The sequence below is a fragment of the Podarcis bocagei genome, assembly GCF_964188305.1.
Source record: "Podarcis bocagei genome assembly, chromosome: 9".
NCBI classification, from domain to species: Eukaryota; Metazoa; Chordata; class Lepidosauria; order Squamata; family Lacertidae; genus Podarcis; species Podarcis bocagei.
Window position 1 is genome coordinate 24147791 of NC_138134.1, and position 144179 is coordinate 24291969.

Sequence of the window (144179 nt, forward strand, 5' to 3'; positions counted from 1 at the left end):
TCATAGAAGCTTCATTGTCGGAGTCATAGAATCATAGAGTTGAAAGGGACCCTGAGGATCATCTAGTCCAACCCAGGAATATGCAGCTGGGATCGAACCTGCAACCTTGGAGTTATCAGCACCACACTCTAATGGTTAACCAACTGAGCTATCTCAGCTTTGATACTGGCTCATTCTGTGTTATTAGGTCAGACTTCTTGGAAGAATTCTGAAATGTCAGGCTAAGAGATTCTGATGCTCCCAGGACTGGATGAGACCCAGGTATGTCCAAAGTCCGTATTGGGGGCCTAATTCGACCTGCTGGTTTAATCTGGCCCCCGTGGCAGTTTATTTCCTGGGGTAAAATCCTAAAAAAAACCTCAACAACTTAAATCCTTAAAAAAGGTCAACAATGGTTCGCCCTTTGGTCAGCCCTCACGGCCCTTCATGTCATCAAATATGACCCTCTGAAAAAAGTTTGGACACCACTGGTACTATGCAAATTACCATCACCTGATGAACAAACATGCAACTATTCTTCATTTCTCTATCAAGCTTTTTTGTCTCCAGATATTATACATTTTGACAAGATGGGGGCCTGTATCCAAGCGGAAGTCTTCCAGATGGAGGAAGAACTTATGTAAAGCCTAAATTCATTGCATTTGAAAGTACGGGGCACAATCCTATCAACACAGCACTTTTTAAATCCACATCGTTCTCAATTGTAGATTTAAGAATGTTTTTAAACCCCTCCTGCTGAGAATCAGTAGGACTTGAAAAAATATTTTGGCTGGACATCTTCCAAAGGTGGTGAGAAATTCAAGTCTTACTTTATAATTTGAGAAAGTGGAATATATACCAATGGCAGGGTGGGGAAACTGAAAGGGAAAAGGGAAATGGATTTCCAAATACACTGAGATAGAATCATAGAATTGTAGAGTTGGAAGGGACCCCAAGCGCCATCTAGTCCAAGCCCTTGCAATGCACAAATCTTGCCCAACATGGGTCTCAAACTATCCCAGAAGGCATTTTTCAACCTTACAAAGAATTGGGGTCAGTGTTTGAAGCCAACAGCCACAATGCCATTCACACGTATCCCTTGTATTCCCAAAGATCTTGAAGCTTCTTTCAGTTATGGTTCCCTGTTTGAGACCCCTGATTCTTTACATCAGCATATATGGCGTGCCCATTGCTTACAGAAACCATTCTCGGCAAGAATTCATTATTGCACTGCATCCAACCACCAAAGGAGAAGCTCCCTGATTCATCTACCCTCAGTCAACTTATAAGGATCATAAGCATTCTGAACCGTTAAGTGGTTTTTAACTAACGCTTTAATAACAGCACCAGATCATGCATATGCCAACAGCATGACTCATAAAATGCCTGGGGGATGTTTAATATTTGACACGGCCCATTTAAATTCACAGCCCAGCCCAAAGCAGAGCAGAACAGAACAGACAAAATTGGTTTTGTACAGCTAATTTTGTATATCCTTTACTTATCACACTCATGAGAACGGATAGGTAGCTTTGGACGGTCACAGATCAGCTGCCTGAATAGTTTGGATCTCCTTTTCTGGAAGAATCATTTGTATAGTCTTTGTTCCAGTAATTCAGCTCTTGAGGAGAGCATAACTCATCATCCACATGCTGTACTGTAGTTCACATGGACTGTATAATAAACAAGCTATAGCTTTCCAGAAATTGCCTAACATTTCCGCTTACCAAAACATTTGATTAACCACACATGTCAGATGTCCTTCAAGGATGAAATTCCCCAGGGCAGCGATGGACAAGCAGCCCCTCATTTCAGATCAGGTGGTGTTTTTTCCAATGTTTCTGGTCAATTCACTGGTTCTACACAATGAGTAACTATTGCTATGAACCATTACATTGTTCAATCAATGCACATGCTTGAGATGCACAACTCCCTTTGGTTAAAAAACAAACCACACACCCCAAATGTTTACCTTGAACTGATACGATTGCTATTGTTTTTATATAAGTGTGGTGATTTATGCAGCATAGAAAGCAGAAAATGCATCATTCAGGAAGGTGGAGCACAGAAGATGACAGATTTGCATAGAATCATAGCATTGGAAGGGACCCTGAGGGTGATGTGCTGGAAACATAGTGAGGACGACTGAGCTGTAAGCCTGCAAAGTCTGCTATCCAGCTACTTCAAGCCCCCTGCTCCTTCTTGTGTTTCTTTAAACTGGACTTGGACTCGCCATCCCTTCAAATAAAGAATGCCTATTGTTATGTACTGAGTTGAATAGGATTCAGAATGCAGCAGTCTGATTGGTCCTAGAACAATAGGATTCAGAATGCAGCAGTCTGATTGGCCCACAGGAGCCACCCAATCCAGCTCCAGGTGGAAGGGAATCCGCAACCTGACTGGCCTACAGGAGAATCCCGGAATTAGCCAATCACGTGGGGCCCATTGTGTAAATAATGTATACAAGGCAGACATTCTGGGGGAACTTCCATTCCACCTCACCACTATGAGCTGAATAAAGAGCATGAAATCCACTCTCGACGCCGAGTATATTTCACCTATAAACAGAGCAGGGGTGGCAGACTTGCCTGGTCTACCTTGTTTTTTTACGAGAACCCCAGCAGATCAGATTCCGTCCCAAGATGGTGGCGCGTTCATACACTGCGGCTCTGTGCTCCCAATGTGCAGTCTCACTGTATACACGTTGTACAAGTGACAATAAAGTATTTCAATCTACCAACCAGACCATGTGCAAAGGGCATGCAGTTAGAATTTAAAACAACAGGGGGCCTCTGAGAACTGAGCATAGGAATTTGTCTCTAGCCTCAGAACCAAACTGAGCTTACAGTTCCTTCATGCAAAAGTCCACTCCTTCTTAGCTTTCAGCAGCCTAACTTGGATCATTTTGGCTGTGGACACACAGAAATTTAGTGGGTTCAGTGCATCCCACATGTGCCTGTTTTGCATGTTGACCACGCAACATTGTCCTCATCCAAGTGGGAGTCCACACTCCACCCCCATTTATTGAGGATTTTTCCAATCCATAGATAAAGCAGAAAGTGGGGAAATCCAACATACAATCACATGCTACTGTGTACTGTGAAGTGCATTGTGTAGGTGGGTTTTTTCCCATGTGTGCTGATGTTTTGCTGAGTGAGCTCCACCACCACGTCCCCTACTTCTGTTGCCAACGTGCTCCTTGGTGGGCTGATGGTGAGGGCAGGAGGGACACACGCTGTTTGTTTTTTAACCAGCTGTTTCATGCATATGTGGTACATTGGGAAACGTGCACCTCCAAAATAAAATAACCTGACCACAGGCACAGGTAATCAGACACCTGTGTATGCAGAGGTACGCATACCCCTAAACATTTTGTGAATCTTTGTACTTTTGTCCATTTACTGTATTTATTTTTCCCCGATTTGAACTATAAAATGGTGATTTTTTTGAGTCAAAATGAGAGTACCCCTGAACATTTTTTTAGAAAAAAGCACTGCATGTGTACATGCCCACATGCACTGGCGGAGGAAGAGGAGAGGGGAGCGCCCCGCCCCGGCAGCACGATCCTGGCAGGGTGCCGTCGCGGCTGCCCCCCTGCCCACGCTAGGCGCCACGCCTCCAGGATGCGCGCCAGACCCGCCCCTGCCTACTCTCCGCCCCCCCCCCCCCCGGTGCCGGAGCATGAAGCTTCGCCACTGCCCGCATGGACGATGTGGAAGTACCACATGGAGGATGGCAGGGTGGTGAGGCCCCCTAGATTTAGAGGCCCGAGTTGCCCTGCCCTCGCATGAAGTCTTGGGTTTGCAATTTTGGGAGAGGGGAGACTGCCCGCTGGGGAGCGGGCAGGCTAGTGTGGCCCCCTAGATTTAGAGGCCCTAGGCTTCAGCCTACTTAGCCTATACCAGGGGTCAGCAAACTTTTTCAGCAGGGGGCTGGTCCACTGTCCCTCAGACCTTGTGGGGGGCCAGACTATATTTTGAAAAAAAATAATGAACGAATTCCTATGCCCCACAAATAACCCAGAGATGCATTTTAAATAAAAGGGCACATTCTACTCATGTAAAATCACGCTGATTCCCGGACCGTTGGCAGTCTGGATTTAGAAGGCGATTGGGCCGGATCCGGCCCCCGGGCCTTAGTTTGCCTACCCATGGCCTATACATAAATCCAGCACTGGGTAGCAGCTACCAAACCTGGCCTATACATAAATCCAGCACTGGGTAGCAGCTACCAAACCTGTGCTTTTTAAAAAGAAAAGAACATTTTCCCAATAGAACTGAAGCACCACTAGGTGTCAGCACTTACACAAAGATATGCAGTAACTCAGAGCTGGGGCAGAAAAAACACTGACTGCATTGAGAAAGATCAATACTGAGGAGGTTTTGAGGAGGTATTGATAAGATTATGAATAATATGATGGCAAATAGATTAAATCAATTCATTTCTGGGGAAATACGTCAAAGATGATTAAGCTGGATTTGTGAAAAGGAGAGTTTTAAGAATAAAAATATAATTTATGAAAACCATTTTTTTAAAAATCAACCAGCCATTTTGGCATTGTTAAAAGTGGAGAAGGCAAATGACAGAAGTGGTCTCAAAGTAGTAATGAATTAAATTAAGAGATTTGTACATATAAACATCCTGGGAACAATAATTCTGCTATTATGGCACATCTGCACCGCATATTTAAAACACTATTACACGACTTTCACACTCATAGCTTCTCCCAAAGAATCCTGGGGACTGTAATTTGTTAAGGGTGCTGAGAGTTCTTAGGAAACTCTTATTTTCCTCAGCAAGCAAGAGTGGATTAACAATGAATCTCTCTTCCCAGGGAATTCTAGAAGTTGTAGCTTTTGTTGTTGTTGTTTCAGTACCTACTCAGACTGTGGTGATCAGTTAAAGGGTAAAAGGGATCCCTGGCCATTAGGTCCAGTCGTGACCGACTCTGGGGTTGCGGCGCTCATCTCGCTTTATTGGCCAAGGGAGCCGGCGTACAGCTTCCAGGTCATGTGGCCGGCATGACTAAGCCACTTCTGGCGAACCAGAGCAGCGCACGGAAACGCCGTTTACCTTCCCGCCGGAGAGGTACCTATTTATCTACTTGCACTTTGACGTGCTTTAGAACTGCTAGGTTGGCAGGAGCAGGGACCGAGCAACAGGAGCTTCGAACCACCAACCTTCTGATCGGCAAGTCCTAGACTCTGTGGTTTAACCCACAGCACCACCCGTGCCCCTTCGTGGTGATCAGTTAGGAGCTTTTAATTGTGGTGGAACCAAACCTTCCAATTCTGGGTAACTCAAGTTGGGCAATATATTAGGATAATTTTCGATCTGTAGTTACTGTGTTCCAGAGATTCTTCAGAAAGATTAGACAGAGGAGGTGGATTTACTCATGGTTTACACAAGCCAAATTGACAACAGAGCCCAAACTGCTCCCTCACGTGTTCCTAAGGCATTGTATCAGATGCTAACTTTTCAGAAACTTTGGCTGCAATCCTAAACACCTTTGCCTCCGCTGAACACAATATGAAATATTTCTGAACAAACATGTAAAGAAGTGCATTGCACAAGGTGGTATTGTAGAGCTATTATTTCATGCGGCAGAAATAGCTCTGATTAAAATGGCTTCCCAATCTTCGCCTGCTATCTGATCAAGGCAATTTATCATTATCATCATTTTGTAATCCACCTCTCCAAAAGTCAAGGCAATTTACAATATAAAATAAAATAAAATTGCACAATTCGCTCTAAATAAACCTAACGTTTAAATAGACCTAAACAATAAGCTGGTGAAAACATCTCAGCAAAAATGTACAAGAAAATCAAGGTACCCACATAATTCAGAACAGTTTCTAGCAAAAAAATAATAATCTTGGAAATTTAATCTTGATCCCAACAAAAATTCTTAAACACCCCAATCTGATAGTGTCTAGACATCTTGAGCAGCAGGTTTTTCTGGATTAAAAGCAAGATGGTCAGCAGTAGTAGACTCATTTGTCACCCTCGCAGGCGGAAATAGGTGGAAATAGGCCAGTAGAGTCATAGGTAACAGAGACGGTTTTAGGGTAGTGTGACCAGTTTGGCTGCACTGAGTGCCACCCTGCAGGGCACGCCACAACAATGCTGTAGAACTGAGCATGAGAAGCAGGGGGTGACGAATTTTAGCGTGACACAGGGCACTGCTGAAATTTGAGAGCCCAAAGTCCACCACTGCAGGTGAGATGGTTTCTAACCACTCAGTTGGCCTTTATAGAACATGGGCGGCAGGTGGGAATGGCTGCAGTTAGGAATTAACAAAAAGGCCGTTTGTCTAGAACTGGGTTTCCCAAACTTGGTTCTCCAGCTGTTGTTGGACTACAACTCCCATCATCCCTTGCTAGCATGACCAGTGGTCAGGGATGATGGGAACTGTAGTCCAAAAGCAGCTGAAGACTAGGGCTGGGCGATAACTGGTTTTCAATATCGTGATGTATCACCAGCTAAACATCACAATATATTGCTATATCACAATATCTGAAATAAAGAAGGAACTACTCCGAGGCGAACAGGACAGTGTCCTGGCAATTGCTACTACTTAAGGGTCTAAAACTGCTAAATGATGACATTATCAATCACCTCACGGTCACTTTCAGCAGCAGGCAAGCCAAAATGCATCCGGATTAAGACTTTTGGTTTGGAGCTTGGCTACCATATGGTGGTATTCTGGCTAATCCAAAGTACGGTGATAAATCATAGTGAATACAAATAATCTGTGACTGCCAGACTGTCAGCAGGCCTACTAGGTGGCAGAAGCGGCAGCAGCTCGGTGGTGGCAGAATCAACAGGGGGCGGGGCAAAAGCAGTAGGATGAACTCGTGAGCAGGATTCGAGCTATGAGCAACAGAAGTAATTAGATTATAATATTGTGGTTATGATTTGATAGGAGATAGGGTGCAGCAAAAGGGAAAAAAGAACAACTCCATGGGAAAGGGGGTGAGAAGTCAAAAAAATAAGAGAAAAGATTAAATTGTGTTTTGACTGTACAGTGGTACCTTGGGTTACATATGCTTCAGGTTACATACACTTCAGGTTACAGACCCCGCTAACCCAGAAATATTACCTTGGGTTAAAAAGTTTGCTTCAGGATGAGAAGAGAAATTGTGCAGTGGCGGCGCGGTGGCAGCAGGAGGCCCCATTAGCTAAAGTGGTGCTTCAGGTTAAGAACAGTTTCAGGTTAAGAACGGACCTCCAGAACGAATTAAGTACTTAACCTGAGGTACTACTGTATATGTCAAAACTGTTGAAACTTAATAAAATATAATTTTAAAAAATAAAATAAGTAAATTTTGTTAGTTGTTTCTGTACCATGGTCCAATCAATGTCCTCTTCAATTTACAGCAGGAACCTCCTTGTCCCCCTCAAAAGCCTATCCCAATATCTCTGGAACCACACCCCAGGACAGATGAGTGATGCCCAAATAAAATATCCCCCTCAAAACAAAAATGTGCTGTGTGTAAGCTGGCCTGATTTCACCCAGTAATGCACTTTATGACCGAAAACTTGAGATGAATACTTCTTCTGTTTTTATTGTTCTTCCCCGAACCATATAAATATCTGGTTTATTCTAGTGGTTGCTATGAAAAGAGCAAAACAGCACAATAAAATGGGGGTGGGGGTGGTTTTCCACAGGATTGCGAAGTAAACCTTGCTGCAAAAAAACATTGTGCAAAGATAAATACGTCACTGCCAACATGTGGCGACAGAACTGGCATTCTGCAGAATTGGGACACAAGGCCTGTGCTTCATATTTTAAAACTTTGGCAGGAACATAGCAAAGAGTTGGATAAGGACTCCGGCAAGAGCCTCACAAACATAACAAGTTTAAACAGGATTCAAGCAGGCTGGTGGTTTGCATTGCATAAGCATATTTTATAACCACGAGCAGAAATTGTTTAGACTCGAGGACGACAAATAACACAGGCCTTCTGTGAAGCTGAAGATACAAACGGCGATTCATTTATACCTTGGCAAAACAATAACGTCAACGGTGGGCTAAAGGTAAAGGTAAAGGGACTCCTGACCGTCAGGTCCAGTCGCAGACGACTCTGGGGTTGTGGCACTCATCTTGCTTTATTGGCCGAGGGAGCCGGCGTACAGCTTCCGGATCATGTGGCCAGCATGACTAAGTCACTTCTGGCGAACCAGAGCAGCGCACGGAAACGCCGTTTACCTTCCCACCAGAGCAGTTCCTAGTTATCTACTTGCACTTTGACGTGCTTTCAAACTGCTAGGTTGGCAGGAGCAGGGACCGAGCAACGGGAGCTCACCCTGTCGCGGGGATTCGAACCACCAACCTTCTGATCAGCAAGCCCTAGGCTCTGTGGTTTAGACCACAGCGCCACCCACATCCCGTTAACAGCGGGCTACTTATCATTAAATATGAATATAACTGGATGAGGCTTCAGAAATAGTTACATAATCACAGTGCTTAACAGGGAAGTAGCCTTTTCAGATTAATGATTTGGGAAATAAAGCCAGTGTAGCTCATTTGAAGAGAGGAAGAGGAGGTTTTCTTCAGCAAGGTCCTGTCTTCTTTAGCCGTGTTACTGAACCAGGTACACTGATAACACAAGTCAATGATTAAAAACCTACCAGTTTAAGACTATCTTGCAATGGCTCAAGCCCCACAAAGCAAGGGAATTGGAAGATAAGGCTAATGGCTTAAGAGACATGCCCCATGATCAACAAGGATGTTGTGTGATGTAATCTGCTTACAGTTTACTGTGGTCTAAACCACTGAGCCTCTTGGGCTTGCCAATCAGAAGATCAGCAGTTCGTATCCGCACGATGGGGTGAGCTCCCGTTGCTCTGTCCCAGCTCCTGCCAACCTAGCAGTTTGAAAGCACAACAGTGCAAGTAGATAAATAGGTACCACTGTGGCAGGAAGGTAAAAGGCATTTCCATGCATTCTGGCTTCCTAATAATAATAATAATAATAATAATAATAATAATAATAATTTATTATTTATACCCCACCCATCTGGATGGGTCTCCCCAGCCACCCTGGGTGGCTTCCAACAAAGTATTAAAATACAGTGGTCTGTTAAACATTAAAAGCTTCCCTAAACAGGGCTGCTTTCAGATGTCTTCTAAAAGTCTGGTAGTTATTGTTCTCTTTGACATCTGGTGGGAGGGCATTCTACAGGGTGGGTGCCACTACCGAGAAGACCCTCTGCCTGGTTCCCTGTAACTTGGCTTCTTGCAGTGAGGGAACCACCAGAAGGCCCTCGGCACTGGACCTCAGTGTCCGGGCAGAACAATGGGGGTGGAGACACTCCTTCGGGTATACTGGACCAAGGCCGTTTAGGGCTTTAAAGGTCAGCACCAACACTTTGAATTGTGCTCAGAAATGTACTGGGAGCCAATGTAGATCTTTCAAGACCGATGTTATGTGGTCTCGGCGGCTGCTCCCAGTCACCAGTCTAGCTGCCGCATTCTGGATTAGTTGTAGTTTCTGGGTCACCTTCAAAGGTAGCCCCACGTAGAGCGCATTGCAGTAGTCCAAGCGAAATTGTTGGGTGTTTGGTTGCGCCAGAAGCAGTTTAGTCATCCTGGTCACGTGAACCGGAAATCTGTCTGTGGACAAACGCTGGCTCCCTCAGCCAGAAAGTGAGATGAGCACCGCAACCCTATAGTCTCCTTTGACTGGACTTAACCATCCAGGGGTCCTTTTTCACCTTTCATGCACCCCCAGTTTTCCTTGGTCTTTCAGGCCCAAATCCAGGTGGGGAGGATGGGAGTGCCTGAGACCAGCCTTGTTGTCTTTCTCCTGTATTGCCTTAGGAAGCACCTGAGCCCTACTGTACTGCACGAGAAATCTGCCCGTGAGTTGACCCATGTCTGTAGGCTCCTTGTATAAGTTAAATGTGTTATTTCTGAGTTGTGGTTTGTGTGCGTCTGGGTATATAGGGTTAGGGGTGTGGGAGTTGTCAGAGCGTGTGAAGTTAGTGTGTGTTGGGGTGTGAGGTTGCAGGGGAGTATTGGGGTTGTGGGTGTACATGTGTCAGGGTATGGGGGGCAGAGAAACGGTGTGTCAGAATGTGTAGGTCTGTTTCCTGGAGAGTGTAGAGTTGCAGGAGGTTCTGTATCAGGGGATGGGGTGGCTGGGAGTGTATGTTGGGGTGTGGGGTTGTAGGGCGGAGCAGGGGGTGTGGGGTTGCACTGGGGGGAGTTGCAGAGACAGTAAGGTGTTAGAATTCCTGCTCCGTGATTGCAGTCATGGGATTTTTGTCTATCACATGACGGTGTATATTTTGACTCCACAAAGTGGGAAGTGACGGAGACAGGATGTTTGTGTTACTGTGTTCCATGAAGTGGGACTATTGTCCTTTGTTCTCTCTCTCTTTGCTGTCTGATGCTAGAGAGAGGGGGAGCCATGTTGCAGTACTCAGTGTGTGTTTATATGTAAATAAAGTAGATTAGCCAAAATGCTGAGTTGCTGAGGTCTGTTACGCAAGCTTTGAAGACTCTGCAGATCCCTAAGTGTGCCAGTGTCTGTTGGCATTGGTCGCTGTGATGTTTGGGCTGAAGGAAGCATTTGAAGCTCCTGAACGATCAACCAGGAGGAAGGGAACATGCTAGTCGGGCATGTGTCTCTGCCAGGGTCCTACCCGAGAGTAGGACGAGCTCCTGACATAAGGGGCATGTGGGGCTGTGGCAGGCACCCCCTCCCACAAGTTTTCTCAGGTTTCCACATATGCCCATGGGCCCAAAAAGGTTGGCACCCCTTCATCTAACCACTGTACCACATAGTTATAGTATTTCATAACTAAAGAAATAGGCAATGCCTCTGCAACCATTGAAATACTGGCAAAAATCATACACCAATGCTGGGTATGGACCATATTATTTGTCCTTGCTGCCATAACTTTAATGGATAATAAATTGGCAGTTTTGCCGTCCCTGCCAAGTGGATGGCACTACCTTTCAGCTTTTCTTTCTTCATCTCAGTGTTGGCCTTGTAGCATTCAACGAGGAGGAAGATGGGGACAAAATTAGAATTAACTGGCTCCATCTCTCGTTGGGTTATGCCTGTCTTTGGCTCCATCTTCACCACTGCTGCAGGTTTTGCCTTCGAAGAAAGAATTATAGTTTCTCTGCCCAAAACGATTTCAGTTCTAGGGACTGGGAAATGTGATGCTCATCAGTGCAAAGCAATTGCTTGTAGGAAAGAATCTGGATGCGACACAGCCAACGAGTAACAACTGCAACATGATTCTGTTGCATGTAAAATTGCTCAAGTGGTTAAAGGCTAGCTTCTCCGCTTATCAGAAATAACAGCTCCCTCCATGGCTCTGTTTCCGTTTCTGTAGCCTCTGACTTTATCAGCCAGTCCACTTTTTGCATGCTTAGCGTGTGGAAAGGATTATACCAATAAACCAATTAAAGGATTGGAAGTGAAGGAGCAATGCAGAATGAGCTAAATTGGTAGTTAACGGAGTAGCAGGCTTTTTATACACTGCAGGAAACATCTAGGAATAAGATTCTCTAATCTAGTACATCGGCATTATGCAAGAGATGTGAACTAGTTTTCTCCCTTTGGTGGTGGCAAATGAAACTCAGATGCACTGCAGCTTTCAGGTTCTCCATTCACACAGAGTGAGACCATCTGCAAGATGTGACCTTGTTGCAGCAGGCATGCCAAAATAAAATAATTTACTAAAGCATCCTCCTAAATGTTACAGTGTTCAGAATTCCAGACACTCTGTTCCATTCCTCCCTCGCAACAATCAACAGCATGCTCTGAACTCACTGAACTGCTTTGCAAGCCTCGCAGCTAAGGCTCTCTCTCTCTCTCTCTCTCTCTCTCTCTCTCTCTCTCACACACACACACACACACACACACAAACACATCTTGGGGTCCCCCCCCCCATGCCTGCTGCTGGTAATGCTGTTTTGGCTTAATCATGAACAGCATGCAGAGAACTGAAAACACTATTAGTGTACAGAATGATGCCGTAAAACAGCAGCATTAATATTTTTCTAATCAGTCTGAAAGCCTTTGGTCTGCTGTCTGGAAACTTATCAGACTAAGGGCGAATCTACACTCATGGTTTTTAACGTTAAGGAATGGTTTTGATAATGCAGATGGACACACGACGTTTTGCTTTTTATGTTCATAATGCGTTATTACCTTGTCTGTTTTATCGCTTGATTTTTAATCGATTTATGCTGTTATATCGGTGAAACACTGCTCATATGTCCCTATGTAGTGTTTTACCTTTGTTTAGTTTTTTTTACTGCATTCAAACACCAACTCCCCTCCAATGCTATTTGAAGGGTGATGTTCCTTCTTCAGGAAGGAAGAATTAAAATGTGACACCAAGAGGGTGGAACGGAGCAACCCGCGATCAGCTGCAAGCAAAGAAATAGCATTTTGAAAAATGGTGTGGCCAGGTATTACTTTACATTTGATGGGAAGGGAAAACCAAAGTAAAAAAACATTTTAATTAACAAGTATGCCCTGTGATGTTTTAGAACGATATATCTAATATCATTCTAATACAGTGGTACCTTGGGTTACATACACTTCAGGTTACATACGCTTCAGGTTACACACTCCACTAAGCCAGAAATAGTGCTTCAGGGTAAGAACTTTGCTTCAGGATAAGAACAGAAATCGGGCTCCGGCGGCGCGGCGGGAGCAGGAGGCCCCATTAGCTAAAGTGGTGCTTCAGGTTAAGAACAGTTTCAGGTTAAGCACGGACCTCCGGAACGAATTAAGTATTTAACCTGAGGTACCACTGTGGGGGGGAAAGAATGTTAAACAGTCGGTGTAGAACCAGCCTAAGTTACAAATGAGCAACTCTGACGAGAGCATTCAGTAGTCATGATGCCATTACTTTAAAACCCCTTTTCTCTGGTTGCTATCCATAGAATCTTTGACAGTGCAGACTATAAATTATTTCATAATTCAGAATGTCTTTAATGTGGCCTTTATTGGATTGTTAAATTGGAATACTTAATAAAAAAAAATTTTTAAAGACAGTGCAGACTCGCAGAGAAAGCTCTGGTTATTATCTTAATGTAGTTCCAAATGGGAGGTCATATAACTTTTAAAAAATGTATTTGTTTATTTTCTTGCTTGCTCGTCATTAAAAATAATCACAGAGTTGGTTAGCAAAGATTAGAAATAGCCAGCATTTACTGACCATTGCCACCTGATTAAACAAGCCGATTTTATAAGACTGAGCCTGAGCAAAAGGACCAGGCTCCTGTTGTCCAATTGGACAGACTTACATGTTTCAGAGAGGGATCGGTGGTGCAGTCCTCTGTGTGTCTACATCAGGCATCCCCAACCTGCGGCCCTCCAGATGTTTTGGCCTATAACTCCCATGATCCCTAGCTAACAGGACCAGTGGTCAGTGATGATGGGAATTGTAGTCCAAAACATCTGGAGGACCAAAGGCTGGGGATGCCTGGTCTACATGGACGTAAACCCCACTGAATTCCGTGGGAAAGAAAGTGCATATATGAATGCAGCCACAATCCACTGAGATGTTCTCCTGTGCAAACCTCAGTAAAGGTAAAGGGACCCCTGACCATTAAGTCCAGTCGTGGCTGACTCTGGGGTTGCGGCACTCATCTCGCTTTATTGGTTGAGGGAGCTGGCGTACAGCTTCCGGGTCATGTGGCCAGCATGACTAAACTGCTTCTGGCGAACCAGAGCAGCGCACGGAAATGCCGTTTACCTTCCTGCCTCAGCGGTACCCATTTATCTACTTGCACTTTGATGTGCTTTTGAACTGCTAGGTTGGCAGGAGCAGGGACCGAGCAATGGGAGCTCACCCCGTTGTGGGGATTTGAACCACCGACCTTCTGATCGGCAAGTCCTAGGCTCTGTGGTTTAACCCACAGCGCCACCTGCGTCCCTCAGTAAATGAGAGCAAACCAAGAGCATGGTTGTGTTGATGTGTGGAGAAATTTTGAGCAGTGTTATGGAGCCCAAAGGAAGGCGGTGCTTCGAACCACTGAAAGAGTATACAAAATCAGTTTAGAAGCATGGCCAAGGAACTGAAACGCATTCTGAGAATGGAATCTGTCCGCATCTGTCGGAGATTGCTCGGGGCATTTCGGTGCTTGGAGAAAATCCATGGCAATGAAAATATGATAATAAGGTGTATTAAAGGATGGCCAACTTTCTGTCCTAAAGGCAGGGTGGGGCCCTGGTTTCAGGTGTCTCAGGAGTCCTCAGATGACTTTACCACCCAAAGAAGAAATCAACATTGATCGGCACGTTTTAATCCTTTGTTGTTATTTTGCATTTAAAGTTCTCAAACGTTCGCAACATTAGTGCCATTCAGATGTTCTAATGCACACACACTGAATAGCCATGGAGAGGGATGTGATCATGACTGCAAGTGGTACCTCTGCTGTGCAATAAAAGCAGGACTCCCCCCCCCATCACGTGTACAAGCCTGTACAGTGCAGTGTGAAAGCACACGAGCAGGCTGCAGGTGTGCAAATTAATACCTTAGGATGGTGATCTTGCCAAAGCAATTCCGCTCCTCCCTACACTGTGCATTGTCTATTGTAATCTTCATCCGGGACAGTTATAAAAGCACTTCTACTGAGGTGCTGCAATACGTTAATTTGATTGGTGCACTTGGTGGCCTTCAGAGAAATCTGGGCGGGGAAGGGGGACCACTGGAAGCTTAGCGACAAAATCAGAAGTGGCAGATAAGCTTCCCTGAAAGACAAGGTTGCCTACTGAAGTGTAGGTGGGTTCCCACGAGGCAAGACACAGCAAGAACTTTTATTGAACAAACAGAACTAGACAACAGGGGCAAAGCAACTGCTTATATACATTTCTGAAGGCCTGGGCCACTCCCACTCCCAACGTGATTGGCTATCTAAACTTCCAAGCTGCGAATCATAACTCAGAGTTTAAGGGCCAATGGCAGAGGCCCAAATCCTGGACTGGATATCATGTATCAAATCAGAACACAGGGGCTCAGAATCCTTAGTCCAGACTCAAGCTCAGGCAAACACAGATTACAGTCATACCTCGAGTTGAATGTGCTTCGGGTTGAGCGCGTTCGAGTTGCGCTCCACGGCAACCCGGAAGTAACAGAGTGCGTTATTTGCGGGTTTCGCCGCTCGCGCATGCGCAGACGCTCAAAATGACGTCATGCGCATGGGCGGAAACGGCGAAACACGACCCGCACACATGCAGACGCGCCATCGCGTCTTGCGTTCCGTTTGGGATACGAACGGGGCTCCAGAACGGATCCCGTTTGCATCCCGAGGTACCACTGTACTGAATACATGCCTACCACCACTAAGGGTCTCCTAAAATGCAAGGAGTTACGGGGAAGTGTTAGGTGGGTGTCGGGATACTGCCAGGGAGATAAAGTCCATCATAGCCCCAAGCCGTGTGCCGGACGATCCATCGATCTCCCATAGTCACGCAGTATCAGCAATTAGCAACATGAGTTTCTTCTAGAGCTCATGCACGCTCTATCAGCAGATAATGCACAGCCAAAAGTTGCACGCAGGAGAGCATTATTTACAAGCTTTATTCAGCGTTGATCAGAACAAAGAAAAGCATGACTGCCTGCGACAGTGTCTCAGACAGAGAGAGAAAACGAAAGCAACAGTAAACATAAACATCCTGTGAACAGGGTGAACTTCATGTGGAGCAATAGTTAACCCCAGAAGGCCAGACTATGTGTAAACTCAAAACACATCCTAAACAGGTAACACTCCTTCTTAAAAGACTGATCTGGTGAGTGTGTCTGGGAAAAGAGGTACCTGACCTCACCATGAACGCCTCCCTTGGTCTCTTAGAATGGCAATGGCACCCAGCTGAGAGGGACCAGAAGTGAGTTCCAGGGACTTCCAGCTGTAAAAAAGCTCTGGGAAGGAGTGATTTCAGTAGAATAGTACTGACGGCTAGGAGTACAGCACCCATCGCCCCTAACCATTGGCTATGCTGGCAGGGAATAACAAGAGTTATAATCTGAAACAAGAGGCATGAGGCAAGGGAAGGCTGATATACAATTAAACTTAGTGGGATTTACTTCTGGGTAGACGCCCAAAGGATTGTTCTGTAAGGCTGAAATTGTAAACATGCTTATTAGGGAGCCAGGCTAGTAAGACAGAGTGGAATTTACTTCCAAGTAAAAATACATTTGATTACACTGTAAGGCTGCAATCCTATGCATTTCTGCTTTGGACAGTCGGACTTACTTCCAAGTAAATATGTATAGGATTGGACAGAATATAATATTAGTAGTCTATGGCAAGATTGCCCTTACTAGCTTCTAATATATTTTCCTTCCGGTGTCTTATAAAACATATTGCATAAAGAGTTTTGCAACTGTGTGTGTTATTCAATGAACTGGAACAATCAGAGTACAGAAAATTACACCACACTTATGGCCTACAATGTTGTTAAATACAGGATTTTTTTTATTGATGACAGTGACAGTAAGTAAAGGAGGTCTGGGAAATCACCTAAAGAAGGTAATGATCCCAAGAATGTTTTTTAAAAAAAGCAGAAAAGTTTAGTCAATTGTTGAGAGGGCAGGACTCACTCAGTTAGCAGAGAAATCTGCAAAACAAATCCTTTACAAGTGAACAACAAGAACATTACGTCCAGTAATGTGCTTCAAGGCTACACCTCCTGAGCAATGTTACAAACGTCGTAACAATGAAATTTATTGTTTACTTTTTAGTAGGGATCTGAGAGAAAAGATGCCTTCCAGTAGAGCGTAAGTAGAGTTTATCAAACAGATTTGTCACAAGGACAAGAGGTAGAAAGAAAACATAGTGCCTAGAACTTAAGGGAAAGTAAAGTGTTGTTCAGCTATTCAAGACAGTACACGCAATCGTTTATTTTTAACTTGGTCAAATAGTACATGCTATCGTTCATTTTTTACTTGGCCCTTATGATAAAATCTCTCTTCTTGGTTATGTAACCTGTTCATATGTACGATTCTTTTTTCCTCTTTTTATTATTATTTTAAACAAAAGTGTAACCAGAGAACAATACTGATGGCCCAGTGATTCACCAACCCTCCTCCTCGCCTGAAATGGGAAGATCTGGAGCAATATGAGGCCACCACTTTTCTGAAGCAAAGCAGGCCTGTGCCTAGGCTGTGCCTGGGTAAGCAACTGCCTGGGTACCACATCTCTGTCACCCAGGGTTCCCTCCAATCGTTGCTAGACTCCAACTCCCACATTCCCCAATTATTGGCCATGTTGGCTAGGGCTGATGGGAGTTGGAGTCCAGCAACATCCAGAGGGAAACAAATTGGCTGCCTCTAAAATAAATTAAAGGCCAGGGAAGGAAGGAAGGAAGGAAGGAAGGAAGGAAGGAAGGAAGGAAGGAAGGAAGGAAGGAAGGAAGGAACTGCAACAGCAAAGTAATCCAAGTAACAATGGAGTCACCGCTCAAAGAGACAGCTAAAATCATGCCATATATAACCAGGAAGATGGCATTGATTATAAGCAACCATGTCCTTAGAGTTTTTTTGACATCTGTCTGCCTCAAGAGACAATAGAGTGTGCCTCCGTGGGTGAGGTGACCTCCTCAGGGCACAAGCCTCAGCAGTGTGTATGAAAGTCCTGGGCTGCCCACATGACAAGACATCCACTCACTGATGGGGTCCAAAGGAAAGCAGAGCAATATGTTTGGCATCAGTTCAGGAGTTGTCAGAAGGAGACATACAAGGTACCGTCTAACCATCTTAGGGATTCCACTCCAGGCTTGTGTAGGGTTTTCTCCTTAGCCTCTTCTTCTCCTGAAGATATCTTGCAAGGCAGTGGATGCCCAGATTGGAGTTTTCCTTCTCCTAGATGGGCAACCTTTGCAGGTTGATGTCTGTCCTCACTTCCTCTTCTGTCCTCACTTCCCTCTAAAGCATGTGCAGAAACTGCCTTCTTGACCATTGGACCCACTGTTGGTCTCGTCAATCCTCTGGAGCCTTTCTTCACTTGCAGGGGAAGTCCCTAATCAGCTACCCTTACCTGGTTTAGCTGGCTAGTAGAAGCCATTCCCAGGGTGTGGCCACTGCCGTACGCTTCTAGGAGTCACTGGTGAGAACTGAGTGCTCCCAGAAGGAGCACAACATGTTCCTCACCAAAGTTACTACCCATCCACTAACATGTGCAAGTGCTGAAACCCGGAAGTAACCCATTCCAGTACTTCCAGGTTCAGCGTGGTGCACAACCCAAAATCACGCAACCCGAAGCGTCTGTAACCCGAGGTATGACTGTACTGTGAAGACAATCCTTTTTGGCCACCAAAGCAGATGATGTTATGGGTGTGGCCAAATAACAGGTATCATATCACAGGATTAAAGTATTAACTTGGTGGTTTAGTGAAGAAAATGATTATTTTTATCATTGACATCCTCAGGATTCAGACTTTGTGCAAGTGAGCCTCCCTAGATCAAAACAGGAAAAGGTCAAAATGAGGAGTGAAGGTAGGCAGAAATATCCGTTGATGTTGTTTGTTTTATATTTCCTGTCTGGGAACAGAAAAGGAAGAAAGATCCATCATGCAGATGGAAAGAAAATTACTTGGAGCAATGAAGCTGAGGGAAGCATTGGGTCACGTGAGGAAATATCATTCCCACTCAGCCATGTGCACCTTTTGATAGGTTTCCTATGTTAATCAGGTTGGAAAAATGTGGCTTCCCACATAATGTTTAATTTGGCCCTCCATTTTTTCCCCATTTTAGAAGTGAAAGCAGCCAGTAGTAGAAATGCTCACCTACATTTTCTGTGGTGTTGTGAAAGGCTGCGGAGTAGTCACCTGACACCTGTCTAACCTTTAGCAGAACTTGCCCTGCTTGTCAAAACTGCACAGAAGCCGAAAGTGTATAAGGAGCTCTGCTTTCATCCAGAAGCAAACCTTTCTGCAGAGAAGCTGGGGTCTGCAGAGCAAGTTCCACGTTTAATTGGGTTTGTTTGCTTTTTGGCGAAACTTTTTTTTTGCATAGCTTAACTTGCAGAAGTCTGTAAATGGGCTTTGTTTGGAACTTAGCAAGCCTGCAATTTGCAGTGTTTATTTGCACTGCCCTATGTTTATTGATTTTATTGATTGTATTGATGGAGCGCCTTACCAAGATGTGATATAAAGCAAAAAACAAAACAAAACTAGGAATACACAAACCAGGGAGGTTCAAAAACTATGTCTTGCCATAGACTTATGGATGGCTTAGAAATATGATCTTGCCTTCTCTCTACATTCAGATCTGTCTGGCAGCCTTTTCTCTCTTCTTCTCCTTAGGGCAAGATGGTTCTTGATTTGCCACTGGGAGAGGAGGGGCTGCCCCACCTAGAAATAATAGTGAACCTCAATAAAGAAATAAACAGGAGCTTTTGATTCAACTGTTGGAGAGGGGACCCAATGCAGAGCTGGAACAGTTCAGATCAAAGTAGCAAGATAGTAAGTCTTAAACACACACACGCAAGTGTACATATTGCATAGCGGTTGAGTGTTACGCAAAAACAGTACAGTGGTACCTCGGGTTAAGTACTTAATTCGTTCCAGAGGTCCGTTCTTAACCTGAAACTGTTCTTAACCTGAAGCACCACTTTAGCTAATGGGGCCTCCTGCTGCTGCCGTGCCGCTGGAGCACGATTTCTGTTCTCATCCTGAAGCAAAGTTCTTAACCTGAAGCACTATTTCTGGGTTAGCGGGGTCTGTAACCTGAAGCGTATGTAACCCGAGGTACCACTGTACTAGATCATGTGGAACACACTGTCCTCTCTGCATCCTGGACATACAAGTCATAAGATAGGGATAAGGTCACACCTAGTCTACCATCTACCCATACAACCTTATATAGGCTCGTAAAAAGTATGTGGTACTGATGGTGATGGTGTTTAATACTCACCGTTAATCAAAGGAGCCCAGGGCACATAGTTCTCTGTCCCCATTTTATCCTCACAGCTGCCCTATGAGATATCCCCAAAGAGATAGTGGCAGACACCATTAAACATAATGGCTGAGTAGAAATCCGAACCTGGGGTTCCCTGCTCCTAGTCTGAGCTTGGGGGAATCATACAGCTGAAAATTCCCACGTTTAAAAACAACAACAACAAAACACTTCACACACACAAAAACCCTAGCATGCTATGGGTTAAACTAAGGAAGAAGCTTCCACCTGACATTCTAGTTTTCCACACTGATGTTGGAAAACATTGAATCATGTGATCCCTCACATGCATTATGAAGCAGCCATAATCCCCAGAGGGCTGTACCATGTGGTTGTTTTGTTTTTTTCCAAATTGTCAGATCAGCTGTAGTAACAATGCTTTTAAAACCATGGCTCTTAATGGTATGCTTAACAGCCTTGTTCCTAAACCAATGAATCCAAAATATTCAGATTTCCTGGAATATACTTGCCGTTTTTCAGAGGTTGCTTAAGAGGCTAGCCAATCTGCCAGTCGGTGATAAATGAATGGATTTACAACATAGGATTACATTTTTAAATACTTTGGGAATCAGGGTGGCAATTCAAGAACATTTCTTAAAACGTCGAGGCAGGAAGCAAAAACAAGCATGTTTTCTACATGGGGGCGGGGGGAAATGCTTCTGTGTAGCCTTTAATCATTGATACAAAGGTTATCAAAGGTTGTTTTGAGTTTAATCCGGGCAGCCAGAAGATCACAGCAAAAACAAAAGTCTCATTTTTTATTATTATTACTTCCTTATGTAAGTGAATGGCAGAGATCCAGCTCTTCCTTTCTAATACATTCCTGAGTCAACAGTGCATCAGATGCTTTGGAGAAATTATAAGAAAAGAAATGTGCAGTCATCTTCAAAAAAAAATTATGGGAGGGAGATACTTTGCTTCTTATAGTGGGGGGTGCAAGGAGGAGGGAACGGGACATTTTCCATAGCAGGCCAATTTATACGTTTTCTCTCTCTCTCTCTCTCACTCACACACACACACACACACACACACACACACACTTTCAAAACAGGATGTTTCCCCCAAATGATCCATTCAGATACTGATTTTAATGCCAAATGGCAGTAAAAATATATATATTGGGGTGGGGGAAGAGATGGAATCTGAGAATGATGGGAAGAATTTGGATAAAAAGGATAGAAAAGAAGAAGCTAGCGGGGAAAATCTTTGGCAGTGAATTCAGTCTCTGGAATAACAAACTTGCGAGAGTTCTGCATCAACAAGATAAAAACATACTGGTTTTATTATTGTAGAGTGGAAACAGCTTAGGCATGCATCTCATCTAAGTAATTCTATTACTGAGACACTGACAACATCAGATTGTGTACCACACAGTGTGGCAGAGAGGACACGGTTTATCTCCAAAAATAAATAGAATTGCCTAGAACAAAATATGGAGCACATATGCAACAGCTTCATTTAGAAACACTCAGCAAATCTCTTGACCACATCCCTATAGTGAAAAGGTGTCCAAATTTGAGAAACTATCATGGGTACACACTACTTCCTGCCCAAAAAAACACCCAAACCCACTCCCAGATCCTAAAAAGTGTCCCTATTTTCCAGAGACGTCCCTGATTTGGAGAAGCCATCCCGGTTTCTGATTTGATCCCGGAATGCCCCACTTTTCCTTAGGATCCCTATTTCCCTTGGAGAAACGTTGGAGGGTATGGAGTTACCGTCTTAAGGTAATCCTGTATAGGGAAGGTTTTTAATGTTTAATATTTTATTATGTTTTTATATATGTTGGGGGCTGCCCAGAGTGGCTGGGGCAACCCAGTAAGATATGTGGGGTATAAATAGTAAAATTATCATTATGGAATGGGACGGCCCTATTTTCACCAGAGAAATGTTGGAGGATATGCACTCCCACAAACATAACCAGGCAATTTCCCCCCACCCAAACATGACCAAGCAATATGCATCCCAAAGGACAATACCCACACAAATACACTCGGATAATTCTATAGATCCAAAAGCCACACTACTAAACAGGCAACACTCTTCAGTGCTTCCCAGGTTTCCACCAGCCCAGGCACCAGAGGGATCCTTTTTTATTTCCCCTTCCCCTTCATGCTCTTAAAAGCCATCCCCAGGAATTGATCTGGGCTGCTATACAGTGGTACCTCGGGTTACAGATGCTTCAGGTTACAGAGTCCGCTAACCCAGAAATAGTACCTCGGGTTAAGAACTTTGCTTCAGGATGAGAACAGAAATCGTGTGGCGGCGGCTCGGCAGCAGCAGGAGGCCCCATTAGCTAAAGTGGTACCTCAGGTTAAGAACAGTTTCAGGTTAAGAACGGACCTCCAGAACAAATTAAGTTCTTAACTAGAGGTACCACTGTACTACGGTTACCAGACATCCCCGTTTCCCGGGGACAGTCCCCAGATTTACAAATCTGTCCCCAGACAAAATTCGTACCCAGTATGTCCCCGGATTTCATTTAATGTCCCGGGATTTATATTTTAAGTGTTGTAGATATATTAGTCGGGAATGAATGTTGTGTGATTGGTTCAACGGCACAAGACACATCATATGGGGAGTTTCGGCGAGGCAAAATGGCGGGCGCCATGGCAGCGAGCAGCTCTTGAAGCCAACCAGAGCCAACTGCGCTACCAGGCTGGCTCCGGGCTGCTGAGACTGCCGCTGCCGAAGGGGAACCAGAGACGCCTGGCGTGTCAACTGGGAGAAGCGCTGACCGCCCCGCGTGACCCAAATCGAGCCAGGAGCGAGAGCGCCTGGCCACGCAGCCAACTGCCCAACGGTGCTCTGGGGCCAGTAAAAACTGGAGTTGATGCAGTGAGAAGGAGAGAAGGAGAGAAGGAGAGAAGATGCAGGAGAAGGGAGAGAAAGAAAGAGGAAGGAGAAAAAAGCGGGGAGCCCTGACCTTGCCATGCCCCAGCCGCCACTGCCGCTGAGGAGGAGAGGTAGGAGAGCACCTGGAGGGCAAGGAGAGGTGGCCGAGCCCAAGCCCGACCCGAGCATACTCCACGGCAGCTAGCACTCCAAGAGAGCAGGCCGGGGCCCAGAGGAAGGTAGCACGACAGAGGAGGCCACAGAAGAGAAGATATTACTTCTTTATTTATTTAAATAATTAAAAAAAATATTTTTCCCCTCTTTTTTTTTTAAAAAAAAGGGTCCCCGGATTCCTTGAAAAAAATCTGGTAACCTTATGCTATACCACCTTCCTTGCTTTCCTATTGTCAAGAGTGCCTCTGAACCTCTGTATTCTGGGGAGAAAGAGGGGAAAGCTCATTGAGTGGTTGAAACCCAGAGCTCCCCCTCCCCACCTGCACAAAAGTAAAAACAAGCAAACCAATAACAAAGCTTTAAAAACTAACACTAAAATAAATAAAAATGATCAGGATGGGCAGCAGGCCTATGAGGGAAGGGGACACAACCAAAGGAGATCTCTTGGGGTGCATATTTGGCAATCCTGTGTCTTAAAGATAAAGAACCGTAAGAAGGGAGAAGAGGGGCCTTAAAGTTTCCCAGTCAGTAGTTAGTACTGATTACCTGATTATTAATGTCACACGTTCACAAGGGTTGGGCGGACAGACGAGCCCCTCGCATATGCCAATTCCAGCCGTGTTGAGCAACTGTTTCTGTACCACTTTGCCTGGGCCAATGCCTGGGAGGGCATTAGGTCCCAGCATCACAATATCAGTGCTGGGATTCTCATATCTGGTCCCAGGAGGTCCCGCAGCTCACAAGATCAATTTGCAAGAGTTTATTTGGACATTAAGATGTTCCTAGCCACCCGCACAATTGCTTTGTGTTTTCAGAGGTTACATTTACGGAGGTAACATTTGAAAGGGAATTTGTTCAGATAAGAATCACCGCTTTGAGGGTTGTTTTTGGATGTGTGTCCCCCCCCCAAAAAAGTAAATAAATAAATAAAAGTGGGGTATATACATCTGAAACTTGCAATTTTCCCCTGTGCAACTCCTCCTCTGTAGTTGAGACTCCAGTTGCAACAGGGAATTGAGTGGCTGAAGGTGCTCTAAGGTCACACCATAAATCTTTTTTTTTTTTTTTTATAATAAATTTTTATTGGTTTTACAGCATTTTTTAAAAAGAACAAACAAACACAAAACAAAACAAACATACAAAATACTTTCAAAGATATTTTCATAAACCTTTTTTCTTGGACTTCCCCATACCCCCCCTCTCTGCATCCCAGTGTCCATATTTGAACTAGCAACTCCCAGTTGTTACTTTCTAATCTCTGTCATCTTAGTCCTCCTTTATTATCTAACCTTGTATCCCTGTACCCTGTTACTTCTAGCAACCACAACATTTTAACATTCGTTGAGTTTGTAGTAGTCCTTAAGATAGCTCTTAAATTTTTTCCATTCTTCTTCCACCATCTCTTTACGTTGGTCACGGATTCTGCCTGTCATCTCAGCCAGTGTCATATAGTCCATCACTTTCATCTGCCATTCTTCCAAAGTAGGTAAATCTTGTGTCTTCCAATACTTTGCGATGAGTATTCTTGCTGCTGTTGTGGCATACATAAAGAAATTTCTATCTTTCTTTGTCACCAATTGGCCGACAATGCCCAAGAGAAAGGCCTCTGGTTTTTTGGAAAATGTACATTTAAGTACCTTTTTCATTTCATTATAGATCATTTCCCAGAAGGCCTTTATCTTCGGGCATGTCCACCAAAGGTGGTAAAAAGTACCTTCAGTCTCTTTACATTTCCAACATTTATTATCGGGCAAATGATAGATTTTTGCCAGCTTGACTGGGGTCATGTACCACCTGTATACCATTTTCATAATGTTTTCCTTTAAGGCATTACATGCCGTAAATTTGATACCGGTGTTCCATAACCATTCCCAGTCATCTGACATAATGTTGTGTCCAACATCCTGCGCCCACTTAATCATAGCAGATTTAACTGTTTCATCCTGTGTGTTCCATTTCAACAGCAAGTTATACATTCTAGATAAATTCTTAGTATTGGGTTCTAGCAATTCGGTCTCTAGTTTTGATTTCTCCACTTGGAAACCGATTTTCCTATCCTGTTTAAAAATTTCCATTATTTGGCGATATTGAAACCAATTTTCTACTTTGTGCTTCAATTTCTCCTGACTTTGTAGTTTAACCTTGTCTCCATCCTGTTCTAAAATTTCCCAATACTTCGGCCATCCGACCTCCATATTGAGTTTCTTCACTGCTTTAGCCTCCACTGGTGACACCCATCTAGGGGTTTTATTTTCCAATAAGTCTTTGTATCTTATCCAGACATTAAATAATGCTTTTCTAACAATGTGATTTTTAAAGGTACTGTTAACCTTGTCATACCAAAGATATGCATGCCAACCAAAAGCATTATTGAAGCCTTCCAGATCCAAGATGTCTGTATTCTCGAGGAGCATCCATTCTTTCAGCCAGCAAAACGCTGCTGCCTCATAGTACAATTTTAGGTCCGGCAGGGCAAAACCCCCTCTTTCTTTAGCGTCAGTCAGTATTTTGAATTTAATTCGGGGCTTTTTGCCCTGCCAGACAAATTTCGAAATGTCTTTGTGCCACCTCTTAAAACATTCCATCTTATCAAGAATCTGCAAGGTCTGAAACAAAAATAACATTCTAGGCAATACATTCATTTTAATTACTGCAATTCGGCCTAACATTGACAGTTTCAGATTTGACCATATTTCTAGATCTTTTTTAATCTCTGACCAACATTTTTCATAATTGTCCTTATACAAATTAACATTCTTAGGTGTTAAATAAACCCCTAGGTATTTGACTTTCTTAACCACTGTCAAACCTGTTTCCTCCTGAAACTTCTCCTTTTCCATATCTGTTAGGTTTTTCCCTAAGACTTTAGTTTTTTGCTTATTCAACTTAAATCCAGCCACCTGGCCAAATTGTTGAATTATTTCTAAAACCCTTTTCGTACTAGTGTTTGGCTCTTGCAAAGTCAATACTAGGTCATCTGCATACGCTCTTAACTTGTAGTGTTTAGCTCCGACCTGCACACCTTTGACCTGCTGGTCATTTCTTATCATATTCAGCAACACCTCCAGAACCGAAATGAAAAGTAATGGGGAAATTGGGCACCCCTGCCGAGTTCCTTTTTCTATCTTAAGTTCCTCAGTCACAACATTATTTACAATCAGCTTAGCTTTTTGTTCGGAATATATTGCAGCCATACCATTCTCAAAACCCTGGCCTACCCCCATCCCATGAAGATTCTTCCTCATAAAACTCCAAGAGATATTATCAAAGGCTTTCTCCGCGTCCACAAAGATCAATACTGCTTTAGTGTTTATATTCACCTCCAGCTTTTCCAAAATGTCTATTACATTCCTTACATTGTCCGCTAGGTGTCTTTTAGGGAGAAAGCCTGCTTGGTCTTTATGAATCTTCTCCATCAAAACTCTTTTAAATCTTTTTGCCAAAATGTCTGCAAAAATTTTGTAATCCACATTAAGGAGTGATATCGGGCGGTAGTTCTTGAGTTGGGTCTTTTCAGTCTCTGACTTTGGTATAAGTGAGATATATGCCTCTTTCCACGATTCAGGTGCCCTTTTTCCTTCAAGGATCTCATTACAAACTTCTCTTAATGGTTGAATCAACCATTCCTTCAACGATTTGTAGTATCTAGAAGTCAGTCCATCTGGTCCCGGGGATTTGCCCAATTGCATATTCTGAATGGCAGCCTCTACCTCTTGTTCTGAGATTCTCTGGTTCAAGTCCATCTTACTTTGCTGAGAGATATTTTGTAATCCATATCTTCCAAGGAATTTGTCTATATCTTCTTCATTTTGCGGGCCTTGGGTGTAAAGTTTTTTGAAGTAACTTAGAAAGCAATTTCTAATTTCATTAGGTTTAGATATACTCTTTCCATCAACCTCTAGGCTTGTAACTGTATTTAGTTTCTGCCTTTTCTTCAATTGCCATGCCAAAAGTTTACCGCATTTATTTGCTGATTCAAAAGTCTTTTGTTTCATTTGCTTTATCTTCCATTCAATCTCTTGGTTCATCAATTCCATATATTGAGTTTGATATAACTTAATCTCTCTTAAAATGTCCTGAGACTTTGGTTTTGTTCTTAGTTTCCTCTCTCCTTCCTTTATCATTTCCAAGATCTTCTCTTTTTTCTCATTTTGTTTTTTCCTCTTTATTGAATTTTGTTGAATCAAAAATCCTCTCATAACAGCTTTACTTGCGTCCCAGATCACTCTTTTCTCCACGTCAGTCCTCAAATTTATTTCAAAATAGTCTTTTAAGGTCTTTTGGGCCTTCGTGAGAATCTCCTTATCTCGAAAGAGGGTGTCATTCATTCTCCATCTAAATTGACCGGTTATTGTGAGTTTCATCTCCATCTTCACGGCGTTATGGTCGGAGCAAGTTTTTGGGCAGATTTCCACTTTCTTAATCTTTGGAGCCAATCCACTAGTAACCCAGATTTGGTCAATTCTGGTCCAGGTCATCATTGCTTGGGAGAAGAAGGTTCCCTCTCTCTCCAGAGGGTTCCTTGTTCTCCAAATGTCTATCAAGTCCATGTTTTCTGTCATTTCGAAAAAAGTCTTGGGGAGTCTCCCTTCTTTAGTGACTGTTAGTCTTTGTGCCTTGTCCATATTAGTGGAGACCACGCCATTCATGTCTCCCATGATTATCATATTATAATCCAGATAGTCCGTCAAAGTTTCATGAAGTCCCTTAAAGAAGTCAGATTTGCCTTCATTTGGTGCATAAATTCCAACAACTAAAAGTTTTTCTCCTTGTACTTGTATCTCCACAGCCAGATATCTCCCTTGTTCATCTTTAAATATCATTTTTGGAGCCCATTTCTCCTTCACATATATTACCACTCCCCTCTTCTTAACTTTGTCTGATGAGACAAATTCTTGTCCTAACCTTTTATTTGTGAGTAATCTCCTGTGGGCTCTAGTTATGTGAGTTTCTTGTAAACATATCAAATCCAATTGTTCTCTGTTCAAAATATGAAATACTTGTCTTCTCTTCAAAGGCCCATTCAGTCCATTACAATTCCAACTAAGGAATTGCAGAGCCATCTTGTTATTTTCTTAAGGCTCCTCCAACAGCTCCAAGTTGTTGCTCTTCTTCTGACGGTGGTGGTTTTTGTCCAAACGAGAGATTCAGGATATCCAGTGCTCTCCTCTGTTCTGCAAGTACGTCCACAGTCCCCTTCTGTAGGTCCTCCTGATATCTTGCCAGAAATTTGTCTTTATCTTGAATTGTCTTTATTTTCACTTTCTTTGCCTTGTAGTCGAATGACAGTCCTTGTGGGAATTCCCACCTGAAGCGGATCTGATTTTTCTTTAACAAAAGCACCAAATCCTTGTAGAAATTTCTTAAGTCCAAGATATATTTTGGTATGTCTTTAAAGATCTGTACTGCTGAATTTCCAATTTGGAGGGCTTTTCCAAAGTGTAGTCCTAAAATTTTATCTCTTTCCTCCTTAGATCTGAGTGTGATCAAACAATCTCTTGGTGTCTTTCTATCTTGCTTTTTGCCGAGTCTAAAGGCAGTTGTGATTTTAAAATCGTCTTCCTCCAGGTCCCAGCAATCCGCAAACTCCCGTGTCAAATATTCCACAAGGTTGTCACTTTCATTCTCCGGAATCAGTCTTAATTTTAAGTTTCTCTCTTTCCTCTGTAACTCCCACAAGGCCAAGGTTGCATCATGCTCATAGACCTTCTTGGCAAGTGGCTCTAATTTCTCCTGCGTCTCTCCAGCTGTGGCTTTGGCCTCTTCGGCAATTTGACGCGTGGTGGCATTTTCCTCGACCAATTTATTTATAGATTCTGTATTCTGGTTTAATCTTGTTGATATTTCTGTTAATTTTTGTGTGTTCTCTGAAGTCTGTTTTGTCAAAGACTCCAGAGTCTGGTTTATCTTAAGCAAAGCTTCTGTCACAGCTTCCATAGAAACGGCTGCTCCTTTGTCCTGTCCTGTTGTTCCAGCTAGTCCGGCTGTTACGCCTAAAATCGAACCTCTTCTCTTTGCTTGTTGCAGCTGCAGCTGTTGCTGTTGTTGTTGCTTGGTCTTGGCTCTTGTAGTTATCTCTTCTTGTGGCCCACTCATGTCAAGGTCAATTCCCACGGGATTTATTCTCCCTTGGAAAATTCCACTGTCTTAGGCCGTGCTGGACTTCACTCTATCCTCTAGAGGGAGCAAATCAAAATGGCCATAGAAGGAAATTTCAAAATACATGAACAAAGGAGACCATCCAAGATGTAGAAAGAAAGGAGATTAACCCAGTCAAAATCAATGTTACTAAAGTCTTATAGCTTCCAATTGCCACAGTTGCCCAGTATACTGTTTATACTGTTTCTTATTAAAATGTACAAAAGTCAGGCACTGTGGAAACTTTGTATCAAGGTGTCACTTCACAGGGAAAAGTCAGCTCAATGTACTAAGAAGGCAGACCGTTTCAGACTTTCAAGTAGATGAGATAGCAGAGGTTTTTTCCTTCAAATAAGTCATGCAGTTAATGGTCAAATTCGCCTCCCCTCTGCCCTGCTTGCTAGAGGGGAGATCAAAGGTTTAAATGTCCGGTTTAGCTGATCAAAGGATGAATTTAAACGGATGCAGGTTTAGAGCTCCGTTGCTTTCACTTTCATGCGGTCGGGGGGAGGCAGACTTCCTTTGTTTAAATCTCCCCCGTTTTTAGCCCAATTTTTAAAATTGAGAAAAGTCCCAGTTATTTTTCAGTTCTTACTCACGGGGAATCAGTCCGAATTTCTTTTCAGGAAGGAATCGGCGCTCTCCGCTTATGGCGACGCGGCTTCACTTCGCAGGCTGGGTAGCGACTCTCAGCACCGCGCTCACTCCCGATGTCGATCCGTAGCCTTTAAAAAGGCTCTTTCACGGTACCGGGGGGCGCAAAGGTGCCCACCGAGTCTCCTTGTTCTCAGGCTTCAGCGCCTGGGATTTTAGGGGTCCCCCGCTTGCCGTAGCGGGTAAGACCCGAACTTGCGAAGCAGTCCTTCTCCGGAGCTCGGAGGTAGGACCGCCATTAAGCGCTGGCACCGACCGGAAGTCAAGGTCACACCATAAATCTAAGCACTATGATACCACTTAAACAGTCATGGCTTCCCCTGAAGAAATCTGGAAGTTGTAGTTTAAGGGTTTGGGGAGTTGTTATGAAGCCCCTATTTCTTTTCCAGAATTACAGTTCCCAGAATTCCCTGCGAAGAGAGATTGACCGTTAAACTACTCTGAGAATTTCAGCTCTGTGAGGTGAATAGAGGTCTCCTAACAACTCTCAGCACCCTTGACAAAACTACAGCTCCCAGAATTCTTTATGGGAAGCCATGACTGTTTAAAGTGGTGTTATAATGATTTAAATGTACAGTGGTACCTTGGGTTACATACACTTCAGATTACATATGCTTAGGTTACGGACTCCATTAACCAAGAAATAGTTCCTCGGGTTAAGAACTTTGCTTCAGGATGAGAACAGAAATTGTGCTCTGGCGGTGCGGCGGCAGAAGGAGGCCCCATTAGCTAAAGTGGTGCTTCAGGTTAAGAACAGTTTCAGGTTAAGAACAGACCTCCGGAACGAATTAAGTACTTAACCCAAGGTACCACTGTACAGTGTGACTGTGACTTAAAACAACTATGCAGTCTACACTGTGCCATCTTGTTCTCTAATGGAATCATTTTCTCAAATATGGTCCAACAGCTGGTTTTTATGCAGAGAATAGGAACTCTTTTACAGTTTTGTAAGAGTTAATATTATATCACACATTTTAAAAAAAAGCTTATGTAAAAGGAAATTAGAATGCTTAAATATGCACTCCTTGCCTGTTTTACCTGATAAAAAGCCTTGAGTGCATTTAGGTTATGCTTGAGTGCCCTGTACATTATGCAACCCTGCTTCAAAGGAAATAAACCATTTGTATGCTTTATATAACAGAGCGAAAAGCTGCAGTCTCAGTTGACAGATCTCCATAAATGAATTGTATTCTGATTGTAAAGCAAAATGGTTAGAAGTTGGAAACTGCTGTCTTTATGACATATACATACAATCTTAATTCTTCATGTAGGGCTTGGAAGAGGGGATGTTGGGGGAGTTCTCTACGGGATCCAAAGCTTCCCCATTCACTTGAGCTGACCCGGGCAAAGGGAGAAAAACTACACCATCCAAAAGAGGGGGGGAGAGAAATTGCCATCCACCTCCCACTCTAGTCAGCATGAGCCTGGCAGGGGTTAGGAAGTGGTGATTCATTTACCACTGACACACACACACCCGGCCTCCATGGGATTGCTCTGTAAATGGCATTCTGAGCTCTGTAAATGGAATTCTGGCAGCACTAACAGACTGAAGTGCGTTAAAAAAAAAAAGCATGAATAATACTTAATAGGACTGGGCACAGGTACGGTCCTAACGTAGTTGGAATGACCAACCAACCAGTAAACACATATATATGCACACACTCCCCACTAGTCCAGATTTAGTTATGAACATGAATTAATTTAGGACAAGTGTGGCAACTGACATAATTCTGCAAATCTTCCTCATGATATTTCCATGTGCTAGATTTTGTTAAACATTAAAGCTGCCTCTAAGGATTGTTCTCTGTGTGCATTATCATTAGTAACGTCACAGACACTATCCAATAGGTGTTCATGATAGTCATGCAAGTACCTGTTGCAGAAGTATTTGACACACAGTGGGGGCTGATTTTGGCTCCCCCCCCCAGAGGACTGCTTGAACAGCAATTTACAGATAATTGTAAAATAAAACTATGATAGAGCAGAAAAGGGTGTTTTTCAACTTTCTACTGGTTGTTTAATACTAACTGCAAAATGAGGGCCTATCGGTTAAGACAGAAAAAAATATACGATGGAGAGCAACCTATGAATCCAGGATGAATTTTGCCTGCCTTTTCCTCACTTTCTCATGGAGAGAAGTTGGTCATACATGACCATTATGGTGCAGGAGAGGACACTGGGCTTGGCTGGGTGTGTCAATCCTTGGTTCACACTATTTTTGTTCTATGGCAAGCCTAAACAGTTAAGTGTAAAAAAAAAAGTTTGTTTTTTGTTTTTAAGGGTTTGAAGGTATAGCTAGAGTTACCGGCAAACACAAATAACAGACAAAAATGTTTTTGATACTTGCTAAAAACAAACTTTCTGGTTGTTTAGCCTTTTGTTTTTTCAAAAGTTTTAGAACATATGAAAAGCCATGCTGGATGAGGTCAAGGGCCCATCAAGTCAGGGCACCATGTTCCCACAGTGGCCAATCAGATGCTCACAGGAAGCCAACTAGACAGATCTTAGTACAAAAATCATCAGTGGCTAGTATTGCTTCAAGAAGAAGAAGAAGAGGAGGAGTTTGGATTTGATATCCCGCCTTTCACTCCCTTTAAGGAGTCTCAAAGCGGCTAACATTCTCCTTTCCCTTCCTCCCCCACAACAAGCACTCTGTGAGATGAGTGGGGCTGAGAGACTTCAGAGAAGTGTGACTAGCCCAAGTCCACTAGCAGCTGCATGTGGAGGAGCGGGGACGCGAACCCGGTTTTCCCAGATTACGAGACTACCGCTCTTAACCACTACACCACACTGGCTCTCCAGGCAGTGGGAATGGAACATTTTCATTGCCAGCCTCTTTCTCCACGAATCTAATGCAAATTCTGTGGCTTAGCTAAACGTTGTGCAAAAGGTACTTTCTTCTGCCAATTTCGAATCTGTCCAAATTCAGCTTCCCTATTTATTTGTCCCCCTAATATTGAGAGTCAGAAAGAAATGTGGATGTCATCCCTTCCCGAGGACAACTCGAGCTGCCATCTATTTTCTGGCAGAGCTCTTGTGTGTGGCAAGAGGAATCTTACAGGTTGAGCTTTTCCTGCTGCAAAACCTCTGTAAAGGAAAATACAGTAATAATAAAAAAGGGGCATCGGGTATTTCCCCCCTGCTTTTGCATAGTGTACAGCCCAGTTCCCAACCCCTGCGTCAGCGGATCATTGCGCGTGGGAATGCAAACTAGTCTTCAGGAAGTCAGCAGAAAAGGAGGAGGAGGAGCGCTAAATTCCTACGACCCACCCCTTCCCTATTAGGGCCGACCATCCCTCCAGACAGCCACGCCCCTCACCGCTGCCATCCGGCAAAGGAAAGTTATGGAACAAGCGCGAGCACGTGGCCTTGTTTTATAATTTCCTCGCCCCGCCCCTTTCCTTTGTCGCGCTCCTCGCGGCGGCCCGCCGGCCAATCGCAAGTCAGCCTTGCGCGGAAAGCCGGATGACGCTCCGTTTTATGTAAGGCCCTGGCGTCGCCCGCGACGCTCTCGCGCTTACAGAGAAAGAGAGAGAAGGTTGGTGGGGTGGGGGGCGCGGAGGCGGGGCACGTTGGAGAGATGGAATCCGGACCTTAAGGTTGGGGGGGGGAGAGTGCGAGGTGAGGTTGAGGGGACTTGAAAAGAGGGCGGAGCCTCCCGCGAGCGCGCTCAACCGCCAACAACGTCCGAAAAAGCCTGTCGGAGGAAGGAGGGAGTTGAGGGCTGCGCGCGCGCGCCCGGCCTCGTCAACCGCCAGCCGGCTCCGTCGTCGGTGCTTTACCTCAGAGAAGCGGCGGCGCTCGGGGGTCGCGCGCCACACCCCCTCCGGTGAGCCGGACGTGGAGTGGAAATGGCGTCTTCGCCGGTTCCTGAGTCGGCCCCAGAGCCGGGGGGCAGCGGCACCCATTCGGAGCGGGAGCTCCTGCTCCGTCGCGGGGAGCTCCTGGCGCTGGGCAACCACCTGAAAGAGGCTCTGGAGACTTACTCGGCGGCGCTGCGCCTGGGCTCGCCCAGCTCCCGCCGCCGCCTGGGCGCGCTGGTGGACTGCCTGGTGCTGCACTACCGCCTCCGGCAGAGCGGCGAGAGAGCGGGCGACGCGCCGAGGGAAGGCGGCGGAGGCAGCGCGGCGGCGGCGGAACAGCCGCCGCAGGGGACCGCCGGCCGGGAAGACGGCTCCTCCGCGGCGGCGGCGGGGCTCTTCCGCTGCCCCGGCTGCGAGGGCTTCCTCGGCGAGCCGGTGGTGGCGCCGTGCGGGCACGCCTACTGCCGCCGCTGCGTCCACGAGCACCTCCGCGCCCGCTGCCGCCGCTGCGGGGACCCGCTGGCTTCGTCGCCCGTCGCCGTCGCCCTGGGACACCTGGCGGAGAAGTGGTTCCCGGAGGAGTGCAAGAGGGCTCGCACCTGGCGGCGCCTCGGAGAGATGCTCGTGCAAGGGCAGCTGCGGGAAGCCAGCGAAGCCGCCAGCCAGGCCCTCGAAGAGGGTAAGAGCCACGGCCGCTGCTCGGGCCTCTGAAGCGGGGTGGGTGGGAAAAGGGGGGGGTTCCTGTGGGGTAAAAAGGGCCCTTTGACTACAATCGTGCGCTTTGGGGAGCCTGATCGAACTCGAATGTGCCTAGTGCTGGGCTCCCGACGATCGGAATCGGTCCCGTGAAGGAATCTGTGGGGATCATGCATGTAGGTATGCACAGGTGTGCACGCTTGCTTCAACCCAGAAGCTTGCCGGTTACTTAATGGCTTGCAAGCATAGAGGACATTTTTCGTAAAGAGGCCAGATGCTCCATATCGCCCTAACGCAATACTTCTGGGCGAGCTGAAGTCACGCATTCAGCCGGGAAGTGAGTGTTGCATAACCTAAGCGTGATCCAGATTCCTGTATGTGAAACAGGCCCCGGCACACTTCAGCTGGAAACTGTAGCTAGTTTTCCAGTAATATTGTGCACATCAGATTGCGAATTTAACATGGCCCTCAAAGGTGGCAACCTGTATGCAGGACTTTTGGAAGTTCCTAGAAAGTTGGCTTTTTGCAAGAATTTCACAAGTGAAACTCATACTGCAGATTGTCTTCTACATTTTCAGTGAGTACTTAAGGTGAACCCTGATGGTTTCTAGGGGGCATTATGGGTTTGAGGTATCATGTTGGTTATTTTGCATAATGTGGATAAAGGCTTTGTTGTGAGTGACCTGAAGAGAGTGGCTACCTTGGAGCTGTGAGTTTCCTGTTACCCTTTGTTTTGTAGGGAGGTAAAAATGCTTGTTTTGTTTTTCTGATGCTCTTTCTGTAAACTTTTCCAGAGTTTCCAAAAGCTGGCATTTAGAGGTACAGTGGTACCTCGGGTTACATACGCTTCAGGTTACATATGCTTCAGGTTACAGACTCTGCTAAACTAGAAATAGTGCTTCAGGTTAAGAACTTTGTTTCAGGATAAGAACAGAAATCGTGCTCTGGCGGCGTGGCGGCAGCTGGAGGCCCCATTAGCTAAAGTGGTGCTTCAGGTTAAGAACAGTTTCGGGTTAAGAAGGGACCTCCGGAACGAATTAAGTACTTAACCCGAGGTACCACTGTATAAGCAAAGAGGAATCTTTGAAGATGCATTCTATGGGATTAGCTTTGTTAGTTGATGAAGTGCTATGGGACTGTCATTTTCTGAAAGGTAGTAAAAAAAGTTTCAGCTTCTAAATTTTGGAACCCATTTTCAGAGTATATTACATAAAAATAGGAACCTTGAATAAAAACCTGTATTTCTAAAAGAAGGGATGCAGATATGGGTGAAGAAGCACTCATTCACTTGGGCTTAGCAACTGTGTTTGGGAGGTGGTGGTCAGAAGAGGCTTGGCTGTGAAACCTGTAACACTGAGGACCAGTAATTACTCATGATGAATTCACTTTTACCAGAGGCCTATTTTCAGTCTCCTAAAGTGTTACTGAGACAATTCGCAGGAGGCAGGCTAGTTGCATAAGCAGATGGGGGCGTGGAAGGGGAAAAGGTTGTATAATGCTGGTGACATCACAGATGGGAGTGTTGAGTCTTTCACAACACTGTTTAGAAAATACACACACACACACAATCTTTATTACGGTCCAGAGACCAACAAAACATTACAAATCAATACAGAGTTCATACAGCCTACCTCCAGATTACTCAAGCACTTTGTTTGGAATATAGGGCTCATTTGTTCTTGCAACCACCGATAAAAACTTTGCCACTGCCAACGTTCTAGCTTTTGTCCGGTCTTCCAGTAGAAACCTGACATAGTGAGACTCTGACTTTCCCGGGAAAGGCACCAGCAAGGGTAGGATCAGTTCAGCCCTGGCCTGCTCATACTTCGCACAATGTAACAAAATATGACCTATGGAATCGATGTCTTGGGCACACGAGCAAAGTCTGTCCTGGTAGGGAACTCCTCTCAACCTACCATCCAGCACTGCAGAGGGGAAGACATTCAGTCTGGCTTTGGTGAAAAGCCTTCGATAGTTAGGTACTGTCAGGTTTTTGATGTAAGATGTTAACTCAAAGACATACCCATATTGAACTCCTGCTGCCAGTGGACTACAGACTGCGTGTGACCGAGATCTCAGGTCACTGTGTGCATTGTCCCATAATCTTTGCTTTAAAACCTTTTGGGCGCCTTCATAGCCCAGGTAATACAGTTGGGGGGGAGACAGACCAATAGAGGTGGCTTTTTTAGCCATGGTTTTCTGCCATTTGCTGACAAATTCCTCATTGGTCAAATGTTGGTACAGACCCTTCCCTAGATTAAACACTGAAATCCTGAGCCAATGTCTTAGGGCAGCCCACCACGCTCTAGCTGAAATTGGGCATTCACCAGCTTCCAACAGAAGTACGGAGTTGGGGACGCAGTTAGGTACCTGCAGCAGAGATCGTATAAATTTTGCCTGAAAGCCATCTAGCTTTGGCAGGTCCCCATTATGCCAGACATTTGCTGCATACAGGAGTTGGGAAATGGGCTTTGCATTGAAAACCCTTAAGGCTGCTGGAACATATTTGCCGCCCTTTGTGAAGAAGAATCTCTGTATGGCTAGCTTTGTAATCTCCGCCTTTTGAAGGGAGGTTTGCCAATGGTGCTTCCAAGATCCTGTATGATGGAATGTGAGCCCTAGGTAACTGAAGTATTTTACCTGTTCAAGGTTATGGCCATCCAGCACCCATTTAGACTGGGAGAATCTTCTTTCGAAGACTAAGATTTTAGATTTTTCATAATTAATGGATAAACCATTTCCAGAACAGTAATCAGAAAATTTCCTCAACAGATAATTCAAGCCCGGCCTGGAACGCGAGATGATGGCTGCGTCATCAGCATACAACAACAAAGGGGTCCTTCTCATTCCTATTTTTGGAATGTGTCCATCTGGGTCCATTAAGTTCTCTTCTAGGTCATTTAAGAATAGACAAAACAATGTGGGGGCCAAAATACAACCCTGTCTCACCCCCCTAGTCATCTCGATGCTGTTTGATAGCTGTCCCTGTTGACCGCATCGGACCTGCAGTTTGGTTCCATTGTACAGGGCTTTTATAAGAAAGAGAAGTCGTTTGTCCTGCAAAATCAGACTCAATTTGGACCATAGCTGGAATCTGGGGATGGAGTCAAATGCTGATTTCAGGTCCATAAAGGCCACGAAGAGTTTACCCTGTAGATGTCTGGTATACTTCTCAGCTAGGAAGGACAGCATTAGACAGTGGTCTGTTGTTGAATGGTTCTCACGAAAAGCTGCCTGGGCTTCAGATAGTATATTATGTTCATTTAGAAAAGTTGTCAGTTTGCTACTGAGGAAATGGGCATACAGTTTCCCAATTATTGACAGCAGGCTAATAGGCCTATAATTGGAAGGTACATTTGGGTGGCCTCTCTTAAAGATTGGAACTACTATAGCATGTTTCCAGCTATATGGTACCTTACCCGAGTTATTTACTACCGTAAAGAGTGCTGCCAGAAGCGGAGCCCACCAGTGCTGGTTTGATGTAATCAACTCTGCTGGGATAAAGTCTTTCCCCGGAGCCTTTCCACTCTTCAGATTCCCAATTAATGTATTGGCTTCCTCCACAGTAACCGGCCTCCAATTAGGGAGCAGTGACAATTCTGCCCTGTCATCCTCCTGTAAGCTGGAAGGGAGGTTTGGATTTTCCATAAATATATTTCTGAAGTGGTTCTCCCAAACCTGAGCTGGAATGACACAGCTGGAGGCTGAGGAACTATTTTTCATTGAGTCGGAGACCAGTTGCCAAAAGAGTTTAGTTTCATTGTTTAGTGAGGCATTCAATAGTAGGGACCAGGAATTTTGTTCGGACTGCCTTTTTTTTGAGGCCAAAAGGGCTTTATACTCTTTTTTGATTTTGAAATAAGATTGAGGTAAGTAGCTTAATCCAGCGTTTCTATAGGCCAAATAGGCGTTCCTTAAGGCTTCCTTCTTTGTGCGGCACTCTTGGTCAAACCAACCGCGCCCTTTAGCAGTGCGTGGCTTGCCGGCTAAGTTTATGTTAACCGAGACCACATCCTGCAAGGACTCAATGAGATTTTCGTAAGCTGTCAGGGAGGAGTCTATTGATGAATTGTTTATTATGATTGATCTTAACTTTATTGCAGTTTGTGAATTCAATCTATTCTCAACTGCAATTGCTATCTCAGGTGTCCATTTTTTCCTACGCAATGCTGGATCATTTGCTTTGTCTATATCCTCATGTTCTATGTGAGAGTGCTGAATTGAATTTTGGCCAGTAGTGGAGATGATAAGAGGTAAGTGGTCACTTTCAGTCCTATTATCTATGGTGAATTTTTTAATTGATTCGAAGGCCTGTCTGTTAGTGAGACAGTAGTCTACTGTGCTGGCTCCATTTGTATTTATGAATGTGTACTCGCCTTCTCTGTCCCCGGGGAATGCCCCATTAGCAATGATCAGGTCCAGACTTATTTGTAAAAAAGCCAGGCAGAATCCAGCATAGTTGATTTGGCAATCTTTCGAATGTCTACGTGGGGGTGGGTTTAGCAAGAGGGCGCTATTTTCCTTTAGATCTCTTAATATTGGGAATTTTATCTCCAGGCTATCATCATTTGAACCTATTCTGGCATTCATATCTCCCATTAGGTAAAATGGCGAGCCAGGGTACCTAATTTGTAGGGAATAAAGGAAACTATGGAGTTTACGCCACGTGCTCTCTATCTGTGTTTGCACTGTATATGGTGGAATATACGCTGAAACAAGAATAATACTCTTGGATTCCATATGCAAGGTGATCCCCAGTGCCAGCTGCTCGAAAACTGAGCACTCAATAACTTGTGACGCCAATTGAGTGGAAACCAGAGTTACTAGGCCCCCCCTCGGTCGTCCCCTTCCAAGCGGTTTAGAGGCCTTGATTTCGTAGACGTCATAACCGTCGAGAGCTATGTTATCAGTTGCCCAAGTTTCCTGCAGCATTATTATGTCAAAACCCGTTATATATTCACGAAATGGCTCATCCCCATGTTTGTTAGCCCAACCCGCTATGTTCCATGAGATAATGTTAAAGCTGCTCGTTCCATAACTGGCTTGGCTTCATTGTGGTGGGGAAATTGTTATCAGCTCTCCCACTGGTTCGGGAATGATGCAACCGTTCTTAGGATATGCACGGTGTTGTTGTTCTTGGGGTTGATTTGCAGCATTTTCCTGATTTCCCGGCATCGACGGTGTTATTTGAATTGCTGGTGCCATCGGGGGGTCTTCGTCAAAGATAATTAAATCTTTCTCTGGCTTTCTATGTGTCCCATTTCCCTTGGGAGGGTCGTCACTTGGCATTGCCTGATCAGATTCCAGTTGGGATAGAGGGTGGTGAAATTCTGGATCTGCCAAAGGCGTAATAGAGAGTCCTATCTTTGAATTATCTAGGTTGGGCTCGCATTCTTTGTGTGTTTGACCTTTTTGGTCTGATGTTTTCCTCTCCAAGTGAGTGTTGCAGCTGGGTTCACCGCACATATTCATCTTTGACGGCCCTTCCGAATGAATCATGGCCCTATGGCAAAAGCTCTTCGGCAGAGAGGGTGCTGATCGCTTGGGGTTGGTCCGGCTATACAACAAGTTTGGCAGTAGTTGTTTTCGTTCTGTGTCTTTAAAAACACGCCTCAAAACAATATTATAGTCCTGTAAAATGGCCCTATATTTCAGTAGCATTTTAGGGGTAGCTGAGTCAGAAAATGTCAGCATGAGTCTAGTGTGCTGGGGGTCCGTGCAAAGCAAGTTTATCGCGATCAGAGTGTTGCAATGGATATTTAGTAAAAGCTTAAAGTTTCTCTTCACACTGTCAATTGATTTCCAGTAAGGCAGCATACCATTAAAAGGATATATATCCAGAGCTACTTGAGTACTTTGTAGGATCAGGTCCCTACTTTCGCTTTTGTTGTTTTTAGTATTTGTAGTCTCTCGGTTATCAAGTCCAGACCGGTTGCACCCCTGTACATGATGGTCTATAGGGAGGGCAATGCTATGGTCGGTCTCTTTAGTACTGAGTGGGCTGTTTTTGGCTGCCAGGAGCACCAACTCCGTCAGGAGAGACGTTACCTTTTCTAATTTGGTGTTAATTTCCTCCACTGTTCTTGCAGTCAGCAGACAGTGGTCCGCGAGTATTTCTGCATAGATCGGTGCCCCCTCAGATGGTAATTCATGGGATAATTCATGGGCGCTCATCTCAGCATTCTCCCCTGGGTGATCTCCACCCATTAAAGCATCTCCACCTACCTGGGAATGAATTCTATTTGGTGTGGTAGGTTCTGAGTTCTGTGCTTTTACGAAATCGTCCATTTTGCTCTGCTTGCTCTTCTGTGGGCTCCCTTCTGGAGATGAGGCCGGTCGTTTCTTTTTCCTAGGCATTTCCCAGGGATAGAGCCGCTGTAAATCAGGGCAGCTTCTGCTGTAAATCAGGAAGCTCGGCGTCTACCCACGATAGGGCGTCTAATCTCCACTCCTGCTGAGCTGGAGCTAATTAGGGCATTCTCCGGAGCTTTCCAGACTTTCTGTAACTCAGGCCCTTGACCTAAGCTTTGTAAATTAATAGCTGCCAACTAACAAAAATAAAGTACTGAGGCTGATAAAAGCTAATAAAAACTGATTAAAAAGCTAGTAAAAACTGATGAAAATAATAAAAACAGCATCAACTGATGCGGAGTTCAAGTCAACGCTACTACTAACAACGACGCCATCTTGGATTACTCGTTTAGAAAATACTTGTATGGGGAGGTCTAGAGATATGACTAGGTTAATATTCTGGGAGCACTTCACAGGATGTTCAATATTGAGTACTACTTGTAACACTGTATGAAATAAACTAAGGAAAATTTAATTGTGTGTATGCTTTTATATCTCTGAAAGATGTTGAATCTGGGCTTGGTGATTGTGACCTTTTGTAACTATTCTGGTTTTCTGCCTGTTCAAATCATAATAGGCGTCTAAATTCTCATTCTTTGAGAACACTATATTCCATCTTGCACTTGTGCTTCTGTGGTCCTGGTATCTTACTTTTGAGATGCAGAGCAATGACCAGCTAAAATCATTGGGCTTCCTAGTTTCTAACTTGAAAGCCTAATCCAAATATGTTAGTACTACTTTCTGATGGAAGTTTTATCATTGTTTAAAAATTGTCTAATTTGTTCAAGAGACTGTAATATTCTTCTTTTACTACACATCAGACCAAGGACATTTGCCAGAAATAAAAATGGGTGTGTTGGAAGGATAGTTACAGGGAATGAAATGTTTATTTTGCTTTGAGACAGAAACTTTGCAGAGTTAGAGGTTTGCATAGTGCACCACATGTCCTTAATTTCGAGTCAGAATATGGGAGTGAACCTCAAGGCCTAGTGCAGAAGTCTTACTCTTGATGCTTTCATCCAGTAGGCTAGGCTAAATTTGGGAAGTGGCCTATTGTGCCGTATTTATATGACCTTAGATTCAGTTCCTAATCTCCAGCATGTGACTTGATCAGCAGAAGTGTCTGAGTAGTATGTGGGGCATCTGATATAATGGAGCTATAAACAGCCATAAAGAATTAGAAAGGACTTCAGCTGGACTTGTTTGAGTTGTTTTTGGTCTTGTTGTGTACTACAAGAGTGTCTCACTGTCCATTCAGATGCATATGAATACACAGGATGGGTAATGCTAGATACCAGCATTAATTACTGTATTGCTATAGGCAAAACTAGCAACTTTTATGCTCTAGTTCAGCATGGAGTTGAATTTCTGATGTTTAGGTTCTTGGCCTGTCTAGTGCCTGAAGTTCATCGTGCTAATGTTGTAAACTTGTCTGCTTCCAGCCAGTACCTCATGAAAATGCTACTGTATGACTCAGGGGCTTCTTTTCTTTTTCCTTGTAGTCTCTTTCCCACCCTAAAAACCACCCCACCCAATATTTTCTAGAGGGTTATGGGACCCTTTGGAGCAGATTTGCGGAGCTGTTAAGGGGCAGAGAGGAAGCTGAAATCTAATCACATGAGAGGACACTTGCGCAACTTTGAATATACATATAGGGCAGTATCTACAGTATGTTGCGGGTCTTAGCAATGAGCTGATCTTTTAGACTGTGTGTGCCACTCAGTTGTGCAACCTCAAAGTGGGGTTAGTTTCCTTGTTATATGATCTGTGTTGGCCCCTTTCAGTATGTGCAAACTAGCTATTAAACACTGGTGTGGCATATTAATTTTAGTAATAATAATTTTTTGGAATTGAATTTGTAAGTCACAGAAAGGAAGGCATCCCAGAATTGGGGCTTAATCCTTTATGAAAATGGGATAATTCTTTTTGGAGAGTTAAGTTAGGAGTTATTTACACACATACAGGGAGCAGGGGTATAGCAATTAAATATTTTTTAATATGCCACCTTGGTGGTATGTTTGCCTCCTAGATTTAAAAATGTTATTATAACTCATTCCACAGTAATTAGAAAAAGCATACATTAATATAAAATAATAATCATAAAGTGTGTTTACTCAGTACCTTGCCCACATAATCAAAGAAAAGAGAAACTTGGAAGCAGTTGATCTACTTTCATAATTACATGATGTGCCTAGATGCACTTTGGGGCATGATTAAAATGTGTCATAAGATGTTTGGAAAACTGAGACCATATCCAGTCAGCGTCTAAAACTCTTGAGGTATTTCAGACTGTTGGAATTTAAGGGTTAGAAACCAAAAAGTTGACATCTTGCACAAAAGTAGTGTTGTCGTCTTGAACTGTCAAGCTCTAAGGGAGTTAAACAGGCAACTAGATGTGACAAGGTGATATCCACAATCTGTGTGGTTTCAAGTAGTTCATTTTGTTTTCACAGTGGAAGATGTGATTACAAATTCACCGATGTTGCATCTACTCTGGCCGTGCCAATATTATCATTTTAAGCTTGTAATCAGTCAATATCTTTGCTTTCACACCTAAGTAAACTTTACTGTTGCAAGCATAGAGGCTTGAAATACAGTGCCAAAACACTAGTAGACAGAAAACACTGAATTCTGTCCTTTTTTGAGGGATTTCTTTAATTTATTTGTCCTATATTTCCTTGCTTATCCGATAGACTAGGGTGGTTCAAGGATTTGCAGACTACCCAACTTGGGAGAAGAGTGAAGGAAGACTGGTCTTGTCTTACAAACTATGTCTATACAGATTTTAAGACCACATTGGGTCCACAAAACCAGCCTAAACTTCAGTTTGGGCTTTGGACTAGCATTCAAATATTTTTATTGGTCTCTAAGCATATAAATAGTTCTTGTAGTTAGGTTAATTGCATTAGGGTCTTTACTATCACCTTATTTGCAAGGGTATTTTAACATTTAGTAAGTCACAAATCTTTACTAACAAGCTTGTCCACATCAACAGCATGAAATAATGAACTACTTCTCTTCAAACTTAGAAAGCTTTTTTTGTGTGTGTGTGTCTGGCTTCTTGGAAAATGTTATTTTCCATAGGTGCATATCTCTTTCTAAGTCTGCACTGCATGTGTATTTTGGATTATAAAAACATAAGCAGTTTCTATTCAGCTACATGACAAAGTCATTGGTTTTTATTTTAGATCCTAGTGATTTGATACTACAGGTTTATAGAGCTGAATCCTATGCTGGCCTCCAAGAATTTAAATATGCCCTGGATGACCTGAATGCTGTTACTGCTAAAATGCCAAATTGGTCTGAGGTAAGTCTATAAAGTGCAAATGCTTAAGATAATATCCTATTAAGTAATCCACGGAGTTGACTTATTAAAGTTGATGAACTAAAGTCCATTGATTTCAGTGGTCTTACTTTTAAGTATGACTGATAGTGAATATCACATACAGTGTACTTGTATTATGAAAAATACAAAAACATGATGCTAGAAATTGCAGCAGCATTTTCAAACCCAAACCCACCTTTATCCCAGGCATGCATTTGGGAACCATTTCTTATTTTCCCCCATGCATTTGCATGGTGCTAGTACTACTGTTTTGACCCACCTTGGATCAGGTTCACTACGTGGATTGAGTCTTTCAGCAGGCATAGTACTGCACACTTCTAGCAGAAGCCCTGTTCTGTTTGTAATTATGTTTTCAAGCACAATTGTGCAGACGTTGAAAAGCTTTGTCAAGATAAAAAGGCGGGAGTGTTTAAGCTTCATTATAAGCACTTCAAGTCAAGAGTTAAATGATCCCTCCACCCCCAGTTCTGCAACTGGTTCTGCAGTTGGTTGGCTTTCTCTATGTGCACATGCACGTACATATAATTTTGCATGAAACAAGAATATAAACTGCATTCACACTGTGGAAGAATAAATCAATTTTGCATGGTGCAAACAGGTGCTTTTCAACAGTAGCTGTACGTATATGGTGCAGACTAAGGGCTTGTTCACTCTTACGTTTGACCCGTTGCTTTCCCTTGGGGAAACCTGCAGTTTAGTGCTGAATCGGAGCAAATGGCAATCTGGTTTTCCGTGGATTGCCATTTGTTCTGATTTATCACTAAAGAGGGGGTTTTCCAGGGGAAAGCAGCAGGGCAAATGCAAAACAGCTCGGACCTGTCCCTAGAAAGCATGGGATAAGCATTTGCTTTCTAGGCACAGGATAAACAGAAGTGTGGATGAGTGCTAAGTATGAAAGGGTGAAACAAGGTCTGAAAGAAGTGAATGGAGTGTGTTATGCCTGTATACTGTTTATTCCAATTGGTTCTATGGACTGGAGGAAGTAGTGATGGTAGAATGCATAGGATGTGCCATCCTTTTGTTTGAGTTCTCTGCTGTTATTGTGTCTCATTGCATAACATCAGGTATTACACTAACTCTTAAAACCATTAGTGCCATTGTAGGTTCTATCGGTTTCACTGAGGCTTTCTTCTATAGCAACTTGTAAGATCCCAATCAAATAATTCAGTGGCATATATAGCTACAGGAAGCAAAAGCTCTATTGTACCCAGTGGGGCTAACTTCAAAGGAAATATGCTTAGACTCAGGCTTCTAAATCTTTCTGTGATGCAAACCAAATGATTAACATTGAAATACCTTTGAATCACTGTTTTTTTAGGTCTACTTTCGGAAAGCAAGAATACTTAATAATGCTGGGTCTAAAGATGATGCCTTACAGCTCCTTCTTCACTGCCTAGCCCTTGATGAAGAATTTATTCCAGCAAAACTAGAAGTTGAGAAGGTATTTATATATTTTAAAGCAATGCTTAATTTTTGCTTTCAGTTCTAATACTTTTCAAATGTAGTTACTTCCTGTGAAGAGGAAGTTACCAATGTTCACGTAGAAAACAAAACTTGCATTACAGTAAATTTTTCCAGAGATCTGAAGCCTGGTGAACTACTTAAAAAGCTCAGCTGGTTCACTGTAGTATGTTAAAAAGTTAGAAGACTGGGATGATTGGATTTACAAAATTTTAGTAATAGCTGGCTTATTCCTTAATATTGTCCATTACACAGATGCTGTGTGATTTGTTATCACCAGAAAGTGTGAGAAAGAGTCTGAAGGAATCTGCTATGAATTCTTCGCATGTTCGAAGTAAACCATTTATACATGGTTCTGAAATGGAAGAGTCTTGTGAAAATTTACAGCACAGTTCAGAGCCAGTAAGTAATGATTATTTTTTTCCACACATGATATTTCAAACGTTGCTATGCACAATATGTAGGTTGTGCTGTTGACTTGCTTTTTGTTTCATCTTATTCTAGTTTGATGCCATATAATTTTGAAATTTCAGGGTTGATAGGGAATGTGGAAAGAAGCTAGAAAAATGTTCAACATTGTAGAGAGAATGTTATTGATATGCTAATGAAAATTATGGGAATGGTTTTTAAAATAACAATTGTGAAGCAATACTTTTTTAAAATAAAGCTTTTCCTGTATGTGCTTCTGCTCCCACAGTCAGAGTTGTTTAGCGGTGCAAGTTAAGCAAACAATGAAGCAGTTTAGAGCCAGAATTTTAAGTTTGCTTGAGTTCTGGATTCCAAACAGTTCTTTGTGTCTAGGGACTCCTGAGGTTCTATTTCAGCACAATAGAATGTTGTGCAAGTCTGTATTTTTAGGATATTGCTTTTTATACTCCCAGGTCTGCATTCACACACGGAAGTTGTGACATGGTAAGGTTCCATCTAATGATGTGCCTAGTTTCATAAGTGAGAGTGGAAGTAGAATTTTAGAAATACAGAATGGCAGCTAATATTCAGCTAGGACCAGATATTATTAGTTCCCTGCAAATCATACTAATAATGTGAAACATCTGAAGTAGTCCACAGAAATTTCAAGGTGGCCCTTTGCACTGGAAAATATCCCTGTTCTGAATAACAAAGGAGGGTTTACCTAAAAAATTGTGATTCTGCTGGCGGATATTGTTGCCAATTTATCTGAAATTTGATAAAGATTCCATTCCCCCCACCCACTGTTTTTTTGGTAGGATTTAGAAATGCAAGAGCCTGTTGGAGGAAGCCTGCATCGTGCACAGTCTGCCCATTCTCTCCACTCAACAGAAACTAATGCCAAAGACGATGGATTAAAAAGGGTTTCTTCTGAACCTCTGCTTTCCAGCCAAGATAAAGGTGCTTTATTAAAAAGAAAGTGGTCCCTTTCAGAACAAGATGTTAAAGTTATTGAAGATGGAAGGAATAAACATAAAAAACAAGGAGGTAACTATTTAGTCGTGCATATTGATGTCTCATAAATTCAGTATTTCATGCTTTGATAATATCCTGTATTGTTTATTTAGAAACTACAAAAAGGGATGCCACCTTTCCATTCAATCATGGACCAGTTCCAGAGGATTTGATTGATGTTTCAGACTTTGAGTGTTCATTGTGTATGAGGTAATACAGTGGTTTCTTTAATCAACCTTTTTATTACCCATTTGATCAGCTTTGTCTTTGATCTCTTCTCCATCTTAGGGCAGCTTTTATGTTAAGATTCTTGCTCTAAAGCTGCTGGAAATTGCTTCTGTGTGCAAATTGCTCCATGCTGTGCAAAGAGAGAAGCACAATGTTCGTGTTTTGCTACATGTGCCAGCCTTTTAGCTCCCAAACTGTGGTCCTTAGACAACCAGTGATCCATGAACTTAATTCAAGTGGTCTGTGGCATGTCTTTGGAAAACCAATAACAAAAGCAATTAAAATAATACTGCATGTAACACAGTACATTACAATTCCTACAACAAGCATTAAAATTAGTAAGTGGTCTGACAAGATAGCAATGTTCCATCAGTCCCATAAGTTAAAATGTTTGGGAATAATTGGTAAACGTATTACCAATGATAGTATTAATGTCAGTTGTGCATTTTTGGCTAGTGCCAATGAGTGAACTCTTCACTCATTCAGGTTGGTACACATGGGGAAGGCTCACAGATATTTCTCTTTGGCAGTAATGTGTTGTTTCATAGACATAAGGGAATGTCTGCAAGAGAGTTAGGGTTTAACCAAATGGCCCCTAATATTGACAGAAGTACAGTTTTGGCAACTTCTTGTCAAGCCTACAGGTTCTGTGCAATTGGTTTGCATCTGACTGCCCAAGACATGATGCCATGACATTTGCTATATTTATTTGGCACTTTTTTGCATCTTGGGGGATGCATGTATGGAACATATTGAAAGCTGCTCTTCAACACTTCTACCACACAGACATTTCATAGAGGACTGTCTTCTTGGAAGTCTAATGAACATGCATTGTCACTAATGCTAAATGTCTGCTAGGAGGAATAACAGATCTATCTTATTTCTTAATTATGCTAAGCCTACAATAGCCAAGGTGGTTACAAGATAAAAGCATCCAAATGGTTGTTTTGTTCTGACTTGGCTTAATTTACTTGTTTTAATGTTTGTCACTAAAGTGACTGTAGCATGATTAACTTCTTGAATTTTTTTTTCAGGCTTTTCTTTCAACCTGTGACAACACCCTGTGGCCATACTTTCTGTAAGAATTGTTTAGAACGATGTTTGGACCATTCTCCTCAGTGTCCTCTCTGTAAAGAAAGCTTAAAAGAGGTAACAATATTTACCATACACAACATTGCTGACTTCTAAAACAAGTATTTGTAATACAGAATATATACCATTAAATAAAAACTTGGTGGAAGCTAAGTTTTTGTTCGGATGTTTTTCTGCAATGGAAATGGTTTTCAGTATTCCAGTTTCAGAAGCTTATTTTCTTCAAAGTATCATCAGTAGGAATTAGGGCTGCTAAGTTTTGCTCAAGAATAATACATTTTATTAGCCATAGAAAGTGAGTGCACGTGGTAGTATATGTGATTTATATTTTTATTTGTAAACTGCCTTAACTATGACTTTATCATAGAAAGGCAACATCTAAATGGCAACACAAAAAACCCTGTACACTGATGTCAGCTGCCAGAGAGAGAAAGGCAAACAACAACAATTTTATTATTTATACCCCGCCCATCTGGCTGGGTTTCCCTAGTCACTCTGAATAGTAAAAGCACCCAGCAGAATAGTAAAAGCACAATAAAACATTAAACATTATAACTTCTCTAAACTTCCCTTTTCCTATGTCCATCAGAAGCCAGGTAGCTGATTTGAGTGTGATTTAAAAATGTATACTTCACTTTTCTTTATAAAGTTCGCCTGTCCACAATAATGAACACAAGAACAGTCTTGCTTGATCACAGCATGGTTGCCTAACCCAAATGAGTGGCAGCATATGTTCCCAGCAACAGCCAACAATTACATACAGAATGAACTGATGCTGCCTCTCTTCTTAGCCTTCCTGGAGAAATGGCATTGCCTACCTTGCAGAAGAAAAAATGGTCTCTCTTAACTGTCACTTTTGGTTGAGCTAGCTGAAGGGCAGAGCCAGAAAGTGAAACCTTAAGTGTGCATTGTGAGGTTTATGCTACAAACAGGTTGTTGCACTGGATGGCCGTATATTGGGCCAAAATTTTGATTGAGGCATAACTTTTTAATTGATTGAATTGACTAATTATCATGTTAATTAACCCTAGTAAAAGCTCTGTTGAAAGAAAATTTGAGGAGTTCTAAAGTAAAAACTGTGTTCAAGGGAAACAAAGTGGTCAACGCAGGATTGTTGTATCACCCTGTTTTCTGCTTGATAAATAGAAATTGAAGGCTAGTATAAAATAATTTGGATTAGCATCTTTGCAGTAATTAAGCTATAATGACTTAAGATTTTATTTTTACTTCTAGTATTTGGCAAGTAGACAATATAGAATTACACAGCTGCTGGAAGAACTAATAGTAAAGTATTTACCTGCTGAGCTATCAGAGAGAAGAAGAATTAATGATGAAGAAACAGCTGAATACTCCAGGTAAGTTTATAAACTGAGTTATTAACAAGTTTAGGAACAAGTAGTAAACCTTTTCAGTTGTGCCTGCTTTTGAAAAGCTTTCTTCCCTCAGCTATGTTTTTATTTACCTCATTTTTTGAAGTGTAGTCTCAGTCTACTTCTACTAGATGGATTTGTTACTGAATCACCTCACTGAAGAGAGCAAACAGAATAACATGAATTTGGTACAAGCAGGTACACTGACCTGTTTGACGCTTTCAAGTGCAGGTGGTTCGTCCTGCTTTTTCTTGCAACAGTTCCTCTAAAGGAGCTCAACATCATGTGTTAACCTCACAGCAATGATTCAAAAGAATCAGTGAACTTTATAGCCAGGTCGCAATATCTCAGGCCCAAGCACTACATAATAATGGCGTATTTTTTATTTTTAAATACAGATCTGTTCTAATTATGTATAGAGCAAGGACTGGGGGCTTGATTTTAAGAGCAAAAGGTATGCATAGAGCAGGGGATGTGGAGTCTCTCCCTGTCCATGGCTTACCTCTTTGTTGTCTGTCCTCTGGTGTCACAGACAGATTTGCTTCTAGTATTGGATTCTGGCTCGAGGGATGGAGAGAGAACACCTGGTGGGAAGGGTCCAGCACATCCTGCCCATACACTTCCCTTTCTAAATCATATTCTACCTCCTTTTTATACATGGTTGGCATATCATCACATAGATGTTAGTAAAAATCTTTCCTTCCTGTTGCTTTTTGCTGTTGTTTAGAAACTTGAGGTCATTCTAAAGTAGGGTTGTGTTTTTTTTACTATATTACTGAATTATCTTTTGTAAGCCACCTTAAGGTTTTTCACAATCAGTGGTGTCTAAATTTTATGAAATACTACTACTACTACTACTACTACTACTACTACTACTAATAATAATAATAATAATATAGTACTTCGGTTTAGAATCGCGACAGAAACAGATGAGAGAATTTTTTTATGCTAATTGAATATCCACATTCCATTTGGATGACTTAAAAGAACTTGAATTAAATTATTTACATGTCTTAACAGTGCTTTTTTCGGGGGGGGGGCACATATCCCCAAGCATTTTGTGAATCTTTGTACTTTTGTCCATTTACTGTATTTATTTTCCCTGACTTGAACTATGAAATGATGATTTTCTTGAGTCAAAATGATAGTACCTTTAAACATTTTTTTAGAAAAAAGCACTGAGTCTTAAGCTTTATTTCTCTTCATATTGTATACATCTTCATTCCTACTGATTTCAGGCCTTTAGCTTTTATAAGAGGTTAAGAGAGTATATGTATTTCCCTGTATCAAAAGAGAACTGTTCGGGCAATGTAGGTTTTAAAAATACTATTATATATTTTTCGTATTTTGTCTTCAGCTTGACTAAGAATGTTCCAATCTTCGTTTGCACTATGGCCTATCCAACTGTGCCTTGCCCCCTCCATGTGTTTGAGCCAAGGTATCGACTGATGATTCGAAGGAGTGTGGAAACAGGGACAAAACAATTTGGGATGTGTATCAGTGACCCTAAAAATGGGTATGTATGTGTTCCACAGTTTTTAAATATATATATATAGAGAGAGAGAGTGAGAGAGAGAGTGTGTGTTTCCGAAGTGGATACTGACACAGTGCCTCTTTTTCTAGCTTTGCAGATTATGGCTGCATGCTGTACATTAGAAACCTTGACTATCTCCCAGATGGACGGTCTGTTGTTGATACAGTTGGATTAAGAAGATTCAGAGTTCTGCAAAGAGGGATGAAGGATGGCTACTACACTGCAGACATTGAGTATCTAGAAGATATAAAGGTATTGGATTTCACATTCACTTACTGCTTAAAACAGGATTTTAATAATGCATTTTCTAAACATATACAGATATACAGATTATAGCCTACTTGTTCAAATGTAAAGCTACTTTGTATATAAAGCATGTGCATTTAGCATCCCCTTGTTAATTAGAATGGAAACTTGCAATTTACAACGCATGGTAAGAGGTTTTAATTCCACATTTTAGGTGAAGACGTGTTTTAGATTAGCGTTGCAAAAATAAAAATTAGGGAGCAGATGTCCACTTCTGCTCAAAAAACTTGCTTTTCTGCTCTACTTCCGTGTGGTTGATTCTGGCTATGGAGGATTTTTTCTCCTCGCAGCCCAACCAATTTGTAACTTTAATGTTGAAAGGAACACACATCAAATGAGACAGGTGGTCTTGCCATTTGAGTACTTTTGGATATGTGAAGAAAGGGTTATTGTCAAGCTGCCACTTTAAGCATATGTGTTGAAGGTTATAGTTTTAGGTTAGATTAAATGTGTTTTAAAACACTATTGATCTCATTCAAATATAAGAGCTTTCATCTTGAAAGTGCTGTTTAGGTGCAAGCATCCCTTGTACGCATGGAGAGTTGCTTTTGACATTGGAGCTCATGAACTTTCATGAGAACTCTGTGTTTTACCTTACACATGGAACTCTGAATATGAAAGACCTGGCTTATTTGGACAATCCTCCAGGCTATAGCTTTGAAAAATCACAGGTTCAAAAGTTCTCCATTCTTTTCTATGCACAGCTTAATATGTTGTTTTCTGGTCTGTTTTCCTGTTTGCCATTTTACCCAAACAAACATGCTATGCTTTCATCTTACTCTCCCAAATAGGGTTGCAGACCACTGTTTGATCGTAGTTTGAGAGGCATCCAGGAACCATAACTTGTTTAGATGTAATGGCTCTCATTTGGATTGATTGATTGATTATTTAAGGCAGTAATTTCTTAAGCCCATGCATGAAGGCAGTGGGGGGGGGGAGGCTTGGGCCTAGGAGCTGATACCCCAAAACATGGTTTGAATTATTGACCCAATCTAGTTTTTTGTGTGAGATGCTTTGCTGTTGATGGCAATATTTTGATGACCTACTTCAGCACTGAATTTTTCCCATTCTCTTTAAATATAGACTGAACTCAGACTTACAATTTTTTGCTTTTTATGCAAATTAGCTATGAAAGTCTTCACATATACAGCTGCATTGTTTTGTTTTGTGACTATACTGCACTTTCTTCATTCATAGGTTGAAGATGAAGGTGAGATGAAGAAACTTGGAGTGCTCCATAATTTTGTATATAGCCAAGCTTGCAGTTGGTTCCAAAGCTTAAGAAACAAATTTCGTAGCCAAATACTTCAGCACTTTGGTCCAATGCCAGAGAGGGAAGGAAACATACAGGTATTCAGACACCATACCGTATCTCTCTAGCAATTATTGGCATGATATGGGTTGCTTTGTTAGTAAAGGAAGCAGTAGAAAGATTGGTAGAGTAACTGATGTGGCGGTGGTAATCATTAGGCAAAAAAATGGACAGCAGCTAAAAGAGAATGAAGCCAAGATGGTGCCAATTAATAAAAGCCGAGTGTGTATTTTAAATATGTGGTTGTGTCGGACAATGAAACCAGGCTTTTAAAAAGCCAGTTCTTGAACTCCTTCCTCTAGAATATTATTCTATTTACACTTAAGGAATAAATCTTTCTCAACACTATTTTGAGGCTGTTCACTTTCTGCGGCAATAGGCAACACAGCTGACAAAGCTGCATGTCCCTAGTGGGATGGACAAGTGCTGTTGTCGCAGTGGCTGTCAGCACAGGCAGACTGAAGCTTTGCATTGCCGAGCGGCTTTGAGATGTCCAAGACATTTCTACTAAAACATCTGATGGATAGTGTCAACCTGTTTATACTGTAATGGTAGTGAAATTTACAGCAGGGATACACTTGCCATCTTGATCTTGTGCTGTAAGACACAGCTGCCTTAGGGCAAACACTTTCAATCACAGACAGAGAAGACAATATTTAAAACTTCAGATCGAGATTACTGCTGAAAGTTGGTTTTGTGTAAGCTAGCTAATAAAACCACCTCATTTTACATTATCAGGAAATCTTGAATTCCTAGGACCTGGGGGTTGATAATGGCAATGGAAAATGAAACAATGTATTTTGATCTCTAGAACCTGCTCATTTCACATCTGTGTTGTAAGCCATTTGTTACCATTAGTACATTCTAATTTTTTGTTCCTTATTTTTAGGAAATGGCTAATGGACCCGCATGGTGTTGGTGGCTTCTAGCTGTCCTGCCTGTGGACCCTAGATACCAGCTTTCTGTGCTGTCTATGAGATCTTTGAGAGAACGACTAATAAAAATTCAAGATATATTGATGTATTTCTCTAGAAACCAGTCCAAATGACTATCCAGATCTAACTGAAACAATACCCTATTCTAGCTGTAACTACAGCTGGAGTTCTTGCAGCATTTGCACTTTTAGTACTGGTCTGAGAACTGTATGAGAACTGCTTTCTTCCTTCCTTTATTAATCAGTTCTTCACATGGGTCCCCTCAACTTGAAGGGCACCACTAAAATTGCACACAGAAAAATTAAATCCGGAAAAAACTATGGGAAAATTCTACTTTATTTGCACTATAAACAAGTGAGAATGTATCATCCTGTGGTGTATTTCCACTGATTAGTTATGAAGCATTGGAAAGTGCAAGATTTAAAAATGTCCAAGTTTACAATATTAAGGATGCATTCAAAATCTTGCAAATCAGAACTTGCCTCTGATACAGCGCCCTGTTGCTATTTGCACAAAGTATTTAAAACGTAGTATTGAATGTTGCTATAAAAAACTTGTTTTGTGAGTGTCTTAACTATAAATATGGCACAAGTTAACTTTCTTGCATACTTTCAAAATAAAAACGATTGTATGAATTTGGAGCCATGTTAAAGAACAATTGAAAAATAGGTTGGTCAAGAAGTTATTGAAACTGTGAAGACATTACCTATAACTGTGCATTGTGAAAGACTGGATTAGATACAGATGACTACTAGATGACTCTTTGGAGTGGTTACTTTGAGCACTAGTCTTTCCAATACATAACAAAAATATGATTCAATGCACTAAGCATACAACAGTGATTCCTAAAATTCTCTGACAAATGAGCAGATTTGAAAATACTATCAGTGACTGCTTCTCTTTGCTCCATGAGTCAGCTGCAGCTCACTCACCATACCCTTCTAGGCAACTCATGAAAGTTTGGGAACTACTGAAGCATTTGCTACAAAAGTTAAGGGTCTAACTAGTTTTTGAAAGTTCAAAAACATTTGGTGCAAATAGGACTTCCATGCCTTATTCATATCGCTATTACACAGCAATGCAAAGGTTAGCATTCTGCTTGCCAATAGGTACTTTTGTAGTTTTCAGTTTGTGACTGTCTGACTTGTATGTGAAATCATTTTGTAAAACTCTTGCTTTTGCTAATATTTAATTTTCAATAAACCTAAAACTTATATTTTTTTTAACTTACAACTATTATTTTTTTCTGTCTCTGTTGGGCTTTTTATATAGCACCTCTGCCCTAAAGGATAGTTATCAGAAACCTGAATTGTTATATATGGATCACAGTAGTGTCTGATCCCTACAGCTTGGCTATGTTCTCTTATTGGCTCAACATACAAAAAAATATTTGGGGTGGGAATGAAGCAGTCTTTGGATTCTGTTGTTAGTACTTCATAATCATTAAGGACCTCTTCCTGTATGAACCCATATCACTGTTTTGAGGCATATTTTTGATAAATACACTATCCTGAAATATTAAGGCCACATCCATACATGGCTTTCCTGCAATCTGGGAGTCTTGGAACTATTTGAGTGCCATTCAGAAGACACACTTGATGTTGATGGAATGATCTCTTGGGAGTACAGTAATCTCAGGAAATGCATGTCTCTGAAGGGGAATGGAATAGATTGGCGTCAACTTTTCTGGATAATCTGCAGTGAGCAGTTTCCAAGAACAATTGCAGTTCTTGATACAACCCCATTTGGCATCATACCTACTGTTGCAGGCAGAGATCAAAAGATAAATATGGGCTTATTCCAGCAAGCTGAGTCATGATAATGTTATGCCTCTGCTTATTGTTGGAAGAACTCGGAGACAGGTACCTGGATCAGATTTTTTCTTGTTCATATCTCGTGCAGTTATATTGTATCCTAGAATGAGATTATTTTATCCTTTTGTATTTTGTATCCTAGAATGAGATTATTTCATCCTTTCACCAATCCTAATGGGTAAAGTCCTTTATGATGGAGCAGGAGTGTATGCTCCATTGTAGAGTGCATTGAACTTCTCATCCTATAATGTTGCTCTTTATTGAGTCCTTTGCTACTGAATGAGTTACCATCAAATATTTCTAGGTGCCAACATGCTATTTAGTAGTAGGTGACATGGAACATGCTGTCATCCGTGCTGTTTTTTGCTCCCTGTCTTCAGAGAGCAACATGGTGGCTTATACTTTAATTCAAAGCTAATGATGGGAAAGAAGTTTAAATGGAACTAGGTAAGTAACACTGCCCTTCTCATGCCACCTTGCCAGCTGCTACGATGCATGCACCATGGCTTACTCTTCTGTTGCTCTTGCTCCTGCCCCGTGCATGTGAGCGGAGAGATCATGGGAGCTGCCTCTTAGTAGCCAACAAGGCCCAATCAGACATGTGGCCTTACCTTGTTGGGTCTATTGTTCTGTAGTCTTGACTTCCTGCCCATATCCCCCAGGTGCAGCTACCCAAGCCTTTAAAAGCATGTTTTAAACTTTAAGGGCCCTGGATATATGATTCTTCTGTTGAGGCTGAGCATATTTAAAAACAAGGCAGCCCTGACGTTTGAGCGGACCAAACTAGAGTCAACAGTGAACCCTGCCTCCAGGTGGGCCTATTATGTCTGCACTGTTCCCACGGGCTCCAGTGACTTCAAAGTCCCTCCATCACCCTACTGGGGACAGGAAATGTCTTAGGCTTTGTTACAGGAAGAGGATGCTACCACGAGACCTGAGATAATGCATCATTTTGACTCTCTTCAGACTTCCAGTGAATTTAGTAGCTTCTCTGCTGTTCCTGCTCCTTTGCCCACGCAAATTCCTCCTCCTGCTCCTGCACCAATAGTCTCTGCAGCTTGCTCCCATTGTTCAGTTTCAAATCAAGGGAGGCCCTACTGGGTTCTATGTCCCCTGAGCTGTTGCAGGCTGCATCACAGCCACCTCGGGTGTTGTCAGCTCAGTCTTCCCTACCTATGGCCTCCCCATCTCCAGAGTACCTCTCGGCTTGTGCACATGGACAAGGATGGTTCAGGGGTGTGGAACATAAGGGGGTTCACAGTATAAGCTGCAAGCAATCTTCCTCACCCTTCAGGCTTTCAGTTGGCTTCTGGGTTTTGTTAGCTTGTTTGCCAGGTCTTGGTCCCTACAGTCAATAGGACAGCAAAGGCACATCTGAACATGTTTGACCAAAGGCCCATCTCTTTCCCTCAGAAGCCCAACATACATAAGCATATATTTTCTAAGCTAAGCATAGCCAAACTGGTGCATTCCAGATGTTGTGAACTGCAGCAGCCATCCCTGATAAGTAGCCAGGGTGGCAGAAGCTCATGGGAGCCCTTATTGAAAACATCTGCAGGGTTCAACATTGGCTACCCTTGTTCTTCTAAGCACTCTTTTCCAAGGAAGTCATTGCTAGGTGGACAGTGTATTCATAACCCTCTAGTAGCAGGCAGATTCAAGAGAGATTTGAGAGAGGTGTGATACTAAACAGCTGACAACTGCTTTCCTACTTGATTTACACTACAGTGGTACCTCTGGATGTGAACGGGATCTGTTCCGGAGCCCCATTCGCAACCTGAGCAGAACGCAACCCGTGTCTGCGCATGTCACAATTTGCTGCTTCTGTGCATGCGCGGGATGACATTTTGAGCGTCTGTGCATGCGCAAGTGGCGAAACCCGGGAGTAACCCATTTTGTTACTTCCGGATCGCTGCGGAACACAACCTGAAAAGATTTAACCTGAAGTGTCTTTAACCCGAGCTATGACTGTACTGTAAGGAAAAAAAAATACCACACTAGTGAAAGCTTCTTTTATTCCTATTTGGTAAACACTTTCCCTCCGAATACAGATTTCACAATACTATCTTGAAATAATGGCTAGCCTTTCTTTCCTCTGCAACACTGTTGCATGTTGAACAGGTTCTTAATTAGAATCTGGGTTAAGACAGTTGCTGTTATTGCTAGCTGTTCAATAGAAACTTTGAGAATTAACATTCTGTTCAGGATTACAAATCAATACAGGTAACTAGCTCTGTTAATAAGCTATTGAGATGGATCAGTAAAAACTACTCCATAATACTGGTAGCGTTTGTGAAGTTCTACAGCTTTCAGAAAGCCAAAGATTAACCGTATGTGCTAGGAACCTGCAGGCTCATCTGTTTATGATAGAACTGGTGACTGTGTTCTTGAGTTAGAAATGGTATGCCATATTCTGATAGCTGGCAGAACACAGAATGAAGAAGCGGTTTATAAATTGCATTCTCTCATCTTTTTGTCAGCCTGCTTGAGCGAGATCCATGTATTCAACATACTTGAGCGCAACTTGGCCCACACAAAGTGGTTATTCAACCCAAATATCTGAGCAGCAAACTGGGCAGCACCTTCGGGTGAAAGAATTGTGGAACAGCCAAGACCTGTTTAAAAATAAAAAAAATAAAAAGGAAAATTATAGCCTTTGTTTTGATTTTACAGCTGTCCATCTGTATATGACTGCAGGCAAATGCAGTTACCATAATTTAGCTAAACCCTGAATTTTTCAGTTATAACCAAACCTCAGAAAAGTGGGTTTGGGAGGAAGAGATTTCCAACCACTAGAGGGCAGTACAACACTACTCAAACTTGTCCTGGTCCAATTCTAAAACTGCTCTGAAGAGCCATTATGTATAATTTTAACTTAAGTCAAGTTTTGAGTTGTACAGTGCATCTAGTCTAATGCAGATCTGAAGACTCTGAAAGTCCCGCTTTTTTTGTCAAGGATATTTGGAGCCCTGACAGCTCTATGTGCCAGAAATATGCTTAACTGCTCAGACTAGGTATGGTTTTCAGGAAATGCACTGGGACTCTCTCTTGCTGTCCTGCTTTTCCCCCCTTTCCACTATTCAACACAAGTCATAAACTACACAGAATTAAGCAGATATGCCTTATTAACATGATTGGAAAAGACTGAGCAGAATATACACAACAATGGCTAAAACTCCAAAATCTACAGTTGGGCAATACCTTTTATTAGGCCCATTAAAAGGCCATAGATTGCTTAATTAGCCACAGGCCTGGGAGAAGGAGGTAGTTTTTGCCTGGTGCCTAAAGATATGTAAAGAAGGCGTCAGGCGAGCCTCCCTGGAGAGAACATTCCAAAAATAGGGAGCCACCCTAAAAAATGCACATTAACTTAGAACTAAGCCCCGATTAAGTGACAAATGTGTCTGGAGTGAAGAGTTTTGATCAAAGCAACGGCATAGCTATGCTTTGACTTTGAAATATGTACTGCCTCCTTGCAAACAGCAATTTGTTTCAAAGGCAGGTAACTTACCACTGGGCAATCTCAGAGATGACCATATATCCTGAGCTCCCCAGTCGCCCGAGAGTGGAGGACAGTTTACAACAGGATATGCTGTGTTTCCAGACATCACGGGTCCCAGACCATTGCTTCTTCCAGCTACTGCTACAAACACTGTAGGAATTCCATCACCTAATAATTGACACAAAAATACCTAGCATCAAATACTATGCATGCCTTCCTTTTTCCTTTTTCCAGGAAAACTGTTTTGTTACAGGAATAGAAATAATCCCCCATGTTAGTTATAGTCAAGAGATTTGACTAAAATCAGTGCATTTAAGTCCATTGATTTCAATGGGTCTAAGCTAAGTAACAATGACTATCACTAGGTTTAAATAAAATAAGTTTTACCTTCATATTCAGCTTTGATCCTAAGTGTCTCATCTGGTCCTTTGTGAGCAGAGGTGACTCGTAATTCACAAGGAATGCCAAAGTTTCCACAAGCCTTTTTTATTTTTTCGCAGTGGGCAAGATCTGAAGTGGATCCCATTAGCACAACCACTCTGCCTTGGCTCTGTGGTTTCAACAAAAGCTAGCAGAAAGGAAAGTCAAAGGACAATTTTAAGTACTTGCATGAGAGGCAAAGAGAATTATCTGTCTCATGAAGGCTAGCGCCAATACCTCCACTCTTTCAGCTACCCATTCAAAGTTTCTCTTCACCATTTGCAGTGCTTCAGGAGTCACTTCTTTGAGATCGCGGTAAGACTAAAAGAAACAGGAAACAAAATACATCCCACTGGTTACAGCATCTGACTATGAAGGCAAGCCAAGTTGAGTCTTAATTCAACTGAGGTGCTAATAAACAAACCAGTTTCACATAATCACACTAATGTGTTTTATTTATCATTGGTAAATTTGAATTTAAGAAAACCATTCAAATGAATTCCATACATTTAAAAATTATTTTCACATTTATTTCACTATTAAAAAAATCAGTTACTCGCATGGGATTGATAATAGCATTATTTTATTAGTTACATGAGGGTTATTTGGATTTTTTAAATAACACATTATGAAAATTACATTTGAATGTGCGGAATTCATGACATTATGATTATTTTAAGCTATACTCCCACAATCAGCAGCCAATCCTGCACGCCCCCACAAGTTGGGTCACTTTGTGCGAAGGTAAGAAGAGTTGAAATTCAAAACCTCAGTGGATTTAAAAGCTGGGGCTGGGGTTAGCATCCTATTCAGCTTGTAACAGGTGCCCGAGATAATAAGGACGTTTCTCGACAGAGCAAGAATAAGAGTTTTAAAAGACGGCGCCAAAACACAAAAAGCCAGCTTGCTGTTACGACACCAAGCAGAAGTTTTTCAGTCATTGTGAGAATAGAGCTTCATGGTGCCTTCACTCTCCTTTCTCCCTTTAAATACTTTTGGAAGACAGGTGTCTAGTGCACAGTTTCAGTGGCACAGCTCTGCCCCCATGGAGGAGGCTATGTACATTCTGGCCCCATGCTGAGAACATAGCACTCTCTTTATAATGTGCCATACAGGTCAAAGCATAAGAAAGTCCCTTCACTATACAGTGGTACCTTGGTTCTCAAACGCCTTGGTACTCAAACAATGTGGAATCCAAACACTGCAAACCCAGAAGTAAGTGTTCCTTTGAGAACTCTTTTTGGAAGCTGAACATGCTCCGTAACAGTGTTATGCTTCCAATTTGAGTGCCACGCTTCCATTTTGAGTGTTATGCTGAGGTCTGTCTGTTTTTGCTATTTATTTAGAGTTTTTGCAGCTCTTTTGTTTTTGTGACTGCGTGGAACCCAGTTCAGCTACTGATTGATTGTGTGACTGCAGTACATTGTTTACTGCTTTCATTTTATGGATCAATGGTCTCGTTAGATAGTAAAATTAATGTTAAATTGCTGTTTTAAGCGTTGTTTTTAAAAGTCTGGAACGGATAAATCCATTTTGCATTACTTTCTATGGGAAAGTGTGCCTTGGTTTTTGAACGCTTTGGTTTTAGAACAGGCTTCAGGAACGGATTAAGTTTGAGAACCAAGGTACCACTGTACTTAGGGCAATCCAGGCTATGAAGCTGCAAGCACAGAGTTTCTGCAGCAGTAGGGAAAGAGCAAAAGATAGCTCAGAATACTGGCTTAATAGTAAAAGTAACAAAAAACAAACAAGCCATAAGCATAGAATTACCTGCTTGTCTTTCTGCTGTTTTCTGTCTCCAGATGGCCACAATCGCCAAGAATCATTATCAATGACATCAGCAAGAACAATCTCTTTTGTAGCTACATTCACACCAAACTCAACCTAATAATATCCCAAAGGAAGGTGGGGAAAAGTTGAAGTTAGCTAATTTATTGTTGCTTTCAAATTGACACATGCTTTTAAAAGATCACTTCATTATACCTTCATGTCCACTAAAGTACAGTTCAGGGGCTGCCATGCTTTTTCAAGTATTTCAAAAATGGCTCGAGTAGACTGGGCCATAATGTCAACTTCAGTCTGTCCAATTTCAAGGCCTGCAAACTTGAACTTAACTTCAATGAGTTGCTCTTCAGACCACTGTGGATCATTGGCTGCATCATCCTGGTAAACAAACAGTGCATTTTATTTAGAACAGCTTCACATTTCCACCAGGCACCCAGTTCAAAAAGCACACCATCATTTTGTGGGGGGAAGAACTGGAAATTTCTGTAACGTGTTATTGACTCAAGTACATCGTTTTTACTTGATGCATCAACAAATTTATTTTGAACAAATCCTTAATCTGTCAATACCTAACAATGAAAAGCCACCATCAAAATAATCATTCTGACTCTGACAGCAGTACAGACACATCTATCATTCATATTTATTCATTATCTTGCTCTTCCTCTCAAAAGTAGTATGTTTCTGTGGCAGACTTATAATGGGAAGTTTAGTGTTACCACAGTGGTTCCCAATTACCTAAGTACTGTAGCCACCCTGTTTTTCAAAAGCCAAGCCATGGACACACTACTTTTGAAAAAGTTGATATCTCTGTGTTAGTTTTTGTTATGTGAATGGTGCCACCATGCAAAACCGGACCATGCATATTCCATGAGAGTCACATGAGCACCCCTCCTCCCCCAAAAAATCCAGGTATGTGCCACGGACCCCCTGGGTGGGCTACGGGGATCCCTGAGGTCCACACAGTGCCAGATTTACATATAAGCTAAACAAGCTATAGCTTAGGGCCCCACTCTCTTGGGGGCCCCCAAAAAAATCAAAGAAAAAAAACCCTGGATGTACATTTACAAAATATAAGATAAAAAACAAATAAAATAAAACCTACATACAGCAACAGTGTTTTGAGTTGTGTAGGGTCCTGTGATGTGAGTAATGGGCCCTGCCTGCTAGATGGCCCCCTAAAATATCACTGGTTTGCTCATTTCTATACATAGGGTGCCTACATTCTGCATGGACTGGTTGCATGGCAACATGCACAAATGGCTTTAAATACCTATTAGGTCCATAAATTACCACATAGCATATATTCAACACAAAAAACAGTGACAATTTGTTGTTGACAAAGGGCAGCTGGACATATAAAGGGCCCCATTACCTTCAGTAGCTTAGGGCCTCATCAAACCTAAATCTGGCCCTGCACGGACCACCAATTTTACCATAAAACGGTTTTAACATATTACTGAAGTGGAATGACTTCAGTCATTCCCAAAAGTCTATCAGAATCAGCTGGTGTCTGACATCCCATGACCACCATTACAGCCAAGCCATAGCTACCTTACCCACCTTATAAAACATCTCAATCTTAGGTGGGTTAAAGCGGTAGCCTTCCTCGACACCAGGGTTTCTCTTCAGGAAAGAACCTGTAGCAATTCTTCTGCAAACCCATTCAATTGGAATCATTTCACAGTGAGCAGCGATGAATGCTGTGTCACTATGTTTCCTCACAAAAGCAGTTTTAATTCCTGGAAAAGGAATTAAACAACACATTAGTCCTATGACTGAAACACGCTTCTAAATCCAAGAGTGGTGGCGGGGGGGGGGGGACATAATCTATACGACTATAACGCAGAAAAGACATTTCAAGAGTTTGGCACAGCAATCTCGACCTGCACAAAATTGACGGGCGAAGCATACAGTAATAAGCAATGTTAGGAGACAAATACAGATATAAGAAGCAAATAGCAGCTGGGGAAGACACAACTTGGAGCAGGAAAATAAAACTTACTTTCCCCCTTTAATCTTTGTACAGTGGTACCTAGGGTTAAGTACTTAATTTGTTCGAGAGGTCTGTACTTAACCTGAAACTGTTCTTAACCTGAAGCACCACTTTAGCTAATGGGGCCTCCTGCTGCCACCGCACCACCAGAGCACGATTTCTGTTCTCATCCTGAAGCAAAGTTCTTAACCTGAAGCACTATTTCTGGGTTAGCGGAGTCTGCAACCTGAAGTGTATGTAACCTGAGGTACAACTGTAATGTCTGGAGTACAGTTATGGATGGTTTGAAGCCAAGGAGGTTTTATGGAGCAACAAGCCCAAGCATATTAGCTTAGAAGCCCATCCTATTGTGTCCATGAGCTTTACTTCCACATGCATAGGATTTCAGCCTCAGCATTCCATGTAAGTTAATACAAGATGTTTGGCAACCACTATGGCTCTCTGAACTCAAACCTGTTAGTTGCTGTCAAGGACCAGGTAGCAGGAGAATATTATGAATCTTTGAGAAGGAGCAGATAGTAAAGTAAATAAAGCTTTAGAGCCAGTATAGATATCAGTTGGTGGAAACTGGAGGAGGGGAGAAAACTCATGTCCTCCTTGCGAGTTTCCCACAGGCATCTGGTTGGCTGTTGTGAGAACAGAATGCAAGACTAGATGGACCACTGGCCTGGTTCACCCAACTCTTATTAGGTTTTTATATTCTTTGAGGAAGAGTGGGGGGAAAGGTTAAATGACGCAGTTTACACAGCACTCTCTTCCCAAAAGGGACACCATCACATATTCTGGGAGCACAGCATTAAGTTCAGCTTGGGAATCAGCAGCACTAATCTGGAAGAGATACAGACATTCTTGCCTCCAAAAAGGTAGGCAATGTTTAAACCAGAAAAGTTTTGATGGTTCAGGGGGGTTCACTTTGAAGCAGGAGAAAGGGCTCTAATCGAGTTAATTTTTAAACCAAAGTGCTTGCTCAATACCGCCATTTCCTCACAGCACACTGGCCTGAAGCAAGTTCAGAAAGCTCATTCTAATATAATGATGCAAGTTTTATTAGAACTTTTGAATAACCTATAGTTTGCAAGGGCTATTCTTTGTCCTACAGACTTTAATGTACAAAGGTTGTAATACAAGGCTACTGGCCACGACTGTAATCATGGCCCAAATTCTTCAGAATAACACACACACACACACAGAGAGAGAGAGAGAGAGAGAGAGAGAGAGAAGGCATGAGGAGACTCATAACACTCACATATGCTACAGAAATTTGCCTGTGCAATGGGATCTTCAGTTTCTTTTCTCGCTCCTAAAATCTGTCCCAGAGCCTCCATCAACCCTTCAGATATGGGGGGGGGGGGAATACACCAGGTGGTAGGAGAAGCCTCACTGTGCTAGTGGATATTCAACTGCACTGGCATTTGGTCTCACCTGAAGTGTAGTAGCTGGGGAGTCCCTGCTTCAACTCTCATCTCAAGCCACAAACTTACTAGGTAGCTTTAAAATACTTCCCCCTCAGCCTCTGCTATCTCCCCATTAGAAATATTTGGATAATACCAGGATACCTTCTATGGCGTTTGTAAGACTTAATGTATGTGAAGTAGCTTGAACACTCAAAACGTAGTATGAATACATTTAGGGGTGTATCCGTTTTGAACAGAGAATGCGGAATGCTTTAAACTGCTTAAAGTTCATTTGGTCACAAACAAAGAGCAAATACATGCTAAAGCCTACTGCCTGAACAAGCAGTGGTACTGGAGGCTACAGGCATTCCATGTAACCTACGTGTAAGGAATGAGTAGCTTTATCATTTTTACATGGGCGATTTCCCCCAGAAACGTTGGTGTTGCAATCTTGAGAATGCATCCCATGTGGTCAAAATAGTACTTAACACATACTAGATTCCATATTACTAGGTGGACAGTGTATTCATAAGTTGCAAAGTGATGTAACCTCATAGCGACTGATTATGGTTTTATTGCTTTAAATTGTTTTGCCAGTAAGTGGTTTTCCCCAATGCAGCTCCATAATTCCCACCACCTACCAGCCTCCTGGAGCAACTGAAACACACAGCTTGTTGTTGTATTTGAGATTGCAGCCTTTCCTTCCATGAGATCCCTTCTAGCTGCATTTCCGGCCGTTATCTGGTCTTTCGATTGAAGCAGAACACATCCTGGGAGATTTGGCAATTCATAGACTTCTTTTGTTTTCCCCTCATTTATTTTTTTGCCAAGTTTAAGTTCTGGAGGGGGATGGAAAAATACAGTTTAAATTGTTATGTTCTGAAAGCAGCTTTGCAATGCAATTAGGAAACTTAGCAACTTACAACCCTTCATCTTGGAACCCTATTGCATGTTTTCCCCCCCAGAAGTAATTTGCACTTTATTCAGTGGAACTTACTGTGAGGTAGACCTCAGTCCCTCCACAAAAGCAGATGCAAATTGGATGGCAAGGATCCCAGTTCAACTAATATGCATGCAACTTTCACTGCAAGGCTAGCTGCATTCACATTTTCGGATTCAAAATGATGAGACAAATATTAGAGACTATGAAAACTTCCCTGGAGCAAGATCTTGACAGAACTTGCTTATAACCATACAACCGAACATCAGATGTAATTCTGAAGATGGTCCAGAAACTGCAATTAGTTCAAGATATGGCTGCAAGGGTCTTAGCTGCTACTGGGTGTTACAGCCAAATTGTACGTGTGGTTTGCAAACTACACTGGTTCCCAGTTTATTTCCAGACTCGCTTCTGGAAATAAAGTTAGATATTGAGTAGGCCCTTTAGATTTTCCTGCCGTTTGACATACAGAGGATGGCTGCAGAGGAAAGGGCCTACTTGGTGATAAAACCCTCATTATAAACTGCTCTCCCTGGGGGGCCTACTTTGATGTAATTTCAGCACCAGGGGCCTTTTAAAAAAGTATGAAAAACCTGGTAATATAAATCATTTGTACATTCCTTTTATTCTTACTGTTTGTTTCTATTCCTGATGCCTTCTTTTTTACTACTACTTTAACATTAGCTTTATTCAGATTTTAACTTTTAGCCCACACTGGGAACCTTCAGAAGGATGCGGTATAAATCCCTTAAACCAGGCTTCCTCAACCTCGGCCCTCCAGATGTTTTTGGCCTACAACTCCCATGATCCCTAGCTAGCAGGACCAGTGGTCAGGGATGATGGGAATTGTAGTCTCAAAACATCTGGAGGGCCAAGGTTGAGGAAGTCTGCCTTAAACCAAATTATATTGTACAATAGAAACTACATTCTTCACGTGTGGATCCTTATGTAGTCCATTAAAACTTGGCTGGCAGGAACTCAGGGCTTGAGCGCTCCACACTGCAACCTTTTGTTGCAGGTCCCAAGGGACAAGACACTCAAATTCCAGTAATATCTATGAAAACGCCCAAGGGCATTTTAACCTGCACCTCCTGCACAGAAAGCATGCACAGGATCGCATGCATCAAAATAACTTGCATGCACTCCTTGTTTTATAGCAAATTTCAACTGCTTGCCCAGCACACACAGACTGTGAAAACAATCAGAGGCATGTGAAATCAACACAATTGCAAGTGTTGCTTCTTATACAAAGGAACTGGGGGGTGGGGGGAGCACTGGATTATTCACCTTAGTCGTCAGTAGAGCTTTTGACAAAAAGACATGCACAACTGAAGTGAAATCTGACTAAGCAACAAAAAACTTTTGAAACTCCCCTTTCTCAAGTAGCAGATCTGTACAGTGCCCGCAGAAGAATCTCAGGAGAAAATGTCCTCCATGAAAAAAGGAATCTGCCTATTGGTATATAACACACATTACGGCTGTGTACCAGTTTCCTCCCGCAAGAAACTTTTGAAACAAAGCCCGGGGAGTACCGAAGACACGATTTCCCTACAATCCACATGGGGAGGTGGGATATTATTATACTACGCGGGCAGGTCTCTGGCGAGGGGCAACTGCTGGATGCAGGCGCCAGCTCTTTCCCTCCGCCAGCGCGGGCGAAGCGACTCACCTGAGCGTATGGGAGGCATCGCAGAGACCGCCTGGGACGCCTAGGAGAGAACAAAACCAAGTTAGCAACGCGCGAGGACAAGCGCAGCGCGAGAGGGAAGCGACCCGAAAAAGAAGCGCGTTCGGAGTCCGGAGGCACTTTTGGGGCTGCGTACGAGGGGGGGGGGCACGGACGGCGGATGGGGGCGGCCAAGGGGGGCGGGGCGCGGTTGCAGAAACCCGCCAATGCTTCCACCTCATTGGGAAAGGGAAGGGGTTGGGCCACCTAAAACTCTCCGCCGGGGCCACATCCTGCCTTCCAGCCCCCTTTCCTCCACCCACGGAGGGAGGGATGTTTTTAACACACACACCCCCCGCTCACAACCCTTTGGTAGCGTTTCTCCAATCTGAGGCGAGCGCCCGCCGACGCCCCCTTCCCCTGCTCAGTCGCGCGAAAACCGAAGTCTCCTCCCCACCCCTTTATTCCCTCAAACCCCGTTTCCATAAGGGGGGGAGAACCCTTCCGTCGCGCGCAAAGCCCAGCTCCCTCCGCCCTTCGCGGTCTCCTCAGCACTTCAGCCAGCCGTTTACACTCTCGGAGCCACTGGGCAAAACTCGCTCTCAGAAGCGCGCGCAGAGAGAAAGAGAGAGGGAAACAAAGTTAACTTGTGGGGAGAGAGAAAGAGCGAGCGGGAGCTAACTTGTGTCCAAAGGCAGATACAAAGTGCCCCCCCCCGCCCCGAAGGAGTGGGGAAACCAACTCCACCACGCGGGCGCGCGGAGCAGCCCCGAGGCGGGGAATTTCGCCCCTTCGTAATGTATGCATGTAAATGAGGCGGGCGCAAGGGGTGGGCGCGGAGAGGAACTCGCGCCTCTGAGGCCGCCGCCTCCTTCTCCTCCTCCTCCTCCTCCGCCCCCCCCCCCTCAAACCCAGGCGGCGGCGGCAGGAGGCAGCAGCGGCAATAACAGAAGCAGCTGCGCTGACAACAACACGTGTTCGCTCGGGCACCATGGAATTCGAGGAGCTGGGGATTCGGGAGGAGTGCGGCGTGTTCGGGTGCATCGCCTCCGGCCTGTGGCCCACGGAGCTGGACGTGCCCCATGTGATCACGCTGGGGCTAGTGGGGCTGCAGCACAGGTAGGGGACACGGCGGTGGGGGGGGCAGGCGGTCTGGGGAAGCGGGGGGAGGGTGGGTTGCTTGGAAGGCCTGGGCGCAGGTTGTGGGGGCTCGATGCACCCCGTTAGGGCAAGCTCCCTACAAAGGCAACTGTTGCATGCAACTGCACGCCAATCTGTATACAGCTGCTGGGGAGAAAGTGCATTTAAACCGGTGGGAGCGGGATTGGGGTTTTTGGGTTGTGCATTCTTAGGATCGGGCTGCGCCGAGAGGCAGTAAAGAAGCGCAAAGCCGTGTCCCACCTCCATGCACGCGTGTGCTGAGTGGAATTGATTTCCTGGGTTTTGCCTTTGTAAATGTATGCAGGATTGCATCCTACGGCCCTCGCTTTTTGCTGCAGTTCCCTACACTTAAGTCTGGTAGTTGCAGGTAAGTTTTGAACTGCAGCGGTATGCAAAACCAGGGCTGGCATCATCCAGATCCTAATTATTGTCATACTCAGAACCGTGTGAACTCCCATTATATCCTGCCACAAACTCTCTTGTTTCGCCTAAGCACTTGGAACAGCTTAATTTCCTTCTTGGCTAATGCATGCTAGAGCACAAGCAGTCTTGTTTATCTCATGATGTTTTTACATATATAGATGCAGGGTAGGAACTATGCAGAAGGCATCATTGTGGCTGTGAACACACCATGCATTTAAAGCCCATTGCCTCCCCCGAACATGCCTGGAAACTCAGATTTACCCCCTCACACCCTTAACAAGCCACAGTCCCTAAGATTCTCAGAGCTACAAATCCTGGAGTAATTTAACAATAAACCCCTCTTTTGAGGGAACTCTGGAAATTGTAGCTCTGTGAGGGGATTGGGGGGGGGGGGTCTCAACAACTCTTAGCTTCCTTAATAAACTACAGGTCCTAGAATTCTTGGGGAAGGGAGAACCATGACTGTTCATAAAACTGTAGCAACAGCAGCTCCAACTCTTCCATCAAGAAGTACCCATTTAATTAGGCACTGCACTTCCAATGCGCTGGCCATATCTGACAATGGCTCGTAAGGTTCTGAGCACCTGAACACTGCAATCTTATGCACATTTGCTGGGAAGCAGATCCTAGGAAAGTCAGCGGGACTTGATGTGCATAGGACTGCGCTGCACATCTCGGCTTGGGGCTTGCTTTGTCATCAAAATACTCGCTAAACATTGGCTTGTCTCTAGCCAAATATGACCAAACACCCTGAAAACAATAATGGCACACACCACAGTGGTAAAAATAGAACAATATAATAGTTCATTTTGTGTATGCGCTAATTTTACCCTAAAACCGGAGGTGAGCTGCATCCCTCTATTGATACGCCCTACCCCTACATATGAGGGACGTGGGTGGCGCTGTGGTCTAAACCACAGAGCCTGGGGCTTGCCGATCAGAAGGTCGGCAGTTCGAATCCCTGTGACGGGGTGAGCTCCCATTGCTCGGTCCCAGCTCCTGCCCACCTAGGAGTTCGAAAGCACATCAAGTGCAAGTAGATAAATAGGTACCGCTCCGGCGGGAAGGTAAACAGTGTTTCTGTGTGCTGCTCTGGTTCGCCAGAAGCGGTTTAGTCATGCTGGCCACATGACCCAGAAGCTGTCTGCGGACAAACGCTGGCTCCCTCGGCCTATAGAGCGAGATGAGCATGCAACCCTAGAGTCCGTGACTGAACAGTCAGTGGTACCTTTACCTTTACGCCTACATATAGCTCACACTTCCATAGCTGCCTGACCTTTCCCCCTCTCTACTGACTTGTCAGTCCTTAATATCTCTTCATACTTGTGCGTGGACCATTTAATGTGTCGTGGCACCCTGGGATGCCTTGAATGTTGCCATGGGCAACATTGGCCTCTGTCCCTCTTTCCTTCCCTTCCTCCTCTAATGCCCTCTTGCATCTCTGCCTCCCCAAGACTTGCACAGCTGTTTATTGCAGCTGACCTGGCTATAAGCTCTGCAGGCAAATAGTGCCTCTGGGAGGCACCTCTCTTTGGGGCGAGGGGGGCAGCTCAGAGACCAGGGGTAACAGCAGTAGCTGCCCAGAAGACTCCCAAAGAGAGGGGAGAGGAGAGGAGGCTGAGGGAACACACTATAAGGAAGGGTGTTTGAAAATGGGTGAGAGGCTGCCAGCTCTACAGGCAAGGGGTGACATAACAGGAGTGCTGCAGAAAGAATGTAATTGGTTAAGGGAGCCCTGGACTCAAAAAGGTCGAAAACCTCTGTAGTAGAGTATATGTCAACTTGACAGAGTAATGTATCCTTGGATGCATTCACACATTACGCCAAATCATAGATTAGTACCACTTGCACAAGAAACAACACTAGCTTGGTTTGTGTGACATAGTAAGCCAAGATTTAATTTAGCAAGAGCATGTGGACTCCTAGAGAGGAGCTCACAGACACTTTGCTCAACAGTCCTCTTTGCTGCTGTCTTGCACTAGGCCAAGGTTTAGTTTAGGATGCACACCATCCAAACAGGGACTCGTGATTATGCTCTGTTCCCCAACCACAAACTGGTTAGCGTTAGCCATGGTTCAGGAAAACAAAATAGTTTCAAACAGTGGTTAATGATCCTGGCTTGTTTCAGTTTCCTAAACCATAAATTACCTTGGCTGTAGTTCTTGGCTTGAACATTATGGTCTGGTTTAAATGATCGTTCCATGATTTTTAAAGCCAAGAACAAGTGTTGAAGCAGACAGCCTATCCCCTTACTTTAGCACTTCATCTATGGTTTGCATTAAGCCAGAATTCCCTGTTAGCCCAACCTGGGGAATTCTGACTTAGTATCAGGAAACAGACCAGGAATACAAACCAGGATGGTGATGCAAGTCCGAAGCAAAGCACCAAAGAGGTGCAGAAGGGCCTTATCGTTTTAGTGGGGCTTGCCCTTGGCCCCCGATGCTCATTCCAGGCTTCACAAGCAAGAAGAGGCATCTGGGGAGCACATGAGCCCAAGGCTTGTGCTTGCAACACTAAACTGTGACTTAGTATTACGTATGAATAACCAGGCCAATACGTTTACATAGTTTTAGACATGAAGACATTTCGTTTTTGGCAACAGTGATGTATTCACATGAATCGGCATTAACAATCTGAGCTGTAAAAAGAGTGTACAGGAGGTGGGCACCCCCCACTCCTGTTTTTCACCTCTCTGCTGTTGGTTGGTTCTCACTTTGACAGTGAGACAAGAACAGAGAAAACAGCCTAGAGTGGTGGGTTGAGTTACAGTGAAACAGGATGGGACGGCTCTTGCATGGTACTTTTACTGTCCAAGACCCATCACTACCTGCTTGCTTCATATGTGACTTGAGCAGAGAAATGAAAGGTGATGACCCCGTTGCATCTAATTTGGCCCTTTTGAATTAAGTCAATTGCAATTTGGAGAAAGACCTCTTAAAATCATGCTGCAAATTACCTGTTGTGTATGTTGCTGTTTCACACAAAATGGCATTGGTTCTGCCATGAATCATATGATTAAACTGAAGATAGTGAAATGGGGAAGGGGACTTTGAAGACATTTGAGAAAGGCACATTAAAAATAATGCTTTCTTAAGTGTCCAGAAACTTTTCCATACGAGATGGCATAGGTTTCAGTCTCATGAAGTGAGTGAATAGGCCTTTCAGCCAACAAGAGTGTCTGATTAGGAAACCCTTCCTAAAAACAATACAATACTTGAGGTTTGGTATGTTAGGAACCTTAGGACACTCCCACAACAATTAGTGTTTGGCTTCACCATGTACCTTATAACGGGAACAGAAGCTTTTCAGTGGGGGCACATATTAACAGTGTTTTCTTTGGGGTAAGTCCTTCTAAAGTTTTGTGTTGAGGCCAATTTATACAAAAAATGTCACAGGTCTCAACCATGTACAGGTAATAACCGATTTATGTGCATCCAATTTATGCATGACTGTGTATGCGCTCATCATGGTTGACCTGGAAGTGGCCAGAAAAAGAGGTGGGATGGGCTTATGCACAGTCCACCATTGTGTATGGTGACCCAGAATGCAACTCCCATGCAAACAGGGAGTTGCCTGTACATTAGGATGCAACTCAACATACTTGAGGAGTTATTGGGGGTACCCTAAAGCCTAAATACTAATAACATCCTTTATAGGATTCATGCTTCATGTGTTCATATACAAAAGCTGTCTGTTGCAATTCCTGAAACATACATACTTCATCTGCTATGCAAAACCACCGCAAGCTGTTGATCTATCAAATCTAGCCTTTTTGTTACTTGCAAACACGAGATAGTGTTGGTTAGTTATAAAACCTGTTACAAAACTACGCTGTCCAACAAAGAAAGAAGGCTGAGCAATATTATGAATATCTTGATGCAGTCACTTAATCCATGTTAATTAATAAAAGTTTGGGGCGGGAGGGAGACGTCATGTGAGTCCTTGACCCAGGCTGTTCTGCAACATGCCTTTTGGAACAAGCTTTGGGTTTGTTAATTTTTTTCCAACAGACGCTCCATTTTGAGAAATACTTTGGCAAGAATGGGATGTCCACAGACTATGGGAGTTTCTGAACACATTCCACTTACTCCCAATCAGAACATTTGCGAGGCTGCCTCCCAATCTGAACATCTGGCAGGCAGCATGCATGGTAACATTTTAATGGAACAGCCATGAGATTAGTTACAAGGAAAAAGGAGGGAAGCGGTGCCCTCACAGTTTGCATTAACCACTGTTGCAAAATATAAATAATTCTCAGAGGGTTTTTTTTTTTGTTTTTTATGTTTTGGCCCTTTTTGCTTTCTGTTGTTGTAGAGTATATAAAGAGTTACTTCATTTCAAAAGATAAGATTTCTCGTGCTTTCAGAAAATGTGCTTTATCAGTTCATTTCTGGAGAATAAAAATCCTCCCCTGACCTCGCCTACATAACTTTTCAGGTCCTTGGGGAAACGGCTACAATTTTTTCCTCCGGCCTGATTTTTAGAGGGTCGTTTTTGACATTAAGGGTGGTGTCCAGGATTTAAGTCCCAAGCACTGCAACATTTCCTAGTGGGGGAGATGCTCTACCCCTTTGATCCTTTTCTGAACCTTTTCCAACGCTACAATATCTGTTTTGAAGTGAGGAAACCAGAACTGTACAGAGTATTCCAAAAGCAGTCACACCATAGATTTGTATAATGGCATGATATCAGCAGTTTTCAATTACTTTCCTAATTATCCCTAACATGGAATTTGCCTTTTTCAAAGCTGCAGCACATTGGGTTGACATCTTCATAGAGCTGTCCCCTATGACCCCAAGGTCTCATTCCTGGTCAGTTCAGACCCCCATGAGCATATATGTGAAATAAAAGATTGCCCCAATGTGCATCACTTTAAACTTTCTTCCCTTGAATTGCGTTTTCGGTTTTACCACCTACAGAAGACTGTAGTCTGAGACCTTTGAATTACTGTAGAATGGGAAATTTTACTAAAGGATGAAGTCTCATACCATATAATGGAAAGTGGGATGTTGGAAGCAAATTTAGACGTGCATGGGCTTCTGACAAACTAAAGTATTTGAAATTTTAGGAATGCAAAGCACAGAGCAGTTTTGTTGTGATAGCCTGTGTAATTAACAGCAAAACCAACAGTTCACTGGCAGCTTAAAGACTACAAAACTATTGTGGCACGAGTGACTGTGTGAAGTTGAACTGGCTTTGTCAAATGTGCTTTTTTGTGTGTGTTTTCTGATCCATGAAAGGTTCTGCCAGGATTCTGTGTTAATTCCTTATTTAAACAACAGACTAGCACAATTTACTACTCTGGGGAAAAACTACAGGAGAAAGCAGGGATTTCTTCATTTTTATGAATTTTCTATGCAATTAAGTTTGTTAATCTGGCCAATAATTTCACTGTTTATCTGGCAGCAGGTGTGTGTGTGTTTGATTTTGGATCATTGGCTACTAGCTTTTCATTGCTGTCAACCAAGAGTCGCTTTACTTCTGAGCATCTTTTACCAGCTGTGCAAAAGCTGGGACTGTTCCTGGATCAAGAGAACTTGACCACAGCAGTTCAAGCATTGGTGACCTAAAGATTTGATGAATGCAATGCACCCTATGTGGGGCTCCCCTTGCTTCAGAGATCTGCACTCATTGCAAATCTGTTCCTGGGCCAAGTTCAGCTATTGGTATATAATTCCCCTAACAGCTTGGGACCAATTGACTGGCAGGATCGCCTTACATCATACGTGCCCACTTAATGGTTTTGATGTGTGGACCCAGCACTGTTACAAATGCCACATAATACTTGTTCCGCACTTAATAATAAATTATTATTATTATTAGAAATCATCCTTTTAGTGTAGTAGCACCTATATTCGCTGCTCCCTGGCTATTGACACCAGGGAGATAGCTTCACTGCATTCTTTTTGGCATGTTCTTTAAATGTTTTTCTTGTTTTCAACTGTTTGCTATTTGCAACGCTAATGTTTCTAGTAAACTGCTTAGAGAGGTTTGCAACTTTTTTTTTAACAAGCATGTTTACCTTTTGGGGGGGATTAAACCAACCTGTTTCACTGCAGGGACGCTGCTGTTCATCTGTGTTCTGCTGGTATCTTGCATTTCTTCCTGCTTGTAAAATCTCTCTAGAAGCATCCTTCGGCTCTTGATTACAGTATGCATGCTGTCAGACACACCTTGCGACTGGATTGTTAAGTTATCAGAAACACTTTTCTTAAACTGAATGGGTGAGGGGTCTATAAAAGGGGGGAAAGCAATTTAAGAGATTAGTGACAATTTGAATTGAAGAGATTAACTCATTTGAATCTAGCATGCGTCAATAGTCAAGTCATGAGGACCAATGGAATGATGTATTTGTTAAACTTGCTAGTGTGTGAACAGTAACATTTATTTATCACAATTGTATCCTGCCATTCCTCAAAGGAGCTCATAGAGGTAGGTACATGGGATACTTTTGTAAGTGAGATCTTCAAAGTGCCTGGCAGCCAGCCATAGCCCTTCAATTCCCTTCTCCTTAGTTATGTTTCTTCCCCCCACTGGCCAGAAATCTGTGGCCATGAACATGCTCAGTTCTGTTGGGGTTATGTTTGTTTGTTTGTTAATAAAAATATATTTTGTACTTCTGCAAACTTTGGGATTTTATGTTGGTATGCCGTTGTCTTTTTGAGTTTGCTTGTTAATGAGTTAGTTGCATCATTGATGTAAATCACTGCTGCTTATATAGCTTCACGGCTGTGTTTGCATGTAACGCTAAATCATGGTTTTTCATGCTATGTGCATGAGTGCCAATGCAGGAATGATGTGGGCTGATTTGGATAGGGTTGCATGTGATTACAATTCAGCCTCATGAATCCATAGCTATGTTTGTCAGGTAGCTTACCTGCACGCACAATAGCATCCCTTGCAACCTGTACACACAAAAGGCAGATTTCTTTATCCATCCTTTTTTCTATCCAGATGTTTGTTCTCTTCAGGTTTAGTGTGCCCAAAGCACTTGACACAGATGAAAATGAATGCATTAGAGATGTATTCTCTTGTGAATTTGTGTCATCAATCTACCCTTCAAAATAGTGTAACAATGCAAATAAATTCTTACCATCCTGAGAGGCTTTTCTTTTGACGCTCAGTGGGGCTGTGTCTGTGGTAACTTCTGCAGCTGTCTCTTTAAAAAGACAAGAAGTGTTCTGTGACAAAATGTTAAGAAAGATGGAGCCTAATAATAAATACATAGCTAAAGTGTTAGCTCGAAGAAGACAACTTGAAGCCCTAAGGAAGAAGCAGGCTGGGACATCAGTTTTTATTAGTATAATGGCAAAATGAATACCATTCTTATTTATATGTTGGTCCAAGTTCAAAAAGTAGCCAGACAGATTCTCAGTGTAAAGTGAGGTGGGTCTCTCTTCCCACAAGTTTTTTCTTAATATGCCAGTGAACTTGAGGGCCTGAATCTTTTCCATCTATGCAGAAAACCTGGAGTAGGGAAGGTGGATCTCTCACTTTGTGCTCCAGTCTGCTAATGCTGAACCACAACCATGTGCCTAAACTCCAGCTTCACTTCTTTGTAACTTTATTCTTACAAAGAATGGGCTGGTTCAGACAGACACAATACCCCTGGATAATGTAATCACAGCGAACCCAGGCACTGGAGTTAGTGCTAATCTGACTTCCATCTTAACCCAAGATCTGAGTAAAGTGGTGAGCAAGATTAATTCAGCCTTGTATTTACCAGCTTATCTGGTAGCTACAGGCAATAAGTAATTCCATTCCATGAGTGGGTTGATTGAGAAAGAACAGATATCTGCATTTCTCTTTCCCAATTCCATTTGGTTTCCATGCTGGGCGTGGAGAAAGGGAAGCCTGTCCCTCTGATCTACTCTTCCTCTGCCAGCTGCTTAGTAAAATGATTAATGGTCTGTTTGTAGGCTATATAACCATGCTCTCATTCTTCTGTATTGGTCATTGAACTACAACTTACTGTCACCTTCCTGTAATATTAACTTGTATGAGGCATATAATATTCAAATGAACTTTTACACATTGCTGCTTTAGTTAGTTATGTCCTCGGTGTCTTCCCCTAAAATTAGTTTTAACAGTTTTGCAGATATGCTTACCTGAGGGCTGGCTTCTCAAAATGCAGTCGATTTCATCGTAAAACCTCATCCTCTTTCTTGCATTGCCAACCTGGTCGTTTTCTTTCTGCAACGCACGATACTCATATTTTAAGTTTTTGTACTTTGTGCGGCACTGCTTCCAGTCTCTGTCTATTCCAACCTTCATTAGCCTTCTGGCAATCTCCTCAAATATTTCTTTATTCCTTGTTGCTCCTTCAAGCATTTGCTGTATCTCCTCATCGGACCAAATATTTATCAGAGCTTTGACTTCATTGTCACACCAGTGCTTTCCTGCTCCTGTGTCATTAATCGTAATAACTCTAAAGTGATTCTGTGCTTCGTTTAAGGACATTTGATGGTCTGAAAGTTCAAAATAAAACAAATAACCGATAATAGATTAATATTCAGAAACTAAAACAATCACAACTTTATTTTTTCTTTTTAAAGCAGAGGTAAAGTACCTGTGGTCCTTCAGATACTGGACTACAGCTCCCATTATCCCTAACCATTGGGGCTGATGGGAGTTGGAGTCCAACTGCATTTAGAGAGCCACAGGTTCTCTACCCTTGTTTTAAAGCAGTGTTTCCCAAACTTGGGACTCCAGCTGTTTTTGAACTACAATTCCCATCATCCCTGACCGCTTGTCTTGCTAGCTTGGGATGATGGGAGTTGGAGTCCAAAAACAGCTGGAGACCCACATTTGGGAAACACTTTAAAGGTAACAGAAAATGTTCTGAATTAGATCCACCATGTATCAACGTGGGAAAGATCCAAATGGGAAGAGTAAACTGGCTTTCTGAGTGTGCTGTAGAATGTTGTATCTTGTTTGGCATACTGTATTACTTTGGCACAGAAATATTTCTGTATTGAACAGGGTGCTTCTGACTTTGGCTATCCATATGTGAGAGGGGCATAGAAGGCTGGAGTGCATTTTGATGGTGAACCAATTGTCCAACCATAGCATATGGCCAGATTTTCAGAATCCAAGCATCCACCTTAACATGGTTCCTTAGAGCTGGTTCACACAGGAGAAACTGGGAAGAATTAAGAGGATGTGCAGCCACAGCTATAAGTACCACTTCTCTTGCTCATGGACGTACTCTACTTTGTAGGGGTGGGGAACCCCAAAAGAATCAAAGCTTGTATCCAAGGCTGCCAGTACAACCCTAGCCATGTTTACTCAAAAGTAAATCTCACTTTGTTCAGTGGGGTTTACTCTCCACATGTGTGTTAAGTATTGTAACTTTCCAGTTATTCAGCAGCAATTAAGCTTTGTTAAGTTGAGCGAGACTTAAGTCTCAGGGAAGTGTGTCTAGAACTGTGGTCTTCGTGTCTCAGAAACCTCCTTCAGACATGTAATATAATGTAACGGGGGGACGGAATCAAATGTGACTTTATAGATATTCCCTAATCATGATAATGACTAGAGTTGAGTGTGCTTCAGGGCAGCAACAGAACTATAAACTGCCCAGGAATCTAGAATCCTGTTTGAAAAAAAATCAGCTTCTGCATTGGGAAACATGCATGTTAACACTGAATGTTGCAACAATTTTGTTTGTTACGAATGTACAATACTGAGAACTAGGAATGTGCAGAGGCATAAGACTAGGGACCAGAATCCATGAAGGAGGGTCTTGACAGCCTCCTCCTCCCGCTGCCCCTCAACCCAAAGCAAAAGACCAGTCACTTACCTGCCCCTGTTATCTGTTTACACATTGAAAACCCAGGTGCATCCTCTGAGGTTGTACTGATAGAATCATCATCTATTTTAAAAAAGACAATTTTTTTTAAAAAAATGAAGCATAGTTTCTGTTATTGGGCCTTTCTCATCAATCTGCATCTAGAATTGCAGTCAGTAGCGTAGCGTGGGTTGTCAGCACCCGGGGCAAGGCAAGTAATTTGCGCCCCCTAACGCGTGGATTTGCGCCCCCTAACCTGTGGATTTGCGCCCCCTAACCCCCAGATGTTGCGCCCGGTGCGGCCGGCCCCCCCTGCACCCCCCACGCTACGCCACTGATTGCAGTTAAAACAGCAATAATCAAAATAAAATTTGAAGCTGTGTTTCCCACACTTCTACATTAATATTCTTGAGCAGGATGAGCAGTTTCAGAAAAAGACAGGAATGGTAAGCCTGCCTCCTTTCAATTCTCTCCATAACTTTCCCCACCTTCTTTTCAAAATGTTGACCTGAACATGCAAAGTTTGTAGGTACTATCGTATGTAGGCACAATCTGTTATTTCAAAAATAATTTATCCACCTTGCAGCCTTTGGCAAATAGCATCATAAGCTAGACAGAGGGCTGCCAAGTGGCCCAGCTGTAGGCCTGGCATCCTACAAAAGGCTGCATTGCAAAAAGCCAGTGAGGTTCCTATAACTGGGCAGAGCCGCAATAATGTCCACAACAGTTGTGCGTGAGTGGAGCTATAGCCTGGACTGTCATGGTCAGGCTTAATTTGTAGCTCCATGGCAGCCTTCACTCTTCCTTTGCATCCCTTTCACTTGTAATATTAAAAAATTATAATAATAATAATACCCTGCCCATGTGGCTTTGTTGTCTTGTAACAAAATTTCATATTTCATTTGGTAAACAGCTGCTTTCTTAAAAATCACAAACTATTACCATTACTAATCTGGTCTGAATCTAACCTAAGAGTTTTGTGCAGCCCAATCCAATCTATGCATGCTTACTGGGAAACAACTCCTACTGGATTCAACTGGATCTCCTCTCCGTTCAGTGCAGCCTTAAACAGATACCTTGTCTTACCCTTTTAGAGGGTCATTATTTTCCAAATTCGCCTACATTTCTGATCTGATTATAACAAGCTCTGTTCTTATGCTCTTGGTATGATACAGTGTCTGCTTGATTTCAGTATAGATGTCCAAAAGGGTTTCTGGCACACGAGGTATGGTTTGTCCCTTAGGAGGAGAAATCTGTCTTTCAAGTTGAGCTACTCAAGTGTAGGATACTTCAAAGCACCAGAGTCCAATTAGTTGCCTTGGCTAAAACATTCAAAAAGCCTCTGAATGGTGTCTTGATGACTTTTTGTTTGAAGCTTCTACTGCTCAGAGTAGCTGAATATAAAAAAACAACAACACACCAGTATTTGGGGGAAGGCGAGAAAACCCACTTTTCATTCAACTCACATCTGAGTTCACATTAATCTGTCTGAATAGAAACATCTTATTTTCGTCTACTCCCAAGTACACAGGAACTGTGGAAACAACTGGGGGGTTCCTTTCATGAGCAGAATGACACTGTTAATGTATAAAGTAAATGAAAATATTGTTTCCCTGTTAAAACTATCCCAAACAAAACGATATTGGCTGTGAGTCCTGAAAGACCTGCTCCCTGCCTTGCAGGCCTTATCCCCACCTGGCCTGGGAGGGCAGGGCAGGGCAGAGCCCTGACTGACTCCAGTCACAAAAGCTGAGGCTGCTCAATGGACTTGGGGGGGGGGGTTGTTTAGAGTGCGTGTGTGTTGCTGTTTTTAATATTAATATGTTTCCCCTTCCGCCACTTGCCAGAATTTCAAATGCAAACATTGCAATTTGGGACAAAACATGTAAATTGTGTAACATTTACATAAGCCTTTTAGATTGCATAACCAAATTCAGATGCTTTTGGCATATGATATATGCAGCTTCAGTTATACTGCTTCACAACTCAGGACAGAGGATGGCATGCACAGAAATAGTCACAAGTTGGACGTTACAGGGAGAAGCCAAGTTACAGGGAACCAGGCAGAAGGCCTTCTCGGTAGTGGAATGCCCTCCCATCAGATGTCAAAGAAATAAACAACTACAGTGGTACCTCGGGTTAAGTACTTAATTCGTTCCGGAGGTCCGTTCTTAACCTGAAACTGTTCTTAACCTGAAGCACCACTTTAGCTAATGGGGCCTCCTGCTGCTGCCGCGCCACCAGAGCACGATTTCTGTTCTCATCCTGAAGCAAAGTTCTTAACCCAAGGTACTTTTTCAGGGTTAGCGGAGTCTGTAACCTGAAGCGTATGTAACCTGAAGCATATGTAACCTGAGGTACCACAGTATATGACATTTAGATGACATGTGAAGGCAGCCCTGTTTAGGAAAGTTTTTAATGACTGATGTTTTATTGTATTTTTAATCACCTGTTGGAAGCCGCCCAGAGTGGCTGGGGAAACCCAGCCAGATGAGTGGGGTAGAAATAATAATAATAATAATAATAATAATAATAATAATAATAATAATAATAATAATAATTTATTATTATTATTATGGATTTGTTCATATAATCACCCAGGCATGGACAGTACTTTCAATTTTGTTCTAGATTGCACCATGTGTATGTAAGGTGGACATGCATGCAACTTTACAGTCCTCCATAATCCTTCCTAAAGTGGCTTGGGAAGTGTTTAAAACAGCAGTTTGTACTTGTGACGGACAGCTTGTTCGCTACGCGTTGGGTGTAATCTGGGCCTGTATTAATTAAGTCTCGTGGCCACTCAGCACAGAAGCATTCAAGAACCAGGGATCCATCTATTTGGGAGCCTCAGATCTCTGCTACCTCATTTCCCACTTCATTTTGGTGCAAGGGGAGAAGAGGCCTCTGTTGTAATGTGGGAAGGGGCTTGGGGCTCTTGCCTGTGTGGAGAGATATGTGAGTTCCAAATATCTCGGTCCTCTCACAGATTTTGCTCCACGCTCTCTTCATATGGCACAGTAGAAGTGGCACTTATTTTCCCGCACTTGCAGTTCCCAGGCCTTGCTGCATAATGCGCATAATACCACGCTCTCCAAGTCAAGACCATTAGAGATCATGTTGGCAAATATATGGTCCTGATCACCCCTTTTCTGAAAATAATTGTAGATGCAATTGTGGGCCACTTATAGGGGAGGACTGCAAAGAGGAAGAGCTTAAAATATTTCCCACCTTAGGGAAGGCTTTCTCCATGAAATGCTTTTGGTTTCAGGACCAAGCTGGTGGGAGGTATGACAGACTGCACCAGGGGAAGGCATTTGCAGAAAAGAATTGGTGAAGCCTGCTGACTCTCCTTTGCAAATCCTTCGGCCCAGCCTACATGTTTGCACTATGAATGAAGTACAGGTCTGGTAAGATTTTGTTTAGCCTTCAGTTTTAGAGCCCAGAACCGGGTGAGGGGGGGATGCTTGGCTTGTTCTGAAGTACTCAGTAGTTACCCTTTTTTTGAACTACTACTTATGCTTTCTTTGGGCAAAGGAATTTGTGTGCTGCTGATTTCATGCAGCTAATTTCCTCAAATGGAGTGTACATGTCCAAAACAGAGCAGGCATTTTGCAGAAAGGGAATCAGTTCACATGATACTTTATCATTTGCATTACTACTGTGTGGAATATTTCATTGCACTCATGTGATGTGATTCTGTCTTTCAACTTGCACAGATGTTGTGTTCCCTCTATGGAAGCAAGGCTGCACTGAGTCCAATGTTTCCTTCGCTGAGATATTTTAATGTGGTATTTCACCATAGCATTTATGTGATCTGTACACATTGCTTATTGGTTGTCCCTAAAAACACCAAATTTGTCTTTACGGTCCTTTCACCCTACATCACTTCCTGTATTTAAGGGGTCGAGAGACAATAAGTATAGATAGCAGAATGCCGTATTGTAGACCCCTAATCCAGCATGCATTTGTGTGCATGTTTGTGTGGAAGTAAAGTTGATGGCATGTACAGGCGTCCTCCCATTCATGTGCAATTGACTCGTTTGTGACTGCATATACCTGCGGTGCCAATAAATAAATAAATACCATAAGTACCAGGAAATGGGAGAGAGCTGGAGAGTCCTTGTGGCTCACTAAGAGACCCTCCCCAGAGCTCAAAGAGGATTTCAGTGAAGGCAAAGGAATCCCCAAAGAGCCCTGAGAGCTACCCAGCCTCTCTACCTAACAGTTGAAGCTCGGGGTAGCACAACTACCACTGTTCATGTGACCTCCAGCTGGTCCCAGAGCTTCAACTCTGGTTCTCCACTTAAGCGGTTTTCGCCTATGTGCGTGGAGGCCCAGCACGTAACTGTACAGTGGTACCTCGGGTTACGAACTTAATTTGTTCCGGAGGTCCATTCTTAACCCAAATCCGTTCTTAACCTGAGGCGCGCTTTCACTAATGGGGCCTCCCGCTGTCCGCCGCGCCGTGATTTCCGTTCTCACCCTGGGGAAAAGTTCGCAACCTGAGGCACCACTTCTGGGTTACCAAAGTTTGTAACCCAAAGAGTTTGTAACCTGAGGTACCTCTGACTCCTTTAGTAAGTGTGCTTGGGGTTGAAGATTAAGGTGTCTTGCATGACCATATTTAAGGTCTCTCAGTCTTGATTTCCCATGGAAGTTCACTTCAGGAATTCCCTGAGGTCATGAACAAAATTGTCACAGAGAGCTAAGACTTGGAAATAGTCTTGATCATAGGTGTGAAGTCTGTGAACGCCCATTCTTTGTTCCTTTAGCCCAGGAGTGGCTCACCATTTTTGTCCCAAGGGCTGCATTTGCTCTTAATCAGTGCTCTCAGAGTCACATGGCTGAAGTGGGTGTGGCCCACTGTAAACCAGGATTACTGGTTCGCACATCATGCTAAGCCAAGATTTTTTGAAACTGAAAGAAAACTCAGCAGAAATCCTCTTCCTGACAATTTGGAATGAGATTTGCTGAGGTTCATCCACATACCGCTGAACCACAGTTTAGTGTTGCATGAGAAGCACACTGAGTTATACATATAAAAAAGCTAAATGGTTAAAGCTAACTATCTTTTAAAAGTAAAACCTCTGTACTGGAATGAGGATGGAAGAGTTTACAAATTCACGTGGCAAATGGTTGACTTACCTACGTCAATCGGCTCTTGCTTTATGTGTGTGAGCTCTGTACCTTCGGGAGTACTGTGGATGGAATCGTCGTCTTCCGGGATTTCTGTGCAAATTCAAAGTAAACTTTAGAAATGTATTTACTGATTATTATTGGGTCCAAGATAGCATATGAGATTTCTAGGTACTTTTGTATAGCACCTTAGACATAACCTTTCCACGTGGGACTAATGCCTGCATGTGATGGGGTCCCAATATGGCCTAAGTGCGCATTTACCCTTTCAGCATCAGCATGCAGTCAGTGTGTCAGACTGGAGACCGGAAGACCTAGGGTTGTCTCCGATGTAGCCTGTCCAGTTCTCACTCATGGCTCACCTGCAGGTAGTGGACAGCACACAGGTATGGGATATATACACAGAGTTTCTAGTTTCCTTAATAGTTTGGTGTCAAGGTGGGAGGGGAGGGGGGAACTTGGTTTTGTGATGATGACATATCGGGATCTAGCAAAGAAGTGTTGGAAACTAAGATACATAAGCTAATTGCCAAATAGCACCTTAAACCCGGGTTACGGTTGTCACAACGAAATGTCTAGGTGCCACCCCCCCATTATGTTTATTGTTGTTATTGTTGCTGTCATTATTTGTTTATTTTCTATGCTACTTTAAAAAACAACAACCTCATAGCCGTTTATAACACATTAAAACATCAAATAAACAATCCAGAATAAAAAAATTTCAAGCTTCAAGGAGAATACTTCAGATCCTTCTCTAAGTGACAAATTGCTTTCCCTATATTTATGTACCTGCTTAATTTATATAGCTGCCCCATAGCAGAAGTACTCTAGGAAGCCAGGGTGGTGTAGTGGATAGAGTGTTGGACTAGGACCTGGGAGAACAGGGTTCAAATCCCCACTCAGTCATGAAACTCACTGAGTGACCTTGGGCCAGTCGCAACATCTTAACATCATAGGGTCGTTGTAGGGATTAACTGAGGAGGGGGGTGAACCATATACTCCTTGGAGAAAAAGGTGGGATATAAATGCCATAAATAAGCTCTTCTGCTTCCCTGCTTAAGGAAGTTGGAGGAGCCAGCCCGGTGGAGATGTCTGTCACCAACCTGGTATCCAGAGATCTCCACTTGTTAGCTATTGAACCCACGCCAGTCGTGAAATGCACCTGGCTAATTTCTAACACTGCCACACAAAGGTGTTGTGCGTAAAAAGGCCTGGTTTGCATGCCATGCTGAGCCAAACCATGATTTCACTCATGGCCATGTAGCAGCAGGAGGACCAGGTGAGGAATGCAGTAGCCTCATGCTCACAGCTTTGTGCTAAGCAAAACTGATCGTCGAAATGGTTGTGTCCCCAGAATTACATTAATTTAGTAAATGGACCAGTGTGTTATTATACCTTCTCTTTCATTTCTGGGGGGAAACTGTCCACCAAATGAATTGTGAAAATCATTTTATTGACTGCCAGGGGTGTCAACTTGAATAAAATATTGGGCAGGGGGCAGGTAAGCCCCGTCCCACAAAAAAATTGATCACCTGACATAGGACATACACATCATTTGAATGGCAGTGCCCATAAACTTCGGGGTGTAGTCCTCTCAATTATTTTATTGAGGGGAACCGAAGACCCCTTGGCCCCTTGGAGTTGGCTCCTATGTTGACTGCAACAGGTTGGAGTCACCATCAGAAAAAACACAGTATTCTTCCAATATTGTAGCGCTATACTCCTGCATCTTTTGATAGCACTAATGACACTGAGAATTCTCTAATAAGATAATTAATTGTAGGAAGACATTTTGGCAGCGCAATCGCAGTTATTCCAAATTGTTTGCCTCTTTCTCTATGCTGTGGGCGTTTCATCACAGCGAAGTGGGTGGAATGCTGACCTTTAATGTAATTGGTTTCTGGCTGTTTGATGATGCTCCCCTTGTGATAGATAGGATGCGACGGATCATTTTGTCAGTTACGTCAGCAGAGGCTGACCCAGCAAAGAGGTAAATGTCCAAGGCTGTGCAGAGGGGTCAGTGACTGCGTTATCTAACTCCAAGCCATGGTCTCGGCCTGTTAGATAATGCTGTCAAACATTGAGCAAGAAAAGATCACCGGCAGCCATAGCGTTTCACTAAAGGAAATGACTCAAATCCTTTTCTAAATAAGACCTTTGATAAATAATTGCTGAATTTGGTATCTGTTTAAAAGGCATTGCTTAAATTGGTTTCTTACCTACTCACTGACAGCATGGGATTTCTGAAATTGTAGCCAAGTTTTGCTGTCATCAGTTAAAGTTCCTTCACACAGAGCAAACAGGCAAGCCCATAGTTTTTTCTCTTGCATTAGAAGAGTGGGACAATTATACAGATTTATAGGTTGTTATGGTAAAGTAATTTGGCACCCTCTGCTGGTGCCAGCATGAGGCTGTTTAAGTAAACTATGTGTAGTAACTATGTTTTTTCTTTTCTTTTGGAGAAGTATCTCAGAAATCTGCTGTGTGTGTAGGAAAATTTGAAATGCAACCAGGTTTTGAGGGACAGGAGACATATTGTACTCTCCAACATACACACTCAAGGGCCTTCTGTAGCCTCTTAACTCATCTTTGGTGTAGGTCAGGCACTGACTGGCAATTATTGGTCAAATACGAACTAAAGAGATATAATAAACAGTAGCATTCTATTGAGTGCTCATTGCCAGCTAGGATTCATGATCTTAAGAGTAGTAAATAAAATTTAGGGTTGATATGCCTATTGCATGCATTCTGATTGTGTGCACACACATTGTCTGGTATCTCTCTCCTCACCCCTCCCCAGGTGGCTTCAAAGTTTTACATCTCTACCCTGGGCAGAATTATAAACAGTGTGGGGAAGGGGGAGTGAGAGTGGGGATGCAAACTCAATTTGGACATGATACAAAAGGCAACCTGTGACTGTCTAAAAGGTACTGTTTAGAACCATAGGAGAACATCTAATGATTTTGGCCACATTCAAAGGTAATGAAAAGCCTGTCTTACCATGATTTACTGTGACTGAGCAGTGTGAGATGCAGCCAGCCTAGTTGCTCTCACTTTGCCCTTGCCCTGACATGAGTGGGAGATACAAGGAAGCCACATTTAAAGCATGTCTTGTTTTGGCATCTGAGCCGGTGATCCTGGTGTTGCAAACAAGCCAGGATCGTAAGCCATCCGGAAACCTTGATTTAAGCCTAGTGAGCCAAACCAGGGATCCAGGTTCAGAGAGCCTAACAAGCCATGTGTAATTTCAGCTTCATGGTTTGTTCACACAGGGGATGAGCAAAGTGTTAAGCGATCAGGCTGCATGCATGAGCATGATGCTCATTAACAATAAAGCAAGATAAGCCAACAAACCTGGCTTATCGTTTCAGGCAACCTTTGCATGCAAAAGATTGCCCTTTAGGTTATTCCTCACTTGACCTCCATAAAGTCTTTGTTTCTGCTATGGACAAAGTATCCCCATCAGGATAGCTAAGAATGAGACTCTTATCCTCAAGGTTGTGGGTTCAAACCCCATGTTGGGCAAAAAGATTCCTGCATTGCAGAGGGGTTGGACTAGATGCCTCTAGTGGTCCCTTCCGGCCCTACAATTCTATGATTCTATCGGATGGGATTTGTACAAGTCTCCTCCTTGCCCACCTTTATTGTTGGCCATTGAATAAGCTTGGGCTTGGCTCACAGTTTTAAATTGTCACCTAACATACATCCTCACATTTAACCTTCTGTTGTTGTTTAGTAGATTGTAATTGAATGCTGCTCACCTAAGTCAGTAACTTCTTCTTTTATGTCTTCCTTCACATGTGTGGTAATGGGCTCTTCCAAATCTCCATTTAGATAATTAGTTCTTTCTACTGCGCTGTGGAGCACTAGACGCACAAAAGAGATAGTTATGCAAAAGCTGACATCCTACTGCAGTTATATTTTACTTGTATTTTAATCGAGGGATTCACAAACAGTATCTCTGTGTTTACCTGGGTCTTTCACTTTCCTTGTGTCTGTGAGCTGCAGATCTCCTGACATACTACTAACAGAATCTTCCGCACCTGTGTCTCCATGTAATTCTGAGTGAAACGTTACAGGTTATGACATTAGGTTGTGAAATTATTATAAGGAGTCTTACTGCAGTTATTCTAAGGAAACAGTTTTTTTTAATAAATAAAAAACAGTAAGATGCTTAGGCATTTTCTAGATGGCCCCCCAGAAAATCAAAAGCAAGTTATCCAATTTTATGTAGCACCAACCATGTGGCTTAATTCTGCAAAGTAACTTAAGCAAAACCAGGACTCTTGTCCGTAAGGTCCTTGCAACCTACATTTAAATGAATTAGATACACCGGAGTGAGGAAAAGAATGATAGAAGCAAAGATAACAAGGGATGGGACTTTCTATTAGACAAACTTCTATTGTTCCCCTTCTAGTCCCTGCCAGCTTAATACTACGTAAAGTGTAACTATTTATCTCTACTTTGGCCTCCAAGCCATTCTGATAAATAAGGTTTTGTCTCTCAGTTGAATCATATGTTCTTGCAAATGTATTACGTGGAGGTCAGGAAGCACAGAACTGTAGCTAACTATTTATACTATAAATACTTGTGTTTTTCATTGCCTTATCAGTACATTGTAAATGTGTTTCCAGCAAATGACCTCTGGCATCTCCATTTTTAAAAAGGGAATTAAAGGTATTTAAATATTCCCAGGTGCTTCACACACTCAACATCCTCCACGCATAGAGTTTTTGTCAGAAAAACCAATTGGCTGGCTGCATTCATGTCAGTGAGCCACAAGTTACTCAGGAGTGGGTGGCGAGGAAATGGGGGCACAATATAGTTTGGTAGCAGTGGCCCAAGGCTCCACCCCCACCCCAACGATACCTGTGTTTCCATACAATCCACTAGAGACCATTTTAAGAGTACAAATTCTACCTTATCACCATATCATTGCACTTTCTGACATTTGGAGTTATCATAAACAGTAGTTTTGTATTTCTATTCAGATTTTGTAATGGAATATCCTCTTTATGGCACACAGCAAACCTCATCACAGTTCACATTCCTTCTTAGATTTTGCACTTACGGTTTTGTTTGGTTGTCTTCTTTGACCTTTTAATTATTATTTTTAATTTATTTGTACTTTGAATTAAACAGACATTTGTAAACAGATTTTTATATATAAACCTTCATATGTATATATATTTACTAGTGCAAAACTGATAAAACTAATTTTGATGGCTTAGAATTCTTACCTCTGAAATTCTTTTCTGTTTTAGTTTCTACCCATTCTACAGGCTTCTCGCTGTCATCATTATCCGACCTGCTTGTTTTATCTGCATTGCTGTGGCCCAGAATAGCATCCAGCTCTCTGAAAAACTTCATACTTTTGCTCGTGTTGCCTGAATATTGGGCATTTTTTACACTCTTATATTCATGCTTTAGATTTTTATATTTTGTCCTGCACTGCTTCCAGTCCCTGTCGATTCCAAATTTTTGGAGTCTAGCAGCAACATGTTCAAATATTCTTTTGTTTCTCACCGTTCCCTCAAGTTGTTGCTGGATGCTTTTATCTGACCAGACACGTATTAGAGCTCTAACTTCATTAATAGTCCAATGTTTTCCTCCTTCATTTGCTACAGATGGAATGTATGGCAGGCTTCTGGTCGCATCTAGTATTGGGGTTGGGTTACCTGCATCAGGCAGAATAGGGGAGAGACTCAGATATGTGTTACCTGCATTGAGTGGGATGGGGTCAGGATAAGGTAAAATAAAGGGTGGGAGGAGAGAGAGAGAAAAAAAAGGTTTTGGTGAACTTTTTAATTCCTGTGCACATTTAGGCTACAGTCTTTATACCCACTTACCTGGGAGTAAGGCTCAGTGAGTTTTATTTCTGGGCACTGTTAAAAAAATAAATTCAAGGTAGAAAACAAATTGATTCAGCATATAACAGGGTTTCCCAAACTTGGCTGTCCAGCTGTTGTTGGACTACAGCTCCCATCATCCCTAGCTAGCAGGACCAGTCGTTAGGTATGATGGGAACTGTAGTCCAAAAACAGCAGGACAGCAAAGTTTGGAAAACTGTCACATATAAGTTCTCTGATTTAACAAAAGCCAACATTACATACATTATCAGAGCAAAGCCGTACTGACTGCAGAAACAGAATCTGAGATAATGGCGCAGACCCTCCAAGCGTCCCTATTTTCCAGGGATGTCCCTGATTTAGAGAAGCCGTCCCGGTTTCTGATTTGATCCCGGAATGTCCCGCATTTCCTTAGGATGTCCCTACTTTCACTGGAGAAATGTTGGCGGGTATGGAGTTATCCAACCTCCGAGCCATCTGAAGGTAATCCTTTATAGGGAAGTTTTATTATGTTTTTATATACGTTGGAAGCTGCCCCGAGTGCTGGGGCAACCCAATAAGATGTGTGGGATATAAATAGTAAAATTATCAATATGGGATGGGACGTCCCTATTTTCAACAGGGAAATGTTGGAGGGTATGATGGCACCAGATTATCAGTGGTGCTCTCATTCTTCTGTGGGGCTCATGGTTTTAGAACTGTGTATAATATAAAGTGTGAAAGATCAGTGCAGCTTTGAAATCAGTGGTAAAAATCAGTACCATTTTGAAAGATTCAGTGCACTACCCTAATTCAAAATGATGTCTAGTTGTATCCAAACATAGGTGAAGACCTGCTCCTTCACTTCAGGAACATAATTCAAAATTTGGTTAAGATATCTTATGAGATGTCCAAATGCATAGCGAGCAAACATCTTTCCAAAACATTTTAAGTAGAACTTAGTGTGATGCTAAGGCAATCATTCTGGCAGCAGAAGGGTATGCTGTGGAAAGTTCTCCCCTGAAATCCATTATAGGGGTTCCTCCAACCCTATGGAACAGATTTGAGGAGTGGGTGTGTGGCATATGTGGGGAGGGAGGGGAGAAGTCTCACTGCACAAGCAGAAATTATTGTTCTAACAAGGACTTGTTAGTGGAATACCACCCACAGTACATAAGAAATAAATTTACTCCTATTGTTTGATATGCACCTGAAAGCACCATTCATAGTCTGATTCCTATCTCAGAGTTTGTTCCAAAAACACGCTAGACTGACTTCTTCTGCTTCAACAGAAGCCTTCTACCAGATGGCTCTTGAAAAGCCCTGGAAAAGTCAGAAAACCTTTGCAGCAGCACTCTTAAGAGGTTTTTTCCCTGAAACAATGAAAAATAGACACACACACACACCCCTTATGCTTGCGCACACAGAAGCACTTTCACACTCACACATAGTCCTCTCTGGATCTCAGCTGATGAAACAGAAGAGTTTGACAATTTTATTTCATAGCCTTATATCAGTGTCCATGAACTGCATGTTGAGTTGAGTTTCTACTTCCTCTGCCTTTGATGCACACAACCATGCTCTTGTTTCCAATCAAGAACCGAATTGCTGCATAAAATAAATAATTTTGTTTTCTTGTATTTTATGTAGACGTTAAAGCAAACACCACAGAAACTGTGCAATAAGAAACCATCCCTGAATACTCTAGCCTTTCCAACATATTTGTTCTGTCCCTCTGACACAATAATATTCCATTCTGAACGAGTATAAGAAACAGAGAGTTTGCTGTCTCTCGTTTGCCATCCTTTGTTACCTAGTTGAATGGGCCTGCAGTGGGACATAAAAAGTAGTGGGTTTGCAGGAGAATCTTCCTCCTCTTCCAGTGTAACTGCAACTTCACCTGGGATGGGGGGGGGAGAGAAAAAAGAATTGTCAGACATAGGAAAGGCATCAAATACCATATATTGTTGTATGAATTATGAGTTGCTATAGATATTTCTAATGCGAACTTCCTATTGAAGCCACAACATAGTACCTTGAATATATTAATTTCAAATAATATTTACAGCAAATCTTACCCTAACATATCACAGCATTTTAAAATGTAAAAATGAAAGAAGAAGAGGCAGAAATAAAGGGTCATTAGATAATGATAGATAGATGATAGATAGATGATAGATAGATAGATAGATAGATAGATATAGCTAGATGATAGATAGATAGATAGATAGATAGATAGATAGATAGATACAGTGGTGCCTCGCAAGACAAAATTAATCCGTTCCATGAGTCTCTTCGTCTTGTGGTTTTTTCGTCTTGCGAAGCACGGCTATTAACGGCTTAGCGGCTATTAACGGCTTAGCGGCTTTAAGAAAAAGGAAACAAACTCGCAAGAACTCGCAAGACATTTTGTCTTGCGAAGCAAGCCCATAGGGAAATTCGTCTTGCGGAACGACTCAAAAAACGGAAAACTCTTTCGTCTTGCGCGTTTTTCGTCTTGCGAGGCATTCGTCTTGCGAGGTACCACTGTAGATAGATAGATATAGATAGATAGTGTGGTTATAATCCAAAGAATCTTGAGCAGAACTTTACTCCTGAGATGGGGCCTTTCCACCTTCTTCTGTCTCCCCAGGGAATAAGGAGACCCCCTCGGATTTGTGGAAGATGTGACTGATCCACTTATCCAAGTGTTAGATCCAAGCCAGTATTTTCTACATATCAATTTGATGATGTTGGCCAAGAAAGGACAGGATCATACAATCTTCATCTAATGAAAGGCTATTTAGAATCTGCATTTTTATGTTGGGAAGTGATTATAGGACTGAATCTGGAGTGGTGGTGCTATTAGTAGCAGCAGCAGCAGCAGTGGTTGTTGTTGCTATTGTATAGTTATTTATACAGTGGTGCCCCGCAAGGCGAATGCCCCGCAAGACGGAAAACTCGCTAGACAAAAGAGTTTTCCGTTTTGGAGGTGCTTCGCAAAACGAATTTCCTATGGGCTTGCTTCGCAAGACGACAATGTCTTGCGAGTTCCTGCTGGTTTTTTCCCCCTTTCCCCCCCTTTTTCTAAGCCGCTAAGCCGCTTATCAGCTGATCCGATCAGCAGATAAGCCGCTAATCCGCTAATCCGTCAATGGGCTTGCTTCGCAAGACGAAAAAACCGCTAGACGAAGAGAATCACAGAACGGATTCTTTTCATCTTGCGAGGCACCACTGTACTCTGCCTTTTTCCCTGACCCGGACTCAAGACGGCTTACAGATAAAATAAGAACGGCTAAAACATTTTTTTAACTTTTTAAAAATATTTGTTTTTTAATACGCATGCAGTTACGGGACATTGATTTCTGTGGTACGAGAAGCGCATGTAAGCGAAGCAAGTTGTATCACGTTTTAAAAGGAAATAAAAACTACAGCACAATTCATTGTTAGCCAAGACTGATACTCTTACTTCCCATGTACTGGTACTTCAGTAATGAAAAAGCTAGAAGAAAGATCTAGTCTTCTATTTTCCCCACAATATTTATGCATTACAATAAATTTATTAAATATGAAAGTAATAATTTAAATGTTCCAATATGTTCTAATCCACGTAGCATTAAACTATGGCTCAGTGTTGTGTGTGAATGCAGCCCCGTGTTTATTTGGCTGCTCACTTCCTACATGCAACATGTAGGAAATTACAATGTATGAAGAGACTAAAATAGAAAGCAACCTGATGGCTGGTTTTCAAAGATAACTGGCCATGTTCAACTAAATTGTGGTAGCAGAAGCCAAGATGACAGGAATTTCCCCTTGTTTCCCTTCCCCACTTGCACCCTGTGCTGTATGAGAAATCTTTGTGTTGACAGAATCTTAGCCTTAGCGCTATGTGGAGTACAACAACCCACTGCATTTTGACTAGACTGTGGGACTTAAAATGGGGGAGGCAGCAAGCTGATTAATTGATTTAGAACAGTCACCATATCTCAGAGTAACCTCCCTAACAAGACTGTTGTGCCAATAAAATGGAAAGGGGTCATCCATGCAAGTTGTCCATAGCTTCCTAGAGGGTCAGTGGGAAAATATTATTTATTGTTATTATATATTATTGGATAAAAAGGATATATCAATAAGTTGGTGAGCATTTAATTCCTATTTATTTTCCATTAAATCTCTGTGAATATGATCTATAGTCATAATCCTTTTAGAGTGCGGGGAGGCCAGTGTTTTCGTCATTATCATCACAAAATAATGTTTCGTACAGTGATTAAAATGTGCCTGTGAAAGCAGAACAGGAAGATGTTGGTGCTGTATTTCATGCTAGAACAAACAAACAAACAAAAAGAAGATAAGAGTTAGCTAGGACAGATGCTTATTGTCCATATTTATTATCGTTGTTTATGTATTTTCAGTGGACGTTGGCTTTCTTTGGGGTGGGCAATTATTGCGTTACACATGCCCCCCTTGCAAAATGTAAGATTATTTAAAATTTGTTTTTTAAAGTCATTGTAGTGAGTTTGTCCTTTTTGCATTTAATTTAAATATGTGTTGCAGAGCATTTGGGGGGCGTTTCTGGCCCTTACTGCTATCAGTGATTGGACTTAAAAAGATAAGATAGTGCTTTAAAATACACGCCCTAGCTAAAGTCTGCTGCTCAGACGTCAGAATTCCAGGAGACTGAAAACACCCCGATATGCCTAAAACTGGCTATCTGTCTCTTTCTCAGTCTAAACTGCAGTCTTCTCACACAGACACCTGAATTATCTGATTATTAGTTGGGAGGGAGGTCTGCCCCCCCAATCTTTTCCTATTCCAAACATTCAAGAGCAATTGTCTAACTATTTAGTTTCCACGGCAACGTATCTCTTGTTATTTACATAACAAAGGATGTGCCTGGCCAGACCTGGCCAGCAGGTTTGACCAACTTTAAGCATTAAAACAGGAGAGGCCCATTAACCCTCTCCTGTAGAACCTCCAGTCTCTCAACTACATACAAATTTCCTTTTTTTATATATAATAAACATACTTTCATATTGCAGATTGTATTTGCAACGTTTGGCCTTTCCAATTTTAATTCTCTGATTTTAAGGGACAAGCAAAATATATCACATATCATCATACAGGCCTCTGGAAAACATATAATATTAAGCTGCCGCAATGCATATTACTTACTGCTATTATTTAAAGCGTTTTAAGCCGCTTTTTAGAGCTACAAGCTCCGAAATGGACATGTAGAGGAGCGAGAGACATGGAACAAATATTCACAGCTGAACAAGTTAATAGGAGGAGCTATTCCGAAGACTACAGCTATTTTTATTATCACTGTGAAAAGGAAAGAGACTCTCATATATATATTATCCAAAGGAATATTCATTAACTGCTACTTCAAAAAGGGACATCATCTTTCCATCACTACAAATATGTGTCTTTCGACCTTGGCCCTTTTGTTTTCATTCCACCTGAGCATAAATGCATCTCTGCAGCATTTTAAATTCTATTACAATAGCACAGCTCGTTCCACAATTATTATTTCCCTTTGGTATGAGCTAGATAGCTGCAAAAAATGTATATGTTATTATATGAACAGTGACAGATAAATCCCAATTAAAAAGCAATAGAAGTTTGGAAGCCCCTTGCTCTGAGGTTTTTGCTTTCCTTTACAGCAAAGGCCTCATGAGTCTAGCTAGCTCCAGCAGCTGGTTTAACTACCATCAGGCTTATGTATTTATAGAAAAGCTGGTGAGCAGAACCGCCCTCCCCGCCCCCCTTTCACACATACATACACACAGATAAGGAGAGAGTGCATTAAGTCAGTTTGTTCTTCCAACTGTGCCATCTGTGGTGCAAAGTGGGGACTGAACCCTAGCAGCCTCTTAATTTATTTCAGGTAAAGATAATACAGAAACGATTTTCATATTATTATTTTTTTTACCTTCATTGTTCTCCCTGGTGGCATTTATGATGTCATTTGCTGAACACCTGCCGTTCTCTTCCTCTGTTAACTGTGTGACAGGTTCATGTTGCAATATGGCATCCAATTCGTGGAAAAACTTCATGGTCTTTGTAGCATCTCCTGAGTTGTGGGCATATTTAACTGTCCTATATTCATATTTCAGGTTTTTATACTTTGCACGACATTGTTTCCAGTCTCTGCAGATCCCCAGCTCCTGTAGCCTTTTAGCAATGTAAATAAATATTCCTTTATTCCTTAGTGTTCCATGGAGTTGCTTTCTGATGTTTTTTTCTGACCAGACGCTTAACAAGGCTTTAACCTCCTCCTCAGTCCAGTGCCTTCCTGCTCCACTCTCCATGTTGAAAGTGACCTGGAAATGATTCACTATTTCTAGCCAAGATTTTGTTTCCTAGGAAACCAGACGGCTGGTTGTCAGTAAGCTCCACAGAGATGAAAGGATCTAGTTTTACTGGCTCAAGCTGCCTGAGGGGAGTAACTTGAGAAACTGCCAAATAAGCAGGTTCCGTATTAGAGGCAGGAAAATAAAGCAGCTCAGGCACAAATGATTACAAAGTATGTTAATAATTGGCACTCAGAATAAGCTGCTTTCTGCTTGACAAAATGCATTCTTTAACCCTTGTTGTGCGCAGTGCTTTAAAATGAAAATTGAGACTCTAAATATATGCCTCAAACCAGTGGCGTAGCGTGGAGGGTGCAGGGGGGGGCTGGCCGCACCGGGCGCAACATCTGGGGGTTAGGGTTAGGGGGCGCAAATCCACTGGTTAGGGGGCACAAATCCACGGGTTAGGGGGCGAAAATTACTTGCCTTGCCCCGGGTGCTGACAACCCACGCTACGCCACTGCCTCAAACTGAATTGCAATAGCTTTGGACCCTCGTGCTGTAATACTTACTAGCAAGTAAGTGCCTTTGATTTCAAAGTATGTTCAAGTCTATTAGGATCGCTGCCATAAACCTGTGATTCACAATTTGGCATGTTTATATGTACAGTGGATTGATCTAGTCTAACTGCAAATTTAGCAGTTTAAGTAAATTCTGTATCCACATGTTTAGGCATTTTGTAATTTGTAGCAAACAGAATGGTTGTAGTTTATATTTTGAAGATTTAAAGGTACGGTGGTATCTCGGGTTACATATGCTTCAGGTTACATACGCTTCAGGTTACAGACTGTGCTCACCCAGAAATAGTACCTTGGGTTAAGAACTTTGCTTCAGGATGAGAACAGAAATCGTGCTCCAGCGGCGCAGCAGCAGCAGGAGGCCCCATTAACTAAAGCGGTGCTTCAGGTTAAGAACAGTTTCAGGTTAAGAACGGACCTCCGGAACGAATTAAGTACTTAATCTGAGGTATCACTGAATTGGTAATAATTTCATGTGGGTGACATTTATTTGAGTTTACCAACAATGCACAAAAATGAGCAACCAAAAAAAAAGAACAAATTAGTCTCGGAAAAACTATATTAGACTTTTTTATTGTCCAGAAAAGTAGATTTCTCTTTTCCAAATAAAAGCTTTGGTTTTTCTCAAAAATAACAAAATAAAAATACATATTGTATTGAATTCAGACTTAGTCACACTTAGAGTTGACCCATTAAAATCAGTGGAACTTAAGCTGATCATGACTAACCTGAGTTTCATGAATTTCCACAGACCTGCTCTAGCTATGGTTATGCCTATCCAGCCCATAAATGTTGGTTGTATATAATTAAAACTACTTTAAACAGCTCTTCATTTTATTTTTATACATTCCTGTCACCATTGCTCCATGTAGATACAGTATTTTGCAGTTTGTTTTCTCCCACTTAATTGTCAACATGCACACGCGAGCAATTTAAAAGATGCTTCAATACCTGTAGAATTATGAATTGTCTCGATTTTGCTTCCCCATCGCTTGGCGCCCTGTGTAGGGGAACCGCTCACTGCCTTAGGATTCCATGCCCCCTTAAGATTCTTTGTGCTTTCGCGAACCTGGCACTGTGCGTTTGTGATGGGTGAAAGCGTTTCCTGTTGGGTTGTACATAAGTCCAGAAAGAGAGTGACCTGCTTCAGGCTATACCTTGAAGAGTGGGGTAATAGATGAAGACAGGAATCGTTGCCTAAATGGTCTTCTTAGAATATTTAACATGGTGTCCCTACCTGGGATGGGGAGTTTGGACCGTGTTCCAGGGAGCAAAACATCTTGAGTCAGCACTGGTAAAGAAGGGGATGCCATGTTGTCAGACAGTGAAAATGTCAATGAATGTAGGCTATTATTATTAATTATTATTATTAATTTTATTTATTTATACATACATACATACATACATACATACATACCCTGTCCATCTGGCTATGCCTCCCCAGCCACTCTGTGTGGCTTCCAACATAATATTAAAAACACAATAAAACACCAAACATTAAAAACTTTCCTAAACAGGGCTGCCTTCAGATGTCTTCCAAAAGTAAGATACAGGTAGTTTCCTTGACATCTGGTGGGAGGGCATTCCACAGGGCGGGTGCCACTACCGAGAAGGCCCTCTGTTTGGTTCCCACAATTCTTTTATGGAAGCCAGGTGCTTTCAATGTTTGGTGGATTTGGCAGCCTTTATGGCCTCGGTAAATGACCAACTGACTGAGCTACAACAGGGGTGGGGAAACTCGAGTCCCAATATTGGTTGGGCTCCAGTTCCGACCGGCAGCAGCCAGTGTGACCAGTGGCCAGGGATGATAGGAGCTATAGTCTAGGGTTGCCATATTTCAAACAGTGAAAATCTGGACAGAAATTTTATGGATAATTGGCAAAAAACAACATTGCCAACATGAGCTGCCATGTGTACAGATTTTACTGGACATTTTGCAGATTTTCTGCCCAGACGCCACTGCCGACTGCAGTGTTCAGGATATATCTGGGAAATTTTCAGGCGTATGGCAACCCTACTATAGTCATGTAACATCTGGAGTCATGTAACATCTGAGCTACAGTTTGAAGAGAGAAGATTTTTACTTTACTTTTTTTGAGAGTCCAAGGGCTGTCTAAAATGAGGGACCACTGCCTATGGTATGTTCCGCTCTCACATCTGGCAAACAGGTTTGGCAGGGTGTTCTTGTTGTCTCAAAATCCTGCAGAACCTTCCCAGAAGGGAAGACTAGGACTACAAATGTGGGTACACCTTGGGAAGTAAAACCTTCACAGCCATGGGCATAGCCAGGAGGGGCAGCTGTCCCCCCCATCAATAAAAATCAACAAAAATACATATCTAACTGAGGTTCTGCACCCCCCCCCCAACAAAAGGCCTACCCTGCCTAACAAAACTCCTGGCTACGCCTATGTTCACAGCCCTGCAATTCCTTTTTAGAAATGCCACTACACTTCTTCATCCTTAGAAAAGCACAATACAGTGCAGTGCAATACAGACAGGAAAGTGTATTAGTGTCAGCAGAAACAAATACAAAACAAAAGCATATTACGTATCCGCTATCACACTGAACTTGTTTGTAAGATTTTGTGTTTCTTTGTGTCTACACCCTAATACTGTACTTCCTTTCTTGAACCAGAGCCTTGTACCCGGATTTGGTGGTTGATGAGGGAAGGTGAAATTCAGGAGGATGGGGTTTCTCTTGCCGTAGGATTTTCCCCCCTTTAAGGTTATCTGTTTGCATACAAATATGTTCTCTAGGCATTTTGATACTTCCATATTGTGTATGGGTGGTGCTGCTTTTGCTACATACAAATCCACACTTGGGTAATGTGAATATATAAATGCCATTTTGGCGCCATCATCTGCTTTTGCTTTTCTCCTAGAGGCCAAGAGAGCGCTGGGATTGTGACAAGCGATGGCGAGTCAGCCCATTCATTCAAACTACACAAGGTAAACTGGGAAGCTTGTTTACTGTTTATATAGTTAAGAGAAGGTGTGGCTTTTGCATGGAGAAACTTTCCGTTTAAGACTCTGAGATGTTAAAAATAATGCTGAGAAGCTGAAAAACCATTCACTGCATATATACCTGAGGTAAACCTTGCAGAAGCTGCATAGCTGAACAAGGTTTTGAATATAAGTTTCTAGTATCTAAGTTATAAATTGTGTATAGCAGCACTACATGCTACTTCAGACACAACAGTTTTCCTGAAAGAGGAGCAGGGAAAGTGAGCAAAAGGTATACATCATCACATGTACCCATTTTTTTTTGGCAAGAGTACCATGTGTATGGAGTCACTAAACCTTTAAAAGAAATGCAGTCTAGCCAAATTATATTATACAGTATCTGTGCTCAGTGATATTGCAGGGAAGATGTGATGGATAAAGGAGGGTTGCCAACTTTCTCAGTTCTATTTTGTCCCTGCCTTAAAACTCTTCAGCTGTTTATTTTCTGCAGATCAAGCTGCTGTTAAGGACGCAGCGATTGAATATGAGGTCAATGCCCCTGCCCCAGCCCCTTATGCTGGAGATCCTAGCGTGAAGCCAAGCGGTTTGAAAGTCAGTTCAGATAGACAGTGATTTGCCCTAGGCCAGGCAGTGGTTTACAAACCAAAACTATTGCTACTACACCACAATAGCATAACTTTATTTACTTATTCCAAGTGCGAAATGATCATTACATGAAAATTTGTTGTTGTTACTACTACTACTACTACTACAGTTTATTACTTGCCTTTCATACACTTAAAACACAACATTGATATTAATATAAAACATTACACAGCATTTAAAACTGTTTACAACAACTTGAAATTACAAAAATAAGGCAGGTCCTAAAATACATATACCTCTCAAGGGTAAAAGAGGTGCCTCTTCAGTATTTGCTGGAAGCTGTGTATAGTGAAGGTGCTAGATGCAGGTAAAGGTAAAGATAAAGGTAAATGACCCCTGGACTGTTAAGTCCAGTCAAAGGCGACTATGGGGTGCAGTGCTCACCTTGCTTTTCAGGCCAAGGGAGCGGGCGTTTGTCCACAGACCGCTTTCTGGGTCATGTGGCCAGCATGATTAAACTGTTTCTGGTGCAACAGAACACTGTGATGAAAACCAGAGCGCATGAAAATGCCGTTTACCTTCCTGCTGCAGCGGTACCTATTTATCTACTTGCACTGATATGCTTTCGAACTTCTAGGTTGGCAGAAGCTGGGACAGAGCAACAGGAGCTCACACCGTTGCACAGATTCAAACTACCAACCTTCTGATCAGCAAGCCCAAGAGGCTCAGTGGCACAGCGCCACCTGCGTCCCAGTATTGTGCTAGATGCACCTCTGTGGAAAGGGAGTTCCACAACTTAGGGGCTACCACGGAAAATGTGTTTTCCTAGACTGCCACACCCTAAGCTTCTGAGGGTGGTGGAACAACTAAGAGGGTAACCTCCTACGATCTTAGCATCCCAGAGGGTCTGTAGGAAAGGAGGTGGTCTTGAAGACATTTGGGGCCTGAATCCTTTTAGGGCTTTAAACGTTAACATGAGCATCTCAAATTGGGGCAGGGAAAGAACTGGCAATCCATGCAGCTGTTTTCAAACAGGGCTTATACGAAATGTGAAGGGAAACTTTTTCACAAAATGTGAATGTGAAGGGAAACTTTTTTCACGAAATGTGAAGGGAAAGTTTTTGAGTTGTCTTCAATCTGGAAGTTTGGCAACAGGAACTTGTTTGTGTTTGCACGCACATGTAGGTTAATTTTAGCTTGCTAAAGTATTCTGGGCAGTATTGGAAACTGCTCTTAAGAGCATGTCATCATTTCCCACTCTTGTTTTGCAGGGGATGGGTCTGGTTAATCACGTGTTCAGCGAAGACAGTCTGAAGAAGCTGTACATTTCAAATCTTGGAATTGGCCACACAAGATACTCTACCTCCGGAGTCTCTGTCTTGGATAACTGTCAACCATTTGTTGTGGAAACTCTGCATGGGAAGATTGCTGTAGCCCACAATGGGGAGCTGACAAATGCTGCACGACTGAGAAGAAAGGTACAAATTTCCCAACCTGTAGTTCTTTTGGTCTACAGCTCTCAAGGCCATTGGTTTAGAAGGATGGGGAGGGCCAGCTGACTCATGAGGCAGGGTGAGGTGACTGCCTCAGTGGGCAGGATCCACAGGGCAGCAGATTCTGATGTAGATCTTTATTCCACCCCCCACCCCCCGTTCCTGATGTAGATCTTAACTCACCCCTTCTTCCCTAGCTGGGATGGGGGGCACCAAAAGGTCTTGGGCAGCCCTGAAGATGGGACATGTAGTCCCACAACATCTGGAGGGCACCAGGTTGGGGGAGGCTGGCCCAGGGTTCAGGATTCTAAGCACGAAGAAGCAGAACATAATAGTAAATTTGCATTTATAAGTGGCACATAACCAGGTCTTTGTTATATTTGACGGTAGGAAAATAGTCAAAACAACAGATCATTAGGATGATAAGCATAAAGGTGAACAACTGTTTTCATGATATTGAGATCATCCACAGATCCCAGGCAAGTGCCGCATTGCTAATTGTGAACACCTATCCTTCCCCTTCTGCAATGTACCAGATCCTTAGTTGTCTTTTATTTGCCCTTCAGTTGATTTCTTATTGTCTTGTAGTTCATCCTCTACCATATGCACAATTGTGATATATAAGCATAACAGTTTACAGGGATCAGCAAACCTTTTCAGCAGGGGGCCGGTCCACTGTCCCTCAGACCTTGGGGGGGGGGGGCGGCGGAATGAACGAATTCCTATGCCCTACAAATAACCCAGAGATGCATTTTAAATAAAAACACACATTCTGCTCATGTAAAAACACCAGGCAGGCCCCACAAATAACCCAGAGATGCATTTTAAATAAAAGGACACATTCTACTCATGTAAAAACACGCTGATTCCCGGACTGTCCACGGGCTGCTTTGGGAAGGCAATTGGGCTAGATCCAGCCCCTACCCATGGTTTACAGCAATGTTTTAGAGGTACTTTTTTCCCCTTCCATGACTTGCTCATGATTACGAAGGAATGACCCAAGGATTGGCTTATTTTTCACAACCGAATACGGAATGAAACGGGGTTATGATTTTATACCATTTTATATTCCAATGATTCTTCACAGCACTCACAGTTTAAATCCTGAAAATACGAAGAGGACGCTGGAATACCAAAGTGACATGCAAAAATAAATGTACACCTACCTCCCATCACCTCTTTCTCTTATCTATATTATATCCCAAATTTAGTTAAAGTACCCATCTCACTGAAGAGCTGATCTCTACACTTAATGTAGTAGCTCAGTCTTCCTTCCCTTGCCAAAGGTGCAAACAGCTCCTTCCGCCATGATTCCTCCTCTGAATGTATAGGATTGCTCTATTAGGCTCAAACTTTTAAGTAATGACAACTTCCTGCAAAAAAATCGCAGTGCTCAGAAGAATCCTGTTGTCAGATGTGGGGTTCTCCCTCTCTGGCATTTTCTTTCCCAGAACTACTATTCCTCCGAAGAAGGAATAACAGTTTAACCTGTTCGAATGTGTGGTGTAGATGTCCTCTTTGTGCCCTTCCCCTTTGGATACCACTTCTTTTGATTTTAGAGAGCAGAAATTGGCCGATGTCACTTCTATTTTCTAGACCATTGGTGTAGTTATGCATGTACTCATGTGTGTTTCTTCTACAGATAATACGAGAGTTGCATATACTTGATTAATGCTGCATTTTGGTCCTTTGTTTAATAGCTAATGCGCCATGGAGTGGGACTGTCTACCAGTTCTGACAGTGAATTGATCACTCAGCTGCTGGCATTCACACCCCCTTTGGAGAATGACGACACCCCAGATTGGGTAGCAAGGTAAAGCAATTGGTTTGAAGGGAAATAAGCGAAATAAGCAGCACTAAGCCAAAGGAGTACAGTGGTTATCTCTGGTTGCGAACTTAATTCGTTCCGGAAGTCCATTCTTAACCTGAAATGGTTCTTAACCTGAGGTACCACTTTAGCTAATGGGGCGTCCTGCTGCCGCCACACCACCAGCGCGCGATTTCTGTTCTCATCCTGGGGCAAAGTTCTTAACCAGAGGTACTACTTCCGGGTTAGCGGAGTCTGTAAACCGAAGTGTTTGTAACCCGAGGTACCACTGTATATTAAAAGAGCTCTCATGTTCCAGGATAAAAAATCTGATGAATGAAACACCCACTTCATACTCGCTTCTGATGATGCATAAAGATATTATCTATGCTGTTCGTGATCCCTATGGGAACCGTCCACTCTGTATTGGCCGTCTTGTTCCAGTAGGTGATATTAGTGGAAAAGGTAAGACTTCATATTGTGTTTTATGCCGCCCAGAGTGGCTGGGGAAATTGTTGTGGTGGTTGTTGTTTAAATCTCTAAGCTGCACCGAGTTCCTGTTAGGGAAAAAGGTGGGGTATAAATAAATATATCACTATCATCATATTTGATATGTTTATATGTGAGCTATGCTTTGAGTTAACTTCATCAATGTTCATTTTGAAACACTTACCACTTGTACTCTTTATGCTTTTAATGTTCAACTACATAGATAAACATTGGATTTAGTGGAAGAACAGTAATCCTACATGAAAAGAGGAAACATAAAGTGGAAAAAATACATAACTCAGGAGAAAATAGGGTTCTCGTTACAATGAATGCAGTCTTAAGTAACAGTGATAAAAGCCTAATACAAGTTGCTATTATATCAAATTACTAGGGTTGCCATATTTCAAAAAGTAAATGGTAGAATAGAGGAAATCATTTTGTTTCTTCTGCTTAGGTTTCTGGCTCATTTTGCTTGTGATTGCATCATGAAATTTTATATAATATACACCTGAAATAAAATGCTAAATTCTGGGTAATAATGTTATTATTTATCCATAACATCTGAGATTTTGGGAACATACAGTGGTGCCCCACAAGACGAATGCCTCGCAAGACGGAAAACTCGCTAGACGAAAGAGGTTTCCGTTTTGGAGGTGCTTCGCAAAACGAATTTCCTATGGGCTTGCTTCACAAGACGACAATGTCTTGCGAGTTCCTGCTGGTTTTTTTCCCTTTCCCCCCTTTTTCTAAGCCGCTAAACTGCTTATCAGCTGATCCGATCAGCAGATAAGCCGCTAATAGCGCTAATCCGCTAATCCTTCAATGGGCTTGCTTCACAAGACGAAAAAACCGCTAGACAAAGAGAATCACAGAACGGATTCTTTTCGTCTTGCGAGGCACCACTGTATAGGCAACCAATAAATACAACAAGAATGTGTGTCTAGTTTCATAGGTACATCTTCAGAAACACTATAAAGATTAATTCTAAGCAGCTCAGTCTAGACTGAATTTTTGGGACATCTTTTGGTAGTTAGATCAGCCACTAACTTGTGTTATTATTTTGGAGCAATGTCATACTTTACATAGCAGTTGTGTTTGCTGCAGTTACATCCTGTGTTGCATCTTGCAGTAACCATGAAAAATGTGAAGGAAATATTAATTCCTAAACAGACAGTTGACATATGCTGATTAGCTATGGTTGTGTCATGCTTTCACAGACAGGCCTATTTAGGGATGCTTTTCTGCCCTTCACAATATATATATGTGCTGTAGCAAACACCAGTATAGTTTACAACAAACAGAATTACTGTTGAATGCATGACTTGAGTTTCACGGTCATATCACTCGTGGTTGGCCATCAGTCAGATAAGATGTTTTACAAGCAATGTCACCACTGGAGTAATACTTTCAGATGCTTGTATTCTATTTAACTGTTGTCGTTTGAGAAAGGTAATGAGCATTTGCAACAGATTTTTAAAGACCTAGTAACAGAGTTAAGTTGGTATACTGTTCTACTGTTGTTACTTTATTCTGCAACTCTGTATGACTTTTCCTTTGACAAAAAATAATAATCAATTAGAAGGGTTTTTTAATGCTGTTATTACTGTTTTAAACTTTATTACAGGGAAAACCAATGCTGAAACTGAAGGATGGGTAGTTTCTTCAGAATCGTGTAGCTTTTTATCTATCGGAGCAGAGTAAGTTCGCTTGTTACGTATAGCTGAGTTGGTAGAGCATGAGACTCTTAATCTCAGAGTCGGGGGTTGGACTAGATGACCCTCATGGTCTCTTCCCAACTCTACAGTTCTGTGATTCTGTGTTTCCTTACACATGAAGTCAAATCAGATTATTTCTGCTATTTTGTACTACAACAACTTGAAGAAAAGGTATTGTTGGTCTGAAAATTAAACTTCCATTGAAGTCAATGGCCCATTGCTTTGAAGGGAGCTGAATTGTACACCATCTATATTTAGAAGACAAAACACTGACAAGTGATCTTTGACAACCAACTAACTATTAGCCAGTTAATTATTTACTTTTCGTTTTCATGCTTTTGTATAAGTAAGTTACATTTTAAAAAAAGCACTCATCATATTTTTGTGTTCAGAGAGCCATGGAATCTCTCTCTCTTGCTCCCCAGACTTCTAAGGATAGCAACAAAATGTGTCTCTAGAACTTGGGGAGAGAAAATGACAAAAAATCTTTTGTTAATGATGTGCAGAATAATGACCAGCAGTTTGTGAGAAAAGGCAAAGGCCATTTAGATTTCACTCGGTATCTTTTCCATTTGAGGAGAAACTGCACATTACAGGAAACATGGTATTGCTGGTAAACACTGCATTCCTGACTTGAATTCTTCCCTTGATCCTTTATAATAAGTAACAACGCTTCCAAAATGACTTCTCAAATTGCATGTTTCTCTGCCTCCACTAGTCTACAGGTGGAATGGATGCAGAAAAATGCATGACACCATGACATAACACACAATAAGTGACACATTACAATAGTGGGAAGAAAACTTGATATGGGAATCCTATCTTCTGTGTCACCCTCATATAGTAGGTAACTTCTGCCCACAAAGAGGAAAAAGAGGGAAACCAATATTTCACAAAAAGAAGCCTGTGGATACCTGGAATTTCCCTGTTAAGGCACCTGTTTGTTGCCAGATTTTAGAAAATGGCAGACATGTGTAATTCCATTATGAACTATTAGTCTAATAAGAACTGACAATATATTTGACAAGTCTGCCATCAGGCAAGCATGAAGGTGGCAGCTATAAATAGATTATCAAAGAAGATAAAAACTGATTTAATAATGCCACTATTTTCCAAAGACATTTTGACACCTTCAGTCAGTTCGCATATGACACTAAACATAAGTAGTGTTCCATAACTGAGCCTTGCTATCACCAGCTCCCTCCTTCTCTCTCATGTCAGCTGAATTAGTTATTTCCTGGTTTTTAACAAGCTTTACATCCAGACACCCAACTGTGGGTTGCATTTATCTTCCAAATCGGTTTCACATTGTGATCTGCAAACCTGGTTGGACGGCAGCAAGAAAACCTTCATAGGATAGTGGTTGGCTGCAACACAAAGTAAGGAAGAGGAGGGATCAAACTGTGTGCATCCAACAACATGAAACAATGGTTTGGCACTGCATGTGAGCCAAACCAATGTCTTTCAGTTTGCACGTGTTTTAGTGAACTTTTAATATTCAACTTTTGCTTGGTTAACAAAACTATTTTGTGAAACTCAGGGATTCTTTTTGCTCTGTGAGATCAACATTTGGAGCATTGTGATTGTTTATTTCTCTAAATCAAAGTAAATGTTAGTTATAGTTACATATCTGTACAATCTGGGCTAATTAAAATTAAAATCCTTCACCAACAAAGCTGACTTTGGTGTTCTGTATACATTTTCCAGATTGATCACATTTTTTTATAGTTTTCCTAGTCAATTTCTCCTAGATAATTAGATACTGAAGGATACTATAGGCCTGCCTCTAACCTCTAGAAATCTCATTGTGTAATCTTATGCACATATACTCCAGAGTAAGCCCAATTAAGCTCAAATGGACAGTGTCAGTCATTTTTTTGCAACTGGGATTTCAGGTAGTACTGCTTGAAAACATTATCTTCACAGCTACAAAAGGACTGAAAACTGAATTTTTCAAATAAGATTTTCCAAAATCTTAGTTCTAGATCACATTCTGAACTTATTTAATATGTCTGAGAAATTGTTGCACGGACAATATTATTGTGATTTTGTCAGCCACCAAGGAATGCACATGCCTCCAGGTTTTTCCAACCCAAAGGCACAGTGTCTATAATAACTAATGCTCTTACAATTGCAATGTTTCTAAAGATCGGTTTTATGAAGATTTATAATATCTAACTTTATTTTCCAGATATTACCGTGAGGTCATGCCTGGAGAGATTGTGAAGATATCCAGACATGATGTCCAGACATTGGATGTTGTGCCAAGGCCTGCGGGAGATCCATCAGCCTTCTGCATTTTTGAATATGTGTATTTTGCGAGGCCTGACAGCATCTTTGAAGGCAAGCTGTGAATTTTGGTTAATCAGTCGTTCTTTTAGATTGATGAAAATTATACCCACGTATTTGAATCAAGATCCACAAAAGCATTGGACACATTTTTTTCGGCAATTGAGGGTACTTTAGGAAAGTCTCACAAGATTGATTTTATGGCTATGTTTAATGTATTGTGAAATCCAGTTAGGTCTTCAGCATCTATAGGGAGCAGAGTAGGGTTACTTGGAGAGCTGCGAGCTTTCCTTACAGATTCTGTACAGGGACAGCAAAATAATCTTCATGATTTTCTGCTAGTTTAAATCGTAGTAATAAATAAATAACATGGTGTTTTTTCCAGTGTAGTGCCAGAAGCTGTATTGTGGTACTTTGTGGGTGGGTAGCTGGGTTGAAAAGGATTTTTGGACCAATGGCCTGGTTGCCTATTTGCATGATACATTTTTTAAAAAGATAAAATAGAGGAGACTATTTGGTTAGCTTGCGGAGCATCATAATGAGTGCAGTGTATTTCCCTTTACAATATCTATGGTTACACGCATCTCCCCCATGCTTCCTACTTTTTCTTTGAATGTTGCTTTATTTCATGGGTAGGCAAACTAAGGCCCGGGGGCCGGATCCAGCCCAATCTAATTCTAAATCCGGCCCGTGAACAATCCAGGAATCAGCATATTTTTACATGAGTAGAATGTGCCCTTTTATTTAAAATGCATCTCTGGGTTATTTGTGGGGCCTGCCTGGTATTTTTACATGAGTAGAATGTGTGCTTTTATTTAAAATGCATCTCTGGGTTATTTGTGGGGCATAGGAATTCGTTCTTCTTCTTTTCCTTCAAAATACAGTCCAGCCCCCCACAAGGTCTGAGGGACAGTGGACCAGCCCCCTGCTGAAAAAGTTTGCTGACTCTTGCTTTAGTTGTATTGTTTAAAAAAATCATTTCAGTAAAAGGAAAGAAATAGTCCTTGTTCACAGAGCAAATGCTGAAGAGATTGGGTAACAGGAGTGAGCCAGCAGTAAACCACACCGAGCAAGTCGGAGTTAACTATTAGCAAAAACAGGATCTGCACAGGAGTGTCAGGCCTATTGAGCACAGCAACGGCTCTTGCCTCCATGAAGCAGTTGTTGAGACAGAAAGTCCCTGCCTCCCCACAGCTGCCAAAGTCTTAAAGTTTTTCCCAAGCAATCTGAGACTGCGCCTGCATTAAGCTAGCTTCTCCTCTGCCCTCTTTGTGCCTCTCCTGGTTCTGGGAGACCAGGGAGGAGGGGAGCCTGTCACAGTAGGAGGGGGAGACACCCATGCCTCTTCACTAGCCAGACTCATCTCTGCCTTTTGGCCTCCCTCCTCTCCTGCCTCAGCTTCTGCCTCTGATTCTGGGTTTCTCTCTGCCACAGACTCCCCCTCCGCCAAGCCCTGTTACTTCTCCAGCTTCTGATACTTCCTCCCAGTCTTCTCCCTCTGACCACTCATTATCACCCCACTGCCACTTCCTGGTCTCTGAGCCTTCTTCCCTGCTGGCTCCTCCTATCATTCCTCTCCATCCAACCAGTTCGTGACACTGGGTTTAAACCTTTACTCTTGCCTTGGATTATAAAAGGCAGTAGGGGGGAAAATCAGTTGAAGATGCTGGAATCAAAACTGTACAGAACTAATTCAATTTTTTCCTCATTCTCCACAGGTCAAATGGTCTATTCTGTACGGAGGAGATGCGGCCAACAGCTTGCAATTGAAGCCCCAGTGGAAGCTGATTTGGTTAGCACAGTCCCAGAATCTGCAACACCAGCAGCCCTTGGTTATGCTCAAAAGGTAATGTGCCTGATTCTTCCCTTTAATCTGAAATCTCATATTTTTGTTGTAGGAATACGTGTGGTTTTTTTATTAAAAATTTAATTGACATAATACCAACTTGTACACCAAACATTTTAATGCAGATGTTTATCTTGTAGCACTAAAAGTTTCCATCTTGCTTTCCTGAGAACAGTTCAAGCCAGTTTACAAGAAAAAGATAAATACATCAAACTAATGAATTACTTTTAAAAACAACAACACAGCATTAACATAGACTATAAATACACATGCAAATAAAATTCAACAGTCAGAGAAAAATATTACCACACCCCCTCACCGCCAACCCTGTGTGAATTACTAGCTTTTTACCATTTTCCAAAGGAATTCCCCAGACACCAGTGAAGTTCACGTTTTCTCCAAGAGATTGCATAAGTTTCTTTGGCTGTTGTAGTTGAACTGTTCCCACTTAGTCAACTCTTTTGTGTATAGAAAAGAAAAGGAATGTTGATGGAGAATTGATCTTAGCCACTTCACTTAATATGGTACTTTGACTTTTACACTCTCTCTTTTTTTTCTAGTGTGGACTGCCATACATTGAAGTACTGTGCAAAAACAGATATGTAGGTAGAACTTTTATTCAGCCAAACATGAGGCTAAGGCAGCTCGGAGTGGCCAAAAAATTTGGAGTCCTGTCAGACAACTTCAGAGGGAAGCGTGTTGTCCTTATTGACGATTCTATTGTACGAGGCAACACCATTTCACCCATAATTAAACTACTGAGGGAATCTGGAGCTAAAGAGGTAAGAAAGTATTGCTGTCGGTTTTTGAGGAAGGCCTGACTGAGGGACAAGACTGGTGCAGTTTCAGCTTTATAATAGTCTCTCAAGAGTCTTGATTGAGGTGAAGGTAGTATTTTGCTCCTCTCCTAAGAGCAAAGCCAAATTTATTGGCTCTGTTGCCAACCAATCAGACCTCACTCGTCCCTTGTAGTGACTTTGAATTTTGCTGGTGCTGCCTGTTGGAATTGTGGGTGGTGAAGTGGGTATTGTTTTTGTTAAGATATGCATTTTGTGTTTTTATATTGTAAATCACCATGTGATCTTCGGATGAAGGGCAGTATAGAAATTACATAAATAATGGTAATAATACGAATGAATGGCATAATTGAAACAGTGTCAATATCATAATAGCATTCCCCCCCTTCCTCCCTAGGTGCACGTTCGTGTAGCTTCACCTCCAATAAGATTTCCTTGTTACATGGGAATAAACATTCCAACGAAAGAAGAACTCATCGCCAATAAGCCCGAATTTCATGACCTAGCCAACTACATAGGTAAAACGTTATATTTTCAATCATTGTCAATAAAGGTATACATAGAAACATGGACACTCTTTGTGTTAAACAGCTTGGGTGGTGATTACCCTCTGGCAGAAGCGAATCTACCAGTGAAACAGGGAGAGAGACAATTGTCAGCTATGCCTCACCCTTTTTAAAGCTGCAGTAGAGATTAGAAGATCCTCTGGAGCAGATTTGGGGAGGGTATAGGGTGCTTCAGAACGATCACTGAAAATTGCCTCCTTTCCTATTCTGCTGACAGATTTCCATCCACTAGAGGACCTCACCATCTTTAGGGTGTGTACAGTGGTGCAGCATTAAATAATAATATTTTTTTTGGTCTTCTTTCTCCTCCTAGGAGCTGACAGTGTTGTTTATCTTTCGGTAGAAGGATTGGTATCATCTGTGCAAGAAAGCATCAAGGCGAAACAAGATAATGAAAACAACCTTAAGTCCAACAAGTTTCGGGCGGGGAAAATTGGCCATTGCATAGCATGCCTTGTTGGAAAATACCCTGTAGAGCTAGAATGGTGAATTTCCAGAATACAGTTACCACTGAATTAAAGTTGGAACTGACAAGATGTATCACACCCAAAGGTGTGCCGTAAATTGCTACCAAGGAAGTTATCAAACCACTCATTTTAGTTAAATCTTTATTTGGGATAGTGAGGACTGTTCAAGAACTTGAAATAAAATGCAAAAATTATGCAGTATGATAAACATTAGTGCTGTAACTTGGGGTGGCAAAGTTTCTTGATTCCTTAGCTGGCCTAACCCTGCCAAGAAACTTGATCACTTCTCAGGCTTTTATTCACAGCCTTGGTTTATTACAAATGATATTCTGAAAGAAACTGTGAGCCATTAAGTCATTTCAATTTTTTTAACAGGGTTCAACCAGGGCGGGCAGGGGGGGGAATGTGAAATTTGGTTTTATACACAGTGGTACCTCTGGTTGTGAATGGGATCCGCTCTGGAGGCCCGTTCACAGCATGAGCGCGTCTGCACATGCGCGAGCAGCGAAACCCGGAAGTAACCCTTTCTGGGTCGCTGCGGGACGCAACCTGAAAACATGCAACCTAAAGCAAACGTAACATGAGGTATGACTGTACATGACAAATTCTGAATTCATAGAATTCTGAATTCCATGCTTCCCTAGAAATTTTTATCTAGCTGTTTGAGTTCTGTTTAAGAATGAAGTAAGTGCCTGTATTTTTGCTTATGTAACTAAATTCATGTGTAATAACTTGCTTCCAAAGAGACTGAATATTATTTTTATACAATATGTTGCTGAGACTGGGAGACTCAGGGAAGTACTAAACCAAAATTCTCTAATACCTTGAGCCTTAACGAATTCAAACCAGAATATATATATGCTGTCTTATTGTGCTTTCATTGTGCGTCAAAGGGATTTGACAGGGAAAATTAGGCTGATAACCATCCTGAGTGTTATGATTTATTTTGCTAATTTTCCTCACTATGTTTTCGTTGTGAATACTTAACTGTAATCTGAGTGAATGTTTTTACTGAATGTAAGCCTTCAAAGAAGACTCAAAACATTGAAAAATTATCATGTGGACTTATTTTGGTAGAGTATTTTAATGTATGGTAGTGTTATATATATATATAACTCTTTAATGTATATATATTACTGCTTTGTTCAGTGGGGTTTTTTTTAATGAATGAAATCTAAATAATTCTTTGGTGGTTGTAAAATGGTGACCTAAATATCTGAGTTGAATTAGAATTGGAGCTAATTCTAACCCAATTCAAAAATCACTGTTCATGCATTGAATTGACACATGAGCAGAGCCTTCTCCTGGTGTCACCTAGCCCATGGCTCCTCAGAGTGAACATGCATGTCTGTTTGGAAATCTTCGTATCACATGAAGCCTTTGTACATTCGCACAGAAGTCTGTGCATGCAGCCTTGCCTTAACACATGAAGCCTTGACTTTTCAAGACGCTTAAGAATTTCCATGAATGCAGAGCTTTGAGCTTAGCATACTGTTGCAATGTGGCCTGTGCTATGCCAAAAAGTGACCTCCCCCCCCTTTTTTTTGAGAGCAATCTCAACGTCCTGCAGGGACTTGGTTTCTTCAAATACAACAGCCTTCCTAACCAGTTGTTCAGCAGAACGGATAGTTCGAAAAGGCTGCCAGGAGGCACATTAGAAGAAAGTTTATATACACAGCACACAAAGACTCATAAAATGCCACAACACTCTTCCACTTGAATCAAGAAAGGTCACAGGTCATGGGACGCCTGGCTTAATGCGGATATCGACTCCTCTGAAATTACCTTGGGGTGTCCCAGAGTGCCCAGGTCATTTGGGTCTCATATGTCTCACTTTGACACCATGCCCATGGCAACCAGGACTTCCATGGGACTGCTGAAAGTGACCTCTTTTTACCAGTCTCCCATCGAGTAATTAGGAAAGAAACGGCCTTCAAAAACTGGCAAAGAGGGGAGCTTTTTCACATCGGGAAGGACAGGCGACCCAGTAACCTTTCTTCAGCACTTTGCTTTTCCTGGTTGCCTGCCCTTCCTGATGTGAAAAAGCCCTGAGGCTTACCTTATGGCGAAAACCCTGCACCTCACCTTTCAGAATTTTACAAAAATTAGCTCCCCTCCTTGCCAGTTTTTGAATGCAGTTTCTTTACTCATTACTCAATGGGAGAACAGTAAAAAGAGGTCACTTTTTGGCACTGCACCACCAGATGTGACCCTCTTTCCCTGTCAACTTCCTTTTTTAATCAATGCCTGCATTTCTGAGAAGTTTCCTCTTTTGGAGTCAAATGTGGCTGTACCAGACCTGCTTGGCAAATGTCCACTTATATATATATGTTGAATTTGACAGCACTGTGGCCACTGACTCGTGTAACAACACATCTCACACCAGGTCCAGGCCTCCACTTACGATGCAACCAAGGGTTGCTTCCCCTCTGGTCAGTTTCAAGACAACTTGGTTCTAGGGCTAAGTTACTTAGGGTGTTTAGTATTACTTTGTCATGAAAGCAATCTAATTATTTCTCTAGAACAAACACACAAACATGTTAATAGAGAACCAATGGGCAACAGCATATTTTGCAAATATTGTTTCAAACAAAGGGAGCGAAGATATAAAGGATTGAGGCACCTATGTTAGGAAGATGACTTATACCAGGTGGCTTTATTTGTCTATCTTGCAGAATCCAAGCATATCAGCCAAGAGATTTTTCACACTACCTCCTACTGAAGCCTTTTAAAAAGGGATAATGCCAGGGATTGAGTCAAGCACCTTCTGCCTGCAGAAACACGTGTTCTGTCACAGAAGTATGCCCCCTTCTTTGTAAAGTTATATCTCTACTGTATTAAAGGCCTATTCTTAAAGGTTAAGGGTCTTGCTTGCTCACTTACTGCCCTTGAGAAAATAAAGGTCAGTTGTTCCCATTTTACATATGAGAAGTTGAGGTTTACTCAAGGCTGCCATGATTTTCCCTAATGAACCTACGGCTGGGCTGTGATTTAAATGTTAACAGTACTCCTGAAGTTATGACATATTAGCTTTAAACCTAAATAATCCCTGATAGTTTCAGGGATCATTTCTTCCTCTTCCCTGCCTCTGCCAAGATTTCTTCTATTTGGTTGAAAAGTATTTCAAATTGTATCATTTCTGTGTTGTAACAAGGAAAAATAGTAACTTGTGGAACATTAACACATACTTCCCTCACCATTGTTTAATTATGTCCAGAAAATTATACACCTCCAAATTTTATGTCTGGCAAATACTCCTGTCGGACGCAGAATTCACTTTGCAATACACTTAATTTCAGTGAGGCTTAACTGAGCAAACATGTATGGGATTGCACTTCACAAGAAACGTAACTACACTCCTAAATATGCCTACTGAGAAATAAGCTCCACTGAATTCCATGGGGTTTACTCCCTGACCCTCTTAAGTTTATAGGATCGTACTGGTTAATCTTAAAGGTACTATTACTGTACTGGTTAATCTTAAAGGTACTATTGAAGACTGTTAACAAGAGACCCATTAAGCTTCTAGCCACCTGGAAAACAGCACCACCACTTCACTTTCTATATCTTTTCAAGAATGTGGAGTAAGGTGGAAATATATTAATGGGACTAGGAAATGGGGAAACAAGGATTTAAATCCCCACTCAAGTCATAAAGCTCCCTGCGTGATTTTGAGGATTGTTGTGAGGCTCACATGCGAAAGTGGACAACCATGAATGCCACCTTCTGGTCCTTGGAGGAAAGGTGGAATATGAATGACACCCATCCAACCTCTGCTTAAAAACCTCCCAAGGATCAAGCACAAGATCAGTGATAGGGGGTGCGGATGGAGACAGCAAAAAAGCAAAGGACTGGGGTCCCAGCAGAAGTCAGAATCCGTTCTTGATTTGTGGGTGGGGAGGCAGGAGAAGAGGGCTGTCCAAAATGCATAATCCCACAGCAGAAGCGAAAGGGTGTGTTTGCTTTGACCCAAGCAGGAGAGCCAAAATTCGTAAATTTCTTCAACGAGACTGACCATCGGGGCGCTCCCTCTCTCGGTAAAAGGCAGGCTGCTAAATTTATGCTCCTTGCTGCTTCTGATGCAACAGGGGGAAACAGCAGGACAAACAGGCAGCAACGCCAACTCTTCCGCCCAGAGCAGTTCGCACGCTCGCAAAGAATTACTCCAGACACCACTTATTTAATCGTTTATTTATTACACCCCTTGATTAAAAAAACACACCAGAAGAACCCGAACTGGTGTACAAAAATATAAAGCAATAAAATATGAGAAAAATTCACAGTCGTACTTTAGAACAATGTACGAAATTAAAATGCAACAGATCAAAATTTCCTTTGCTCTTTGGGTAGGCTTCTCTAAACAAATATTTATTCGTTTTTTGCGGGCGCCGAAAAAAGTGCAGCGCAGGCGCCCGCTTGATCGTAATCAGACTCGAAGACACGCGGGAACCCCGCATTCCGAAGCATCGGCCGGCGCACAAGGCATCCGAGTATCCTAGGGCGGGGAGGGGGTGGGGAAACGGGCGATGAGTGACGGCGTCTCGGTAAGATCGGTAGCAGCATCCGCCGTTACAACCCACGCTCTTCCTCAGAACGGTATGACGTCACGCCTCCCCAGCCGCCAGGAAGGGGCGCGCCTTCACCCAATCAAACTGCGGCCTTCCCCCTCAACCAATCGCGAGACGCTGCCGATGCGGAAGAATTCCAGTTCCGGCCTCGAGGACAGAAACTACCCCATCAGGGGGAAAAAACGACCAATCGCGGCAGGGCCTGTTAAGTACGGGGCGGGGCAGAGTTCTTGTAGTTCGGCGACGGAGCGATTGCAATGGCTTGCGGGGGCGGGAAAGAGGAAGGAGCAGGTGGGTGCGCGCGCAGTTGCCATAGGAACGAAAGAGCAAATCGAGGGCCGGCCAAGCCGTGTTACAGGCCGCATAATAAACGGTTCCGCGACGGCTTAGCGTTCACTCTGCGGCTGCCATCTTATTTATTAATCCGGTGGTAGTGAAGGCGGCTCTTTCGTTTTCTGAACGCTGCCGTTTCGCCGTGAGTAATAGGGAGAGGGAGCCTCTTGTAGGTCGAAGTTGTGCAGCTCCCCTCGCTCCCTTCTTGACGAGAGAGTGGATGTGCTTTATAATCGTACAATTGCGGAGATGGAAAGGGACCACGGGGGTCATCTAAACCAACCCTCTGCAACGCGGGACTCGAACCCATAACCCTTAGGAGTAAGAGTCTCATGCTACTATTGAGCTACCTCCCATGTTTATTTTCTCTTTTTTTAAACGACCAAACAAACTTGTGACTATTATTTGATGTGCGGCTGCTAAAACGTCTGGTGGTTACATGTTTTCCTGTTCTTTTCGACAGCTGCAGTTTCTTAGGAAGACACTACAGTGCAGTATTGTAAAACCTGTGAGATGGCAATGCCCACTGCTGCCGTGTACACACACCCCTTTGAAGAATTTACCAGGAGGAAATGCATCGTTGGCCTGAAAAACTGTCCCTACCACTGACATAATAGGACTGAACCAGCTCTCTCCAAACAAGTATCCAGGTGAAAGCATTTTGCAGCAGGTGAAACTTCTGGCAGCCACACATGGAGTTTTGGGCCTTTTACCCACAGCACCTCCTTGACTGAATTAATTGTTAATTAATCCCTTCCTTGGATTAAAAATGTGTCCCAGGTTGGAATAGGTTGAGGACTATTAGTTTCATTTAAAATACCCTAGATATGTAGAGAGAAATGTTTGTATATGCATTTGTGAAAATGCTTATTTCTCTCTTTTAAAATTACATTATACCTTTCATGTTTTCTCCTTACTTGGAAGAATAGGTCATATTTAAAACGTCTCAACTGTTCATTCAGAACGGCAAAAATGTTGGAAGTGGAATTGGGATAATCATCAGAATTGATAAACGGGTATTATGTGTATTTTGTGAAACAGACATGCCTCCACATTCTTTCAAGTTTATGAGAGTATGCTGTGTTTTACAAGTGTTTTTTTAAAAATAAAAAATATTTAATTATTATTTCCTCTTTTACAGGTATGCTGTATAAATATTGGCAATGACTCTTCACGAGATTGTTCAGACTGCAGCCAGTTTATATCCTGAGAGAATAGCAGTATGCTTTGATGAATGCATCAATAAGGTTCCAGTTATCTATACTTACAAAACAGTTATTAACCTAGCCACAGAACTTACCGATTTCCTGAAGAAACATTGTAATTTCACCGAACGATTTGAAATAGGCCTCTACTGCTACCCAGGAATAAATCTGCCTTCTTGGATTATAGGGTATTATTTCTATACTTTGTTAATCTATAAGTATAGCATGAGTACAAAATGTTATATATGCTATACTGTATATAGAATATGTTACAGTCACCGCATTAAGCCAGCTTAGTTTTAAAAACAATTGTCTGTTTGCATTAAAGTGGGCTGGTGCACAGGATAAACTATGGTTTAAAGGTGAACGTGCAGTGGGCTGGTGCCCAGGATAAAATCTTGTACGCTTCACTTCTAAATTGTTAGTCTTTAAGGTGCGATATGACACTTCCTTGTTCTTTCATCAAGAGATTAACACAGTTGCCCCTCTAGAAATCCTATAAATGCTTACTCAGAAGAATGTCCCATTGAATTCAGTGGGACTTACTCTTAGAAAAGTGCTTACAGGATTTCACTTGAACCAAATCTCCACATCAGTTTAAGATTTGTTTTGTTCAGTAACTTAAGCCACTAGATGGAGTGATGAGCACACTGATGAACCAAACCCATTTGTCTTTAAAAATACTGGGCTTTTGTTACTTCAGGTAACTTTGCTCACCTAAAACTGCTATTAATTTGGTGGGACAGGATCCAAAAGGATGCACCCAAGGCCTTGGACATACAGTAGAATTCTGTACCCCACCCCACCCCATTATGAACAGTTACCTCCCCTACTGCATTTGAAATTTCTCAGTTTCGATATTAGCTTGCTGGATCATATGGGTGAAGCTGCCCACAAAACACAAGATTAGAGCTTAAGTATTATTGGTATCCATGTGCAATCATTTATAAAAGTGTGAAATTGAAGCAATTGTAGATAATGAGTTGTATTGGATTAAGTGATGCTCAGAGTAGATCCATTTAGACCAATGGATTTAAGTCATGACTAACTTAAATAGGTTGGTTTCAGTGGGTTAGCTCAGAGTATGACTTAGTTGGGTGCAACCAACTTTTTATGTAAATCAGGACAGTAGTACCTTTAGGTATGAATTCCTTTGGAGAATTGTCTTTAAGTAACATGTTCTCAATTTTTTTTAGTGAAAGAAAAAGTTGCAGTTTGTTCCAATGCATCTAGGGTGGGGTGGCTGGGTGTGTAAGCAGATAGTGACATGCACATCCCTTGTCAGGTTGGTGTGTGTGCTACACAGTTTATTGCACGTGCACTGGTTTTGCATGTACAGTTCCAGGCTGAATCCAGCTTTTGGGGTTGAATGCACAGTTCCCCTCACTGTCTTTGGAACCAAAAGTACAGCTCATAAGACTTGCTTAGAGATGGAGGGAAAATAAATTGAATCCAGCCCACACTCTCCTCTTCCCACCAGATAGCAGGTTGACATTGATATCAATATTGATTGGCAGGTAGTAATGTTCACTTTTGGATTTGAAGCATGGAATGTTAAACCAAGATGCTAGGATGATGTAACATAACTGGAGTAGTCTAGCTAGTTCGTTTTTCACTTGTCAGCAGTTGACGCTAGCTTTAAAAAAATTAATCATTGAGTAGGGTTTTTGGGAAATTCTATTTTGAAACACAGGTATATAAGAGATGGCTGAAATAATGATAGGTTATATTTATATACCTAGTTGATGTCTTGTGACTAGGTAAGCAATTCATGCAGCTCGCATGCTAATCTCACAACAAATGAAAATAGAATTATAATGTGTTTGGCATTTATGAGTCTTCTCCACATTTCCTCCTCCAAATGCATGCACCCATTGAGTTATTTATTGATAACGGCTTTCTTTCTGCCTTTAGGTCAATTGCAAAAATCTTAGAAAATCTGACATTTGACATTTATGATGTATGCCATTCATTTTCACTTTGCCTGACAGAAAAGATCTGTGGAAATTTCCAAGTAGATTTCCTTACTCCTTTGGGGCAGGGGTTCTGTTCTGGGCCCCACACATGTTGGCAGAACCCACGCAAAGCATTCTACCCCACTCCTGTTCCGCCCTTTTAGTGATATTTTAGGGTAACTTCTGTGTTCAGTGCTGTGCAATCGCGTGCCAATTGGGCACATGTCAGTCGGTCGTTGCCTGTACAATAAACTAAAGCCTGTGTTATATTACGTACTTCCTATGCAAAGATGTGCACACCCTATTCACAAAGGTTATTTGTGTTCAGGGCGAAATCTAACACATGGAGCAGTTCCTGAAGGTCAAACTAGACATGAATAAATGCATGGAGGAGCTGCTAATTATGTCAGAGTTTCTTGGTTTTTTAATAGTGCAGGAGGGGATTTTTATTTGGCCCATGATACATGGTGAAGGGAAGGTTTGGTGTCATTGGGAGATTCCCCCCCCCCCTTTGCTAATTGCAGCATGGGGCAGAGATCAGTTATGGAAATAAGGGCAAAACTTTGGCTCGCCATACTGTCCAGATAAAAATGATGTGTTTGTGCAATTTTTCAAACAAATACATCTGTATTTTTAAACATATACATCTGATGTAATTAGCAGTAATGCATTGGACATCACATGTAGTTGGCCCTAAAAGTAATTGTTTCATTACGTTGGTAAACTCTGAATGCCGTAACATCTAGCAAAAAAACTATTTTTAATGTAAACCTGTGAATATGTAGATTTTTCTGTTTGGGTTGCTGAGAGTGTTTGCTAGAATTTAGAACGCTTGCTAAATTAAGTATTTTGTTTTGCTAGAATTCTCCAAGTGCCAGCTGCCTGTTCCCCTATTGATCCAGATGCCCCTCCAAACTTGTCTGCATATTTCATGAAAAAGTGTAACTTCCAATATGTCCTTGTGGAGAAGGACAGAGTTGATGTAAGTGCAAAAGCTTTCAACATGTTTTAATTGGGATATTAAAATGAGATTTTGAATTACACCTCACCTTTCATTTATCAAACATACAGCTTAATATTGCATGTTTTATTAGAAATCATCCTGCTGAGTTCAGTGGGATGTACTCCTAAGTAAGAATCTTCGAGATAGTGATGGCATCAACTTGGATGACTTGCAAAGAGAATAAGACTATCAGTGACTACTAGTCTTAGTATACCTTGTGTTGTCGGTTGCATGCCTCTTTACACCAGTTTCTGGAAGAACTCTTTGTACAAGTGGGAAGACTACAGTTATGCTCAGTTCCTTCTCATGGGCTTCCCATAGGCACCTGGTTGGGCACTGTGAAAACAGAATTCTGGCCTAATTGGGTCTTTGGTCTGATCCCACAAGGCGTTTAGGTACTTATTGCAGTTGAATGCTTATTTGCTTAGTTTTAAAACCCAGTCGCCTTCATTTTTATATGTAAACTTTGCATAATACATACACATTAATTTGTACATCTGTTTAGAAAATGAAAATTTGCCTGTTCAGGATGGAAAGAGTCAACAAAATTCAAAACCTTATTAAAGTAGTATACCTGGAAGTAAATGCCATTGAACTCACTGGGCTGTAGCAAACTCCTGGTTTGTCTACTTGTTGTGGAGTAGTTCTTAGGGTGCACCCTTAGGGTTAAAATGTCTCATGCCTTTCAAGTCAGATTAGGTATCCCAAATTTCTTATTACTTTAGAAAGGTTTTTATTTGTCATAGGAGTACACTATAGAGAAAAGAACAACAGTATTTGCGCACGAGTATTATTCAATTAAAACCATTCTTTCTCTCTTTCAGAAATTCACAGTAGCACATGGGCATTTGTTCTGCCATAATTACTTTGAAATACCAAAAGTTGATTTAATTCTTTTCCAGAGGAAGGGCAGTAATATTGAACATTTAAACAATAGCAATGAAAGTTATGCCGTGCCAAGTGGCTTAGAGGCACGAGCCTTGGACCAGCTTGAGACAAAACCATTCAAAGACCTGCTGGATGTCAGACAGCAATGCTCCATAGCATATATTTTACATACATCTGGAACAACAGGGATCCCTAAAATTGTCAGGGTACCTCATAAATGTATACTGCCAAATATTCTTCATCTTCGGTAAGTGCTTTTTCCCAAAAAACCTTTCATAGATTTTTAAAAATAAAGGTGAGTAGCTAGACCCAGTTTATTTATTTATTTGCTTTCATTTATAGCCTGTCTTTTTCACGGGATCAAAGTCAGCATACCTGATGACTTTCTGCCATAGCTGTCAGCAAATTTTGCTTGTAGTAAATATTCAGAATTCAGAACTTGTATCAGAATAACACCATGTTTTTTGCCTGACTTCATTTAATTCTAGGTTTGTTTTTTAAACAAGTTTGGTGGTAGTTTGTGTGTGGTCTGATAGCATGCTTGTAATTAATATTTAACATTGTCAGGGTGGTGAACGTTTGGCATATTTTGGACATAAAGTATACCTATACACTGAATAGAAAGTGCCACTGAGTTCAGTGGGTCTTACTGTCAGGGAATTGGCTGTGGGATTGCAGCACAAGTGACAGATGTCAAAATGTACATCTGTACAAACATAATGGCCCAGTTCACACTTAGACTAAACCACAGTTTATGTGGAAGACCCTCCATGAATTCTAATGACCTGTTGGTCTCACTCCACCACCCCCCCATCTCTCATAGCAAGAAGGAGAGAACTTAATTTTGCTATCAAAGAATCTCTGCTTAGCAAGTATTAACCAGGGATTTGGTTTAAAACAAGCAGTAGTTAATTGTTAAGCAAGTAAACTTCAAACCATGGATAATGAAATGGGCTTTTTTCAGTAACCATTATAGTTTTAAGTAAAAACCCTTGGTTCATATGTAATGTTACGCCAAGATTCTTTAAAAGTGAAACAAAATACTGTAGACCTCCTCCTCCTCCTCATTGCACGGGGGTGGTGGGAGTGAATGAACCTGATGATTTGATCAGGCTCATGGAAACTCATCTACGCACCAAACCATAGTTAAGTGTTATGTGCAAACCTCAGCCGTTGATTTATTTGTGATGGTATGGTATACTAGAACATTGCAAGAGTAAAACTATTGCAACTTCATACGCCTTGCAACAAATGTTGAGTTTCAGATCTGATGTCTCATTTGAGTACAGATTTTCCCAGAAGAACCCTGTGTCTGCTGTTAGTTGATTTCCCAGTCCCCATCAGCTTGACAAGGCTGTTAGAGAAATTTAAAATATGAGCCCCCACAGGAATATGGACCTCTTTTTTAAAAAATGAATTGTGCAGAAATTATTAGGAAGATTCCTTGTTCTTCTCTTTGTGGGCTTGTGTTTTTTACTTCCTTGATCAGCAGATGTGTTGGGGGAAAGAGACAACTGAAGATCCCAAATAATACAGGTATATCACCCAAGCAATGCAGATACATCCTAGACTGATGTCTCTTGGGCTGGGTCACACAATATTCATCACTTTATCCCAGCAAGATTTAATACTACAAGCAGAATTCCATCACCTCTAATGCTGTGCTTTTGAAAGATGTTAGTTGGCAGTAATCGAGTGTAAAGAGCCAAAACCAAACCAAGTGATGGATGGGTGAAACATCCCCTGGAAAACTGGGAATTTTTTTGGTACAGTATTTCAGCTAGTTATTTAACTGCATCTGCAATTTGCAGAGTAAGAAGGAAATATCTATTGTTGTTTTTGAAGATAGATAATCTTGGCATGTTGCTTTCATATTAATCACAACCTATCTTTTAAAGATGTTTCTAATTGTCTTTAAAACTTTTATCTTTCCCCTCACCAACAGAATTTTTGTTTTTCAAGAGCTTTGTTGTAATTCCAGTTGATTGTTTGGATGCACTGCTTTCATAACAGAAATAATAAACCATATGTTTCTTATGGGTGAATTAAGCCATTAAGCCATTTTGAGTTCTAAAAAAAAGAAGCAAAAAGCACAGGCAGCCTTGAAAAAACACTTTAGTTTTTGTATTCTTTTCTTCATTTCAGTTTATTTCCTAACATGGTACTCATTATTTTTCTTCCTTATCTGCTTGACCTGGTTTTTATTTTGGACCATTGAGAACATTTTGGATGTAATCCAGCAATGTTAGGTGCTTTTAGGTTTTATTTATTTTTCTCCCATTCAAATCCATGGAATTTGAAAGCGCTCGGCTTTGGCTGGATTGTACCCTACTGCCTTTTGTGATAGCAGCATTTCAGGATCTGCCACAATCACATAGAAAGTGGGCTGAGCTGAGGATTTGCTGGGTGAGGAGTACAGAACACTCCCTATGGCCACAGATTTGCTTTACCTGCCCACAGCCCCTTTCCCCAGACACTTTTCCCCAAATGAGTGCTCTGATACCAGGTGTGACTATGACAAAGGGAAAAAAAGCTTTGGGGTTGGGGAGTAACTACAAGGAGACAAGCTATTTGGTGGGACAGGAAGAATTTGACTGCAGTCACCCACCATGTCACTTTTAAATTAACCTCATTCTGTGCTGGGTTTGTTTAATTTTACAACATTTTATTGTGCTTTGGGATTTTCCAGCAATTAAAGTAAAATCAATTGCAAACCTTCCAGTTTCATGTTGAGTGTTTTTTTTAAAAGAAGCCTAGGAAACATTCTAGGTTATAGAAAATAATTATTCAAGCTTGACAGATTTTAAACAAAGATATATCCTGTTAGAGCTCGAGAACAAGAAGACTTAAGGGAGTGAGAAAACTGGACCCACAGAATAATTGAATATTCCAGGTGAAGGAAATGAAAGTGGCTAGGGGGCAGTCGAGCATTTTCAACTTGTCATGCCCTCTTATACTGGTGGGAGGGGGGTTTCATTGGCCTGTTTGATGCCTTCATGATTCTGTACATCTCCGTTGTTAGATATGTGGGGTCTATCTGTGAAATTGCTACTTTTGGATTCCAAAATGCATGCGATGGTTGAAGAGGTATTTGTGTGTCTTTTTTCTTTAGAGATGTATTTAAGGTCACACCAGATGATACAGTGTTTATGGCCTCTCCCCTGACATTTGATCCATCTGTAATTGACCTGTTCATTGCTCTGGCAAGTGGGGCTTCCCTGCTTATAGTTCCTAACCTGGTTAAAATGATGCCACAGGAGTTGTCTGAGGCTCTTTTCCAGCACCACAGAGTGTCTGTATTACAGGTAAGATATGAGAAGTGCTGACCGTTTGCTCTGAATGCTGCTTCTGCACAACACTGGAATACAATGATGATCAATCAGTACAGTCATTTGGCTTCTGTGCATTTTTAAATCTCTCGATGAAAATGTGCAGTAACTGTGAAAAATGAGACCGACACGTTAACGATCATTAGGAAAAGGATGGGGGTGGGGGGAATGTGCTGTGTTTGTTTTTCCAAGTGTAGCTTCTGTCAGTGTTCCACATGAGCTTTAGACTCAGTTGACCTGCTTTTATTAAATGAGTAAAAAAAATTAAAAATAATAAAAATAATCAGCATGTTGCTTCCAAGTAAATATTTTGGATTTGAGCTATATGTGTACTTAGGATATGTGCAACCTTTGTTTACAGCTTCTTAAAATTTGGACATTGACTCATAGAATAGTCACTGAGTAATTGCAGTTTGCAGAGTTTCTGCTTAGGGTTGTCTCAGAGAGAAAAGAGACCACTTAGCCATGGCTTGTCTTCCAGCAGTGAATTAAAGCCCTATCACTCATTGTGAGCATCATGAGACAGTGTCCAGGTGTCCAAATCTTGAGAACCTAGTCTGTATGACCATAGTCCTTAACTAGCAGAACCAGTAATGGGTTCTCAGTAGCCACACAACTGATCCTGCTGATTTCTCTTTTCATCCAACATTAATAGTTTCCAAGCAGCACAAAGTACATAAGAAAGTTACAGTGCTGACATTCTCACTTAGAGGGGCCCTAAGTCTGTTGCAGTCTAAATTCTGTCCACAGGGCTTCTAGTTGCCTGTTTCTGCTGTATATGGTAGTATAAGTAACAGAAATAGATTTTGGTGGATGGCAGATACTTATCTGGAAACTTATTTTCTATAATGCATAGGCTACACCCACACTTCTGCGCAGATTTGGAGTTCAGCGCATTAAATCAACAGTGTTGTCTGCTGATACGTCATTGCGAATCTTAGCTCTCGGTGGAGAAGCATTTCCTGGACTGAATGTGCTAAGAAGTTGGAGAGGACAGGGAAACAAAACACACGTGTTTAATATCTATGGTATTACAGAAGTTTCCTGCTGGGCCACATGCTACAAGGTTCCCGAGGAGGTTTTTAGTTCTGATCACCGGTAGGAAATGTCATTCTGTTTTGCTGCCTGCAATGCACACTTTGGTTGATGAATAAATGATAAAAAGCTTAGTAGTACAAATCCTCTGTAGATGGAATGATCTTAGTGGACTTCTGTGGGTGTTTGATATGAGAGAGAGTTTCAAAGGCAGGCCTTTAACATTTGGATAAAATGACCTTAAAGAAGTAGTCACGTTTTGAATAGTACTTGTGTTGCATTTTTAATCTTAAGAAATAATTCACATGAGCTCAAGCATCTATCAGAAATGGTTGTTGACATATTTCTTTTTCCAGAGATGCTTTCTAACATCTACATGATGTTTGGGCTGAGATGTCATCAACATGCAGATGAGACACAGTTTTGCAACACTTTCCCACCTAATCCCAGGGAGGCAGTGGAAAATCTGAACAGATGTCTGGGGGCTAGTTTGGGGTACATGACAATGAATAATTTGAAAATTGAACCAGACAAGTGTCGCGGGTTGGGGAATACGCAACTCTGACTGGTGGTCCGGGACAGAGTTGCATTTCTCCAAGAGGGCCAAGTATTTAGTTTGGGAGTACTCCTGGATTCTTCACTTTCGATGTTATATTTTAGAACTTCTCTCCCTGTCTCCTACTCCTACATTACTTTTCCCTTTTTTTCTCCTTGGTTTTAGATTTGATTCCCTTGTACCACTGGGAACCCCACTGTCTGGAACAATAGTTGAAGTCAAAGATGCTAATGGTTCTGCCGTACTAGAAGGTGAAGGTCAAGTGTTCATAGGTGATTTTCTATCTAATATTTTTAATTACAGAGTTTACTACCTGAAGATGTGGTGAAAGCCATGAGCTTAAATGGTCCTTTAAAAGGATTAGACAAATCTATCAACAGTTGCTGGTCATGATAGCTACTTTGAACCCCCATATTCAAAGACAGTATGCTGGAGAAGAGTGGGCAGGCTGTTCCCATCATGCACTGTGCGCTGGGGATCAGACCAGAGGTACATCTAGACCAGCATTCTATTCTCACCATGGCAAATAAAACCAGTTGCCTATGGGAAGCCATAAACAGCACTCTCCTGTAAAACAGTTTCTGACTTCCTGAAGGCATTCGGTTGACCAGCACTATAAACAAGATGCTGGACTAGGTGGGCTTTTCCTCTGATCCAGCAGGGCTTTTATTTTATTATTAACTGCGTTTAGAACTTCTGGGAACAACCCTGTGATTTTATTTATTGGTGACTTGAAGCTTTTGAATAATATAGATAGTGGTGCTTGGAAGCAGATCGGCATTTGTTTTAAAAATAGTCTTTTGTCTGAACTAGCATGCTATCTCCTGTTCTTGTTAGCTGGGCATAACATACTGGCACATCCAAATTAAAATGTGGTATTTTTGGTTGTCATTATCCTAAGACAACTTTTTAAAGACAGCATCAGCCAAATTTTAAATAATCAGGCAGGATGTTGCTTTTTGTATCCATTCTAGTCACCCAGTGTAAATGTTTCAGATTTTCAGTATTTAATTTTTTTGAAAAACTCTACCTTCCCCCAGCTGGATGGCATATCTGTTGCTTTCTTTTTCTTTTTCTTTTGTTATCTGCTCTTTAGCCATCTTTCTGGCTCTTGATGTCTGCTTATGGACCACTTTGGTCTGCATGATCTTTTTTTGAACAGGAGGTGAGGAACGTGTCTGCTTTCTTGATGATGAAGTAACACTACCTAAGGGCACAATGAGAGCAACTGGAGACTTTGTAAGAGTAAAGGATACCGAAATGTTATTCTTGGGGCGGAAGGACAATCAAATTAAACGTCATGGCAAGTGCCTCAGTATTGAATATGTGCAGCAGGTAATGTAATAAATAACTATCAAAGTTCTTAGGTAGACTGAGAGAGTCTGGTCATGATCTTTGTCCTATCCATCTCAAGTCTGGAGTGCTGCAATGAACTCTACATAGGGCTACCCTTGAAGACTGTCCGAAATAGGCAACTGGAGCAGCAAGATTGTTGTACAAGATGGAATCGTGACATATTTCCTGGGGATTAGTTCCTTTTGATGGTCTTTCCCCAGTTCGTAATTCATGTGGACAGCAAAAGGGGGCAAGAGACTTGATTGAAAGGGTTCCCTCTAGACAATAGGGTTCCCCAAGATATGCAAGAAAATCCTGCCTTTAAAAATCTAGACCCCATTCCCATACCAACTCTGGCGGGGAATGAGGGCTGCACATGCATACTACCTTTATTCTGCCTTTGAATGTTGATAACAGAGAGTAACATACGGGCACAAACTCTCTGATAGCCATGGCATTGAAGAGGAGCAAGTAGTCTGCTTTCAGAAGGTGGCACATGGCCTTGTAGCTGGCTTCATAGATACCCCACTGAAGACTTTCTGCTTGAGCCCTGTGCTTCTTGTGTTACTAGTGGGAAGGCTGTTGTCTTTGTCTTCTCTACTCATCCCTCTCTATTTTTTTGTACATCCGTATTTGTACTTTTCTGAAATAACATTGAGTATTCAGTAACTCTTATTTGATTGTTATCGATTCAATACCTTCTTTTCACGGTGTAGAATATTGTTCTACAGAAGATGCCCAATAGAAGATGCATTTGGAACCTCTAAAATTATTCTCTCTGGTTAATAGTAGCCTAGACTCCCCCCCCCCCCCGAAAGATAGTTATTTCAGCCATACTGGAAAAATCAAACAATACTCAAAGCCAACAGTATTTATTTACTTTCCATTCACATCATGTGATAGGAATTTGTGATATGACTATCTCATGATTAAAATATTTGTATTCATTGCCAGCGTTGTTCTCTCCCCACCTCCCCTGCCTTTCTCTGTAGCTGACAAATAGCTACCTTTCAAGCATTCTGTGTAAGTGGAATATTTATAGACTCCTACAAGAATAGAGGTTCAATAAAAAGTGCTTATGCATCTCTCATTGTCTAGGTCCAGCAGTGCAATAACATCCACCAAGCTTTTCAAATTACTTATTCTGCTCGTTCTTCAGTGCAATAATTTTTATGGTCACTAAATTAGATTTGAATTATAAAATGAAGAAAGAGTTGAGGAAAATAGAGGCATCTGATTTACTTCCGTTATATGTTGCTTGTAGTTGTAGTTTTCTGTAATTGTTGCTAGATTAAGCCAGAGTAATCAATTTATTTTTCAGATTGCGGAAGGCTACTGTCAAGTGGAAACATGTACTGTGATATGGTATCAACAGGAAAAATTACTTCTGTTCGTTGTGCCCAAAGGCAATTTAAAAAAAAGAGACATTTTAAAGAAACTCCAGGAATGTCTTCCTAGGCATGCAGTCCCAGATGAGGTTTTGCTGATTGACACTTTACCATTCACATCACATGGTAAGATAAATTATGTTTAAATAAATGTCCTTAATAATTTATATTAAGCACTCTTCCATTTTAAAAATCAGCTCAAATTGAAAGTATATTATTTAAAAACGTATGCAGGACCGATGCAGTGCAAACATCCACACATACCAAGTTCTGAAAGTCTGAAAAACACACACACACAAAGGTCTAAACATGACAGCAACAATTACATAGAAATCTCACTTGTCAGGTCTCCTTGGGGAGTCTGTCCTATAATTGCAGTGTAACTTTGCAAGCAGTATATGTATATGTTGTATTTAAGTGTTGTGTAGAAGCCAAATGTATCAAATTCTTTAGTGAATCTCAGCAAAAGCAGAACCATTCTCAGAGCTTTAATTTTCCTTTTTCTTGGAGCAACAGACATACAAGAAACAGTTTTGACACTCTCAGAACTGGGTTGCCACACAGATTGAAGGACAAGCTATATGTAAAGCTTCACTAAACACATAGAGCTAGCCTGAATTGTGATGGGTGGTTGTCTATGCATACATACACATCTCCTGCAGCCTCCCCATCACCACCACCACCCCACTCCTCCTCCAGCAAGCATGGATTGCATTACCAAAGAAACTTCCATGGGCATTAATGTGAGGTTTTTCCCTAATACTTATTGTCATGCTGGGAGGTGAGAGTTGAGGATTTGTTTACCAATATCATAACTGAGGTTGGAAGACTTAAATCTCCAGCAATTCTGTGCTTCCAGTGACTTTCATTCCCCTTGCATTGCTTCTGAAATTTTATTTTAAAAATACACACAGCATGATTGCTGATGTAGGTAACATAATGTGTACTTCGTCCTTGAGGTCTGCGTTGTAGTAAAATAGATGTGCACGCCTATTTGTACCTAATGAAACTTCAAGCCTTACCAAATATGTTGAAATCCTTACCTTTCATATAATTTTTTTTAAAAAAAACCTTTTCTTTTGTACAAAGGCAAAATGGATGTGTCTGAGCTGAGCAGGATTTACAGCAGCCATTTGAACTCTAGAAGGTGTGACAGTAAGCTGAAGGAGAATGAATTGTGGGAGAGATTGCAGCATTTATGGAAGGTAGTGTTTTAAGCTGCATCTGTATCATAGCAATTGAGTTTCCATACATGTTAGGAATGCGGGAGAGGAATATAGTCTAAATATTTTTTGGCATGTGCAGCATATACTACAAATCCCTACATTAATTTGGTGTTTTTCTACAGCTTTGCAATAATTACGGTATATGGAAACAATTATCCCTCTCCCCTACTCACCCTCCTGGAAGGCTTAAAGGTTGGTAAACAACTGTAACAAACAGATTGGCTTGCAGCCATCTAATCTATCAAAACTTTCAGAAAACCATTTCCTAAACTAAAAGAACTATATCAGCACTTGCCAACTGGAAGTAAATGGAGCATGGATATAGATAGATAGATAGATAGATAGATAGATAGATAGATAGATAGCCATTATGTAGTGTTTCATAATATATTTAGATTCTAATTTTTATGAGCTGGAGTTGCATACAGATGAACATAATTTTTACCTTGTGTTTCTTAAGATGTGTACACACAGTTTGATTATATTGTTCTGTTCCAGCAGATGCCCCAGGCCCAGGTTGTTGGCATAAAGTGAGCACAGAGAAAGGGTCTCCTTATTTCAGTGTAAGAGAAAAGGGGCAATAATAATTGCTTCCTTTTCCTTTCGTCCCAACAAGTTTTGCCCTGTTTTATACAAAAAAAATCTGGAGTGAGCCAAGATTTTGGGTTGTATCCAATGTTATTCATACTGAAATTAATGGGCAGAACTTAATTGGATAATCAATTTTAGTTTGACTGGCCAGCTACTTTGATCATTGTTTTGTATTCTTTTTATATTGTTTTATGCTTTATTGTAGACCACCTTAATATTGCAGTATATAAAAGGCAATGTAAACACTTTTATTAAAATAAAATAAAAAGGACTTCATTCTTACATGGGCAACTTTTCAGGGGCAACGTGCCAGTACTGAACAAAACAAAACAGAAGTAGAAGTGGGCAGAACCATTGGTACAAAATGCTGTCTTCCAGCTGTGCAAAAGCCAAAGGTTTTTATGCACGCACCCACACCGCTCCATCAAGGCAAGCAAAGAGGCATTATCAAAGTCAAAAGTGTGTGTGTTACATGTTTTGCTTCTTCCTTTCATCCCCTAGGCTGTTCTGAATTTCCCAGATGAATCCGCAAGCATTTTAAAAGAGTCACGGTTTTTGCACAGTGGCGGGGATTCCTTAAAATCATTACAGTTCCTTGATGAAATTGAACATATGGTAGGCAAGCCTGTCCCTGGCCTCCTGGAAATTATTCTCAGTAGATCCATCGAAGAGGTCTACAGACATATCTTAAAAACAGTTTTCCCAAGCGAAAACCTGAAATTAAGCTGTAACAATGCTGTAAAAAGAAAGCTGGGTGAGAGCAGCAGAGAGGAGCCCAGTAAAAAGTATGTGCAGCTAAAACCTGAAAGATCCCCAGTAGTTGAATCAAATATTGCTGGATTTACTGCTGTGACCCGAGGAAACCGGTTGTTGTCTATGGGTGACCCCTTGAAGAACCACAGTAATACAGAGCAAGCAGGAGAGAGCGAAGTTTTGCCAAGTGTGCGGGATAAAACAATTGTTAGCAGTGCAAATACGGCAGAAGATGATTCTATACTAAACACTCCTGTACATGAGAATCTTGGGCAAACGGCTGAAAAGTTAATGTTGCATCTCAGATGGAAGTCAGACCTGAACAAATGTGTGGATGCATCTCCACTAGTTGTCACCGAAAAATTATCTGCCTTTGTGTATATTGGATCACATTCTCACATGATTCAAGCAATTGACCTATATTCAGGAAAAGTCAAGTGGGAGAGAAACCTTGCAGATCGCATTGAGTCGTCCGCCTGCGTATCTAGGTGCGGAAACTTTCTTGTTGTTGGTACGTATTTATTGCTTTTCTCTTTCCTTTGGCATTCTAAGCGAGGGGTGGCTAACCCTCAGCCTGCAGGCCTTACCTGCTCCCCCAAGCAATTTTGTTCCTCTTCTCCCTCAAGGCCTTAGCCAATTTGGCAGTGGCAGAAACAAAACAAGGAAAGGCATGGTGCTGGTTGATCATTTGATCAGCGGGGAGGGGGCAGTTACAAACAGATCAGGTCAGATGTCCTGTATATTTATGTACAAGGCCGTGGTGTGGCTATACCTACTTTTAGCTACACCCATCATTGGCCAAGAGTGAATAAGGTCCATGGGCCAAAAGAGTTTAGCCACTGCTCTTCTAATCAAAACTTACAGCAACTGAACAACTAGTGATTTTTTAAGACCGCTTCATAGTTCAGTAGCTGATTTAGTTCTTTTTTTATTCTAATAAATAAATGTGGGATGTATTCTAATAAATAAATGTGGGCTAGTAGTTTTCTCAGCATATGAAAAGCAGTGCCCATCAATGGAGACCAGTTTATAAAGAATCCCACGGAAGTTTTGAATGGACTTCCTGTATTTGAATGAATGATAAGCATGTAAGGACTTCAAAAATTCAGTATTTTTGTGGACAGTTAAATAATTCAGTGCCTATCCAAATATATCTGCTTTCTGTGGCTGTGATTATTTGCAGGATGTTATAATGGGTTGGTATATGTCCTCAGAAGGAGTGATGGAGAAACACACTGGACATTTGCGACTGAGGATGCTGTGAAAAGTTCTCCAGCTGTGGATCCTTCCACAGGAGTAGTCTTCATTGGATCTCATGACCGTCATGTATACGCTTTAGATATTTATGTAAGTAGCCATGAATGTTTGGCCAATAAGAAATAATGAAAATGCCTCCTATATCGATATAGCGCAAAGCAAGTCCCTTTGATTTTAGTGGAGCTTCTAGGTAATTTAGAATTGCAGTCTTAACGCAAGTTAGTAAAATGTAGCTCAAGCTCTGTAAGAAACTGAAAGCTACAAACCATCAGCTGTTACGGGCTTTTAAAAATCCCAGTTAGTTAGACCTGCTTTAAATGTGGTCGGCTTATTTGCTGCTTACAACCCTAACACTGTAGTCATTTAAAGTTCTTACCACACCACTATTTCCATAATTGTTACCACTCAAAAGAATCGGTATGGCATGCAACACCACCCCTTTTTAGCTGAACAGTTAGCAGTTATCTGCCTACTGCTGCTGAATGTGTCTAATGCTGTTTATGAGGTAGAACTGTGAACCCCATATTTTTGTTCTGAATAGTAATAATGAACTGGTTGCAACTTTGGGTATAAGTATCATCCCAATTAAGCACAAAGATTCTTCCACAGTGGAACACATGATAACACTGTACCAGTTTGCAGAATTTTGAAACCGTGTATTGCACTTTAACATTTAGTTGAGCAATGGAATCATTAACTTGCATTTGTCTTTCTGTTATGCTGACAGAGGAAAGAGTGTGTCTGGAAATTACACTGTGAAGCTGGAGCTGTATTTTCCTCTCCTCACCTAAATCTGTTACCACATCACCTGTATATTGCTACACTTGGAGGGCTGCTGCTAGCTGTAAATCCAGTATGTAACTTTATTCCTGTTTATGGTCCAGAAATAATACAAATGGAGAATTAAGAACTCAGGGTGGGGAGAGGTAATAGTAGATGCAACAGTAGCTTGGGAGACAGTGAGATGAGAGAAATAACCCAGAGGAGCCTCCATACTGTTTTGATAACGCAGGTTGTGTTAGCATACACTCACCACAAGAAACACCATCACAAACAGAACTTCTTTGGGAATCAAAAAGCTACTTTTTTGTTTAATTCCATTGGCTCAGTTCAGAACCATTTCCCTTCTTGTATAGTTATGTGATTTATAAGGTGGTGACAAGTTTAACTGTGGCCAGTTTCTTCAGCAGCATATATTTCTAGTACAGGAGAACCATCCCTAATTGCTTAACTTGATTGATTGCATTGCCTTGTTTCAGTTGTATGTTCTTCCCATTTTATGGCAGAATATGTACCTTGGGGCCTGTGAAGTCGGGAAACACGTAGAGCTGTGCTAGTTCACTTGTTACTGCATTTGTCACTTATACCTCATACTGTTAGTGACATTACTTCTAATTCCAATCCATTTGGAATTTAAGTAATGAAGTCTCTTCATTATAGGAGCAGTTACTCAGATGCTAAAGGAAGAATGTTCTCTCATTTTCTTTGGCCAGCTGCTTCATTTTCCCATTAGCTGAAGCTCTGGGATACACTAAAACAATGCATTTCACGCATGCATTTTCAGATTACGGGGAACGCAATCTGGAAGAGCTTTTGCGGAAAACCTATCTTCTCATCACCACATTGCAACAAGGACTTTGTATGTGTAGGATGTGTGGATGGAAATTTATATTGCTTTAGCCACTTTGGAGAAAAGGTAAGCACCTGTCTTTATTAACTCAATTCACTCCTTATAGCATCCATAACTGGCCCAAAGGAGCTTGTGTTATGTAAATCTGTTTTTCACAAGTTAAGAAGGAAGAAGAGTCACAATGGAGCAGAGAAAAGCTCTGTCTAGTCCAGCATCCTGTTTAACACAGGGGCCAGGCATGTCTGCTATTGCCTTCATGTCATTTTTGCTCCAAAATGCATCACATTACTAAGGATTGGGAAGTTTTGGCCCACAAGCCAAATGTGGTCCACCAGTTACTTCCATAGAGCCCACAGCTGGTGCAGGTTATCACCACCGTTGGAGCAGGTTCAGACAAATTCCTCCTTCTGGCAGTGGAGCCCAGTAGCATTTCTAGCAGGAAGAACTTGATACAGTGGGGATCATTGGAATGCCCTTGAAAGCACAATGCAGGCTAGCTTATAGCCTGCCTGATATGCATCTCCAAAGGTCTTCTCAAGTGGGCTCCTGTCTGAGGATGGAAGCCTTGGAAAGATGAGATCAGCTGGGGGACCTTGCTGGAAGCTGCTCCATACTTTTTCTTGAAATTTGATGTATGCAGTATCTTCCAGACTAGAGCTGGAAAATTCCAGGAGGTTAGTGAGATAGGACTTATCTTTGCAGAAACCACGTGATTATTCAAAACCCACAGTGCAGTCATATACATGTCTACCCAGAGGCAAGTCCCATTGAGTTCAGTGGGGCCTTTTCCAGGTAAATCTGTATAGGATTGCACACTTGATAATGCTTTCTACCAGTTTACTAGAGCTGATAGTGGTAACCTAACTGGATTATCATTTCAGTATCTTTCTAGTCCATAAGACTGTTCTGCTTTAATCTTTGATTTTAATACCTAAATATGTATTTATAAGCATAATTTATCTCAACATGTGCATTTTGTAACTTCTTTGAGCCAAGGACTGTTATAACTTTGAGAAATCTCTTTACATACATGTTGAGTTTGTAAGCGCCGTCTTCGCTGTTTCTAGTCAGTTCAATACTTCCATCTCACCCAAAGTCCTTGGGTCCACCTAAGATTTACTATAAGGTCAAGTCCCTAGTTCTTGGTTCCAAGACCAACTTGTTCTAGAACATCTAGAAATTTTGCCTTAGTCATATCTGGAACATGCATCTACCCAGATTGTGTGAGTTATCCATAGCTACAGCATTTCTTCCTTGATTTTGCTGTCAAGGTCACTCTGGGCATTGTGCTTAGTGGGGTGAGAGGATGACTCTACTACGATTTTATTTCATTTTTGTAGGGGGGGGGACACTGGTTTTGCTATCAACTGCAGTTCTTGGGAGTGATAGCACTTTTGAGTTTTTTAGTTGGACTCTTGTGACTTCATCTTCAAGCCCTAATTCACACATGCATGTACTTGGAGGTGCTTCACTTTAGGTTTCAGTTGAGGACTTGGCAGCTGAATATATGGAATATATGCAAATATGTATGAGGTGGTATGAAAGCTCTGTACTGCTTGAGCTGTGATAGCTGCTTCACTTGAAGCAGCTACTGAATATCTTAATGAATGCATGTGGGTGAAATGAAAAAGGTGAGTCTGCTGGATTATGCCTCAAATTGTATAATTTGTAAAGTTATTTGTGAGGAGGTACAAAGGCAGGCACTTATTTGTGGCAGCAGTTAAACATGTGGCTGACAGTAATAGAAATTTCAAAACCTTATTTAATTTCTCGATATTGTCACGCAGATATGGAAGTTTTCCAGCAATGGACCAATTTTTTCATCGCCATGTATTTCAGATTTTTCCAGCGATATATTTTTTGGATCCCATGACAACTTTACTTACTGCTGTAGTACGGAAGGTAATTTATTGTGGAAATTTGAAACAACATCAACTGTATATGCAATTCCATTTGTTTTCCATCATCATGCCTTACAAGGTGAAACACTTCTGGCAGTGGCCTCCACAGATGGCAGAATATGGATCTTGAATGCCAAGACTGGCTTGGTAGAAGGTGAAGAGAAGCTTCCAGGAGAAGTGTTCTCATCTCCTGTTGTATGGGGAACAACGATCATTGTAGGCTGCAGAAATAACTATATTTATTGCTTTGATTTATGTGGTTCTAAAACCAAATAAGGTGCCTAAAATTTCCCTTTTTGGATATTTTTAATTTTGCTTGTACAAAATAGGGCTGGGTGGTGTTAGGTTTTCAGCATCACGATGTACCACCAGCCAAGCACTGTGATCTGACGATACACCATGATGTTGAAACAAGCCGCGTTGGCCCCAGCCTGTGAGGTGTGGGGTAAAACTGCTGCAGCTCTCACCGGAGGAGCTGAGGAGCTTTCACCCCAGTGCCTCACGGGCAGGGACAATGCAACTTGTTTGCACTGCTCAGCGAGCCCAATGCCTGTGCCCTTGAACAGAGAAGTTTAAGGGAGGCACCCCACCCCCCACCTCTGGCTTAGGTGGGGGCTCTGTTACACTTGAGGAAGCCCAGCGAGTTACCTCTTTCTCCCAGGAGGTTGAGGCAACCCGCTCACCCCCCCCCTCAAGTGTAATGAAGCCCCAACCCCACCACTGGCTTGCTACACTTCCCCGCTGAGGGGTGGGCAGCCACGCACCCCACAAGTTCAAAGGAGCCATCTGCCTTTGCAGGCAGCTAAGGGAGGAACAAATGTAGCTTGCTCCTCTGTCAGCAGTATGAGGGCCAGAGTGCAATGGCTGATTCACCCAGTGGTGAAACCTCTGCTGCAGCTCATTTCTCCCTCACCCGCTGGTGGCAGAGGGACTCAGCAGCGGCAGTTTCACCCGCAATATACTGCCAGGTGAAGCGGCCATTGTGGTCTGGCCCTGGGCAATGTTATCAATCAATACATTGCCCAGGCCTAGTACAAAATAGAAAACCTTGCCTTCAGTGCAAAATCATCTTAATTTAAACCCCAGCTTTACATTTACTTGTGTACTTTACATAAATCTATTTTAATAGCCATGGTCATCACTGGCTAATATATTAAATGTACTGACCGTGGCTGTGTTAGATGCCATACTATATTTTACCAGGGCACTTTAGAATGTGGAATAATTTTGATCCCCCCAAAAGGCAGCAATGATATTTAAGAAAAAGTCATTTGAAATTATGGATTTGCTATACAAAGCATTTCGAAAACATGGCTTGAGCTTTTTATTTGAGAGCAGCATCAACCCCCAACAGTGATAGAAAAGTACTGAAAATTGCAGGAATGGATGAGCTGATAGGGTTCACTGTTTAACTTTTTATCATATATTGCAATACCGATATGTGCGGGGATAAGTGTCCCACCAGCACAAGGATTGCTGCTTGCACAACAGGACTTCTTGCCTCTTCTTCCCCCCACAGACACCTGCACCCTCTGTAAATCTGCTTGAGGGTTGAGGGAAGCACCAGAGGAGATTTAGGGGGAAGAGAGGGAAAGCCCTGTTGCCAAGCAGGAATCCTTGTGCTGGCAGGACACTTAGTGCTGCTATGGCTCATTTCTGTAATGTGCAAATGACAAAACAGAAGTTTACATTTGAAAAATACAGGTACTGTATTTTTCGCTCTATAGGGCGCACCTGACCATAGGACGCACCTTGTCTTAGAGGGGGGAGAACAAGAAGAAAAAAATTCTCCCCCTCTCTGCCCAGCGCCCCTTCTGTGAGAATTTCCCCCCTCTAAAACAAGGTGTCGTTCAAGGTGCGTTCAGCTGCCTTCAGGAGGCTACCTTGGAAGCCTGGAGAGCGAGAGGGGTCGGTGCGCACCGACCCCTCTTGCTCTCCAGGCTTCAGGTTCCTTTTGACCTGCTCTTTGGGGCTGGCGGGGGGAAGCCCACTGCCAGCCCCAAAGAGCAGGTCGGGGAGTAGCGGAAAGGCGCACAGCCTTCCCGTTGCTCCGCAAGCTTCTCGGGGCTGCCGGGGACCAGGGCTATGGCTTCTTTAGCCCCGCGCACGCTCTCCTGGCTGGTGAGGTGGCGCGCGGCTATGGCAAAAGCACACAGGAGCTGCGCGGCTCCTGTGGGCTTTTCTACGAGGAGGGAGAAGGGACTGACTGGCCGTGTCAGTCCCTTGTCCCTCCTGAGGAAAAGCCCGCAAGAGCCGTGCGGAGCTTTTGGGGGCTTTTCCTGGCTGCCTCCTCCCCTGCATTCACTCCATAGGACGCACACACATTTCCCCTTCATTTTTGGAGGGGGAAAAGTGCGTCCTATAGAGCGAAAAATACAGTAGATGTTGAAAATCAAAGTGCTAATGTTGTGAAACAAAGTGCTCTTTCTATTACATGCTATAAGGATCATGCATAGCATACAGGACATTTTTTAAAAGGTAATATCTACCTCCACATAGGTGCTCTTAACAGTTATGGATGATTTTTTGAGTGAAGATCACAGGGAGGTATGTAATGTCATGGGAGCAGACAAGGCATGACTTCCCTTTCCTGTCTTCCTCACTGTAACTCTCCATGCCATCCTAATCTGTTTCTAAGTTCTCCAAGCCCATAAAGCAGATTTTAGGGACACACCGGGGTGGGGGGATGGGGTGGGTAGGGAAAGTTCCATTTATGGCAGTACAACTCACTGTTTTTCCCTTGAATTATCACCAACAGGAACAAACTTCTTGTTAAACCTTTTCATGTATCCTTAAAAAAACAAGCAGCAATGAATAACCCATAAATGAGAACATAAATAAAAAGTACTTTCAAAGCTACATAAACACTTGTCTTTTTTTATTGAAATAGAACAAATTTTCCGTGATTAACCATTTACATTAAAATTTGACGATCAAAAACCAAAAAGAGAAATTGCACTAATATATCCCGTAGTCATAGGATCATTTTACTTAGGTTTTATTGTTGGTAAAAACACATAATTAGATACCTATAGCAATTCAGGCTTTTCTTAGAAGATAAACCTGACATTTGTAACAAAAAGACAATGAATACGTACATCTTCTGATAACTTTCAGCAGATTATAATTTAATAGGAATTAAAATGACATTAGTATAAGAAACAATTGCACTTTAAAACATTTGAAAAATTAAAAAAGTACACAAAACAAAACCCCACAATTGTACATTTGTTCATAATTTTATACACCACTATATGAACAACAGAGGTTAAGCATCTGTAACCTCAGCAATAATATTTTGTTCCCAAATGTTAGTGATGCCCAACTCCTGTTGAAATCAATACAACAAAGTTTTCATAACTGGCTTAAGCCCTATTAATTTCAACAGAACTTGGATATGATTAACTTCCTGTAGCTTAAGTCTTTTGTATATAAGTTACTCCACCGCCACCAAAAGTTGAGACCATATTCTACATAGTGGTCAGATCAGTTTTTTAAGTGTTTTGAATAAATGTCATGTTGGTTCAGTAGAAAGGCTGTGACAGAGCTTAAGCAAAGTAACACTTCATTGGTATTTAGTGCAAAATTTTCAAGTTGACTTTTACATGAAATGAAAAGGTTGAAAATATAGGCTTCTAAAAAGGTTTCCAAACCAATATTGTACATACCCCCAACTCTGATCCAGATACTGATTCATGAATGGAAATGGGTTTCCCCTTCCTATAAATGCAACAGAGTGCTGCTTTGGACACCCCCCTCCCCCATCAAATGACTGGGGAAATATCTGCAGGGGCAGCACACCTTGCAGTGTAACCAATACGCTGTCTGATACCCTGATCATGTGTAACGTAGACTGAAGGGAAAGTGGGTTCCTCCCAGGTGTCCCTTACAGTATGCTCAGGGCTATCAATGCTGATGGTATTCCTGTTGAACACTTTAACAGCAGCAAGGGATACACAGCCTTCTGGTTTCCTTGGTTCTCTGGATCAGAGCCTCTGAATACTATTTTCGTACACTAGACCCCCTCATGCTTGAAAACACTTTGCTTCTGAAGCTTTTGAACTATTTACTTACTATACGCTCTATGCTAACAGTGTGTCTAGAATTATTTGGTAGGTCTTTCCCCCCCTTTTATCATGCAAGTAGCACCTTTCCCCCTAAAATTATTTTTCATCCCACCCAACTCTCCAGTTTTCAACCCCCACATTCACCTTTCCTGCTTTCCTATTCCCAAAAATTCTTGGAAATGGATTTGAGGAAACAAAGTTGTAATTGCAGTTTATGCAATTCCAGGTTTAAGCACTATTAGATTAAGCGTGCTTTAAAAAAACATTTTCTGCCACCAGCAAGAGGCTTCTGCACCAATCAAGGCAGGCCTGTACTTTCTTTCTATACAGGCTGTACTATGTGCTACTTATTCCACATTCAGCAGGAGCTCTTCCTGTTGTCAGCAGGTTACCTCTCTCTAAAATAAAGGAGGGTCACCAGTATGTTTTGCATGAGATGGACATCCACAAACAGACTTTCTCCATCATGTCCCTACTGGCCAAAAGGAGCCCCATCTGTGCTTGTATTACGTAGGATTTGTGCCATGGGTTAAACAAAAAGCCTCAACATACCTGTTATATTGGTTGAAATCTTTGCTGCTTAAGTGGAAGCATATGAGCTGTTTTCAGTTCTTCAAGTAACTGGCTCTTTTATGAACCTGATTCCCGCGAAATCCTAAAGGCTGCTTTTGCCTTAAACATTTGTAATAATCCTGAAACTGATGGGTTATTTAGAAACGCTTATGGTTTGAATTTAAATATGAAACCAAAAACAACACTGATAGCCCAATAACCACATGGACATCGCTTCGTATAGCAGCTACATAACTGCCAAAACCCCTTTGTGCTTGCAATTTTACAGAAACACAACTGACCTTTTGTTTCCTCTGTAGGATGCCTATTCATTAACAGCATCTGCTGCCTTTAAAAAATGTACTCTGGAGCAGAACTGCAGTTCTTAAAATGTTCCTTGGATTAATTATTGAGTTCTTCCATTATTCTGGCAAAACGAATGTGGTACTATGAGGGATCCTGTTGAATTAGCCATTAGTTAATCAAAATGCACCTTTGCCTCTTATAAACAAAAAAGGCTTTAAAAATATAACTAGTTTTAGGTGGAATAGTTAGAAGACCCCATTTGATGTAGAATCCACAAACCAGGCAAACTGAAGTTCTGTATAAACCAGTTCATATCTACTGGAACAATCTGAATTCCATACCTTGTAGACCTATTTGGTGATCCTTGAATTTGAAGCAATTTTAAAAGTAACCATAAAAACACATCACTGTTTCCTCCACATTTTAGAGATAAAAAGATTTAAAGGGGAATAAGACTTACATGCAAATAAATTACACTTATCCCTGCAATGTTCTTTAGCCAGATTTACAATCTGAAGTCTGTTCTACGACTTCCTGTACCGAGTATCTAACAGCAACTACATATTTTTAAAACATGCCATTAACAAAAGTGCTGAAGTCATGTTCTGCCAGCGTAACATGCAGATATGCCGGCACAGATGTTGAAAATCAAAGTGCTAATTAAGTACAGAAAACAATTATTTTCCTGAGAATATGCAATCTAAGGTCCATAAGAATGAAGTCCAAACAGTCTAGTTCCTGCAGTTCAAAAATCCCCCATTTTCACAAAGCTGGAATCATGTCTCCTTTTGTTAATATTTTGGGTTCCTAATATGCAATCATTTAGGCATAGGGATAGTTACAGTACATGGCTAAGTGGGTTTTTGTATAATATTTAAATTATGTATAATTTGAAAGATTAGTGTTTGTGGTCGTCCTGCCTTCACATGTGCTTTTAATCCTATTTTTATCTGTGCCGTGCGACCAATCACTGAAAGATGGAGGTGTATAGCTTACTTCTGCACACAATGGCAGTGAAAATATTGTAATGGATTTTGCATGAGAGCTTCTGCATGGTTTGGAGAATCATTGCAGGAAAATGCATATTTGATGCCACCCTGTTTCAGCATGTTAATTATTTATATCTATTTCCAGTTAGAAGCAGCTGATAAAGGCATTTTTTGTCACAATTAAGCGTTTTAAAACAAAATACTGAATTTGTGAAAATATCTTGATGGGTTCTCATTACAGGAGAGCTAACTCCATTAATAGCTCCAAACTGAGAGACGCTACTATATTGCAAACTCTATGGTAGGACTGGGCGTATTGGTGCTTTCATTAGTCACAAGCTGAACTTAATTATTTTAAATTCATCCATAAATCATTTGCAACATTAAGAAAAGGTAATCATAGTATACTCTCTTTACTACTACTAAGGCAGGTCTTCCAGAATCCTGTAGAGATTTATAAATTTATCAGTAAATGGTATTACTTTCTCCATTCAAAAGTGGAAACAACATGAGCATTACATTCATTTTAGCAGCTTAAGTGGCTGGAATATCTGCTTTGCAGCAACATATAAAAGAAAACACAAATGGAAATCCATACCATCAGAGCCAAAATTCAGGAACATTTCGGCACTGATCCATAAAGTGATATGAACCCCTAACACATAACATCCATATGCTTTCAAGAGAGATGAAACTTGAGCTTTGTGCCTAAACCTCTATTCCATAGTCCCTAGATTTTTGATGCAAAAGATTCTAAAATGTAGGTGAAATCTGCAGTGAGCCAGGAAAAATGGGTAAAACTGTTAAAAATGTTCTTCATCCTTCAGGATATGCACTTATGTTTGTCCCAGTTGGTTCTGTCATGTGAAAATATAAATAAAGAGGAGAGAGCAATTAATAAACAACAGAAAAAGAGCAAAACCAGTATCGTTTACTTAATGATTTGGGGACAGTCACTCCAGGCTTTTGCTTTCCTCTTGGCTAAGGCCAGCCAGGCAGGTTCTGTCGACACCGGATTCGCTTCTGGCGTGGAGAATCTCTTAGTGACTTCTTTAGTCAAGGGTGACGGTGGAAGAGAATCTGAGATCTCCACTGTTAATGAAGAAAAAGAAAAAGATCCATCACTGCAAAGTAAAATGGCAGAAACCTACCAGAAACACTGTCGTGTGCATGTTCAGTGTGGCAGGAGAGCCATTTTAATAGGCAGGCAAGAAAGTTGGAGAGAGCAAAGATTTCACAGCAAAATTCAAATGCCTGCCCAAGATTGAACTGGAAAAAGGGAGATATACTTGAAGTGCATTCTTATTCCTTTTTTTAATAATTCATAACAGCCAGAGTTATAGGTGTTTCTGAGGAATAACCACTCCCTCCTCCATGGTGCCCTAGCTATGTGGGTTTCTTCCATTTTATAAAATGTTCAGTGTTATCACTGGGGAAGGTAAACTGAGCCTGCCTCAATCTAGACTTTGTCTTTACTGTTGGTTAGTAAATTCTGACTCTTTAAGTGAAAACCAAGTCCTGAAAGAGGTGGATTTGCCCTGCCAGACTTTAAACTTTACTATGAATCAGCCGCATTTTGTTGGCTGAGAGAATGGCTGCTTCTTGAAAACACAGACATTTTGGACTTAGAAGGTTTTAACAATGTATTTGGGTGGCATGCATATTTGTGGTATGATAAGGTCAAAGCACATAAAGCATTTAAAAGCCATATTGTCAGGAAAGCATTGTTAAATGTCTGGACAAGATATAAGGATCTACTTGAAAATAAAACTCCAAGGTGGCTGTCACCGATGGAAGCGAAGGCTCAGAAAAAGCTCAATATGGAGGCCAAATGGCCGAAATATTGGGAAATCCTAGAACAAGAGGGAGATAAATTGAAATTGCAGAGCTTTGAAAAACTAAAAAATAAAGTGTGAGATTGGCTTCATTATTATCAAATAATGGAGGCATACAATTCGGACAAGAAAATTGGTTTCCAGGTGGAAAAATCAAAACTGGAAACAGAACTGTTAGATCCTA

The 144179-nt window shown here is 41.9% G+C and overlaps 6 protein-coding genes across 20 annotated transcripts in view; 3 read left to right on the forward strand and 3 right to left on the reverse strand.

Moving 5' to 3' along the window:
- Positions 1-33335: 33335 nt before the first annotated feature.
- On the forward strand, positions 33336-54803 carry LONRF1 (LON peptidase N-terminal domain and ring finger 1). The gene is made up of 12 exons (XM_081208850.1): positions 33336-34196; positions 43753-43871; positions 45229-45351; positions 45627-45773; positions 46598-46826; positions 46907-47003; positions 48056-48170; positions 49347-49468; positions 50841-50999; positions 51107-51269; positions 52521-52673; positions 53525-54803. The coding sequence occupies exons 1-12, from the start codon at positions 33566-33568 to the stop codon at positions 53681-53683; spliced, it is 2217 nt and encodes a 738-aa protein (XP_081064976.1). The 5' UTR covers positions 33336-33565; the 3' UTR covers positions 53684-54803.
- Positions 54804-57382: 2579 nt separating this feature from the next.
- On the reverse strand, positions 57383-67265 carry LOC308595076 (multifunctional protein ADE2). Its single transcript, XM_081208977.1, has 9 exons — positions 67091-67265; positions 65123-65320; positions 62655-62833; positions 61290-61469; positions 61077-61190; positions 59544-59627; positions 59274-59454; positions 58896-59054; positions 57383-57999 (listed from the first exon to the last, which is right to left on the reverse strand). The coding sequence occupies exons 1-9, from the start codon at positions 67107-67109 to the stop codon at positions 57833-57835; spliced, it is 1281 nt and encodes a 426-aa protein (XP_081065103.1). The 5' UTR covers positions 67110-67265; the 3' UTR covers positions 57383-57832.
- Positions 67266-67990: 725 nt separating this feature from the next.
- Positions 67991-114214, forward strand: PPAT (phosphoribosyl pyrophosphate amidotransferase). Its single transcript, XM_081208915.1, has 11 exons — positions 67991-68206; positions 99158-99224; positions 101096-101302; positions 103018-103130; positions 103444-103589; positions 105238-105310; positions 107520-107671; positions 109336-109463; positions 110024-110245; positions 110658-110778; positions 111140-114214. The coding sequence occupies exons 1-11, from the start codon at positions 68079-68081 to the stop codon at positions 111313-111315; spliced, it is 1533 nt and encodes a 510-aa protein (XP_081065041.1). The 5' UTR covers positions 67991-68078; the 3' UTR covers positions 111316-114214.
- LOC308595035 (uncharacterized protein) lies at positions 74467-96044 on the reverse strand. Of its 2 annotated transcripts, none has more exons than XM_081208884.1 (10): positions 95337-96044; positions 91239-91325; positions 88838-89275; positions 87569-87658; positions 87359-87463; positions 83607-83690; positions 78471-78542; positions 76780-77139; positions 75765-75830; positions 74467-74904 (listed from the first exon to the last, which is right to left on the reverse strand). In XM_081208884.1, the coding sequence occupies exons 1-10, from the start codon at positions 95713-95715 to the stop codon at positions 74690-74692; spliced, it is 1896 nt and encodes a 631-aa protein (XP_081065010.1). In that variant the 5' UTR covers positions 95716-96044; the 3' UTR covers positions 74467-74689. The 2 variants fall into 2 exon arrangements, with proteins under 2 accessions (XP_081065010.1, XP_081065009.1); XM_081208883.1 differs by having other exon boundaries at positions 74469-74904; positions 88838-89317.
- Positions 114215-116080: 1866 nt separating the features above from the next.
- AASDH (aminoadipate-semialdehyde dehydrogenase) overlaps positions 116081-144179 on the forward strand; it is a 30137-nt gene continuing 2038 nt past the window's right edge. The window contains exons 1-16 of one of the 11 annotated variants that reach the window (XM_081208756.1): positions 116081-116152; positions 116658-116844; positions 117336-117587; positions 120216-120336; positions 121182-121492; positions 124358-124550; positions 125431-125672; positions 126331-126437; positions 127328-127500; positions 128822-129014; positions 129978-130093; positions 131207-131969; positions 132642-132805; positions 133443-133568; positions 134280-134411; positions 136133-137334. In XM_081208756.1, the coding sequence (XP_081064882.1) occupies positions 117358-117587; positions 120216-120336; positions 121182-121492; positions 124358-124550; positions 125431-125672; positions 126331-126437; positions 127328-127500; positions 128822-129014; positions 129978-130093; positions 131207-131969; positions 132642-132805; positions 133443-133568; positions 134280-134411; positions 136133-136522 (3261 nt within the window). In that variant the 5' untranslated portion in view covers positions 116081-116152; positions 116658-116844; positions 117336-117357 and the 3' untranslated portion in view covers positions 136523-137334. The other 10 variants (XM_081208758.1, XM_081208754.1, XM_081208755.1 and 7 more) reach the window with 10 other exon arrangements.
- The window catches only part of CRACD (capping protein inhibiting regulator of actin dynamics), a 114278-nt gene continuing 109190 nt past the window's right edge, over positions 139092-144179 (reverse strand). For all 4 annotated transcript variants that reach the window (XM_081208654.1, XM_081208655.1, XM_081208656.1 and 1 more), the window contains one exon: positions 139092-143252. In XM_081208654.1, the coding sequence (XP_081064780.1) occupies positions 143092-143252 (161 nt within the window). In that variant the 3' untranslated portion in view covers positions 139092-143091. The remainder of the gene's footprint in view (positions 143253-144179) is intronic.

Bases quoted from the DNA above. Each gene is read 5' to 3' on its own strand.
- LOC308595035 (XM_081208883.1), bottom strand. From the start codon at position 95,715: ATGGAGAGTGGAGCAGGAAGGCACTGGACTGAGGAGGAGGTTAAAGCC. The intron at 87,659-88,837 runs GTAAGAATTCTA...CGTTTCACTCAG, and splicing joins AACAGAAAAGAATTTCAGAG to AATTACATGGAGACACAGGT. The intron at 87,464-87,568 runs GTAAACACAGAG...TTGTGCGTCTAG, and splicing joins AAGGAAAGTGAAAGACCCAG to TGCTCCACAGCGCAGTAGAA.
- PPAT (XM_081208915.1), top strand. From the start codon at position 68,079: ATGGAATTCGAGGAGCTGGGGATTCGGGAGGAGTGCGGCGTGTTCGGG. The intron at 101,303-103,017 runs GTACAAATTTCC...TTTGTTTAATAG, and splicing joins CTGCACGACTGAGAAGAAAG to CTAATGCGCCATGGAGTGGG. The intron at 105,311-107,519 runs GTAAGTTCGCTT...TTTATTTTCCAG, and splicing joins TTTTTATCTATCGGAGCAGA to ATATTACCGTGAGGTCATGC.
- LONRF1 (XM_081208850.1), top strand. From the start codon at position 33,566: ATGGCGTCTTCGCCGGTTCCTGAGTCGGCCCCAGAGCCGGGGGGCAGC. The intron at 34,197-43,752 runs GTAAGAGCCACG...TTTTTATTTTAG, and splicing joins CAGCCAGGCCCTCGAAGAGG to ATCCTAGTGATTTGATACTA. The intron at 52,674-53,524 runs GTATTCAGACAC...CCTTATTTTTAG, and splicing joins AGAGGGAAGGAAACATACAG to GAAATGGCTAATGGACCCGC.
- LOC308595076 (XM_081208977.1), bottom strand. The intron at 59,455-59,543 runs GTATTGGCGCTA...CCTTTCTGCTAG, and splicing joins GGGTAGCTGAAAGAGTGGAG to CTTTTGTTGAAACCACAGAG. The intron at 58,000-58,895 runs GTAAGTTACCTG...ATTTTTAAACAG, and splicing joins ATCTCTGAGATTGCCCAGTG to GTCTTGGCTGTTCCACAATT.